Source organism: Neopsephotus bourkii, unplaced genomic scaffold (genome assembly GCF_033783945.1).
Source record: "Neopsephotus bourkii isolate Nb327-2 ecotype Australia unplaced genomic scaffold, CSIRO-AGI_Nbou_v1 NB_718, whole genome shotgun sequence".
In the NCBI taxonomy this organism is placed as follows: domain Eukaryota; kingdom Metazoa; phylum Chordata; class Aves; order Psittaciformes; family Psittacidae; genus Neopsephotus; species Neopsephotus bourkii.
The window spans coordinates 2,382,944-2,508,514 of record NW_026901217.1 but is presented as its reverse complement, the minus strand read 5'-3'; the positions used below and the strand labels follow the sequence as shown (position 1 = coordinate 2,508,514).

General features: G+C 37.5%; 1 protein-coding gene and 1 long non-coding RNA gene across 2 annotated transcripts; one reads left to right on the top strand and one right to left on the bottom strand.

The window, feature by feature from the left end:
* Nucleotides 1–25,228: 25,228 nt before the first annotated feature.
* Nucleotides 25,229–60,380, bottom strand: EDNRA (endothelin receptor type A). Its single transcript, XM_061354190.1, has 8 exons — nt 60,118–60,380; nt 56,821–57,291; nt 44,074–44,201; nt 34,952–35,150; nt 31,168–31,320; nt 28,941–29,074; nt 28,442–28,550; nt 25,229–27,153 (listed from the first exon to the last, which is right to left on the bottom strand). Exons 2-8 carry the CDS (start codon nt 57,220–57,222, stop codon nt 27,013–27,015), a joined length of 1,266 nt encoding a protein of 421 aa, XP_061210174.1. The 5' UTR covers nt 57,223–57,291; nt 60,118–60,380; the 3' UTR covers nt 25,229–27,012.
* Nucleotides 60,381–101,234: 40,854 nt separating this feature from the next.
* LOC133212547 (uncharacterized) lies at nt 101,235–107,693 on the top strand. Its single transcript, XR_009725519.1, has 3 exons — nt 101,235–101,330; nt 102,510–102,559; nt 104,921–107,693. It is a non-coding gene; the product is annotated as an uncharacterized LOC133212547 (long non-coding RNA).
* Nucleotides 107,694–125,571: the final 17,878 nt, after the last annotated feature.

Genomic DNA, 125,571 nt, shown 5'->3' with positions numbered 1-125,571 from the left:
ACAAGCTGCAGAAACTGCTGGAGGGGACAGTGAATTAATTATTTTGAGCCTGGTAGGCCCATGGCACTTAAGGCCAACAGAGCAGAAACACAACATAGAGATGGACTCATGATCGAGGGGTAGACTTAGCAATGGGCACTATTGCCTAGATTATTCACGAGTGTGAACACTGTACACAGCCTCTCCTGCTCTGGAAGACTGTTACAAGAGATAGAGCCTGACATCATGGGCCAGATGGACTCAGAAGCTTTATAGGGACTGGTCCATGCCCTAAGATAAGAGTGCACTTAGATAAGAGTGATGGTATATTGAAAATGTGGGATCTGAGCGTGACGTGAATGGTATGGAATAAGGGGTGGATAATGTCCCGGGTTCAGCAGTGGCAGTCATTTTTCTCCTTCTTGGTAGCTGGTGCAGTGCTGTGTTTTAACTTTGGGCCTGGGAACAGAGCTGATAACAATGAAGTTTTGGTTTGGCCAAGGACTTTGTGAGCCTCATGCTCTGCCAGGGAGGAGGGAAGCTGGGAGGAAGCAGAGACAGGACACCTGACCCAAACTGACCAAAGAGGTATTCCATACCACAGCACGTCATGCCCAGGATGTAACTGAGAGTTACCGGGAAGGGCTAGAGGACTGCAGGGTTGGAGGAGGTATCGGTTAGTGCTTGATTGGGTTGGGGGGGGCGAGTTATCGATCGCCTGGTGATGAGATGTTGTATTCTCTTCCCTTGTTATTTCCTTTATCATTACTGTTATTGGTGGTAGCAGTAGTGATTTGTGTTATACCTTAGTTACTAAATTGTTCTTATCTCAACCTGTGGGAGTTGCATTCTTTTCGATTCTCCTCTCCGTCCCTCCGGGAATAGGGGGAGGGCAAGAAGGGGGTGGGGGGAGTGAGTGAAAAGCTGTCTGGCTGGGGTTAAACCACGACGTGGAGCTACTATGTCTGTTTTGTGGAAATGACTCAAACATATTTTCATTGGACCTGTGCATGGTGAAAATTTCCTATTTGTTGAATTGTAGAAGCCCAAAACTTGTCAGACTGCTTATCTTGGTGTTGACATAAGTAGCAGAAGGTGAGCAGATTCCTGTTTGTAAGATCTGATTGGCCCTTCACATGCTGCATTCATATGACATCTAATAGTTCACATGGCTACATGCATGGATGAGGCAGCAGCTCCTCTTGGAAGGAAGCGTTCAGTTGTTTGGCTGCTATGAACTGCCAAAGTAACTCTTCCTCATCTGCTTCAAGGAAATGTCAGTAAAGATGAACTCAGCACACAAGCCAACAGTTGAGCTATGCTGGCTAAACCTGAAATGGAGATTATGATCATGGGCTGTTAAATTTTCTTTCTCCATGTTTTAGGAGGAAAAGTTGATACTGATCTCCTCGGTAACTGGTAGCTCTCTCTGCAAGTGATGGCAAGTTATGAAGTCCTTTTCCACCTGGATAATCACCTGTTTAATTTGGTCTAGTACTTCTCCACCATTAACTAGAGCTAAGAGTGGTCTGAATTACTATCTCAGCAGCAGCCCTGATCACCTTAAGTAGTAAGTCTTGTTCGTTCATGCTGGCACTGAAGAACAGGTCTTACACTGTTTTGAGCTGAAATACTACATTTCTGTATTGTATTATCAAATCAGTATCAAGGTGCTTATTCTGTTGCCCTTTGTTCTTTCTATGTAACCCATTCTTGGCAAGATGATACAAGTAGGTCTATTAGAAGCTAACGAGCTCAGTCATATTGAATAATAAAAGGAAGTATGTAAATACAAATACTTTTCTTAAACATGTAGCAGACACAAAACCAAACGTGTCCAACAATTCCAGAAAATCAGACAACACAAATGCATGAGTACTAGAAATAAGTATGCTGGTAATTTATCAATAATTAATATATAAAAAATGTTAGAAAACATTTACATCATCAATGAATAGACATAATTTTTTAAGTTGAGGATTTTTTTTTTTTAATTCCCCCTCTACTTTGGTTCATTGAAGAGCAGCCACTGGTTTAGTTTTTAGGTGTTGACGGTTTTTTTTTCACTTCCCTAAGAGTATCTAGATGGGAGCTGATTCTTGATGATGTTTTTTATGTAAGGTCTTGCATCATTTGTTAGGGTTTCTTCTTCTCTTAGGGTTTCTTCGACATTTACTGCCCCTCAAAAAATCCTGGGGGAGAACTTAAAAGCTTCACAGACTTCAAGTCATTATTTTGAAGTTTTCCAATCTTTTTCTGTTGACAGGTGTTTTGTGTGCTTGCCTCATATTTCAAAGTGGGCATCTTTGCCAAATGAAGTCTGCTCTTTATAGTTAGATTTCTTACAAAGCAAATCTTGACACAATTGTGTCGTATCATTACTGGCCTGACTTACCTGTCCAGTGAAATTGAATCTTTCTGCCAGTTTCAGCCCAATCTGAGTCAAGAGTCAAAGTCCCAAACTCCAGTATAATGTTGCTTTAAGTTTTGTGAAGGCTGTTAGAGGGAAAAAAGCCAAACTCACACTTATATCCACCCTCCTGAAGGAAGGGAACGTCACTTTACTCATACTGCTTTTCACAAGCATACTCACTGGCCTGTCACTGTAGCTTGCTTTTAATTAGTATTTTATCAAGATAAGGTTGGACTAGAAAACCTAATAAGTCTTTCCAGCCCTGATGTCTTTGATTTTCTGTGGTGCTGCAAGGGATTGGTACACTAGTCTGAATCTATGCAAGAAAGGTAATAAAGTTACTCAATTGCATACCCTTCTCCAGTGGCAGTTGTTATGTAAAGCCGTATTGTAAATATGTGTGTAAATATAAATCTCCCCAAAAGGTTAAAGGAATGCTGCAAGTAGATTGTTTGGAATATTTCGCAGGTTTTTCTACAGAACAAATGAAAAGTAAGTTTTATTTTTTCATCATAAACCCAAGGCTTTAGGGTATTCTAACAGTCTAGAAGGAAATGAGGTTTTCCACCATTTCACATCAAAATGTGTGAGCAAGTGATGCTAAAACAACTTTGGAAAATGCCAGAACTATGCAAAAATATGTAAATAAAAGTATCTTTCACAGGAGAGATAGAACAATCACTCTGTTCTACTTACACTGGTAAGGGCTTAACTGGAAAATTGTTCACGATTTAAGAAAAAAAACCACAAAGGAAATATGTGTCTGCTGAGAAGCAACCAGCATGATCAGAAGTTAAAAATGCAGACGCTTTCAGGAAAGACTAAAATAATTGTATTTAGAGAAGACTTAAAGGAAACATGATAAATGTGTAAGTACTTGCTACAAAAGAAATAATCGTATTCTGTTGTTTTTAAAGGAGGTAACACAAGTGCGCTGAAACTGTGGTAAAGAGGAATTGTGTATACTTAAGCACTGGAGTAGGTTAGTTTCAGTGATCTCCACTATTGAAGGTTCTTACTGGAAATCTTTCACCTCCAAGAAATAATCCTGGGTTTTTATCAGAAAATGAACTGTTTTGATCTCTAAGTTTCTCATCTTTTGTTAGGGAATCTTTTGTTAGCAAATCCCCTTTTTCACTACTCTTTTAAAAGAACAGAGGGCATGTTCTGTCTTTATTGTGCCAAGCTTCCATTGTCAAGAACCAGTTCTGCTTCTAAAATAATTTCATAGACCAAAATAATTTTGTAACAGAAATTAGTACGAGTTAATAAAAATATGGCCCTCAAAATGAAGCATTCTTGTAATCTGATATTTATAAATACTCTTGTTCCTTAGTTGTTCTTCGTTAATATAGGAAACAACTGTGTGAAATCTGATCCTCACACATAGATTCGTATTCATGAATTTATAATTTTTTCCAAAGTATTGTACAGTGGAAAAATTGCAGTTGACACATAAGAGAAAGGATCACTTTTGTAGGTGTTGTATGGGTTGCAAGTAAACTAGCACCACTGTGTGGGACTAATTCTCTCTGGAACACACACAAGCTTCCTTGTTTTCTGAAAGAGGCTACATGTGAAATATTGCTAAAAACCAAGCAGGCCACATCTTCACTAGCCATTAAGGCTTCTAATATTACAGAGAAGAGTAACAAAGCTACTCACCAGAACTTGAAGATAACAGCTGTACTAGCATCATTCTCCTCTACTGGAAAGACTGATGCAAATTATTGTTGATGTCAATCATTATGTACATACAACTCTCATGAATTTCAGATTTATTTAAAAGAGAGTTATGTCAAAACATAATAAACTGGGATTGTTCCTTAGTATATGGAACGCTATAAATAATTTACTAAATTAAAATGGAAAAAAACACCCTAGACTATTTTACAATTGCAGTTGGAAAACTACGTGGTATTTATTATTCATGAATTGTATTTTTATTTATATACCATTGGTTTCAAATGTTTCCTCATTTTTCCTGCTTACTTTCTGCAAGGGCAGACCCTTAGTGATAACTGGGCTGTCCATCTTGCCTGATCAGAATTTTAGTGTGGGGTGGACAGTAAGGATTGAACTCAAATTCTCAGGGGGTGAAAATCGCAGATCTCCCTCTTGTGTTCTGTTCATATTACCATTAGCTCCTTCAGGTGCGCATCCAGTAGCATACAGTTGATTAGTTCACATTCCACTCTGGTGCTTATTCACACTGGCATCCTTTCTAGTGCATTTTTATTGCATTTTATTAAAACTTAACGAGAGTTAAAAACTCAATTTAATTTCTTTTTTTCTTTGTTATTAATTTTCCATGAGAGGGCTGTCATCACTTCTAAGAAATTAATTTTTGTTATGGAAATGCTGCCATCACATTCTGATTACTTCCTTGGTTCTTTTGTGAATGATCATTGGAAGGAATGGCTGTTGTTCAGATCCAGAGGCATCTGTAACCAGAAACTTGAGTGGTGACTTAAGATGCTGTTTCTTTCAATTCAGGATTACTCAGATTTTTCAGACTTGTTAGCTACCTACTGTCTCACTAAGCTGTTAGGCATTTTAAAACATGAGATCCTGTTGCAGTGAATGGAGTTGATAGACATCCGTCTTTGCTTGGCAAAGCATTGACTAAGTTTTGTTCATTTATTTTATGTATAATGCCTCAAAATATATTAAGCAATGTAACAGTAGGGGCTGTGTAAAAGGAAGTAGTGAGCATGAAATAGTAAAGTGTAACTAACCCTCATACACAGCTGCTCAGAAGGGCACATTATCATTCCTTCGAAGGAATGGAAAGAATGCATACCAAATGCGTGGAAATTCAGCAAGATTATTTGAAGTGTTCTTGCCACTTGGTTCTCAAAGGAAGGATCTCCCTGTAGAATTCTGTAATACAAAAACTTTTCCAAAGTTTTATCAGATATGAACTGCAGTAAAGAACAAACATTCAGTTTAAACTGAGCCAGTATACCTCTTTGGTAGAAGTCCATGCTTCAGATGAAGGACAAATTAAAATTCACAGATTTGGGGATGTTTTCTGTAACAAAGCGAACTGTTTGGTATGATTTGTTAAGGAAGCACTTATTTAATGTGAGAGTGGCTGAGCACTGGAAGAGGTTGTGGATTTTCCATCCAGAGAGATTGTGGAGTTTCCATCTTCAGAAATACTCCAACGCCTAACTGGATATTCTCCCAGGCAAGAGAGAGAGTATGTGGGGCTTGTGTATATTCCTCAGCATTATAGGGAAGGATGGACTCGCCTGTAGGTGAGGCACAGGGACTACTTTGTGGCAAGTTTTCATCTCAGCTGAATGAAGGCATTAAGATTGGCAGCAATATCTTGAACTTGAGTTCAGGCAGCAGTAGGCTGTGAAGCTGAACTGAAAACTGGGAATCCTTTTAACAGAGTTTTGATTTTTGAGCCTTTGGAAAACCTGTCTATTAATAGCAGAAAATGTGTTTCTCTCAGGTAAGATTGTTTTAAACATTTTGATTATGAACACAATACCATAAATATATCAGGCAATAAAATTACTGTAGAATAGCTGAAACTGATTCAAGAAGAGGAAGGCAATATCCATATATGAAGGAAGAACAATACAAAAGGTTCAAGTCCATGTTCACTACTTACCGTCCTTCATGGTATTCGCTTCTGCTGCAAAAGTGTGCTTCTTTCTGATTAATACTGCCACAGTAAGAAGCAGGCAAGGAAGGGAAGGGGAGGGAAAGTAACGGAGAATGGAATAGAAAATTTCAGCTGGAAGGGACTACAATGACTATTTAGTCCAACTGCCCGACCACTTCAGGCCTGAGCAAAAGTTAAATCCTGTTATTAAGGGCATTGTTCAAATGCTCCTTAAACACTGACAGGTTAGGTGCATCAACCACCTACCTCTCTAGGAAGCCTGTTCCAGTATTTGATCATCCTCTTGGTAAAGAAATGACTCCTAATGTCCAGTCTAAACCTCCCCTGAAGCAGCTTTGAACCATTTCCACATATCCTATAACCAGATACCAGGGAGATCAGCACCTCCCTTTCCACTTCCCCTCCTCAGAAAGCTGTAGAGAGCAATGAGATCACCCCTCAGCCTACTTTTCTCCGAACTAGACAAATGCAAAGTTATCAGCCATGTCTCACAGGACATGCCTTCCAGCTGTTTCACCAGCAATCCAGCCTATACATCTTGTCAGGGATATAATACTCTGTTTACAGGTCTGTTCTTTTAAGAGACAAATATGTTACCTGGTATCTCCTACTGAGAGGATATATGTCGTAAATATGGTATCAGAGAGTGAGAAATATGTTGAAAGGTTTTGCATCTCATATTTCACAGCCCTTCACCTAAGAAGTAATTTAAAAATCTCTAAATGGGGCAGTTACAAAATATTGTTTTAACTGTTTTAACTGTTGTTTTAACTGTTAAAAAGCATTTTGTTTTCACTTTTTCTTGATTGCTGCCTGCTTCAACAGACAGCTGTCTGATTGTGTTGCATACCTGACTGGCAAAAACACTCACAACAAATTAAAATGCTTCATTATATGCATTTTTGATAACTAATTTTATAGTTTTATTGACCAGCTAATATTTAGTAACATGTATAGACCTTAACTCACATTTCCCAGGTAAACCTGCACAGGTGAAATTGAAGCAAACCCAGAAATGTTGATGTTTCCTATTGGAAAATGAATACAGAAGGACAAATGGCACTACTGCTCATTGTATGTTCTGTGTAAAAAGAGTTAAAATGGTACATATTTAGAATCAGGTTTTACTTAAAAGATATATAGAACCAATTGTAAATTATTCCCTGTTCCTGAATTATCGCAGTTTTATTAACTGTCACTTCTTTCCAAAATCCCACCTTCACTCTTAGTTAAAAGAAGAAAAGCATGTGCACTGAAGGATACCAGAAGAGTATTTATGTAGCTATGGCAGGTATTGTGTAAACCAAGTATCATAGAATAGTGTAAGTCACCACTAGGATGTGCTGTCTGCCTAAAATTGAAGCCCTGCTATTTAACAGACAAGTTTCAAAATTATTAAATGTGATGTAAACATAAACCCTTAGTATTCTCATTTGAAGATTTCAGAAAAGAAATTCAAAATACACATTTTTGTAAGGAAAGGAATTTGAATGATAGGAAATTTTCCTGTCACACAAATATCTTTAGAAGGCACACTCATAAATTTTACTAAAGGAGTGTAACAGCTATGACCATATTCAATTTATTGACTAACATTAGAACCTTTATTGCTGAAAATTGTTGCCAGGTGTGGTCTCTGTGGTAGGACCTCACATGAATATCATACATGCAATACGTGCAACACAAAACAAATTAAATACGTTCTATAACAAAATATGTCTGCTCTTGGTCTTCTGTTGCTTGTTGCAAATGTAAACAAGATAAAACAGTGCTCAGCTAAGATCTGTCGATTTAGACTGGTGTACAGAATTACTGGTTGTAGATCAATGTATGCTTATCAAAACATAGTGTTCTGAAAATTAAGATGGAAACATTTGTAGTATGGCTGTTACAGTTTTCAGTTTGTCATTTCAGTAATACTGAAGTGTTTTGTCAGTTTTGACTTTTCAGTCTGGAAATTTTTTCATATGTTAGGATTTTCCAGCACTTGCCACTTTATAGTGACTAACATACTCTTTAAGTTGTGTATGTAGAAAGTAGATTGATAAGTCATGCATGGAAGTTACAGAAGGATCTGTTTTAACTGTGCAAGCCAAGAATATGATATGAATGGGTTGGTAGCTGGCAATCCTTTTCAGCTAGCAGTAATTCCTGCAGGAATACAGAATTACAGAATTCCATCAGCAAGGAGGTGAGCAAGCAAGCTACTTCTGCGTTTTTTTGTTTTGTCAGTTTTTTTCTTGTGGGTTGGTGTGTTTTTTCCTGCTGGATTTTCCATCTTAAAAAACGTAGCAAGAGTGTAAAATGTTCAAGATTCTTAAAATACGTCAATGTTTATGTAGTATAGACAATGCTGTTACTGGTAGTGATTACATGATCTAATAAGCCTTTTCTTTGAGTGATTAGCTAACTGATGTATCAAGATTCCATAATATTAAATATAATATTTTCAACCATTCCTTCTAACACCACTCAAAACCTGAGGTTTACTAAAGCTTTGATAATGCTTTCTCAGTTATTTCCCTATCAGTGTTGTTAATTGTTTACCAGAATTGAAAGGCAGCGTTGCAGTTTTGTGTATTCTTGGTGAAAATAAACAAAAAAAACCCCCAAACATAAATCACTTTAAAATTAAAAATCCTTGGTCAATTAAAACATGTCAGCATAACAACTCTTCCTTCTGAAGAGTAAGATGTTCTCTTTTTTCTTTGTTCTGAGGGGCATGAACTGAGTTCTAGCCTCCAAGTCAAGAATTCCTCCATTCTAATTCTGATACTGACTCAGTTGTAGCCTATGGAAATTTATCACAGTTTTTTTATATATGTAAAATGGATATATTTGTCCAGGGGCAATATGAAGATTAATTACTTAATATTTATAAATTGTTCGGAGAGTCATCATTATACAGATATTATGATTATTTCTGAGCAGTTGATTCTAATCTGGGATGAGACCCAGCAAAGGTCATAAACATCTGATGTTCAAGTCAGGTGGAATTTAGATGCCCTGGGTCAATATTGCAGTCCTAAACATGTTTACATATCAGCCATGGAACCCCTGGAGGTTCCTAAGTTTGGTTGGAAGCTTAGGCATTTTTTATTACGAGTTGCATTAAGTACTCCAGCGGTGCTCATTCATGTTCTCAAATGTAGCATCCTAGTAATTAACTCAGGCTGAGGCGCAGTACATGTCCAGAAATGATGCATTCCTCTGCATGTCTACCTGGAGAGTTTAGTCTGGTAGGTGAGCTCTGAAAACACGTAGTAGGCCAGGACCCTGCAGCAACAGCTGGCTCCACAGTGGAAAAATCTGCTTCCCTTCAGACTGTAGCTCACTGCTTAGAACAGACAGAAATGTGGATGAGATCCAGGTTCAATTCCCTTGCCTGTCTGAAAGGACTCAACCCCTCCTTGGACCATGCTTTAGTCAGCAGGCAGCAGACTTTTCAGAATGTAGGAAGGATTCTTCCATCTTCAATTTCACTTTCCAAAGAAGATATTCATTATCCACCATCAGTATTTAAGTCTTGCAGTTCTGGCGTATTGGTGAGAAAGAGGCAGTATTGTCAAATGTTACAGAAAACAAAAACATATTCAGTTCTGGAGAATTACAATATAGTTGCGGAGTTGGGACTAGAACATAGGCTAGAGTGCTCTTCAGTGAGTGCCTGTTTACATTAGTCTGCTCCCTACACAACAGGATGACTTTTTTGGGTGAACCAAGTGCAAAATCTTTTTGTTGTGCACAGTATATTTTCTAAATTCTGGATTCAGTTATGCAGGCCAGGAAGATGAAAATCAGCTGGTGTGATACCTAGGAGTGCAGTGCTTTGTCTTTTTCTTGATTTGTCCTAGGTTCAGCAATAGGGATCTGTCAGATAAAATAGAACAGAATCTCTCTCCCCTTCTCTCTTGCTTGCTTTTTCTATTTTTCCCTATGCTTGTAGTCAGTTCTTAAAACCACCAGATTAGAAACACAGTCTGAGCCTGATCTTCTTCTTCAGAAGTCAAAGGGAAGGATCCTTGTGAGGTTAAAGAGAGTTGGGCTCTGAGAATTAATGGGAGAAGAAAATTCTTTGAGAAGTTTCCTGTGTAGTACCCATTACACCTAAAACTCATTAATTTCTGCTGTGATTTGTTAAAGCTGCTATTTCCACCAATTCAGTACCTGTCTCAATACTTTAAAAGAAACTTATTAAAAGGAAGTTAATAGTGATTTAAATTCAAATGCTCTGAGATGTAGTCTATTAAGTGGCTGAAAAGACTGCTAAAAAGGAGAAAAAGAAAAGTAAATAGGTTTTTCTTTCCAGAATACATGCATGATTTTGCTTTTATCCTTCTATGGACATATTTAGATAAAATACTTGTAACAGGTTGTGCATGTAACTAGGCAGTCATCATGGTACAAAACTGTAAAGACAAAATTTTCACTTTTTGAGGGGTGTTGGTACAAAGAAACACAAGGAGTTGTGAAGATGAAAATAGACTTTGATCCCTGCCAACATGTAAATCTTCACACTAAATACATCTCTACGTATCTACAAATAGATAGCTATTAGCTATTGGTGGGAGAAAAAGAGTTTTTCAATAACCGTGAAAAACCATAAAACCCAAACCCTTCCTTCTAAAGCAGCACTATTGTTTAAGCATGATAATACAGATAGGCTTTTTGGGTGCCTGTAACAGATTGCTTGCTTTTGTGATGTAGCTTAGAAAAATCCATGGAACAGACTGAAACCCCCTGAACTGAGCCTCTGGAAAAAAAAAAAAAAAAGGAAAAAAAAAAAAAAAAAAAAAAAGCTTTTCCATATTTTAAAGTGGCTTTTTATGCCTCCCGAGTCTTTCTTTCTGGCACATCATTCTCAGACCCTTATGGACTGGGATGCTGCCAAACAGCTTTTTTCCCACAAAATTTAATAAACTTTGAGTGCTGGACTGAAAAGTAGTGCAATTCCCAAAGAGAGATTTCACTACAGGATTCCAAAATACCTAAAATATAGAACCTAGCCTCTGAATGAACCCAGCAAAATTTTTCCTTGGATTTCTTACAAATACAAGAAATTCAATTCTTTGTCTTACACTGGGTTAGCACTTTGCTGTTCTCTGTTTAAGAAGTTGCTTTCTTTTACCAGTGATATGATTCCTGTTATTGTTTTAGAAATTAGATGTCCTTATTCTCATGCAAATCTACTTTGATTTTGCTAGACGTTAAACCATACTTATGTTTACATACACCTGTGCTACTTGGACTTCGGCATAAGCTTATTTCATGTTTGTTCTATGTGTGCTTGAAGTAGTTCAAAGCTAAAGTAACAGGAAATTTCTTCTGATGTATTTTGAAGGAAGTCCCTAGGAAATGGCACAGAGAGAACTAGAGCAAAAAGGTTCACAGTAGTCATCTCCAACACCTAGTCCGTGTGTTACAGCTGGTATTGCAGTCATGGGACATAAATACTGAACTTGATTGTCTCGATTAATTTGTACAGTGATTATACATCAATTAATAAAGAACATTTATACATCGGGATCATTATCACAAAAGGATTAGTCCTGTCCTCTGAGCCAGCACTCCCAAGTGCGTATGAGCACTTAAGTGGATTTTGTTGGGAGTTCCTTTCACACAGTTCAGAACAAAATTGTGAGTCAAGTGTTTAATTCAGTTGTGAGAGACAGTCAGACAATATCTGAAAGAAGAAATTGCTCACCTCTTAAGTATCTGATCCTTACCCTGAGTACTCAGGCAAAGCTTCCACTTACTTCCAACAATCCAGTTTAGTGTAAACCATCAGTTTAGTCCATTTCAGTGTGAGTTTTGCTAAAACAAAGAGTGCATAATAATTGTCTTAAAAATTGCATTCTTCCCTTGCAAAACCCTATTTTTATTTACTTCTATGATTCTGCAATAATATGTTTTGTAGACAAGACTTTTCATGCTTTGTCATCCCAAAGCTGTTGGATTTCTGTTGGAAAAAAAGAGAAAAATTTATGCACCTACAGTTAAAGTATATAATCAGCTTAAAAAATGTACACTTGTATGGGTTTGCAGTATACAGAAATGAGACACCCTTAACACATTTAAGTACACCTCATAAATTGAATTAAGCAAGGAGAAATATCTTTGTTATTTGTGAGAAAGATGCAAAGTCCCAAATAAGTACAAGTTATGTGAATCCATGTGCAGTTTTGGAGTGTATAGGGGCAGTTGTGAACACTGTACATATATGTTCAAGTACATACATACTGTAATACATGTGAAGCAGTATAGCATGATAAATAGGACTGGACCACTGATACTACGCTCTGAAGAATGCAGTCGTTCACTGAACAAAATACAACGTAGACACATTTTAGCCTTGCTGGTTGTGAACAAATCCTCTCAAACATAACTGCCCATAGGAAACATAAAGGAACTGATGCTATTGCTCTGTCATCTGTGAACAAGACCCCCAAATACAGCAATTTTAAAAGGAGCGACAGTGAAAAGAATCCCCAGAATAAACAATGAAAAATTAAAGCTAGAAAGTTTAATTTTTAAAGAAAATTAAAAAAAAAACCAAATCTGTGAGAGATTCAGTAGAAATGGTGTCTTGGGGATTCTGTCCCCTAAAACCAAGGACGTTACTAGTGACTTATATTGATGATTTTCCAGGTAATTTTACTTTGACCTGCTTTGGAACTCCACAAGGCAATGAAAGTTGCATCCCAGAGACATCATGCTACTTTTAAATACCTGCTTCTAAGTATCTCAGCAAGAACATTTCAGGTGAAAGCCTGATAGGACTTGTAGACTTGTTTTTGTAAGGGAATGAGTGATTATTGACATTTTCTTGTAAGAAAACACATCTTTGGCATAAGGAAGGTGACCAACATGAAAAAATTTCATCGGAACATTTAATCTGCAAGTTTCAAGCAATGAAAACTTAAGTCTTAAAATAACTGAACATAAGAATAGTAAAATCATAATATCATTTATGTTGGAAAAGACCTTTAAGATCTTTGAATTCGACTGTAAACCTAAGACTGCCAAGTCCACCACTGAACTATGTCCTTAAGTGCCACATCTACATGAAAGGAAACACAAGAAAACACTTCCCATAACAAAACTGTCTTGATACTGGTTCTAAAGATATGATTTAAACCAAGGAAGAGCTTATAGGTCAAATCAACAAAACTGTAACAGTTCACCCGTCAAAATAGTGTTTATCTAAGTATTCCAAAGAAAGTCGCATCAGCTTTTAGCTGTAGCGGCAGCTATGCATAGCAAACATATGCTTGGGGCAGGGAAAAGAGGGAGATTTCTGTGTGGAACTACAGATGAGTAAGCTAAAGCATGTATTCAGGAAACCAGAGGGATCTATAATGAAGACTAGAATTAATGGCTGCACTGATTAACATTACATATTTAGAAGAATGAATATAAAAAGGGAACTTAAAGCTCACAAAATCATGTTCTCTGAGAGTGTCACTGAACATGTTCACAAGGATTGTCACGTTGATGTAATCTGTCCGAATTTGCAGGCAACTTTTTACAAGACCCATCTTCAGAGGCTTAAGCAAAATACAAAGGTGGTGTACCATCAGCTAAGTTTTGATGGCACAAATACAGTGTTTGGATTACTACAGAGGGATAAACAACAAAACAGATCAGGATTATGCTGCTGCACCTAAGTCACATTGGTCTTTCATCCATTCTGTCTTGAAAACAGCATAGTAGAACTCAGGAAAATACAGAAACGGGCAAAAGATGATCAATGGTATAGAACAGCTTTCATACATCACATGAGTAAATCCACTCATGGCTTGACTTCGTGAACGAAGATTTGGGAAGGGCATTTACCCACGCTTACTACAAGCGCGCTGATGACTAAGAAGGCCAATGTGGGATAGGCAAATCCGGCTACAAAAAGCACAGCAGAAGGTCTCCTTGGGTGGAACAGGTGGGGCGCGATTCTTCCTGTGTTGTCTTTTCTCCTCGAGACTAGTTCTTCGTGAACTCTCAAAGGAGTCAGCGGCATTATGTATGGTGTGCCTCCAAGTCTCCCGATTGGAGGCCAAGGTGGACCACTGATGGTAGTCAATATGGCCAAGGCTAAGGTATTGTTTCAGGGAGTCCTTATATCTCTTCTTTGGGGCACCTCTCTTGCGGCTACCGGTGGCAAGTTCACCGTAAAACACGATCTTGGGGAGGCGGTGATCCTTCATTCTAGACACGTGCCCTGCCCAGCGCAGCTGCAATTTCAGCAATGTGGCCTCGATGCTGGTGACCCCTGCCTGTTCGAGGACAGTGACATTAGACACATAGTCAGTCCAATGGATGTTTAGAATTGTACGGAGGCAGCGCTGATGAAAGCGTTCCAGGAGTCGCAGGTGATGACGGTAGATGACCCATGATTCAGACCCATATAAAAGAGTAGACAATACAATGGCTCTGTAGACACTGATCTTTGTACTTTTCTTCAGGTGTTTATTACACCAGACTCTTTTATGGAGTTTTCCAAAGGCTCTATATGCCTTTGCTATTCTGTTGTCTACCTCTTTGTCGATCGTGGCATCCGAGGAAATGATGCTTCCCAGATAGCTGAACTGCTGAACTGTCTTAAGCTCTGACTCGCCGATGGTAATATGGGGATGGCGATAATCTTCTTGCAGTGCAGGTTGGTAGAGGACTACTGTCTTCTTCAAGCTGACTTCCAGCCCAAAAACCTCAGCCGCCTCCGCAAAGCAAGATGTTAAACGCTGCAGAGCTGCTTCTGTGTGGGCAACAAGGGCGGCATCATCAGCAAAGAGCAGTTCACGGACAAGATGGTTTAGGGTCTTAGTGTGGGCCTTCAGTCGCCTTAGATTGAATAGGCTACCATCGGTACGGTATCGAATATAAATGCCGTCTTGTTCGTCGAGGTCTGCTGTAGCCCTTTGGAGCATCATGCTGAAGAAGATTGTGAATAAGGTCGGTGCGAGAACGCAACCTTGTTTCACACCATTGGTTATTGGGAAAGGCTCAGAGAGTGCATCACCATACCTGACTTGGCCTTGCTGATCCTCATGTAACAGAATAATCATTTTCAGGAACTTGGGGGGACAACCTAATCGTTCTAAGATCAGCCACAAGCCTTTCCTGCTCACAGTGTCAAAAGCTTTGGTGAGGTCAACGAAAGTAACAGCTTACCATCACCAACACTATCTTCCAGCAGAAAGACAGCTGGAAGACAACCTGGATGCATCCTCGATCTAAACATTGGCACCTTATTGATTATGTTTTAGTGCGCCAGAGAAATATTCGTGATGTCTGCCAGACCAGAGTGATGCCTAGTGCAGAATGCCAAACAGACCACCGCCTTGTGCGTTGCAAACTTAATTTCCATTTCAAGCCCAAACCTAAGAGGGGCGGCATTCCAAGGAGGAGGCTCAATGTTGATAATCTTCAAATAGCTGCAGTGAGGGACAGCTTTCAGGCTAACCTTCAAACTAGGCTTGAAGACCAACTTATAGATTCTTCTCCTGAAGCGCTTTGGCAACATATCAAAAACAGCATCCTGCAGTCCTCCGTAGAATCCATTGGGTTCTCCTCAAAGAAAAACAAAGACTGGTTTGACGATAGCAACCAGGAGGTCCAGGAATTGCTGACAAAAAAGAGATCTGCTCATCAAGCACACCTCGCTCAGCCACTGTGCCATGTAAGAAAAGCAGCCTTTCGTCTTGCATGTAGCAAACTCCAACAGAAACTTAGAGACATCCAGAACAAGTGGTGGGTCAACCTAGCAGAAAAGACTCAACTATGTGCAGATTTGGGTGACCACAGAGGATTCTATGAGGCTCTGAAGGCAGTGTATGGACCCACATTCCAGGTTCAAAGCCCCTTACTTGGTGCAGATGGCCAAACGCTTCTTACAGATAAAATTTCCATCCTGAATCGTTGGTCTGAACATTTTCAAACCCTCTTTAGTGCTAATCGTGTAGTCCAAGGTGAAGGAATCCAGCACATTCTGCAACATCCGGTGAAAAACGAATTGGATTTAGCCCCTACCATGGGAGAGACTCTTAAGGCCATACAGCAGGTGAAAACTGGCAAGGCAGCTGGGGTTGACGGAGTCCCACCTGAAATATGGAAGCATGGAGGCCAAGCACTTCACGCTAAATTTCATGAGCTAGTTGTGTGCTGTTGGGAACAAGGCAAAATACCGTCAGACTTTCGTGACGCAATCATCGTCACTCTGTATAAGAAAAAAGGTGCCAAGTAAATCCACTAGTCAGCCTGGAAAAGACATCTGATTCTATAAACTCATGAGTAGCAAGGTAAAAAAACAGTTGTTTACTGTCTCTTAATACAAGAACTAGGGGATATTGAATGAAATTATCAATGGCAAGTTCATTGTATAGCTTCACACAGTGTAAGTTAAATCTGGGTTCATTGCTTCCAGATGCTATGAATAATGAAGGATTATGTGGGGTCAAAAAGGTAATGTAATGGAGAAATATCCATCATTTATCTCAAATGTACCGATTCTCACTGAAGATTGATGAAGGCTTGGACAGTCAACCAGTGAAGTGTTACTGTATGTTTATACCATCCTTATCCCCTTCCCTAGGTGTCTGTTGTGTCTGCTATTGATCATCATGGGTGACAGGAAGGCCTGACTCAGTATAACTGCTTTAAGTTTTTAGATTCTTATGCTCATTAATACATACACAAGGTAGAGCTGACTCTTGTGCTGGACAGGAATGTGTTAATTTTACATAGAGAATGCTAAACTAATCTGAGTTTATAGCATTAATCTTTTCTTGTCCCATTAAAAAAAAAATTACTTTTACTTTTGAAGGACCTCTCAAAAAATTGGCTTGTCCACCCCCTTAAACTATGTGCTACCAAACCTGAATGTTTTAAGTCACCACTGTATATTACGAATGCAATTCTTCCACATATAGCCATACTACAGTCACATGTTAAATCCTTACCTTACCACACTTAATGTCTCCATGCATTCATCCCAAACTGCAGTTCTCTTTTCCACTTGCTTATTTCAATTGCAAACTTGATGATCACAGTCATGTGGAGGTCTTTTTCTGTGATTCTAGATAGAGAGCAGCTCCGATTGTCTTGTTTAGATGTGTTCCTTTTATTTTCCACAAATTAATAGCGTTTATCTTCTGTCTATATTAATCTCCTTATAGGGTTTAATCTATTTTATGATATTGTTATAAAATTAAATTTATTTACTTCCTTATTTATATGAAGTCCTTCATCTTCTAAATCCTTTTTCTTCTTTAAAGTAATACTTGAAAGGTGTTGGGCTGATTGTCTTAAATGTAAATTTTCTAGCTCTGCCGGGGTCATGAACATACAGCAAGAGCTGTAAACTCCCACGCTGCTAAATCCACACATTTCTGTGTTAATGCACTTCAAGTGTGACCTGAAAGGGCTTTTTCTGGGCAGTGTTTTTATCAGTGACATTTCTAATGCAGCACTCCTGAAACTCCACAGATAAAAATAAGAGGTGGGGGGGGGGCCCCCCCCGGGGTGATGGTTAGTGTTGGTTTGGGTTTTTTGTTTGTTTGGTTTGGGGAATTTTGTTTGTTTGTTTCTTTGTTTGCTTGTAAACGTGATTTTGAGACAAGATTTTGGGTTCTGGACTTTTATTTCCCAAAACTCATAGCAAAGTTAATGGCTGCCAGAGCTATGCTTGATCTAGTTCTGAATTAATTCATTTAGGTGCCTGTAGCCATTAGTAGCAGTAGCATGTTATATCATTTGCTGTGTTGCTGCTGACAGTTTAGGCTGTCTGGGCTGACTTTTTTGTCTGTGTATTTCGATTAAAAATACCAAATCTAGATTAAAGTTAATTTGACTGTATCTATTTATATCTGTAGTTTGAGAGCTCTGGAACTGTTTGCAATAAAAATATTAAGCCATTGCTAATTAAATTTCAGGATTTTCTATACTCCATGTATCTGAATGTTAAAAATTTTATTACTTTTAGCTTATTATAAGGATTGCATAAACCCTTCTGTTTCCTTGATGTGAGACAAAGCATTAATTTTTCTTTATATTGATTGTAATTCTGAAGAGGATTTGAGAGAAAAGGTGTAGAAAATTAATAGAAAGCCTTTCCTAAAGATGGAAAACGCATTTCAATACTCATATTTAGTTGCTTTTTTCCCCGTTAATTTTATCCTGTTTCCTATACTCATCTGCCCTCTGTTTTCATTTTAATTAGTCTTCAGGAACTATCCTGATGGTTCAAGGAATGTTCACACTGGAATAGGACAGTAATACCTAAGGGCAGTGTTAACATTTAAAGTAGTGTTAAAGTAAACATTTAAAGGAGTGGAAGCAGTCAAGACTTCCACATTCATTAATTCATCCTGCTTATTGGTAGTGATAAGTGAAGGATAAGGATGGATGTTAGAGAGAAGGACAAGATAAGAGAGATGTCAAGGACAAACTTAAGCACTGAGTCAGAGAAATTTGAATTCAACACACAGCTTCCAATTTCTCTAACTTGTGTATTAGACAATCTAGAGAAAGTTTCTGTCACCTTTTGAATTTGCAGAGTTCTCAGGGTTCTGCAGAGTTTGGATAATGACAAATAGTTAGCATTCATAATTTCTTGCAGATTACTACGCATCATCAAACTTTTTAGTATTAAACATTATAAAGTTTCATTTTTAATGCTTTATAAAGTTGTTATGCAGCTGTGTTGTCATGGGCTTGCAGAGCATAGTTTCGTTAAAAGAATTATTGTTTATTCAACATATAGTTGAAGCAGCATTTGGAATAGATATTCAGCTCCCTAGTGAGATCAGTATTGTTCTTGAATTGCATTGCCTGTTTATTTGGGTTGGTCAGTGCTTTCCATTTTCCATCTTGGCGCCAACTGTAACAAAGTGTTGCTAACACGTCTGGAACTGTTAACCAGTTCTGGGCACAGCTTGGCAATTTTGGTTACAAAGTAGTGGTGAAGTAACCTTACTTGAACTATGACATAAACAGTATATTCAATTCAGAGACTCAGCAGGGAAGAAGTTAACCAGTTAGCCAATAAACTAAGCATTGTGTGGCATTCTTATTTTCAATTCAAGGGAAGGATGATTGAAATTTACTTACAGATTAAATAAAAAGTAATCTACTATTACCAAGTGAAGCTTGATAAGAAAGTATGTCAGCTTGGCTTAGTTACAGGGAGCTCCTTTTCTTGTGACATCTAATTCTTTTTTTATGTAATACATTTTTCTGTATTATTTTATTTGATTATTTTATTTGCATACAGAACAATGTTTATGAAATCACATACCCGTGGCAAAACTGCCAAGTGGGAGTGACTGTACATGACACTTCTCCTGCAGTGTTTCATTAGCACAAACTGTTTTCCCAAAGCCTAGAAAATACATCCTTAGAACTGCTAAATATGTAATCAGCTACAGAAGATGTATTTTTCTGAAAGGAGGCAGACCCCAGAGGTCTGTACCTGTACATCAGGAAAATTGTAAGGGTTGTCAGTTTGACTCAGCAGCATAAACCCCCACAGAGATACTTTTCTCTTGTATATATCAATTTCGTCAGGAATAGAGCATACTGCATCCCCTTCAGTAGTGAATATTGATCCTGTGTTTCCTCTGACATAGGATTGCTATATTTGTGAGAGATACATGCTCACTCTATAATATGTCCACATTGATTTCCATGTAGACCAGACTCGTTTCAGGAAAACTGATCTGCATAATTGCAGGAGGCAGGTAAGGGATATGTAACATTCAGATATTTCAGCCAACTGTATATTTCCAGTACCTGCCCAAACAGTGAAGAGGACACATGCAGTAAGTGCATTGACATAGATCATTCTATTGATATCTGTGCAAGAGCTTGAATAAGTAAGAGTAACATCTTGAAGTGAGGCCAGGATGAGGACAAAAATCTGGATTTTCAGAATATCAATACCTTATAGTGAGGATCGTTCCTTGCAAGCAGACAATCTTCCTATTCTCCTGTCCTGGCCACCTGTGTCTCTTGGGGGAGTGGTGTGAAAGTAGAACCCTGCTACTTCTGACTTGTTTTACTAAACTGATCTTATGGGAGGGAAGATGTGCCATAGTTTCTTTTGCCACCTGAGCATATGAGATGATAATTTTGCAATTATTCATGCAAGCCCCACAGAATCTTTCTCTTCTTCTGTTCTGCTTAGCTGTTTCCATGTACATAGTTACCATGCTGATGGGGATCCACCATAGATTCTGACTACAATCCCATGCATACTGAAGTCACTGGCAACTTTATAATTTATTTCAGTAGGTTCAGCATTTTATCCCAGGTTACTGCTTGAAACTCAAAATTACTTTAGTGGCTGGTTTTAACTTTGATTGAGATAATACTTCAGATGGCAAATAAAATAACATCCTTCCTTATTTTTTATATTATTTCAAACAGCGTAGGTGCATTCAATTTTTGTGTGAGCAAATTATAATCTCAGGCAAATAAATCTAGACTGGCTAGATCTTGATGCCATTTTCATACTTTCCATGCAGATTATAAAAAATAAACCAAAATTGATAAAATGTGTAAAAGTCCTTCACTGGAAACATAAATTACAAAACACAGAACTGGGATACAGTTCATATACAAGACCACTTCTAGTCGGAAAATCTGAAAATCTTAGAAGGGAATTTGATCTGTCTCTCGCTGTTTTTTCATACTGAAGTTGTAGCCAATATTTTTCTTTGTAGGTTACCCTCATGTCTTTATCCCAGTGGTATTTCAAACATAAGCTTGAACAAATTTGTATGCCCAGGCCAGATTTTTGTATTTGTCATCAAGTGAATTTACCTAATTTTAAAATTTACTACTGTATTAGTTTATTTTCTAGAATAGTGAATATTCAAGCAAATTTTGATGTTTGTGAATGTATTCTTTCTTTTCTATTTCTCAACAAGCACTTTTATGTTAAAGCATTTCAGTATGATTACCCAATGGATGATTCACATCTTTGATTATCATAGTGGTAGTAGTCAGTGGTATGGAAGTTCTTATAGTTAAATACACAGCATTTTCATTCTGCTTTCTCTCTAAATGGCTCAATTTTTTTATGCAACTGAAAAGATCAGGGTTTTGTTTTATATATAAACACACTTTATATGGAAGAACAACCAGTGTTTTAAGTTCTGTGCAAGCAGCATCTCATATATACAAATGATCCTAAAAAGGAAATAATTCAACATTTTATACTTTGATTTTAGAGAAGTCCTTTGCATTGGAGTTGTTGCAACACATTTGTGATACAGAAAAACCAGAGGATCTTGGATATTACAAAAAATATTAGCCAAAGCCTTTTTGCAGTGCAAGGAGGCAGTATTAATGCTCAGAAAGGCATCTCCCTTCCTTTATAATTACCTCCGAGGCTGAGATGTCTCTTGGTGCTACTATTTCAGAGAAATTGCAGAGAAATCAAGGAATCTTGTATTGGAGACTTATGTCTTCTTAAACTCCACAATTTAGACCTACTTTATATATTGTAGCATATTTATGGCCTTTAAAGTATTTTATTCCAACTCATGGAATTGTGGATATTTTCATTATTCATGTAAACATCTACTCTTTTAATTTATTAAGTCTTGTTCAATAAGCAAAAGTGATACAGGTTCTGGTTTGATTTTGTTTGGTTTGGAGGTGTTGTGGTTTTTTTTTTCTGTAACAGAATCAATATATTTTCCACTGCTAGTAGTACTGAACTGTAGTATTCATTTGTCCCAAGAGGACTATGCAAATTTTCTGTTTAAAACTTGACCCTGAAATATTTTGTGGTAGTAAGATTTAATTGTACTTCTGCATTGGAATACGCTGTGTATCTGGAGATGATTGCTTTGTTAATACTGTGTTGATATTTGAAAGAAAGCTAATCCAGATGTATACTTTATTCAGAGGCAATACCAAAGGGGCCACTGTACAACAGTTTTTCAGAGGAAAAGACAAAACCTTTAGACACAGAGTTTTCAATAAACATGAAGTACGACTACAGGACAGTACAGTGGTGTCTAGCAATGGGTTTCTAATCTTCCACTATTTTTAAAATACATAGCAGAATGCATGGTCTCTTGGATAGCTTAGAAATGCTTCTCATTAATCTTTTTGGATGCTTGATTCAGTAACTTGTGGATTTAGTCTTTTTACTCCCAAGGACTAAGACAGCATGAGACTAAAGAAAAGGCCTTATTCCGAGATGCACCAAGTACTTCCAAATCATTGATTTCAGAGCAGTTTGCAGCTGCTCAGTTACTCTGAGAAATGTGGGCAGAATGCTGCAGAAGAATGAAATAAATTCTTTTTTCTTATTAGTTGTAGCACTTAAGTTGAGCTTCATTGTAATAATCTATTGTAACTAATGATACTGGAAAACTGTGATTCAACAGTTCGTTTCAGAAGCCATGGTGTCTGCACAGGGAAAAAACTGATTCTAGATGAGACACTAGATGTCATTTCGTCTTCCTTTAGAGAAACTGGAGATGACCTACATTTTTTTTATTTAGTTCTTCATTTCCCACAGCTTGGATAAACTTTGTTTCTTTTAGAACTACATTTTAAACAGGCCTGGTTTTGGTTGGTTTGTTTTGGTTTTTTTATTATGGAACTTGGGAATTGTTTCTGTTCTGCAAACTTTTTATGTGTCTTGTTTTACTCTGGTTTTGGAGATAATTGCCTTTATTTGTCTTTGAAAGGGTGAGGAGTGCAGATTAGCAATACTTCACTGAGCCAAGCTTTGTACAACTGATTGGAAGAAATTTTGCAAGGTGATGTTCGCATGCAGTCCAAGTGTGTGTTCTTCTAATGAAAATGCACACTTTGTCTCAAGGACATTCATACAACGCAGCAGCATTTGAATTTGTAGCATGTTTTCTCAGAAGCTGAAACCCATACGGCTTCACGGAATCAAATGATATGGTAAAAAGATTGTGGTAAATATGTAAATGGTGAAAGAGAAACTGCAAAAAAGCAAGTAATTCCACAAGCAATGGAACTTACAAATCCTGGTTTCCAAGAATTTGTGTGTTGTAGTTTGATTCTCAGATGTCTTACAAGGTGCAAGCTCAGATCAAAGCTTTTTCTGCACCTGTAATATTCATGCATCTATCACATGAATTTGTGGAGTACATATAAACTCCGTTTCAGCAATTCGCTGCATAGAGCACAAGTGGGATCTTGTTCTTTACCTATCCTGCAATTTTTGTGAAATTCTCTAGAACTTTATAATGAGGATAACTCTGTTGTGTATAATTTATTGAAATTGGGTAGGGGGTTTACAGTTGTTTTTGAAATATGAAGGGACAGACAGGTAAACACCTGAAACCGACTGTATTAAAAGCAAAAATACATAGACACAAGGGTTGTGTAAGCCTCGTTTCACAGAACTAAGCTAATTCTATAGATGAGATTTGTGAGAAATGACTACATAGGTACTTCTTCCTATAGCACAGGAGCTTTCTAGGTCAGGTCTCAAGCACAGAGTTTCATATGTAAATAAATAAATACAAATATAAGTGAAAAGTGTGTATCTTTGAAGCGCATAAGTATAAAATATACCAAAAAGGATATGTTTTGTAAGGTAGCTTGAAATAAAATGCATAATGAAAACAAGGTGAATAACTGGGTTTTAAATTAAATGAAAACTCTCCAAAGTGTTTGAAGTAGATATGTGAGACTGAATGGAAAAGGCAAAAGTCAATTAAATTTTACACTGACTGGCCTGGAAAGAATTCATAATCATGAAGTCCACAAAAAAGATGATTATGATAGTTAAATGGATTTTGATTATGATGAACAGATGTTACAGAAAGTCTTAAGAAATTAATCTGAATCTTGTCGAATAGAGATCTTGTCAGCTGCAGACAAAATCTAGGCTTGCTTCAGCTGAGAGGACTGCAAAGAGCAGACATACAAGCATATATAAGAGGAGGATGGAAGGGTATTTGTTCTGGAAAGTTGTTCTCATACAAAAGAGAAAGCAGCTTCTGTGCAACAGCAGGGGAAAATCCCAGCTAAACCTACACTAGTTTTGATGCACAAATTGAAATGCCGGAGAACTTCGCAGGAAAACCTCCTGTTAAAATTAAAACCAGTTGAATTTCAGAATTGTGGAAGACGTTTGTTGGTTCGTTTGGAAAGACAGCTTTTTCAGAATTGAGGGTAGATACAATACTGGGAGGAATATTTACCATTATCAGTGGGAAGAATAGGACAGAATTTTAGAATTACCTTCGTAAGTTTTACAGAAACAGTTTTCCCCTCACCATAACTGTCATGTCATTACAGCCTTTGACCTTATGATTGGTTTCTGAGTTGGAGCAGCAGCCACCAGTGAAAATACAAAAAAGCATGGGCAAAATAGAGCCTGAGACCTCCCAAGACCTCACTTGTCACTGTTATTTAGGCCCTGTCTCTTTCCACTGGCAGGAGGAGATGGAACAAGGATCATCAATGAGTTTTGCAGGCTTTGATTCCTAAGTAAGCTTCCAAAAAACATTCAAAAGCATTCTAAAAAAAACCACCTTTCACATCTGTTAGCTATTTTATCCTTTTTTTTTTTTTTCTTTAGTTAAAAGTTTTATATTTTATAATGCTGCCTCTAGGGTCAGTCAGCTCTTTGGGGAGGAGGATGTTTTTTTCATCTGGGCTGAACTGGCTTAAAGTATACTTTGTGTGCGCACGTGCATATATCTTTGACACATAACAGAACGAGCTACTGGATTGAAAGCAATAGATGTTTGAAGTGTTAATGCTGGAAAGAAAACTGTTAGCTTCTCATGCCTTGTGGTTGGCACCAGTGCTGATAAAGCCTAAAATTTGTCTGTTTCAGGATCTGAAACTTTTGCAGGTAGAGGCTTCTTCTTGTAGAAGTCCTAATTTTTCTGGCTAAGATTGTCTCTACTGCTGTCTTATGTAGACAGGCAGAAAATATATCTCTGAACAATCAGGTTATTGATTTGGTGATATAGTGTGAATTTTTTGTTTATTTGTCAGATAAATAGAAGAGGGGAATGAACATAAAACTTTTTTCCTGCCTTGAAATAGAGACGGGGCACTTTACAACTTAAATTAATCCCTCATATCTGTTTTCTCTTCACTTTTTTCATCTGCCCAATTGATTCTGTCAAAGGAGCAGTGAAGGTGTCAGGACGTAAACAGACTCAGTAATTCGACCTTCTCAAAGGCAATCGTTGTTAGTCATTTACTATGATTTTTGATACAGTTTGAGGATGAAATGTTTTGAACAAAATTCACCCAAGTCTCATTCGATACCATGTTCTTAGGCACTACTACAGAGTACTGTCAGAAGACTGTATTTAGGTTGATAACACATGAACATAAATTTGTATGTATTTATACATGCATATATGTCAGAGACAAAAGCACACAAAAATACATTAACCAATTTAAAGAACACTTTTTTTTTTTTAATATACTTTAGAGGATCTGTGTGAATGTAAACATTTGGGAAACTTGTGCAGCAGAAGTCACTGTAGGCACTAGCATTTTGACCTCATAAATAAAAACACGCAGGATTGTATCTTTCACTTGAAATGCATTGGATGTTTACAAAATTGTGGAATTCTAATTACTGCTTCTTAGCCTGGCACAACAGATGCTACAAATTTCCAAGCAGATTTGTGCGTGAGGCTTCTTATGTACAACACCACACTATTTAATTCCACTACTCAATGAAAGGCTACCTATTAAAAATTTTTATAGCCAAACAAGGAATCTCTTGCCATGTAGCCATAATGGATGGACATAATATGTAAATCACCAGTTTACGTGTATGCAAGCAATATTTTCTATATATTATTCATAGCATTTGTATGGTTAACAATGCTAATAAACTATCAAACCCCATTAAAATCTTTGAACGTTGTGAGAGTAAGGCAAAGACCTTTGTAAGCATAAGGCACAAAATGTCCACATCCAACTGTTACAGGCTTCCACAGTTCTGCACTCACTATTACTGCAACCTCATGTTCACAATGTATAAGTAGTGTTGTGCAGAGTTGTTATGATACTAAACATATTCTCAGAACTCTTTGGACAGCTTTAATGTTTGACTGTGTTCCACTGGCACTCATTTCAACTGAGATTTAACGCAGCTATAGCCTAAATAGATTAATAGGTACATATAGTTTAAGAATTAACATGGTAGGTTAATTAAAAACATGTTTTAAGGTGCCCCTCTGTGGGCATCTTTCATTCTTTTTGCTGGTATAGGTTATGTTTATTTTGTATAGAACATTAGAATAAATAACACCATAAAGTACTGTATTATTAATACCTCTTTTTTTTTGGTATTAATCTGTGCTTAAGTGCCAAATGTGATGCTACTTTAAATGTTCTCTTCCTATTTTTCAGTATTGAAGTGCTACAAATACGAGCTGCCCAGCTAATGTCCCGACCCACTGTAACATAAGTAAATAAAATACTGTTTTGGACCGAAACATTTTCCAACATAAACCTGAAAAACGACAACAACATGCAAAACATACTGGTGCATGGCATACATCCAGCGCACAAATAAAAATTAGAAGACAAATGGGCAGACAGAAATATAGCCACAGACAGATTCCATTATGATATCTTCTGAAAAATTCCAGACTGATAAATTCTAGGTGACAATCAGGTGAAAAGATTGTATTGTTACCAGTCACAGGCACTGGACAGATTCTGCTTTCTTCAGAAGAGCAAACCACTGTGTAGTTCAAGTCAGTTTTTTGTGTCATAATAACATCAATATCCTTTTCAGAGACAGAGTTACCATCCAGTGGATTTCAGTTCACAGAACATCACGGTTACAGTCAGTCAATCTACTCAGTCACCTCTAGAATTAGGTATAAGGGTGCACATGTCTGAATTGGTTATGGAACAGTCACTGGGCTTCCTCTTGAAATAGCTTTGTTGTGACTTTTTTTTTTCCTGTTTGATTCTGAAGTGGTCTCAGAGTCCTTAATTCTCAGTTTATGCTGTCTTTATGGCTGCTTCGATCTGTATTGTGATTGTTTAGTTCTTGATTTTTCCACTGAATACTTGTTCCATTCATGGGCACTGAAGTCACTAGACTCTTAGACTGGGAGCAGCAACAGCAAAGACATGACTGGAAATGAAAAAAATAGATAAAAGGTTAACACAAACCTATCAACTGTGCAGACTGGCTGCCATATTTTTTTTCAGAAGTGAACAGACCATTCTAGCTGAAGGGAGTGATAGCTGCACTCAGCCAAATTTTTTATCCTAGGATGCAAACAATTCTTGTTATTCAACATAATAAATGCAGCAAATTAGGCCTGGTCTGTGGAAAGATTGCCTGAATTAATGATCTTGATACTAGAAGGGAAAGAGTAAGCTATGATGAGAAGCTGGGAAGAATTAAATAATAACTGAAAATTCTTTAATTAGAATTGTGGGATAGTAATTTTATTTGGCAGGACAAATGGGAAGAATGAACTAATGATATGAGAAGCAGCCTGGTAGTATCCAGTGTTACTTCTCCCTTTCATCTGAGGACACGTTCAGGTATATTATCCTCTCCACAGTTCCCAAATGTAGTAGGGGACTGTAAAAAGCAGAGCTGACTTCTTAGTTATCATGTGAAAAAGCTCTCTTAGAATAGTTTGCAAGTCAGAGCAGGCTACAGTCAAACAGTTACTCCCTATTCTAATAATTTATTAATTTTTTTCAGTAGCTTGAGTGGCCTATTTGCAGACTGAAAGTTTAATGGTACAGTTCTGTTGTGTTTTGGTTTTCTTTGCAGATAAAGCTATTTCAGTCTTTGTTTTCCGTTACTTTATTTACCACTATATACCCTCATTTTCTTTATTTCTGTATTGTCTTTGTTAGGTGAATGGGGACTTGCATAGGCACATTGTCACAAGGAAATTCTTTTAGCCTTAAAATATGTTTTCATGTGTAGGAGCTGGAAAAAAAAGCCATAATGCCCTTTAAACTGCCAAAATCAACTCAGGTGCCTGTTTTGGTATTCAAGCCTGAAAATTTTAGTTGTTTTAGATTGTTTAACTGCAAGCAGCATGGTGTCCTATGTATGTGCTGTCTTCATCTTGAGTGGGAAACATGTAATCAGCCAAATTCTATTTCATGAACATGTCACATGCAGGTAAACAGTACTTACAAGAGCATGTCTCTCTCAGTTTATATCTTTACATATGAGGACTGTGTCAAACTTATTTACTGACTTAGTATTTCAGATAAAGTGGATAGTTCCGTTTTCAGTTTGGTATGTGTTATGTGAGCTGCTAATTGGTGAACTAGGCAATTTATAATCCTTTATTCCTTTGCTTGCCTCTTCTCCCAGTGGCTAAAATAGACAATAAGTGATTTAATACAGTTCATTAACTGGACATATAATCTTATCAAGAATATCTTACCTGGAAACAGTTTTTAAACTTCTTGCTCACAAAATACAGAGCTATTGGGTTTATGCAAGAGTTCATGGTTGCCAGGTTGATGCTGATATAATCCAATGGCAGCAGGAAACTAAGCAACAAAAGAGAAAGCAAAACATTTAAACTGTTCATATACTGTGCTTTTTGTGGTTATAATCTCTTTCTGTTAGAGAAACTAATTCTCTCTTACCTAACTCCGTCAGTCTAATCTTGTACCATGCCAGGTCTATAATAACCTGTCTCACAGAAATTCACAAAAGCCAGAGGACAGCGATTACAATGGTAACAGACAACATTTATTGAAATTATGCTACTCTATTAAAACTGAAACCCCTGAAACTGGATGCAGCTGAAAAAGAATAAAGTGTTTGCTCTTCTAACACCAGTTGCATGCACAATGACATTTCTCACATAAACTCCAAGTGTGCAGCATTGTATTTTTTTCAGTATAAACAATTGATTGGCATAGAAAATGAAGTACCTGAGCAGTTCACATCTGCCGGGGTCTTTTTCATTGTATACCATTTTCTTCAAAATTCGGCTCAAGTGGAGAGGGAACCAGCAAAGAGCAAAAATCACTACTAAACAGAAAACGGTTTTTGCAACTTCTCGACGCTAGAAAAAGAAAATATTTATGGCTGAGTACCTAATTCATATCGGTAGGTGAATGTAGTATAGTGATGTTGGCAGCAAAGTAAGTAATCTAAATAAAGCATGCAAAGATTCCCAAAGTGCAGTTTCCAGACTACCTGATGTCCCTTAACTGTTTTTTTTTTTCTGGGGATTGTCATGTTCTTAATTTTGGTCATCCTCAATAGAACCTGCTTACCACTGAGACTGGAGCAGCTGGAGCACACAGGTCATTGCCAGGACATTGCCAATATTAGCCAAGGAAAATCCTTGATTTTCTTGATTAACTTGATTACTTCCCCAGCCTTTCTCATTCCTCTACACTGGATTAGTTTTCTGGCAACCCCTCAGATAAAACTTCTTTCTTCAGAAACATGCATAATTGGCAAGAAAACTTTTTCATATATGAGGGAAACTGATATCACACCTGCTTGATAAACCCCTTGCACCTAATTCTTGTTGTGGGGCAATGTGTAAACTCAAGGCATCTGTAGCAATTGGCAGTAAAAGTTCCATTGAACCATATACCTAGTCTGGATGTCAAATTCTCCCCAATGTATTATTTAACATTTAGTATGCATCATGTTACATAAAGGGATGCTGCCCAATATATTAATTTTCCTATGTGATCCTTGCTATGTGAGCTGGATGTTCTTAAGTGCATAGTTCCTTACAAACAAAATTTCAAAAATGTCTGTATTACAACTTAATCTCATAATACTTAGTCAGGAAATCATTTCAATTTAATGGGTACTTTATATGGCTGTAGAGATTTACAGATGTTTTGGTGAATTTCTGACAATGCATAGCAGTGGTGTTTGGTAGGCATGGATTTCATAAGGAGAAGCATATGAAGGAGTAAGAATACCACTTCTAAAACTGCCACTACAATGTAACAATAATAAACATCACAAGGCTTTGTCATTAAAAAACTTAAGAGTCAGATGTGTGATTACAGTAAGCTGTGTTAGGATTTGAATATGACTGTTTGTTTCTTTTTTCTTGTAATAGCCATTTTTACCAAAATATGAAAAGGATTGTGACTAGACATTAATATGGACAAGGCTGTAGGTAAGGAAGGAAGGAAGAAGGGAAAAAGGTGATAGTTAAAGAGACAAATATTGGTAAAATGTGGCATACACTCTGAGTAGCTTGATAGGGCACTGCAGGTCAGTATGGGAAAGCTGGAGGGTGGATTCCCCCACCCACCCTGTACATACCATTCTAGTTCTAATGGGTGGAGTAGCTTCTGTGTGGCCCTCGGACAGACTGTGGTGGAGGCCCTGGGGCCCTGTGAGGGGAGGATTTTCCCATCTTCCCTGATCTGGAATGAACCATCAGTGCAGAAACCTCACTCCGCTACTGAGGGAACTACTTCAGGAGTTCACATGTGGAATGTGAAATAAAGAGTGGCATTTGAAGGGCTGACATTAACACAGGGGAAAAGCTACAGATTGTTTTAAAATTTCAGTTCAGAATTAAACATCAGACAGTGTTACAAAAACAGCAACGTGAGATCTGATGGTTCTGTGAGTGACTTCATTCTATGATCATTTGCTTGTACTATTCTCCTGTTGCTCTGTACAAACAGCTACAGCAGTGGTACTGCAACAATGCAATAACCCTGAAAAAAAAATCCACTGTGTTTTAAACCAGGTTATTCAACAATTGCTTTTTATATGAAACTAAAGTTGCATATCAAAGTGTGAAACAAGTAGGGAGGGCCCATGGAATCATATCTTTTTGAATAAAAAGCCCCATCTTTTTTTGGCAAATCTTTGTAGCTAGATTTCAAAGCGTTTAGCCAGTAGTCATTTGAGGTTAAAGTGCAGGAGAGCACAACTGTCATACATTCTTAAGAAAAGAAACTGGCTAGTTTCCCAAGCGTGTGGTCTGCGGTACTTACGTATGCTATGATTTAGTCTTGTATTCTGGGATTTAAATAAATACCTTAGCATCAGAAATAACCTACATCCTCACTTTCTGTAATTTACTGTATTCAAATTCACTTTGAACCATTTCTAGGCTAACCCAAAGAGAGAACAGTGTTTTAAAACATTGGCATCCCTGGTACTTACCTGCTTAAGGTGTTCACTGAGAGCAATTCTCAAGTTGCTGTTTCTTCTGTTTAACATTTCACAAGTCATTAGTGTATAGAAGATGGCAGTACACGCCAGCGGCATGCAGAAATAGAAACCAAACAGCCACCAATCCTTTGCGTCTTTGTAGAACTGTAGATAGGTAAAGAAAAGAGAAGACATTTTCTTACGATTCAATGGAAAGTACCACAGAAAGGTCTTGGTAAGAGTGACAGTGGGTATGCTGGTCTATTGGTAAACACCACAAATTATGTAACATTTCTTACTGTCAATCTCTTTTGAACTAACAACAACTGGGAACTGTGGCAATGTAAACATTTATTTTACCTCACAGATAGCCTGCCTTGCAACCTTTGTTGCAATCTGTAATGGGTTGGCATTAATTTTGTTTGTTTTCTGAACATTTACACCCCAGTTTCATGAATCCAGTTTCATGAAAAAGACGTGCCAAAACATAAAGTGTCAGTTTGAGATAACAAATCTTACTAAAAGCTTGTCTCAGGAAATGCCATTTACCTCAATGGCTTCTGTCCTGATTCCAAAAAAGGAAAATTCAAAATGTCTTGTAGTTTTAATCACCTTTTGTTATCAGTGAAAAGATTGGTAGTTGGTTTGCTTATGTACTGAGCAGACAGGAGCCACTTCATAAGTGTTGTCTCATATATGCAAAGCTTAGGATGGGGTGGCTTCTAGTAGAACAGTTACTTTTAACCCTTTTCCTGCCATGCATACCATTTGTCCTTTGTGACAGGAAACCAGGGACTTGATAAAGTAGCAGTACTTTGCTGTGTGATTTAAAGTGTTAGCTGTGATTTAAGATGTGATTCAAGTTAGTATATTTATGTATTATAGGAAATACTACATTTAATGAAACATTTAAAATTACTCTTCCTGTAAACAATTCTATTTTCAGACTTGAGAAAATATTGTATCTTGGGTTTTAACTTTTATGCTTGGCCAAAGTGTGCACTGAAATACGACATTTTAAATACTTCCTGTTTCAATGTTATTAGTCACTGAGATGGATGTGTGTAAAAGGGAACCTTCTTTCTCATACTCTTTCCCCTAGCTTGTTTATTCCTAGCGGATGTGCTCTCGTACATCACTGTTCCCACACCAAATGTCAAAATGCTAGTAGCTGAGGATTATATGAAGCCTGTTTGTAAAACCTAAGCTTTTGACATGTTGTTTACATTTAAAGCTGAATGGTACTCTAAAAAAAAGTGGTATGATTAACAGGCTAATATGTAATAATGTTAATTTCAAAATCTGCTGTAGTTACACAAGAAAATTGACTTGCTAAGGAAAAGGGAAGGCTTTTGATTTTTCGCCCTCTGCCTCAACAAAGTTAGCTGCTTACAGAGCTTCCTAATTTAGAGTATGCTGCCGGTATCTAGTCCAAAACCCCACCTCACAGCACATTCTGAATTGTCTTGATTAGCTTGTTTCCTCCTTCTCATTAGCCTCATCCCTCTGTGAGGAGGGGCTACAGTTTGCTGCATAGTTGCACTCTCCTTGAGGGCTGAATTTTCCCCAGTGGGAACAGTGATTCTGCCAGGAGAAAACCAGAAAACAATATGCTTCATATTTGAAGAGTTTGTACTGAGGGGAAATCAAATTACAACTCCTTCTGCAGAGAACAGGATTACAAATACATGGAGACAATTATCTTTTCCATGGCAGATTCCTCCAAGTCAGCCTAGAATCATGTTGGTTGGGCAGCACAACAAAATGAGTACTGTGTATAAAACCTACATGAAAATGTCTGTAAATGATTAATTGTGGAATCTGAGTTTCACAAAGCTTACATCAAAGCATGAAATTGGGTTGATTTATGAGAAGTAGACATTCTTTTGTTTGTCTTGAAAGCCCACATGGAACTGATTTTCTACAGGAAATGTGCATTTTAAACAAGTTTCCTAGTGCACTCAGCCTCTTGGGAATCATGGTCTAGCATGAAGCTTTTAAGTCTTTCAAGGTTAGCTCTAAACATGAATAAAGCTCCTATTAAACAAAAAGAAGTTAATCATAAATCCTTCCCAAAGTTTAGCAATTGTTTATTGTGGTATTTGTGGTAGTAAATACTATAGTTAAGGTTAAAGTGGTGTTTCCATTTTAATGTTCCGATTGCACTTGCTTGCAATGCCTTGAAACGCGACATTCTGTTTTAACCAACCCATCCAACATTTACTCTCAGCTTGGACATAAATGCTGGTTTGTTTCCTTGAAAAGCAAACTGGTATGGGGAGAGTTGGAGCTTTTGAATTACATAAAGTAAGATACTAATTCTTGCTAATAGAACAAAACAAGCTATTCTTACCACATTAAGAACAGAACAATAATTAAAGTTAGTTTGCCTATGGGAGACATGAACTGCAGAGTTTTGGAGAAGAGGGAAGAGAAAATTATTTTTTATTAGAGAGAGAAGTAGAGATTGTCCAGGTACATTTCTGGAGAAAAAAACAGCATTACAAAAAGGAAATTTGATGCAGTATGCATTTCATAAATCATATTATTGGAACTAAAGTACCTACAGTCATATAGTCTGAAGAGTTTAGAAACAAAGATATAGGAAGTTCTGGGCAACTCCACTCTATGACGATCTGCATTAATTATTTCCATTAGGGAATTCCTTTTGTTTTCTCTTGCAATTTTCTCTTGCTGTTTTTGCCATCCCTGCAGTCTGTGTAACCCTACCAAAGTTTGAGATGTTCCTCTGGAAAAACCATCCATACTTCTTACTTTCTAAATTTCCTGCTTCCATTTTGCCCTATCCTTCCCTATCCTAGCCCAGGCTGTGTTCTGATCCAGTAAAAGAAGAAGTGCTAGGCACTCAAAAAAAAAAAAAAAAAGGGAGTTTCCCTCAAAACTAAAGAATTTGCAGTCTCTGCCTTCTCTGAAACAAAACAGAATACTACTTTTCTTTATTACTGGGTGAAAGGTGGCTGGCTGTTCTTTGGGTTCACAAAGGAAAAACTAAGATACCACTTTCCTGTTTTCTCAGTGTAAGGTCAGAAGGAAAATCACTATCCCCCTATGCAGTAAAGATACATTAATTCTGCAGTGACTACTCACCTAACTTCCTTTGAACAAGCTAATGTGGGTACTGGCAACTGGTGAACTGCAGCAGCACTATGAAGGCTATAAAATGTGTCAAAGAAGCCTGGTGTTTCTGAGGTACTTCTGTTGCTCTTGAGTTGCTCTATCTAGAGGACAGCTAATGGTGCCCAAGCAACCTAGACTGGAGATGTGAGTCTGACAGATTTGTAGCTATAATTTTTTGTAAATAAAGGGATTATTCTCTGTTTGATTTTGTAAGTGCATGTAGAACAGGAAGAGTTATGCTAGAGGATGGCCCCACCCTTTTCTTTGTCTGCCAAAAGAGCTGGTTACTGCATGCAAAAGGACGACTAATCATGGTAAAACATGGGGTTTGACATTTACAGGCTCCAAGGTGGTTTACCTGGAAACAATACTTTCCAAGGCTCTGGCTACCATGATACATCTCTTGACTGTACTTTAAGCAGGTCTGGGTTGCAAAATTCTTTATTAAGAATCCTCAGTAGTGAGGAAATGAAAATGTTGTAAAGTCCCATTTAGGATCTCTAGCTGAAAATCAGGTCACTGTAATTGAAGGATCCTCTTTGAACCAATATACATTAGAATACATCTTGTACTTTAATGGATGAACGAAGTGTACTATAATCCAATATCTAACCTACACACTCTGGATTCCAAAACAGTAAGAATGTATGTTACTTACCAACATAAAACTATTTGTAGGGTTCAGCATGCAGGTAACATAACCTTCATCCTTGTATCTGAAAGGTACCACAGCAAAACCAATTGCTTCTGGTATAGCCAGTATGAAGGACAGAAGCCAAATGGAGAAAATTTCAATAGCAGTGATCATAGGGATTCCAATTCCCTGAACACGGCTCCAGGACGCAACTGCTCTATACCTGAAAGACACAGGTGTAAGTTTCCAACCTTCAGTTTCTTCTTTAAATTCAAAGATCTTGGTTTAATTTTACATATTAAGTAAAATCCTAAAGCTGACATCTTAGACTTGTATTGCTTATTTTTTCTGTCTGTTCCAGGGGCTCTGCCAGCTATCAAGCCTCCTAGGACACAGCAGAGCACATCAAAGGGTGGATGGCGGAGAGATAGCTGCAACTGCTCTGCACAGGATTCCATGGAATTCTTCTATGTGGACTACACTAATGATTTCTAATTAAAGTAGGCAAGGTTTGTGAAGACAGATTATATCTTTTACTAGATCAACTGACGTAATAAAAGAAAACAAGCTTCCAGGCACGTAACTCATTCTAATATATACAAATCAGCTATCTCCTTCAGCTACCTCAGCTGTAACAGCAGTGCTATCTAGAATGAAGTTGTCAGCTTCTGTGCAATGAATACTGTGAAAATACTCTTCATGAAATGAAAACGCATTTGTTTTATTTACACTTCAATGTTAAATATACTGGTTTTATGCAGCACATTTTGTATTTCTATTAGACTACAATTGAGTGCTAGTTAGTACTGTCTGACAGCTGTCTCAGCCTCTGCACCACCTTTCTGGTAAGAAACTGAAGTGAATGGCTAAGAATTCTGTAGATGGCAAACTCAACATATTTTCCCACCACTTTACCCCTTAGGTAGCAAGTTTCTCTGTGAAAAAGTGGAATTATTTAAGCCTGCTTTCCTATATGTATGCATCTCATAACTGTAATTTTGATAAAAGATGGGAACACTTAAAGAAGTTTCAAATACAGCCCATACATTTCTCTCTTCTTCTATTTATCTTCTCTGACCCTTCAGTGCTGGAATATTCTCGTTACCATGCTGCAGCTTTTCCCCCTTTCAGGAAACAAGAACTAGTTGTCTGCCAGTTTTCATGGAACCTGTAGAAATTTATTAGCTTTGAGACCTCAACCTCTTTGTCAACTCTTGTCAAAAGCTTCAAAAATTGTTTGGAGAAGACTGATGGGTATACAACACAGAATAGAAACCAGTCCATAAATAACATTTTCAGTAGCAGGCTTAACTGCTGTCTAGCAATAACTGCAGTGATCGAGTTGCTTAGCATTTCCAACAATTTAGCAAAGACACTGCTATCTAAAAATGATAGAAAGGACAAATATTTTTGGCCCTGTAATAATCTTGCATGCATGCTGGAGAACTTTCTGTCACTAGTGATGAATCAGTTTCTAAAATGCTTATTTTACTTCCCCCAAATGATAGCACCTTCCCATTTGGAATTACAGTGCTACATGGATATATCATGACATCCATCCATTGGATAATCTTCTTAAGTTGAGGAGAAAAAAAAAAATCAAGAAAGGTTGCTTGTCTGCTTTAAAACATGTCAGAATACGAAGTCACTGAGGCAATTATAAATTGTAAGGAACCATGTCACGGGTGTATTGTGGGAGTGTTCTCAGTACATCACTGTACTTTATGTATATATGAAGATTTTGAACATACTAAAGCAAACTACATTTTGGACTCCAGATTAAAAATAAAATAATCTTCTAAAAGCATCCTTATCTTCAAAGAATATCAAAAAGGAGGGAGGCAATGGTTCACTCATGGGGAAGAGGTCTACAAGAATGGAATTCTGATAGCATTGAAACAAATAAATTATGCTGAGATAACTGAGAAAGTAATGTTCAGTATCATATCTTCTCACACATATTTATAAATATTAAAATTCAAATTTAATTTTTAATAATTTATCATCCTCACATACTTCATTTTACCAAATATCAAATTTTTGCTTTAATGGCTAGATGGAATATTCATAGAAACATAACCTTTCATACAAATATTTGTGAACTTTGCAAACTTAACAATCAATTTCAAGTTTACTTTCTACTGACTGGCAATTTTACAATTGGTCCCATCAGCTGCACAAGGCACAGGGTACAATCTCATCCTTGACTGAACGACATTCTTAGCAAATAGGAGCCTGTAGACTAGATATTTTTCAAGTAAAAAATGTAGATTGTGTTGTGTCACCTCTGTAACTATATAACTGACAACAATGGCTTGTAAATTGTAAATCCGTTTCTCTCCTTTCTTGCATTTCTGGGTTACAGATGGTTTGCAGATGAAAAGATCAGTATGCACAGCAGTAAGGATTTGGGTCCTGTGTGTATTTTATTAGCACTTTTTTCAGCTCACAATTCAAGTAACTATCAGATAAGAAATTACTGGCTGAAGAATTTTATGAATGGCTTCAGCTAAAGCATAAGAAGCTCAGTATTTAGAGCAAAATTTGCTGAATGCATATTAACCTACAATTACTTGGTCTCTTTACTCACCGCTCTAAGAGTGATTTGGAAAATCAGTGGTAGTGTAATTTTTCAAGTGGGTGTTCTATGAGTTATGTAAAATATAGGATCTTCGTCTAGCCGCAGACCTCACATAATTAAGAGTGGGAAAATCCTGCAGGGTTTATTTCCCTCATACTTAGAAAAGACAGGATGTTTGCCAGGGAACTGACATAAAATACAAGCATCACGCATTACAATTAATTTCCCAATCTAAAATCTGCTTATGTGTGTGTTTTATTTTACTTTTTTTTCTCTTTGCTTCCCTTTTGTCTCCAGCCTTGGTTAAAGTACTCAGTTCTTTTCCAGGTCATTTCCTTTTCTCCGTTCAATAGGGTGATCAGGTTGGATGGGTTGCTTTGAGCAACCTCGTCAGTGGAAGGTGTCGCTGCCCATGGAAGGGGTTTGGAAGTAGATGATCTTTAAGGTCCCTTTGAACCCAAACCATTCTATGATTCTATCATTCTCTATCCCCTTTTCATTTTCTACTCCTGATGCATGTCAACTTTATTATATCGTGCCCTTCAGTTACTCTCGTTTTTTTCTTCTCCCTTTTCCATTCTTACCTGTGTATTCCAACTTGCTTTTCATAGACTCTGCAGTCCCTTATTCTACTTATATTTAGAGATGCAAAGTATGTAAGAACAGGGGATCATTTCATCATGAAGTACACATACATACAATTAAATATTTTGTACTCCTATCTATTTATAACTTGCTTAAAGTATTTCTTTCAGAAGGACATCCTCTCTGGATCTGAGAGCAGGACATCCTCACACTTCCCTGGTGGTTTCTTTTTATGGTTAATCACTCTCGTTGTTAAAAATGTGTACCTTACTTTCATTTCAAATTTGTCTGGCTGAAACCTCTTATGTGTTCTTATTATATAGAATCATAGAATCATAGAATAGTTAGGGTTGGAAAGGACCTTAAGATCATCTAGTTCCAACCCCCATGACATGGGCAGGGACACCTCGCTCTAAACCATATCACCCAAGGCCTCATCCAACCTGGCCTTGAACACTGCCAGGGATGGAGCATTCACAACCTCCCTGGGTAACCTATTCCAGTGCCTCACCACCCTAACAGGAAAGAATTTCCTCCTTATATCCAATCTAAACTTCCCCTTTTTCAGTTTAAACCCATTACCCCTTGTCCTGTCACTACAGTCCCTAATGAAGAGTCCATCCCCAGCATCCCTGTATGCCCCCTTCAGATACTGGAAGGCTGCCATGAGGTCTCCACGCAGCCTTCTCTTCTCCAGGCTGAACAGCCCCAACTTTCTCAGCAGACCTTTATATGGGAGGTGCTCCAGTCCCCTGATCATCCTCGTGGCCCTCCTCTCGACTTGTTCCAACAGCTCCATGTCCTTTTTACGCTGAGGACACCTGAACTGCACACAATACTCCAAGTGAGGTCTCGCGAGAGGAGAGGAAAGTGGCAGGATCACCTCCTTTGACCTGCTGGTCACGCTCCTTTTGATGCAGCCCAGGATACGGTTGACTTTCTGGGCTGCAAGCGCACACTGAAGCCGGCTCATGTTCATTTTCTCATCGACCAGCACCCCCAAGTCCTTCTCCGCAGGGCTGCTCTAAATCTCTTCTCAGCTAAGCTTTCTTTGCTAAGCTAAAGACCCCATGGATATCTGTTACACCATCTGTATTTCAGTACTTGGATATTATATATAAATAGTTTTAAAGTATCACTTGATAAGCAAAAAATTGAGATATGCAAGGCCACTGAATCACTTCTGATGCTTTTCTATACTCTCTCCATGATTTCATTATTCTTTGGTAAAGAGTAATTCTAGAACTCTAGTTAGACTTACAGCATTAGGACAGAATGGTTGTGGGTTTTGCTGTGGCCCGAATTAGTTCTTGGAACAGTTAGGGTGAATTTCACCATAGTGGTATCTAATTAGAATGAAAAAAAAATTACTTTGGACCTTATGAAGTGAAATCAGTGTATGAAAATTAAATTATCGGCTACAGCTTGTCTGTGGACTGTCAGTTCTCCATGCCTGCTGTCTGTAAGAGTAGGTGCTTTTGTTTCCCCTATTCATTTTGACTGCATCAGAAAATTAGTTGTTCAAATGGCTCTGTAGTATAACATGTGTCTGTTCTGCAAGTATCATTGGCGCTTTATAAGAGGGAAAATCAATATAGAAAAGATAAGAGACGTAATCAAGGACACGGATGTTGTCTGGGAAGCTAGGGACCAGGTTAGGAAAGCTAAGACCCAGTTAGAATTAAACTTGGCTAGGGATGGTAAAGATAACAGGAAGGGATTCTGTAAGTATGTAGCGAATAAAAAACAGATTAGGGACAATGTGGGCCCTCTCTGGAAGCTATGAGGAGAACTGGCTACCCTGGATTTGGAGAAGGCTGAGGTTCTAAAGGACTTCTTTGCCTCGGTCTTCACTGACAAAGGCTCTGACCACACCACCCAAGTCTTGGAAGGCAGATGCAGGGACTGCAAGAATGAAGACCTTAGGCCCAGTGTAGGAGAGGATCTGGTTCGAGACCATCTTAAAAACCTGAACGCACACAAGTCCATGGGACCTGATGAAATCCATCCGTGGGTCCTGAAGGAGCTGGCAAATGAAGTTGCTAAGCCACTGGCCATCACATTTGAAAAATCATGGCAGTCAGGTGAAGTTCCCGATGAGTGGAAAAAGGGAAATATAACCCCCATTTTCAAGAAGGGGAAAATGGGTGACCCGGGGAATTACAGGCCAGTCAGTCTCACCTCTGTGCCTGGCAAAATCTTGGAGCAGATTCTCCTGGAAGACATGCTAAGGCACACGAAAAACAACAAGGTGCTTGGTGACAACCAGCATGGCTTCACTAAAGGGAAATCCTGACTGACCAATTTTTCTATGATGGGGCTACAGAACTGATAGACAGGGGCTACAGAACTAATGTCATCTACCTGGACTTGTGCAAAGCGTTTGACACAGTCCCACACGACATCATTGTCTCTAAATTGGAGAGCCATCAATTTGATAGGAGGACAACTCGGTGGATAAAGAACTGGCTGAATGGCTGCACGCAAAGAGTTGTGGTCAATGGCTCAATGTCCAGCTGGAGACCTGTAACGAGTGGTGTCCATCAGGGATCTGTGGTGGGACCGGTCTTGTTTAACATCTTTGTTGCTGACATGGACAGTGGGATTGAGTGCGCCCTCAGCAAGTTTGCCGATGACACCAAGCTGTGTGGTTCGGTTGATACGCTGGAGGGAAGGAATGCCATCCAGAGGCACCTTGAGACACTTGTGAGGTGGGCTGATGCCAACCTCATGAAGTTTAACCATGCCAAGTGCAAGGTCCTACACCTGGGTTGGAGTAATCCCAGGCACAGCTACAGGTTGGGCAGAGAAGAGATTCAGAGCAGCCCTGTGGAGAAGGACTTGGGGGTGCTGGTTGATAAGAAAATGAACATGAGCCAAGAGTGTGCGCTTGCAGCCCAGAAAGCCAACCGTATCCTGGGCTGCATCAAAAGGAGCATGACCAGCAGGTCAAAGGAGGTGATCCTGCCACTTTCCTCTGCTCTTGTGAGACTTCACTTGGAGTATTGTGTGCAGTTCTGGTGTCGTCAACATAAAAAGGACATGGAGCTGTTGGAACAAGTCCAGAGGAGGACATGAGGATGATCAGGGGACTGGAGCACCTCCCATATGAAGGTCGGCTGAGAAAGTTGGGGCTGTTCAGCCTGGAGAAGAGAAGGCTGCATGGAGACCTCATAGCAGCCTTCCAGTATCTGAAGGGGAGTTATAAAAATGTTCGGGAGGGACTCTTCATTAGGAACTGTAGTGATAGGACAAGGGGTAACGGGTTAAAACTTAAACAGGGGAAGTTTAGATTGGATATAAGGAAGAAATTCTTTCCTGTTAGGGTGGTGAGGCACTGGAATGGGTTGCCTAGGGAGGTTGTGAATGCTTCATCCCTGGCGGTGTTCAAGACCAGGTGCCCATGGCAGGGGGTTTCAAACTAGATGATCTTAAGGTCCTTTCCAACCCTAACTATTCTATGATTCTATAAGAAGCAGTCATCAAGATTAGGGTCAGAACAGTTCTTAAATGACACTACTGCTGCTGGTACCAATATATTCTTCTTTCTTGTGAGAGATTAGAGGTTTTGTTCAGTTTAGATATAGCCAGCCATGTGTTGATTGCACAGCTCTTAAGTCAGTAAAGCTCTTAGAGCATTGTTTTAGTGGTAAAACCTCAACTATCTAGTACACTTACTCGAAGTTGGGCCAGATGAAAGTACCTACCCTGAGATTAATGTTCTATGTAATCTAGTATGCAGAGGAAACAAGAAGAGGGTATAAAAAAATTAGATCAATCTCTTCAATCTTCTTAAAACCATTTCTTCCTAAAAATCATTATGCTTGAGATGTAAGTGTAAAAGCTCAGGAAGGGAAATATCCTTCCTCTTAGTCACAGTCAGACACTGTTTATAAAGAGTCAGACTATGGTCACCATCATGACCTGCTGTTTAAAAATGCGTGGGAGGCATCTGAAACAAACGTGAAGTTCTCTGAGGGGTGAATGGCTGGTTTGGTGTTTTGTTTCAGCCTCTTAAGACCCTCTCCACTTGTGAGTGAGCATTTTTCCCCTTGGGCATGTATGGTTAAACTTTAATACTCTGTCAGTGCAAGTCATTTTGTGCCTACAGCAGTAGTAATGAGTGAAGTTTCACAACAAGACATTGTTTGCAAAGAGAACAGTCCTTGTACGAAAAAAAAATTAGTCCTGTTCTTGATTAATGCTGTAGTCTGAAAGATGGACAGAGAGTTAACAGTTATGGAGCTCTGAATTCATTATACCAATTTACTCTTATCTTCTACCTTGTAGAATGCAATTCCATTATAGACACCCAAAATGAATATAAAAGATTATAAATTATTATAATTTATAAAATATATACAGAAATCTATATAAATATGTAAAATTATTATAATGAGATTCTCAATGAATTTTCAGGGAGCTCTTTGAAGAAAAAAATTTCTTATCTGTAGACCAGAATCAGTCCAGCTGCAACAGCAAACAATTCCATATTTACTAATTTTCCATACTGAAAAGCAAACATTAGCTGATGTGGAATTTTGTATTAATATGACCACGCCACTCCCAGTGCACGACCTAACTTGTTAGAGGTGCTCTTAGATCATGATTTCATTGTGATTTAACGTAGATTCACTTCATGTTAGTATTAGAATCTGGCTGTGTATGTCTGGTTTCTAACACTAATATTTACTAGAGTAGTACCAGGTAATAAAGCATATGTCTTTGGCAAAGGGTGTTAAACTGGGGGAGGAAATTAAATAGTCTGAGTCTGATCCCATACAAGACTTTATTAAAATGGCAAAAACCTTTGATTGATTACTGTGAGGATTAACAAATCAGTGCTTGTAAAAAAATACATATGCATGTATAAAGAGGTAGCTTCAGCTGAGTTACTTCCAATTTTTGAAAAGGCATGTAACAGTATGAATAAATCTAGTGAGACTGCATTGGTCAGAACTTACCTAACAAACTCACTGTTTCATATGATTTATTCCTTAGAACAGTCCATGAGATTGTATTTTATGACAGGAAGATATTGTTTGAGAAATAGGATTCTTTCTATAGTTCTCAGACTCCAAACTGTAAGTAGAACGCTTGTCTGTGTTCCATATTTTGTTTCTGGCTTCAGCTGATGCAATAAAGAACTGTATCTTATGTATGGATGTGGTACTAAGCTACTCATCTGTTGCAAATGTTGTACATCAACTTGTTATGTAAAGCCAAACCAAGATTAATTTTAAAGTTTCTTTTACTGTTGCATCACTGTACTAATATATGTAATGCATTTTATTTATCAATATTTTTCTGTATCAGAGTTACTGATATTTTGGACTAGAACATGATCAAGTCAATTCAAGACCAATAATAATAGCTTTTACAGAAGTGAAGTCTTCATCTGCTATTGCTTTATAAGTATGAAGAAAGAAAGCATAAAAGAATAATGTTCAGAAGTACCTTAGCTATTGTTCTCTCAAAGAGTTTATGAATCTTCCTGAGCACTTTTAGCAGAGGAATTAATTTTCAAACTATCAAAGCAAGTTTCCAATGTGTTTTTCAATAAAACTCAATTAGTTATAAAAGTTGTCAAAATAAACACTGTATTTATGGCCCATAGGCAGTGTATTGAAAAAGGTTTTTTTAAGACTAAAGACTATGATCCTGTTCAAATACAGAACAAACATGAGGTCATATGAAAGAAAGAAGTCTGAGTACTGTGTCAAATCCCAATAAATTTTTGTCTAGTAAAGGAAATTGAAATAATGCTTTTAAAAGAATGTAAAGATAATTAGTCTAATGGCTTCATTTATACTTTGAGCTGCAGATGTGGTGCTTTGTTATAGCCAGGGTATCAAAAAAACAGAATGTAAATTACATCTGTACTGTCTGCCTACTAAGAAGACCATATTGAGTGCTCCCAGTTTTAGGAAAACTGCAAGGGCAAGAACAATGTCCATCAAAAGGGAAAATCATACTGTACCTGTCCACACTAAGGGCACAGAGGTTAAGCACTGTGATTCCCACCGATGCCTTCTGTATAAAGGGCAGGAATTTGCAAAGAAACTGTCCAAATTCAGAATCTCCAAAAGGCCATTTCTGAGCAAGGAGCTAAAGAGAAGATACAAAATAATCAGAATATTTGTAACTCATCAGGTATGTAACAACTGTAATTCTTTTCTTAGCCACAGCCATTGTAACCTCGAATTCTCCATACCTCAAGCATATCCTTAGTACTGTGAGTCTGAGAAGAAATTGCTACTATAGAAGCACAAGAGGGCAAAAGTTTAAACTTAGGTGTTAACTTTGTACTGTTCTAGTCACAATTTGCATTGTTAAAGATTTTTTATTATTGTGCTTCAGTCACCAGTACAGAATAATAAAAGTCTAACTCAAGCCTGTCGCAAACAGTTGCAATTACAATAGCCCAAAACCAAGCAGTACAAGCATAACTCACAGTTTATAATGAAATACCTCAGAGCTAAATTCTCATGCTGCACGCTAGTAGATTCTTGTCACTGTAAATGTACCACTATGTAACTCACAACAGTATTCACTGCCAGATCCTTGAGTGTGTGGAGAAAATATTGTACATACAAAATTTGTTCCATATTATGTTTTAAAGGACTAGCATCACACGTACATCTGGCCTGTACTACAAGGCAATAGAAAAGCATCCATTTAGAAAACCGCATGAGTAACTGGGTTTAGGTTAGTATACCCAGGGAGGCATTTATATAACAAATATGAATGTGTTGATTCATGTGAATACATGTGAATGGTTATCACAGAAACGGTAGTCTTTACATCTGTAACTAACTGTTAAAGCTTTCAGCAAGAATATATTCAAAATACAGGATACCAAATTATCCAGGATAGTAAAATCTACAACTGACTGCAGTTACAGAAGATCTCCTTTTACAGATTACATTCAGTGAAAGTAAATAAGTGAGAAATTAAGACAATACAAAACACTGAGCTCAACTTATCAGAATTCACTCAAGAAAAGTATCTTACAGTCACCATTAGTTCTTTTGCAGAAGAGGGAAGAGTCACTCTTGCACTATTGCTTTTTTAATCTTCCCAAGTTTCTGCTACTGAGCCTCTGTAAGGTGTAGGATATTGAATAAGAGATAAATCATTTGTGTAATATATGCCAGCAGTTCTTACGCTCTTATCAACTTCTGTTAAAGCAATTGCATAATTTAAAGCATTAGAACTGAAATGAAAATATCAAGTTCTTCAGACAGATAGGTAACTGTCAACATCCTACTGGCTGTTTTGCTGCAATTTTATGGGCAGTAAAAACAGTTGTGGATATTTAATGTGGATTACTTAGAAAAATGTCTGGAAATCTGGATAATTCATAGAATCACAGAATGGTCTGGGTTGGAAGGGACCTTAAAGCTCATCTAGTTCCAGCCCTCTGCCACAGGCAGGGACACCTGCCACTAGACCAGATTGCTCAAAGCCCCGTCCAGCCTGGCCTTGAGCACTGCCAGGGATGGGGCAGCCACAGCTTCTCTGGACAGCCTGTGCCAATGTCTCACCACCCTCACAGGGAAGAACTTTTTCCTAATATTTAATCTAAATCCACTGTCTTTCAGTTTAAAACCATTACCCCTTGTCCTATCTCTACATGCCCTTGTAAGTAATTAACTATTTCTACTGTGCAGTCATTAAGATTTATATTAAACCTTCCTGAACAAAAGCTAGAACACAGAATATTTTGATGGTACTGTTTAGATTTGGGAATGTTTTTATTTGCGTCGGAGAAAGACAACAAATTATACACTATGAAGTAACAATTATAAGCCAAACCTAAGCCTCTGAAAGCTTCTAAAACCTTATCTTGGTGAATTTTTGAAGACAGTTGGATGCAGACCTGGGACTGTTTTATGCAACTAAAATAGATCTAAACTTCACAACAGTTTTATTTTGAAGTGCATGAAATAGAGGTAAACTGGTGGCACAACAAGCAGTTCCAGTGGATACAGTATGTGTAATGTGCCACTGTCTGTCCCTGCAGAAGAGCACAAAATGGAAGAGAGAACAAGGAATCATACTTTCATCTGCACAAATGTGTAAGGACGGTCACTGCATTCTGCATGCAAGAATTAGTTGTGTTCTTTCAAGGATAAATACAACATTTGAATCACATATTTTTACCATTTTTTACAGTTAAAACTGACCAAGGATTATATTGTTTGGAATATGATTAAATCAATAGAATTTTGAATTGTTGTTTTCAGAGTTCAGTTTCTTGCAGATCAGTTCTGTCAGGCCATTTTCATACTTGGGCAGACTTCTTTGCTTATAGTGAGTTCACATTTTGAAAGTTATCTTTGCAGCTACAAGGACCAGAGAATTTTGTTAATAGAATCGTGGGCTGTGGAACACACTCATCTAGTAAGAGTGGGTGGATTCTGCTGCAGAATTAGAAAAACAAATTGTGGTTGTAGCTCAGAATTGCAGTATTCAAAGTAAACATGTCCTATTTAAATTACTGTTAAATTGAAACACACTAATACACACTATCTTTAACAATATAGATGTTAACTAGGGGGAGTTAAAATCCACATCTGTATTTATCTCCGTTAAAGTAGGAGTTATCTTTCTGGTTTTTCACACGTAATATTTTCAGAGCACTTTGCTGTAGAGTACAGGATGTTTATTACTGAATGCCAAATTTATAGTAATTCATCTTCTCTCCATAGTCAGTCCTGACCTGGCTTTTTCACCTCCCCTCTTTTTCATAGTCATCCATCACAATGCTAAATTACATGTGCTTTTTTTTACCCCCAAATAATACCTCAAAAATGTTGGAAGCAGCGGTATGTACCACATGTTGCCTATGTCTCCCCGAGACCATATTCATATTGTCATTTGGTTACTTGCATTTCAAGACACATTTTAGCAATTTATAGCTTTCAGCCAAGGGGGTGTTAATGCTGTGAAGTGTTAAAGAAAAAAGGTATTATGTTAGGCATTATACGTTTTTACTGGGTTATTTTTTTCTCTTCAGCTGAATATTAAAATGAGATTTCTCAACATAAGCTATGGGATCAATACAAGTTTGTCTCCTATTTCTTGAGAGTGTTAGATCTATCATATAAATGTAGTTGTTGTTTGCTCTTGTTCTGTAACTGTATGTTGCTGTGTGTTTTCTGGCATACTGAGAGCTCTTGCCTTCTTCAAGGAGAGCTGAGTATCTTATTTACCATCAATACCACAGCAGAAAAAAATGTGATCACCTTTGCAATGGTACTGCAGTTTGGGACAATTGTATTTGGTGAAACCAGATCTCCCCTGTGCCAGAAGGCTGGAGGATGAGTGTACCACTAGGACTGGTGATTTAACTGTTGTCAGTAACAAAGGTAATGAGATTATACCTGCCAGCTGTTGGTTAGTTCCTCTGATTTTCATCTGTATGTATAGACTGAATGAAATACACTGAAAGTTCCCAGCAGAATTAGTTTCTAGGTAGATACTTGCATGGCATATTTTTGCCTTTTGCCTCGAACTCTTGCATGAGACTTTAGTTATGTCAGGGCTGTAGAAAAACCTTTGAAAAAAAGAAGAGGCAATCTGAATCCATGGTAATTGTGCAATCAGCTGTAGTCATGTGGAATTTCAGCTCCAGACTCCTGCCTTGGGTAAAATCAGAATAGTTTTCAGGCACCACTGAGTGAAGGCTACATTATAAATGGCATTGCCAGGGAAAAGAAGACTTAGCAAAATTTGGCCAATCCCTTGTGCCAACCACTGTCCCAAAAGTGATTAATCATCATAGATCACACTTGAAAAGGCAACGGAAAGACAGCCACCTGTTCACTTGTGTGCAATGGCTATGGCTGTAGCGTACAACCAGCAATAGAAATGAAAACGCACTTTATAGCGACAGTGAAACTCTGTTACTAAAAGGCAAATATTAGCTTCAAAAACAAAAGTGTTGTACTTTAAAAAGGTTCACTAACTCATTACTCCTCACATGGAAGCTTTACCATGATTCCAGCATGTACACCCCTTCCCCAAACCCCAGGAAGTTCTCTTTTTTTAAGATTAAAAGTATTTTATTCCTTTTGTTTCTTACGCTTTTCCACTAATTGAATAACATCAATCCCAAATCATTAGACATTCTTTTCAAGTTGATTTTAATAAAAATTACTGGGATCATAATTAAGTTATTTGATTTCTAAGATTAACTTTGCAATCATTTCCATGGGTATACTCCCTTATCATTCCACATCAGTTATGCACTCATTACTTCCCCTTGGATCAGCTGCCAGTTTTTTCTTCAGCAGATATTTTTAGTTGGCAATTTTTTTAGTACAAAAACTTCAGAGGGAAATAACACATTTATTTTGTATTTAAAAAATGGGCCCAGGAATTTAATTTAATTAACCCTGAGTTACTTAGACACAGTGTAAGAACTGGGACTACTGGCTCTGCTCTTCCAGTGCTTTTGCATGTTTTAATATTCAAACAAAATGAGTATAATATTTTAGCAGATCACATTTTCTCTCAAGGCACAAGGATAGGAAGAATCAGGCTGATTACCCCAACTGGATCACAGTTGTGCTTTTGCAAACCCACTCACAAAATCTTTGAGGTTTCAAAATAAGACATGTGGCAAAATAAATGCATTTTTCTCCTTGTGCAGTTTGCAATTTGGGAGTATTTCATACAGCTCAGCTGTGGTGCAATTCCTGAGTGAGGAAAGACTGTAGTCAGCAGTGTATTTTTACAATGAAATCAGAAAACAAGATTTCAAGGTTCTGCTGCTGGTCTTAAAAAACCTCAGCAAAGTGACCAGAAAACCATAGCTTCCTTGAGCATCCCCCCTTCTCTGCTGCTTTATATGAACTCTTTGCCCTGACGTTGCAGCTTGAAGCAAACAAGACAGCAGCACTGAGAACATTCCTTTGCAATGATTTTTAAATGTCATTCCGTTGATTTTATTCTACTGCTGTTGCTATTTTCTAACACCCATTAGTATGCTAGCTGATGTACAAAACATTAAGTCCCTCTGTGCATCCCAAGCAATTTATATATAGTCTAAAAGAGAGAATGTTACAATCCAACCATAAGATCCACCAACCAGTACATGCTTATGTGCATCCACAGTGTTTATCTGTGTGTTTATAGGCAGATGATGACCCTGGAGCTCAGCTCAGAATAGATGGACTGGGTTAGGTGCTGGTTATGAGCAGGCTCTGACCTGCTCTATAAAAACCACTTTGGTTCAACAACTACATGTCAGGAGGTCTTCTCTCTCTGCTGCATGGAATTGAGGATGAAAGCAAAAGTCATACCTGCCCTTTCCTGCTCTGGTTGTATCCTAGTGCTCTAGAGCCCTTCTCTTCCTATATCTGCTTCCTAGAAACTGAATTGTGTTTCGTACAGATAGTGCTTGCCCTCATGCCACCACCATGTAGGATACTCTCATGAGTTTCATTGCATTTTAAATGTTCAGTGGTACTGATGGAACAATTCTGGCACAAGTCTGGCAGTCAGTTTCTGCTTCGTCTTCAGTAGGGCAGATAGAAATACCTTCTTTATTCCATGACTTCTGTTAACTTGTGCAATAATGGAGAAAGGGACCAAACCAGCAGATTTCTGTTTGTACAGATAATGTCTAGTTGTATAACTGACCAGCAGCTCCTAACTGTGGAGTAGAAGTTACACCACCAGTGTATTCCAGGCTGATTTTCTTTCCTTGCAACATAGCCCAGAATGAAAGACAAAAGAAATTCCTCTGATTTCATCAGATCAGCACATTTTGTTAGGTTTTGGGTTTTTTTTTTGTTGTGTTTTTGTTTTTTTTTTTTTCCCTTTTTTTTAAGGCTGGTTTCCTCTAGAAGACACTAAGCTGTCTTGGTAAAGCTCTGTCTTAAATTATGTTCCACAGTTATGTATGCCCTTGTCTGCTAGAAGGCATGGGCCAAATATGGTGTTTTGGTTGGAATCCAGATGAAATCTGAACTAACACAGAAGTGTCCAAGGTCTATACCACTGAGCTGACTGCATTAAGTGACAAAGGATGATGGTTCTAACTGAGGCGTTCCTCCTGTCTCTGATCTGTAAGACTGCTTAGTTAGGAAGACAAGCGGATTGAGTGTCCTGCTTGTTTTTCAATTCAGTGACTCAGGTGGGACCCTTCTGTCTCCATGGAACTTCATAAGACAAGAATGTTCTGAAGCCTTTCCCTTCTTCCTGCAACCCAAATATCCAAGAGAGAATTGCATTACAGGACAATCCTCATCCACTTCTTGCTTGGAACTGTTACACATCCCACATATGTAACTCAGCTGTGCTCGCTCCATGACTTTTCTAGAAAGAGGGAAAGCTGTAAAGTTGAAGGGGAGAGAACACAGCTTGTCTCAGGGTATTCCTTCTCTTCCCACTCCTGAAAGTAAAAAGCCTCAGCTTTGGGAAGGATGGTGAGAAGAGGAAAATGAAGACCAAGGCTAACCTTTATAATGCAGGCCACAAGACCAATATTAAATATATCATCATGATATGATATTTAGAGCTTCTGATAACTGGTATCACTTGTCTTTTTCCTTAGATTCACAGTACTGCCACGGTAAAGAAGACACACAGCTTCTCTTCAACTGTTATTTGCAGGAAATACATTCTTAATTTTGCTACAACAGAGAACTGTCCTTTTTTCCACTTTGGGTGGATAAAAAGCTGACTTTGGTGGTTTCTTTCCGTAAGGAATAAAGGTTATGCGGGGATGCATGAGAACCATCAAAGACATTTTTTCCTCTGAATTGCACTACCACAGCATTTTCTGCTAATTTGCTCATCTTGCCCAGCTGAGTAAAGGTGGAGGTAGCAGAGGGTTTCATGCCATTTCATGGAATGCCTGCAGTTTTTTCCTCTGCTTGGGCAGCTATGGAAGGGAACGTATAGTTCTCACAGAAGAGAAAATAGATTATATTTCAAAAGATCCTGAAAAGCGAGAGAACAAGCGCCCTGTTTTTGAAGCAGAACATTCTGTCTCAACTAACTGGTAAAAAAATAAATCCTAAGTTTTGCGTTTTTGTTAAAACATTTATATTTATTACAAAAATCTACTTAGTAGTAAAGCACTCCTAACAACTCTAGACATCCCCCCTTTGGCATTTTTGGTGTTTACAAAGTAGGATTAGTCTCTTTTTTTCTTTTTTCTTTTCCGTGGTATTGGCTAACTTGCCATCCTTTTAGGTAAGACCATTTCTCAAGCTGTGCTGCTGTTCTTCAGGAAAATGAGCTGCAAGGTGTGCTTCTGTGCGTGGAGATTGGTTGAAAGGGATTTTTTCAATCCCAGGGCAAAATATTGCTATTATTATTCTTCTGGCTGTGTTGTCTTTTGTGTGTTGCTAAAGAGAGTCACAGGATTGGTAACAAATTACTGCAGAACTGCAAACCCTGTGTATTTCCAATCAAAACAATCCCTTGTTATCTGTAGAGTTTAGCTGACTGAAAAATAAAGAGAGTGAATGTACTAAAATATTCTGTTAAACATAGAGTCTCTAAATACTGTACAGCATTACAGATCCACAGAACCAGCAAGGCAGGCGGGAGATGTTAAATTGAAGATGAGGGAGGAGCTGCCTGTTCATTGAAAGGAACATACATTCCACCCTCCCGAAGTACTGCCATTAGTTAAAACCAGAATGGATCTTGAACTAGGACCAAGAATATAAAACCTCTTCCTTAACTGCTACCTTGGTATGTACATTAAACACTTTCTGCTAGGAGGCTGTATTCTGTAAAGGAGAGAATATATTCCTGATGGACTTCTCTGTTCCATTTTGTGTAACTTCTGTCTTCAAGACTCAGCAATCAATTCTTATGCTACCTCTAGATTTATTTAATGTCTGATCACTATATGGAGACATACACCCAAGTAAGGGCATATTCTGAGCAAGTTACATGGATTTCCGCATCACACTGGGCTATCACTGCATTGCTTCTTGGAACCACTGGAAAGAGTTCAGTGAAAGCCAGAACACAGTTGTTAAGCTGGTAGGCTCAGAATTTCCTGGTATTGGTACTTTGTTGAGAACTATACGCTGCACATATGACAAATTTTGTTTGTAAAGCAGTGCTTCTTTTCCAAGTACACCTAACCTTATGTGGGCTTGGCTTCCTATTCCTTTGGTACAAAACTGTAACTACTGTGGATGTCACTTGCTCTATTAGCCTACAGGATCAGTCCCAATGTGTTTAATTATCATCCCTGCTTATGTATAATATTAAATTCTGTTTGTAAAGGTAATGAGATATGCCACAGAATTTGTGATTTTAAAAAAAGGATTAGTAACACTTATACATCAGCTCTGATGCTGAAAAACATCTATGGCTAGAAATGCCTCCGCCAAGTCTTCCTTTACGGAAGATAATATGGCTGAAAATGTTTGCTTACTACCAGCTACCTTTTATATTTAGAATCATAATACTCTAGGTGGGTTACTCAGATTTAGATGCTGTTGCAACTAAACATGAGTATCAATTTACTAACAAAAAGGCTTAGTTTACTAAATAAAACATTATCTTCTTTAGCTGTTTGAGCTGTTCGAGATTAACCACTTTTTTCTGGTTAGATGTCTTTTACTACACATCACTAAAATGATTAGGAAAATGTTGATTATTTACATTTAAAGAAATAGGTTGAAAAGCAGACTAATTTGCTTCACCTACTTCTTTATAAACTAACTGTTTAAGGACTTAAGCATATTAAGATGCAAGGCAATATAATTTGCCAATCCTATGTAAGTCAGTTTTCAATAGACCTCTTCCAAACATTTTTCTCTAAATTGCATAAAACCTGAAGCTCAGGACTTCCCAATAACATAATTAAAACCAAATTTTGACCTTCCAATGATGGGAGCCTTGGCTTAGCGTGTTTCTGGCTCCATGAGCTCAGAAAAGACCTATGGACAGCTTTTTCTGTGGAGAGCATCTGTTGTTCTTGTTACTGCTTTGGTAAACTTTAGAAAGTGACAGCAGCAGCCCTAAGGGTTTCCAGAGCTTCAGTGCTGCTAAGGCGATAGAGGTGCTATGGATATTCTGCTGCTGTCTACCCTTAGACATTCTGCTGCTGTACAGCCTTAGAAAACGGCCCAGGTTCTTTATATAAAGCAGTCCTCTGAAGATGTTTTGTGCACTGCTTCCAAACTTTGCTTATTAGCCACAAATATATGTGACAGTGATGGGTAATGCAGGTGATGCAACAGGTTTCAGCTATGTATTACACCATCTGATACTAGAAAATGAAGTATGAAACCTGTCTTTCTTTAGTGCCTTAACCCTACCTCTATAGCAGCATAAATAATGGAATTTTTATTTCCCATTCTTCTTTTCACTGCAAAGAAGTCATTCTTACTGATTTGAAGGCTTAAAGCTTTGACATCTTGAAAGTCTGAGATGGATGTGTTTTGAGTAAAGAGGAAACTATTTTGGTCCAGTGAAATAAACATGTGATTGAAAATGAAATTGTCTTACTTCTGTTTGTTAAGGGTGGATTTATAACTGGCACCCATTCTATAAAACTCAATTTGTAATAATTTTTTATATTGATTTGATACTACATGTGGATATAGTAGCTGTAATTAAGTGTTATGAGGCTTTCTTACATCTAGAAAATCTTCAAAGGAAGCTAGTGAATATTACAATATTACTCACATCTCAATCCATTTAACAAATTGCTAAGGGGAATCCACTTTATAATTACAGTAATTGGAGGAAGTAAGGGGGGAATTTTTGAGCCTACTGTATTGGGAAGAAAGAATAAAAATGTCAGACACCTTCAACCATATTTTCAGCAGACATAAATTACATAAATTTTTTGTTTGTTTTTTCTTCCCAGCATCACATCCTTCTTAATTGTGTAAATACATAACAGAGTGATGGGCTCAATTCTCCTGGGACCTTACATTTTCAATCGCTATAATCTGGCTGCTTCTTTCTAAGGATTTGTAAAATGCATTTGAATATCAGTAACATTACCTACTTGTCTTTTACATCTTTTTCCTTGTATTTCAGGAAAGTGATTACACCTATTTCTCATATATAATTATATAGTATTACACGTTTTGTTCTAAAACAATTTGGTCATTTTAATACAGTACCATTGGTTATTTTAATATGCAGATGAATTCTTTTTACTCTAATTCTGATTTCAGAGCTGACTGAAATGGAGGTCTGATCTATAAGCTATTCAGTGTTTCACTCCATTTGTTTATATAGAATACTAATACACAGTTCCATATGAGGCCGACTCTAAAGCTAGAAGAATCTTCGGAGTTCAGAACTAAGTGTATAAAATAATTTAAAATTTAAGCTTTTAAACAAAACCAAAATCACTTTAATTTCTTTTCTTAGAAGACTATCACTTCCACTTTCACACTGTGATATTTCGAGTGGCCACCCTTCATAATGTCACTCAACAAAAGAAGCTAAATGGTGCCACAGATTTTTGGATTCCTAGTGATACAAACCAGAATGCCATTTAATGAACTTTAAAATCAATTTCTGAAGTGGGCAGAAACATTACTGAATAGTTTATATGAAAAATGGACTATCAATAATAATAGAATTTCTTATCAGAAGTACTGGAGTTCCATTATAAATGCTTCCCTGTATCAGAACATGAGCAGCTAACCTTATACAACAAAACAGTTGTATATAACTTTGAAGTAATTTATATTGGAGGTTAAATCACTCAAAAGATTACTAAAGATAGAATTATGATTGTAAATATGATTTTAATTCTATCTTCTTATGTGTGGGATTGACATTAATGGAAAAAATGTACTGCAAAGTAATAAAAGGAATGTAAAAAATATTGCTACTTTTAACTAAACTTCTAAAGAATTTTCAGAAGACCATCAAAAGACAATTACAAAAGGCAAAATTAATTCCAGATTTCCATTCCTCTTTATGAAGAAGCAGCCGAGCTTTTGAAAGACTAGGAAAAACTGTGTAATAAAAATACCTGTTCGTTCCCAAACTCAGCTCTGAAAAAAGCACATGCCACTTTTACTTAAAGTTTCTTATCAGAAATACTACAAGAATTAAGAACACTGCCTTAGGAATTATCCATAAAGACATCAGGGTAATTTACCAGGGAGGAAATTGTAATGCATGATGGAAGATGCAGTCCAACTACAAGTCCAGTTTGCCAAGAGTAATGAAGACATGCAAAACCCTGATCTCATGCCACATTAGGCATCCACACAGCTATGGAACACAGGTGAATCCCACATCAGAGGCTAATCTTTCTCAATTTGTTAATCCAAAATACTCCACAGATACCTCCTATCTTATCAACAAACTTGATTTTCCAGGTGGAATATTGAAAAATAGAAACTAAAATTTCTATTAAATCACATTCATTATTATTAACAGTCTTTGTCCTAATTTCAAATTCATATATTATAACCAGATAAAGTTAAAATACTTATCTGTAATTTATACTAGAAGATCAGAACTAGATACTGCATTTTACAACAGATAACATGCCTCTGTACAAATTTAATGAATGCACATATACATATTTTAAATCCATTAATGAATTCAAATTTTTATAATCTTGTCCTATCAATACCAGTGTTATAATGCAGATCAATAGTCATGATCCTAATAGTCGTAGGGAGACAGAATAAGTATTTTTCAGATCATGATTTCTTTACTTTTAAAATCCATTTTGAAGCCATGGAACAGCAGTTATGATAAAGTTATGCATTAAAATATTTTGTTTAAAACACATGTAAATAAAAGTTAAGTCTCTAGAATGTTTGAGGGCCAAAATTGTGAGGAATGGTTCTTTTTTGTTATATTACTTAGTGTTTTATTTACTAACAGAAACACCTTAAGATTTAGGGAGAAGACAAAGAAAAAATTATAATATCCCATCAGCTAAGCACCTCTATGCAATCCACAGTCTCAGACAGAAGCACACAAATTTCTTTCTAAGTTAAGTTAACATCAGTGAGATATATTAAAAAGGGACTCAGTTCTGTTTATTCAAGCCTGTCCTGGAATCACGCAAATGAACATGTATTGCATCAGAAATGCTTTATGGCTTTGTTTAATTAAAATGGAAAATAACAAAACCGGGACAGGATAACTTTACACCAGATTAAAGAATTGCTGAGGATCCTTTTTGTACTTTGACAAAGTCAGATGAAATTCAATATTTCAAAAATATTCTGTGATATAATTGATTTTACTAACTCTGGAGTAATTTTGAGCATCTGCTAGTAATAAATATCAAATTGAAACCTTAATGCTTAACTGACATAATCTCTGTCTGCAAAGTTGTAATATGAAGCCTGCAGATTAGGCAGTATTTTCTGTAAAAACAAAAAGTAAGGATAGGATATTCCAAAAATAGCAACTAGTCCAATGCTGTATGTCCATCAAGGGGGAGACCAGTTTATAAAAAGTCTTCCCCCATAAATTCCTTTGCTAGCTAATAGTAGCTATAATAAAGGAAGAGTTCCCGTGAAATGCCCAAGGACAAGCTTTGGTTAAGAGCTAAGAGCTTCATTATCTTTAAAAGAAAGTGAGACTTGAGAGCAAGGTCTTTTTGTTGCAAAACAGAAAGGAGTTGTAGTTTTCCTTAAGTGGACTATTATTGACAAAAGAGCACTACTTAGACAAAGAAGTAACCACAGAGGACAGTGTACTTGTAAGAAAACCACAATCAGAATGTACTGATGCTGTATCCTACCTTGTACACAATGATAGGAATATCAATGACAATATAGATAAGGTCTCCTAGAGCCAGACTGGCTATCAGTGCATTCGGGCCATTCCTCATACACTTGTTCTGGTAAATGATCCTCAGCAGAGTTGCATTCCCAACCATTCCAACGATGAAAATAGCACAAGATACCACCGTGTTTATGTATTTAAAAGTTTCAGCAATCTTTGTCTGCTGGGAGCATTTGACAGTTTGGTTGGACACCAGGGGCTGTCTGGTGGTGAGGAGTATGCTGGATTCAATGCCTGAGAAAGTGGAAAGGTGGTGTCCCAAGTCACTCCGATTGGCAGCATATCTGTCAGAGCTGTCACCGAGGACAAATCCTGGAACCAGCAGCAGCAAAGAAACTCTTAAACACAAGGCTTCCATTCTGAAGTCCCAAAAAAGCAATTCAGTGAGACAGTGGGGATTCTGTGTTTCAGTGAGGTACTTCTTCACCTGCAGAGAGAATCAATACGCAAAAAACAAAAAAGAAGAAACACAGAATCAATACAGTGGGCTGACTAGCACACACACTTAAGCGTATTTGGATGTACAGTCTGCAGCATGCATGTTTATAACCACTAAGCAACTCTGAAATGTAGACTACTCACATTAACAGTCTGGCTAAAGGAACACACAAAAAATTTCCAGAATTGACAGTTTATACAAATTACAACCCACAAAACCCTATTAACTTGAGACAGAATTTGTATATGAATGGGAGAAAAATGGTGAATAAAAGTTATGGCTTAAAATACAGTTGTTGTGGTTTAAGCTGAACCCCGGACAACAGTCTTGCAAGAAAAGTGTGCCAACAAAGAGAGGCCTTCGAGACTGCTGAATGATATTTTACCTGAAATTAAAAGTTACTATTTTTCCTTTGATAAAGGAACAGTACTGTGTTAATAATTAAACGTAGTAAATTTGTTAATTCTCTGAGTATTTTGATATTTGGCCGCAATGAGGTTCTGTATTACTTTGCTCTGACTTAATAGCTACCTGGATTTCAAATGAAGACCGAAAATACATATATTTCAAATCAAATTCTAGACCAGATCCAAAGTCCCTAAATATTAGGAGGAAAACTTTTATAGTCTCAAGGGTAGACTTCTGGCCAGGAAAAGCCCTTCAAACTGTATGCGTTGCTTGGTTCCTAGATGTCATTGCAACTCATATTCAGTACTAGCCACCACAAAGCTAATGATAACCCTTTAAGCTCTTTTACAGATAAAAAACGTTTGGTTTAGTATTCTAAGCAATAACTCATGACTTTTCCAGGTAAGAAAGGAAGCATCACAGCATTCTGTCAGTAAGCCTGTGTGTAACCACCACAGCTGGCTCCCTGCCACAGGGACACAGATACCACATCTCCAGTGGAACTGAAGAGGCCACTCAAGTCCATTTCCTTCAAGCCTCAATTTAATTTAAGATAAAAGGCTATTTTACATGGCTTGTATCTGCAAAACAAGACTAAGTGCTGCCATGGGGTCAGGAGAAGAGTAGAAAGTAAAGTATTTATGACTCTGATTTCTAGGGATTCACATAAAGGATTTGGCAGGATCCTTTTAAATAAATGAATCCTTGTTTCATTCCCTTTGGGGCTATTAAGTCGGAGTTTATAGCAAGAAATTTACCAGAGAAAGAATGTGGGAGACAGTTTACTGATAGGACTTCAGCAGGCAGCCACAGTATAAATATTTACTACTATTACCCTCTCTTGTTGTGTGTGGTCTCTAGAAGTGTGTGTGTACCTACATAGAGCAGCAAATGGAGCGTTAACCTGAGTGTTCCTATCCGGCATGTAGAGAGCTCTCCATCACAGACTAGGGACCCACGCTTACAGTCTGTCATACTGGTGTATTTGAGATGAGGCTCTGACCAACTGTGAGCTCCTGTGCACTCAATTTTAAGTTTCGTAGTAAATGCTTGTTTATAAAACGCTGGTTACAATGGTATCTCAAGGCAGATAGCAACAGTTTGCATGATCTAAGTGCTTTCACTTCAGGTTCCTAAATCATATCAGAAACAACAGGCACATGTGACTGTAACTCTTTTCAGGCAAACATTAATACTTTTATTATTTACTATGACTATGGTTTCTCAGTTCACAAATGAAAAAATTGAATCGCTGATGACTTAAATGACTTTTCCAAGTTCATACTTGTCCAAGCAAATGTGATGTAGCTAAGAAAAGAACCAACAGCCCTATGTTTTAGAGATTGCATTAGTATCCTCCTTATTTAATGAAGTTTTCTTGTAAAAATTTGATACATATATCACATGAACATGGTGGTAGCATAGCAATCATACAACCAGCATGCAAAGCTGGGAACAAAATTACCAGTTACCATCTCTTCCCTCTCCTGGAAGCAACTTCTCCATAAGGAGCAAAACTAGAAAATTTCTAATATAATACTTTCCGAGGAAATTTTCTTACAGATTCCTTACAGTCCTTCATTGCTCTGTGCATATTTTAGAAGTACTTGCATTGTTACAGAACATAAAATGCAGGCTGCTGGTTGTAAAAAACAAACTAGCATCTGTAATACGTTTTGTAATAAGGCAGTCTAGTATTCTTCACATGTGATCTGAATACCTGGGGGGGGGTGAGGTTGATGCGTTCGGGTGGAGGCCACATGCATGAGCTCTGCCTGCGCCTCAGTAGCCCTGCAGAAGCAGAGGGCAAAACTTCTTTGGTCAAAACTCGCCCTGGGCATCGAGCCGGAAAAATTCCCATGTCGAGGTTCACGAGAAGAGACCGTACTATCGGAAGTTAAACTGCTCCAGGTATTAAAGACGAGCTAAAAGGTTAACAGTGATTAATCTTCCCCAAAGCATCTGACGAGAGTGGGAACGAATAAACGTAACCAGGGCACGAAAGCACCGAGGGGAATACCGCCTGCAAGACATTTCTCCGGCTGTAAGCGCCGCTTTGCTCTCGGGGTCATCGCCTCCTGTTTCTGCCTCTGCCACAAAAGAAACCATTCCCCTCTTGTACCGCTATCACAGATTAATCCCAACGTGCACGGGCACACGAGTGCTACCTCCCTGCAGCCTGTGCAGAGCGTCTGACAAGATCTACGGAACTATTTAACTTTGTTTTAATAGCTACCCCAAGCTGCCCTGTGCCTGCCTCTTGTTCTCCCACTCGCACACAGAGGTGCACCATCGTCATCTAATGGTTACGTGAAGTGTTGAGAAGGGCTGGGAGCGCCCCGCAGCTCCGGGCCGGGCTCTCCCGGAGAAGGGCCGCGGCCCCGCCGGCAGGAGCCCCGCACTCACCCCTGCCGCGCAGCCGCCGCCGGCCGGCTCCCGCTCCCGCTCCCGCTCATGCTGTGGCTGCCGCCGCCGTCGCTGCTGCTGCTACCAATTTCCTCCGAATGGCTTTTCCTGGGATAGTCTTACCAGATCCTCCTGCCTGCGTCGGAATGGGTGGGATTGGGAATCTCCACCTCCGCTAAATCAGTAGAAGAAAGAGACAGCCTGAAGAAGTCAGAGCGTCCCCTCTATTCTGCCCCCTCCCCCAGTTAAACTTCCAGCCCAAAATGAGCCTCTGCCAGTGTTAAACACAAAGGCTGCCTCCCGGGCACAGGGGAACACTGTGCTCTTTAACTGTTTCTTTCCTGGAACTGAGCTGAACTCCTTTGCTAGACTCATCTAAGCAAAAGCCCTGGGAATTCGCTGCTGCAGCTGCCCGGTAATAGAGCACAGAGTTCTCAGAAAGGTTGTATGTCTGATCAAACTAGAAGGCACAGGAGTCAGGAACAGAGAAGGGAAAAACATGATGAAATACACAGCTTTTGCTTTGCATTTACCCCAGGGTTGGCCAGGACTGTATGTTCACAAGACAATCAGTAAAAGTCGGTGTGTAAGAGTTCAAAAACCTCTGGATCCATAAACAAGGACTGTTCCAGGGTGAAAATTTCTGTGGTCCATCCAGGGCACACCTTGCCAATACCTCTTAGCTTTAAAGACCATAAATGCATTTACAAAGATAAAAAAAAGTGTAGCATTTGCTGGCATTCTTATATTTGCTAATACTGTTGTTCTGTCAAGGTAGTGGTACAAAAAAAACTTGGCAGAAGTGGGAATTTATCTTATAACTAGTAATCTTCTCTCAGGTTGGACAGGGCTTTGAGCAACCTGGTCTAGTGGAAGATATCCCTGCCCACGGCAGGGGGTTGAAACTGGATGAGCTTTAAGGTCATTTCCAACACAAACCATTCCATTGTATGGAATGAAAAATGATTCTATGGAATGATTCTATGATGTACCAGAGGGAGCAGCTTATAGGGCACACAGTTTCAAAATCACTTCATGCTAGCAAGTTCAAGAAATTTTGAGTCCCTTGTTGAATCATTTCAGGATTCTCACTTCATGGCAAGTTTCTGTCTGGCTGTACCACAGAAATAATTTTCTAAACATACAGTGGCTTTTTTTTAATACAAAAAGTCAGTCTTCCTAAATATGATATAAAAATACGTTGCCCTAAAGGAATAAAAACAGGCTGAAAAGAACAATAGAAAACATGATGCTAGTGGCCTGCAGAAATAAAATCTCTGACACTAAATCACGTAAGAAATTGGTTTTAAATTTAAGAATGTTGCGTAATTGAAAGAATGTTTCTGTAGATGTGATTTGAAATCATCTGATAAATTTAGAACAGGGAAAACGAGCATCTGGATCAACTGGAACAGCAATACTTTATTTCTTCTAGCAAACTTTCTCAGTTAATGCAAGATCTTTGAAGGAATGTAAGTGCTCAGGCTGAGAATCACAAGAAACCTACTGTTTGCAAATCATGTAGAAAAGCATAGTTCAAAATCTCAAGTTGCCCTGAAGTTGAACAAATGCTGATAATTGCCAGTGGATTAGTAGAGTTATTTTAAATTTGGTCATAGATCAGTAGTATTAAAGATTTGCTTTGTCAAGAACTATCTGCATGATAACTTGTTAGAAAAACTATTGAAAAGCTAGAAAGTGAGTACTTGGAGATCATGTGCACTTTATGGTGTGCTATATCAAACATGGTCCATAAATCTCTTACACATTCTCTAGAGATTCTTAGTACCCTATTCTTTCCCTAGGATCATTTGACCTTTATATCTAAAAAACTCAAGTTGTTAAAAAAAAAAAAAAAAAAATAATTCTGATCTCATTCAAACACACATTTGTCTTTCCAGTTCCTAACTCCATTAATTCAGAAGGTGTACATCATATATTCAGACACTGCCATGCATGACTTTATTCACTATCAAATAAAATAACCAATTTTACTGTTAAAAAATGCTGTTAAAGATCTATTTCAAAATATGAAAAGAGAGCTCTTTATTACTACTGTGAATGCTTCTGTTATTGCCAACCCACAATATGTAGTATTAGTTATTAGAAATTACTGAAGTGCTCAATTCTGTGCTCTTTATTATTATTGTTGTTGCTTATTTATTAATTGGACCTTTATTTGGTCATTAATGTTTTAAGCCTCTAAAACAGATTTCAATTCTTGTGTTAAGTTCAAAAGTTATGTTTAATTTTTCCTGCTAGCTGTTTTTTCTTTTACTGTGTTCAAGAAAGTAACATGGAAAAGGAAGTTATCATATATGAATTATCCAAAACTTGCAGTTGCAAATGCATTTGACCTCAGCTACAAAGAAAAGTGATAAAATACAGTTCTTTACACTAAGCTGTTTCCAACTGTCAGACTTTCTCCATCATTGTAGGACTGCTGCTGTATGTATGTGCATTCTTTCAGGAAGAGTTTTTGACTGAGGACTCTCATTTCCAGATTCAGCGTAGTGAAAGTGTTTCCTCTGACCTCTTTTGGCTTGTGTCTTTAACAAACTACTTGGCTTGTCTTGCATAACTTCAGAGATTCAGAGTAAGGGTAACATATTAGTCTTGTTACAGAATAACCCATTACACTTCAGTTTTTCAAGGATGCCTGGGTTTTGCAGCTGGAGTCGTGTTCAAGAAGCATCTCAACATTCTGTAAAGCTATGAATTTTCCTGAAGCCATCAAGGTATTAGAAAAGAACACTTCATAGCAAGTGTTACTAGCTTAAAGCTGTAGTGCTTTTTCTACAACTACTTAGAGACCATAACAAGGATCTTTAGTTATGTTTGGAGGAATTAATTTTAACTTGATTGAAATGAATGTTTAGTGGATATATTACCTGTTAAGCCACTTACCAGACATAGTATAAAATAGGAATACATGTTCATCAGCTCATGGCATCCTAAATTCCATTCCTGAGATTTAAAGGACCAAAATCAAACTGCGATATTGTCTATAAATGGCATTTTCATAAGCAGCCAGTTGATGTTTTTATAATCTGTAGCATATTCATAAAATCAGAAGAGTTATTAATGAGAAAATATGCAAATATCTAAGTATTTTGCTTTTTTCCACTTGATTTCTGATATAAATTTTTTTCTCTCAAGAACAAATACAAAAAATTTTAGGAGCCACTTGGATAATCTGTAAAAATAAACCCAGATATTTTGGTTGAAATACTGGAAAACTGTTCTGTTTTGAATTCTGTATGTACAGCTAGTGAACAATTTTGCTTTGAATGAAAGGGAGCTCAGCAAATCCAAAACTTTTTATCGAAACATGCTAGTTTGAAAAATATTTGGTGTGCAGGGTTCTCAACTTTTAATAACCCTGGATCAGTCAGAAGTTGCACCTCACTGAAAAAAACCAAAACAGAACAATACAAACTGTTGGTAGTATTTATATCTTGCGTAGGTTTGCTGTTCATTGAAAAGAGGTGCATTTATAGTGGCCTTAGAATAATGCAGTTAAAAAGAGTCCCTACTAGTAAATGTGCATTCATTGAAACTCAGGACCCATTATTTCCAGTGTCATTGAGCTATTTACTTACTTCTATGACATAATATTTCTGTTTCCCAGTAGATGCTTTATTTAAATTGTATCTTTAGTAATGGCGTATGTATAACTCTCTTCATGAACTTAGCACAAATAAATCCCCTTTCTGGAAAGGGTTTCTTGCTCCTTCCTCCCTCTTTCCTTCTTTCTCGTTTCTACCTCCATCTCTCTTTACCCCTTTCTCAGTCCATCTCTTTTGTTTCCTTCATGTTGCTGGAAGTTTTTGTCAATTTACAGTATGAGTTTATAATTCAAGGAGAATAATAGGGGGGATACTTTTATATTAGTTTATTCTCATAATTTGAAAGGAATTTGTAATAGAATCACTGAAATATTCCTGCCCTGGACTATGGGAAGTTGAAACCTGAAGTTGTGATGGAATCAAAAGGGAAAAAGGATTGAAATTTAAAGGACAAAATAGACCACAGTGCCCAACAATTAATATAGGAACAACTGAAGGAGATATTTCACCCCAAATGGGAATATTCATCAGGAACTGTGGATTGGGTGTGTGTGAATTTTGCAGAATCATTATTGAAAAATTTTAATAAGAAGTGAGGTTGCTGGACCTTTAGAGTATATGTTAGAGAAGTAGTAACATGTATTGTTAATTCCTTTCAATTACTGAGCATTTTAGCTTCTTCTGGGGAGCATTTTTCTACTGTGCTAAATATAGTAGATGAAGAACATTTCAGGAAAGATTTATGAGAGTTAACGCTGTTAGTTTCCATTTCCACTGGTGGAAATCCTAATTTTCAAGCTCTTGCTTCATAGAACCTGATGGGAATTTAGTGCTGACAGAGCTGGCCAATGTCACTGTGAGGCTACTCATGAGAAGGTTGCTCATGGAATGGAGGTAGCAGAGAAAGACCTTACCTGGTGAGTAAGTTGCCCATGAACCAGCCATGTGCCCTATCAGCAAAGGAGGCCAATGGTATCTATGGCTGCATTGAGCAGATTATTGCCAGCAAGTCGAGGGAGGTGGACCTGCACCTCTACTCATCAGTAATGAGACACATCTGGAGTGGTGTGTCAAGGCAAACATGGTCTTCCTGGAGTGATTCGAGCAAAGTGCTAGAAAGATGACTGAGGGACTTGAGCATCTGTCATTTGAGGAAAAGCTGTTCAGCCTTGAGAAGAGAAGGTGCAGGCAGGATCTTATCAATGTGTATAAATACCTAGCGGAGGGCAGTAAAAAAGACAGAACTTGACTCTTCTCCATGGTGCTCAGTGACAGACCAGAAGGCAATGGGCACAAACTGATACAAATTAAAATGTAATTTAAAGAACACTAACAGGAAGAGAATATACTAGATTAGAAAATCTTTCATAACTTACATTAGTTCACAAAACTAAGTTTCAGTCTGCATTTGCAGAACACACGTTCTGTGACAGAGGAATGCTGTTCTACTGCCAGATGCTTCTTTTATTATCTCAAGCACTAACAAAATTATCTAGATAAGATAGTGCGATATTAAAATGCCATTTTCTCTTAATCTAAATAAGGTTAAAATTATTTCTATTGGCTATTCTGCAGTGAAGCTCTTTTTCATGGAAAACCCTGACTCATCTCACTTGTTTCTGATGTTTCTCAGTTACCTAATTTTTTATTATCCTAACTAAAGCCAAGTTGAAATAAACTGCTTGTATTTTTACTTTGATACAGTAAAGTCCAGTTCTTTTATTATTCAACATCTAACTATTTCACCTAATATCGTACTGTGATACATGTAGGTCTACTTACAGACTTAATCATTAACTGATAGATAAGAGCTACATGTTCTTACAGATGTAAGGAACTCTGCAACTCAGTTTTAGGATAAAGACTTTTTGATTGATCATGGTTTCCGTAAAAGGTTGAACCATTCCTTTCTGTGATCTAGAAGACCATTCTCTATTAGAAACCAAAGCACACATTTAGGTAGCTAGGCTTCCGTTAAGATAATGTAAGTAGAAATCTCTATGTTTGTAATATTTGAGAAAGAAGGAGCAGACAGCTCTTTAGATTTTGGTGATAAAACTCTTCCAACCATCCAAGAATGATCCTTCTATTTTTATGTTTATGCACTGGAGTATTCTATTTATTTGTTTGAGCAGTACAGCTGGCTCCATCCCATGTTTAGAGGGGCTGGGTTAAGACACGAGTGGATTCATAAGTATGGGTTGGTACAATGAGCTGTCATGTGTTGTCACAGCCTTTGTATGAGGCAAATAACCACCTAAATTGTGATACATATAACTGATTAAAGGAGATAGTGATTGTTTTCATTAAGCAAGTTACCTTTATTACCTTGCTATGACATGGACTTCCATTGCCAGAACTTTCACCCTCTTTTACATAGATGAGAAAAAACAAGCATAAATGTTAATGTCAAGAGACAAATGGAAGTCCTTAGACTAAGGACTCAAGTTCATTCCTTGCAGTACCTAAATACATGTTTTGTGGTTGTCTGGTTTTTGTTTTACTTAATTCAGTAAAGAAATATCAGTAATCTACTATGTCATACTAAGTATTTTATTAGACCAAATACAGCATATTTTGCACAGCTGATATAAAACCACCAGAATCCAAGGACTTCTTACCAGTCTATTATACAGATTCACAATGAATAATAACATATTGATGTTAAGGACCTATTTTGAAATCTTGCATTTTGATCAGAGACATTATCCAGAACTATATTTTGGGTGTTTTCCACGAAAAGGCCATAGATGGATTCAACAGAATCCAATCTCACAAAAACCTCTTTTTCAAGGAAAGGGCCATGGGACCCTTTTTATCACTGGGAATTGTTTTGTTCTTCTTGAAGTTAGACACTATGTGGAAGAAGTGCTTTTACTGGTACTTGGCTGTGTTAATACAATTCAGTGATACTAAGTTTGAGACCTGTCAAGAAATCTGAACTTGTCTTAAGGATTCAGAGGGTTGGGAGCCAGCTGACCTTGGTTCCTTTCATTACTCTTCCAGCCCAGCTTGTTCATAGAGAGCCGTATCTCTTCTGCTGTATTATTTCTAATGAGAACTACTCGTATCTCCTGCATATGCCTGGCAGGCATCAAATGCTGACAACAGCTTTCATCAGCCATCTTCCTTCTACTGTTTCTTGTCCTACCTAGTGTTGATGATCTGCCGTAGTTTCTCACACAGTTGGTAGTGTGACCACCTTTTCATATATCAAACAATGGTGAAAATGGATGAATTTTGCTAATTTACACTTAATCACAGTCACTGCTGAGGTTTGGTGTGGTGAGGAAAGGCAGACAAGCAAATGGGGGAATGCAAGCCTTTGCCTGGTAAGGCCCTTGCCTTACTGTATATGGTATCCCCCTTGGCTGCTGTCTCCCAGCTCTGAGGGAGCAGCTGGCTTTTGCTGCTCCGTGACAGAGGGAGGGCATGCCAAAAGGAAAACAGGAGTGATTTTATATGTCTTAGTCCAAGTATCTCAGACAAAAGATCCAACTCAGTTCTGCTATCTTTGGACAGAAATACTCCTTTCGCTGCTGATAGCAATCTTACTTTGCCTCATAAAATAACTTGAAACGGAACAGATTTCTATGTGTGAAGCTACTATGAATTAACCGATGTCCCCTCAAGTAAAGGTAAATTATGGAAATTATGGAAAGATAAATTAATAATGGTGTTAAAATATACAGGCATGTTAATACCATATGTGTATTATTTCATTTTATTTTTATTGTCAAAGTTAGTACTTTAAGATTTTTCAAAATGTCAGTGAAAAGGAACAAGAGGTATTTTTACCAGTTTCCCTTCCCTGACTGATATTCCACTACAATTATAAGGACTTTGTTTGTATAATACTGGATTTTTGTCATGTTAAAATCCAGTGTAATAAGAACAAAAATAATATCCGTAAGAAAGTCTTACAACAAGCCCTTTGTATCAATCTGTAACACAAGACTATTCTGTTTGTATAGATTCAAAAATTGAAATCTGAGACCTGTGCAGTTCCTGGGAACAGCAGGGTGAATAATTATATTAGCTTTCTGTGATAATTCTTATGAATATAGCCAAAAGCAAACTACTGTTGTAATTAAATAAATATTTTAGGTAACAAGAACCACTGTCTCTCAGTTTTGAAAATTTTAATTGCTATGTATCCTAGTCACAAATTTCATCAACTCTTAACTGATTGAATGTGCTATTCAATTCTGTTCAGGATGTAGGTTAAAAAATAGCACCAACAAATACACTCAAATGTAACTTTATGTACTCTTTGAACTGGCGAGTTTATAATTTGCATCATACTTTCCCAGGGAAGAGCACATGATAAAATATTTTACAGTTCCTTTTGGATGTAAAATTTGGATTTTCTAATCCATAAGTAAAGGGTATGGTGCTAAATCTTAACTAGGTCACATTTAAGATGGTGGGAATGTAATTTTCTGTTTTGCATAATGAAAGCTGTAGTTACTTAGAATAGCATATTATAAATAAAATAAAAACCACACATATTGTTGTTAAAAAGATGATGAAAACAGTCATGCCAATATTGCGTTCAAATGTTATTTCACTTCAGACCCACTGAAATCAAAGATATGTTGTGGGACTCTTACAACACTGTTGGATCAGATTTTCAGCTGGTATAAGTGGGTGTAAATCTCTTAAGGGAAATGGAAATACATTTAATTGTATTGTCAGGGAATGATTGTAAATGATGTAATCCTTTCTAAGTCATGCTAACATACTTTGTAGAAAACCATGGCACCATGTACAGGTATCTCAAAATATATATGAATCTGGACAGTTGCTGCAGTTTTCTGCAAAACGTCTTTCTGCTTGTTAAGAATTTTGATTCTTTTTCATAATTCTTTTTAGTACTTTATGACTTTTTAGTGACTAATAATTCACTAGTGGCTATAATAATTTAGATAAGTAAATTTCCAAAAAATATTGAAAAATATTTGAAAACCAAATTTTGATTCTGAGCTAGTTCATTATCCTAAATATTGTTACTGGATATGAGGTTCTTGGGAGTGAAAATATTTAAAGAAACCTGCACCATAACAAGCTTTAAACTGAAGTAAACCCCCTATAGATTGATCATCTGAATGGGCCTTACACAAAGCTTGAGTGAGGCCAAATTTTTTTTAATTATTAAAAATAATGTATACATATGAAACTATATTGTTTATGTGAACTTCATAATCAAAGATGAAGTTATTTTAAGCATGTAAACCAATTATTTATACAGCCATATGAAGATCGAACAAGTGGGCAAATATGGATTCATGTAAATTAAATAGTTTAGCCGTTTGGCATATACTCATAGCAAAATATCTGAATCAAAGCATCAGCAACTGCCTGTGATTGATTTATAACCTACAAGTAGCTATCTCTTTTTTTTTTTCCTGTTGGTGCTATTTAAATCTCATCAGTACTATTACTTTTGAAATCATGGCCAAGAACAAAGAAGCTTGACAAGAATTTTGAACAATATGGGAAGGAAATGGTTTTTGGATTTAGATTTAGAATACTGTAACAGCTTAGCAGAATGCAAGATGGACTGAAAAACTGCTTCCAGCTTAGCTTAGAACCAGTACTTTATACCTTAGACTGAACTTCATTTAGGTCAGGATCTGTGTGCTCACTTTTCAACATATGCCAAAAAAGTGGAAAAATGAGGAAAGTCATACTAAAAGCCTTCATACTATTTTCTGAAATTTTGTAATGCTTTCTTCAAGTTTTGCAATATACTGAGATACTTCAGGGAGTTGCTTGTGAAAACAGCGTGCTGAGATATTTTCATCTCTGCAACCTTTTTTCGTTCAAGTTAAAAACCAAACCTATTAAAACTGTCCTCCCTCTGAAGAATGTTTGTTAGCTCCACAACATGCACCTTTATTCCTAGATAAATGTCCTCAGATTAAAGAAATTTACTCACCTTTGCAGTTCTTTGAATACACATGCCTGTACATATATATATCAGATAGAGAACACTAGAAGATCTCGTTTATTGTCAAAATTCATAAGATGCAAAAGAGTCTTTCAAGTTATGCAGAAGTAGGAAAAAAGTCTGTATGATTTTTGCTGCTAGCATTTGGCGAGACTAAAGGGAAATGAAACAAACAGATGTCCTATAAGCTGTCAAGACCTAATAAGTCTGGTATTAATAGACATGTCTGGGCCAAGTACTCTCTAGAGAGATAGTAACAATAATTGTTGCCTCCAGATAGTCACATGCACGGTCTCTGCAGTTTTCTGAAGGGTTCAAATTCTCAGTTGTTGTGTTTTTTACAATTTTTAATTAGTCATTACTTATTATAATGCTGTCTGTAGATGGAAGTACCCACCCCTAATGAGGTGTCTCAACATGAAACAGAGTTTAAGGGTTTTTTTGGTGGTGAATAGGAACTGATAGTTTAATTTCTTCTACCCTGGAGTGCTTGTATGACTTGGTATATTACGAAATGCTAGTTTGAACAGATATGTTTGGCATCTTATATTAAAAGATGAGACTCAGATTCAGGCTATATCCTTGTATAACATTGTTTTATTATAGCACACCTTCTCCTCCATTGTCACTTGGTGGTTCTGTCAACTAACTCTATACTTGACTGAGCATCTCAAGTGCTCAGGAAGGTGGATAAATAATACTTTCAGAGGCGGTTTCCTTTTCACTTAGGACTGTGGATATGAAATTATATTGACTAACAATTTATTTTTTTTTAAATTTCTTCTGGTAGAGCACAGCAATTTTTGGTATCTTATTTAACCACCATCAAACCCTTTATATGAAAACCCTTAGGCTTAGTGTGGGACTTGTTTCTCATAGGAATCACAACACTGCTTATGGTAAGCATGCTTGGAAGACTTGTAAGCACAGTTAAATAGAGGGAGTGACATAGAGCATTACTGTGTTCTAATATTTACCCTGACTGAGATTAACACCATTTGGTTTGCTAAAAGAGTCATCACATAGGTCAGTCACCATTTTAGGAAGGATTTTCTTCAAAGAAAGCAACTCTTTTGTGCTTTCTTATTATTTATAATATTTCCCTTACTTCACTTGGTTATATGCCCTATCATGACCTAAAGTATTCTATAGGATAGACACTGTCTTGTAAGATTTGTACTGAAGTATCTATCACTTTACCTTGTTTGCTGAGGTATTGCTGCCAGAGTTACCATTGTGGTATATTATTGCTTGCTTTGATTAAATCTATGCTTCTTAGATGTCACGCACTTCTGAAAAAAATGCTATGTTACTGTGTTCATTGCAGACAATCCTCGTGACTCATTTACAGTATCCTGTTTAGGTCACCTGTTTCTAAAGCACTATACTTACTGCTAAGATTTTAAGCTTCGTTGCTCCTGTTAGCATTTCAGGAAACTAAATTTTTAAGATTAACTTTGAACAATGAAGAGCTGAGATAAATCCAAAATGTTCTGTTTTGAATACAACACATATGCTGTGCGTACATTTATCTGGAGGGTTGGGGACCCTTTGCCATTTTGTTTCCTAATGCATACGTGATAAACCATACTCAGAGAAATACTCATGGGCTGTGTTTATTCTGGAAAGCATTCAGAAGACTGATTTGTCAGTTTAACCAGGTCTTTCATTAAAGATCTACATTTTTCAGATATATTTGAAATCCATTCTCTTTTCTGTGTGCTCACTATCATCCAAAGGGATAAAAATTATCAATATCCCCCCCCCCCCCCATGTAACATCACTTTGGATGCATATGAAATTCTCAGTGGCAGTGCTATGACTGTTTTAAAGAAAGGAAAGGTGTTAGGGGGTTTTTCTTGTAAAATGGTAGAATCAAATGTTTTCAACCACTTAATAAAAACAAGCTGGTAGTAAGCTTTCATAATAAAACTCAAAATGGCTGGCACTAGAAAAAAAAAACAACCACAAAGCATTTGTACAGAAACTACAACATTTCTGCAAGTTTGTGGTGTCCTTTTGGGTTTCCAGTGGGAGGAACTGCTATACAGAATCTGCTTTCTGATTGCTTTGAAGCAAAATAGCCTTCTTCTCCTAGGTCAATGTAAGCCACAAACAAGCATCTTCTGAATTTATTTGACCAAACTTTAGATGGTGCTACCCATGCATTTCTGCTCACAAATCAGAAGCATGACTAAATCCCTCTCCTAAAGCTCTATTAGGAAATGTATGTATTTCTAATTCACCTCATGCCAGGTCCACCTGCTAATAATACCCACTGGTACTTATGCATTAAACTAGAACAGCTGAGTTGGTCTGAAAAAAGTAAAGGGATCCTTCTGCAGGCCTTCTTTGTAGAGCAAAGTTAGCAGGTGTTATCTGATAGACAGGTAAGGGCAAAGTAGTCTTCAAAGATATAATTTATTGTGAAATAGGCAACAGCATGACTCTAAGAGTGCTATACAACTCAGAATAATTGTCATTTGTTTTTATGTCTAGACTATAGAGTACTTCTGAGCTGTTAAGTGGCTGATACTCTTAATGAGCGTGTGCTAGCAGTTCCTATAGCTTAAGCTGAATTGAAAGGGAAAACAATTGGAATCTGATGTTTTAGTTAAATGCTTCCAGCTTCCTACTTTGCACAGTTTGACTTTTCCTTATATTTTTCTTTCTTGTTCCCTTGTCTGAGTATTGTTCTGATTAGCCTGAAGTCCAAAGAGTTTGTGCTTTGCTGAAGAATGTGTAAATGTGCTGATGGTTCTCAGCTTGGCTATTTACATGGTAATCAATGGATTGAAAAAGCTTTGTCATCTATGGAAGATCATACTCTAAAGGTGGGAGAAGTTTTAAGTTTTCCTTGTGCTATTGTTTTATTTCTTGTTATTCTATTATTATTTTTTTATGCTTTTCTTAATTCCTTCAATCTGCTTTCTGAATAGACACTGAATTAGATTCACTGGTTCATGCCTGCTTTTCAGCTGTTTGTAAAGTACCGCATTTATTTCATTTATGATTGCAGAGTATGTGACTTTGGTGAGCAGCAATTTTTGTTCAAAGTCTATTTCTTGAAAGGAACACACTACTTGCCCAACCAAAATCCATTACTGGAAAGACATCCAACAAATATGAAAAAAATTACCCTAACCCCAAATCACACAGCTTGTTTATAAAAACAGCTTCAGAAACTGCAGGTTAAAGTCTGCCTAGACTAAAATGTCTAAATGGTCTGAATAACTACTGGTGAGCAAAGAGATAATCTTTCACTCTTTGCATGTGTATTTTACAAAGTAAAACCTATTTTAAATCAGATTGGAAAGATTTTTCTCTTTCCACTAATCTGTGCCAGAATCTAATTATAGAACACATCCCAGTAATGCAATAAATAATAGTTAGGAGAATAAGGAATGGGAAGGCATGCTACAATTTGTTGTTGCCAAATAAGACCCTTTAGTAAAAAGCCTACTTATTGTCTTTAAAGTGACATTTTAAAGGTTTTCTTCCCCATTTACAACTTAAGAATTGGTATACTTCCAGCATCTTGGTGCATTTGAAAATTATCTAAATGAAGCATATTTTTAAACAGCTTATTTGTCCTCTGAATGAAATATCTGAAACATATAAGGAATGAAATCCTGACCACTTTGAAGTTACTTGGAAAATTCTTTTTGTCTCTCAGTGAAGCTAGAATTTCATCCCAAGTTAGTCAAATCTTCTGTTATTCTAAATTGCATTTTAGAAACCAATCTTTTTGTAGAGGAAGTGAGATTGCCATTTTACATGATTATCCTGGTTTAAACTTTAAAATTAATTCCAGCTGCCATCTTGCTTGAACCCATTAAAGAGCAGATTATTCTCTTCAACGTCTCTATTAGTCATGGAGAGCTGACACCAAGTTTCAAAGTTTTCGCAGTGAAAACCAGAAGGCAATAGAAGTGTCCATGCTCCTGTGACTGTACGGTAAAGGCTGTGTACAGAAAGACCTTTCCTCTGAAGAGTTAAGAATATTGGCTGCATCAACAGAAAAACACAAGTCCAACACTCACGTTTTCTAGAGTCCCAGTTGCTATTTCACAGACATTACATTAAAAATATTCAGGTTTCTCACTTCTGATTACAACCCTATTGCAGAATTAAGGGTATTTCCTTGTGCATTTCGACTGCTGATTAGTTTCCCTCCATTTATTTGCCACCGATTCATTTTCAGTCAAGGAAACATCTGTATAATCACCCACAGCATTCAACATTTGTGGGGGTTGACACTACCTCTACAGACATAATAAGCCCCGTGTTAGAACGGGTGCTTAGTGAAGTGAAAGTCATCAAAGTCATGACTTTAGAGATAGGCCTTAAAAACATCAGCAGTTTTCATGGAGCTTTTGGTGGTTTTTAGATTATGTGGCTCTAAAACTCTTTCCCTTAGCGGTGTCCAACATAGACTATACTGTGGATGCAGAACTGGTAGATTGTCTTGGACAGATGTAAGAGTATCCAGCCATGTTACAAACATTATAGATAAGGTATTTTTTTTTTTACCATGGAAATAAATTGTAGCACTTTTGAAAGTGCACAGGATAAAATATTGGACTGAATACAGATGTTAAGACAAAAGATAGTATAGGCCTCCAGAAGAAGAGTGAAAAGCACAGAATATATCTTGCTAAGAAAAATTCTTTGTATTTCCAGAACTACAAGAAGGATAATATGTTCTTTATTATAAATCCAGTCCAAATTCCTTTCAACAGAGAGACAGCATAGAACGTATCCAATAATACAGTTTGCAAGTAGGTATGACTAGGGTAAGTAAAACTGGTAGGTAATAAATGCTAGCCTGCAATCTATAGAACAAGTTTATATTTGAATGTTTGTATTGCATGGGAAATATGTAATCACTGTGGAAGTGACATATATAATCCCTGCAGAGGCATTTTTTTATCGCTGTACCTTGGCTAATGTACAAGGTATACTTCTTAAGAAGAAGATATCATGATTGCAGCCAATATATGTTTTCCTTTGCTTCTTGTCATTCTGTTTTTAGGAAGGAAGCAGGTGATAAAATTAAATTGCAAATATGTATTTTAAAACATACAGTAAAACACTCCGAAAGGTGAGTTAAGACATGTACATCATAGGAGGCAATTGACCTTTTTCTGGTTGATGATTTCACATTTTATCCTAACAAGAAGACTGAATCTTTCAGTGTCTACTGTTACATAAATGTATCAGTACTGGGCAGGAACTTTAAGTAATCTGATATTCGCTATAGCCTACAATTAAAAACCTGTCAAATTGCTTTTCCATCACGCAATATAAGTTCAGTCTGCTCAGGTAAAGTTTTTCTGGTTTGTATATATGCTCTCTTGTAAATTGTTTACTTTTGTTCTTGTCCATCACAGAAAGATAACTAGCACAGCTCATAAGCTATAAGAAATATCTTAATGAAAAAAGAAAAAAATGATATGTTGCTGTATCAGCACTAACTTTTCTTGGACCCAGAAATTTAACCATGGAATGATTAAATTTGGCCTACAAATTTAAACCCTGAAAGTCTGACAATTCTAAAACTATCCTGTCTTAGGTAGTGCTGGTTTGTATGTCAGTTCTGCCATTGGTGGTAGGAGTTATAATGTCATTGTCCTTTAGTAACACTAGCTAGTGTCTGACTTATAGACAAGCATGCAGAGGTAGCTAGATGTATATGGAGGGATAGCAGGAGAATGGAAAAAACTTGCAAGAGTGCTTGTATGTGAGTAGCATCACATGTGTTAGCATTCTCATTGAGAGATTATGTTCAGACCTTTGTTAAGGTCTTTGTTAAACATGGAAGTTCAGCATCTCAGAAGTAACCTTAGAAAGAGCTGTTGTCCAGAATTTTGTGTCTTAATTGCTTTGTTGCTTCACTTCTTCCTTATGATCCTGTGATATTTTGTGGCTTTTCTGGCTAACCCATAGTAGGGAACTGAACAATGTAGCTGCCTATTATCTTGCTGGTTCTTACTTTTTCACATTTCTGTTACACCTTGAATAGAAGTCTTAATGGGGTGGTAGCCTCGTATGTGCCTTCTATCTGCAATCACAGTACACAGACTATACCTGAACCTTGCTGCTTCAAGTTTTCTGAATAGCTGATTACAGTTATTTCAGACTAGAGCAGAAACTTTGATTATTTTTTTCTTTTGGTCTGTTAGTTCAGTGTTTGCCTAAACTGCAGTACTAAGTGTACAATTGCTGATCCTTAAACTAATTCAAAGTGATTCCATGGCTATCTGCCTTTCTAGCAATAAGTTGTAAGGTGAATTGATCTGTTCTGGATTGTGATGTTAGGCTTGGAAATGCAACAGATTAAAGCAAAAGGACATGAGGAAGCCCATGAGCAGTAATATATATTCTCATTTCCACCTGATGTGCCTCTAGAGTGGCTCATTCTGTTGTCATAGAACTTCTACTGCACTGTATTAGAATTGCTTCATTTAGATCTATTTATTTAGTGGGGAAGCTATCACACAAATCCCGAATAAAGCAGCCCCATTGCTCACAGACAGCAAAGCTTTTCTTTTTCTCCTAAGAAGAGTGGAATTTGCATAACATTATTTAGATCTTGGCAACACTACTGACAACGGGCAATGTGTGCTGTCAGCAAAGCCTCCACTTTGTGCTAAGCAGAATGAACTGTTCTGCTCAGTGAGCTTAGAGTTGAATTTGACATGTAGGATGTTTTTATCTCACTTTAAAGTTTTGTTGTATTTGGTTTGGGAAGCATGCTATTGTGCAACATATTGAAAAAAGAGCAACTCATATTTGTGGTAAATTATCTCTTTATTATTGTTGATATTGATGAGGCCAACACAAACTACTTGATCTAAGTGCCCCATGCTTTGACAGCTGACACTATATTGCATCTGAAAAGAGGATTGCTTTTTCTACAGTGTTTTGAAAGATTACTGTATTAGTGATTATATGTATAATGATAAACAGTGTACATACCACATGTGTGTGAAGTTTCCCTAACTGGATTTAGGAAAAAAAAAGAATTTTCCTATATACTATAAAACCAGTATCATGTAAAGTCCATTTGGACCCGTGATTAGATAGTTTTCAGTGGTCTAGATTCATATCTCAGGTGAGTTCAGTGTGTAGTGGCATTGCCCTATATACAGGGAAATTATGGTACTGTGTGACTTGTAAGTAACAGTGACCTCAGGTCCAAAAACTCTGCCTTACAGATCACACTTATACCAGGACACACCTATCTCTCACTGTGGTGCATTCCATTGGTTTCAATTAAATTGATTGTCTGATTTTGCAGATGTTTTCACAGTTCTTTCAATACTAACATTAATAGACTTACTGTAAATTTTCACACGGATAGCACAGGAAAGATTCTGGTTTGGTCCTTTTGTTACAAAAATTGTTGAGTTTGCCTTTGAAAACCCTATTCTGGATAACTTTCTGTTAACCAGCCAGATTCTAAGTCAACAAAAGTGGTGGTTGTGCACATTTTGGGTATGTCAGCACTGAACTATGCTGAGTGGATTGAATTGAAATGCAGGATTTTTAGTGTGAAAACATGGGTAGACTGATCTTTACTGTTATTTAAATTTTAGACTTGAAAGTAAACACAAGGTGAAAATCTGAAAAGAAAATAGTAAAAAGGAAACCTTTAGAAGAATCAGTGTTGATAGATAAGCATTAAGAAGCTTTTCAGCTTTGAAATTATAAAGGTGACCAAAGGGAAATCGATGTTTATAGAGAACACAAAAGGACTGTGTACTTAGATTTTACATTAATTGTTACGTGTCAAACTTTAGGATTTTCTTGGGTATTGAATGGAATTTTGATGCTTCTTCTAAATGTATGCCTACTTCTGAGATGAACAAAACTGGTCTGGAAGCCTCAGGAAACCAGGCTTTCTTGCAATTTTTCAGGCACTTCTGTGTTCTGTCTTGGATGGATGTTCCATTCAGACAGACTTTCCCACAGTGCTCTGGTGCCACCAGACTTGGCTTTGTCTAAAGAAGCTTCTTGAACATACGAAAACGTGAATTACCAAGTCTCAGACATGAGCAGGTGTTAGTGAAATTGGCTTAGTTTATATGGAGTTGTTTCATGCACAGTAATACATTTAGAATATCTTTTCTTGAGAATACTCATGAATCCAAAGCATAAACCTTGTACTACCTGTAAATTAATCGGGTTTAGTAATTTCCTAGTTTATCTAGTGTGTGTAATTTATGTTATTGTATTTCCACAATTTTTGGTTTTCTTAGAAGGTGCCAGATTCTCCTTATACAACTTCCTAATCTTGCCTTCCTCTGGAGAAATGCTGCTGCTTTTTGGATATGTACAGCTAAACACATCTTTTCCCTCTCCTGCCCGCTTGTTTTTTTTTGCTTAAAACAATTGCTTGCCATGATCTTTATTTGTATTATCAAAAGAGAATTAAAAAAATAAATTTTTCCTGTCCAACTAAAAATGTAGGACCCAGAATCCCCAGACAATTGGGATCAGGCTCTGCTCTTGCAGACAACTATCATTTAGTATATTACAAGAATTTATCAGTGGTCCTCCATGAAGCCAGTTAGGTTTCTTGCCCCTCCTAATTAAAGTGTTACAAAACACACTCTTCCAATTTTTGGCCTAAACTTATTTAGGGTTTCATTGAAGAAAATTTCTCTTATGCTAACATTTTATTTAGCCTAGGTAATTTTTCTTCCTCAGTGTTGTTTAGAAAGGGAGGAGAAATAATTTCTCTTGCAGACTCCATTTTGCTTGGATAGCGAACTAAGATGACTTATATGTCTTTCTTACAATAGGTTAAATGTGAACCTACCATTCTACATTACCTGTTTCTGCCTGAGTGATTCTTCCCTGATTATGAGTAATGGAAACTGTGGACAAAAGTTTCTGTTGTAAACCAGGACAACCAGAAATGATCCCACACACACACTCCTACCCCAAATGTACCCCCAGTATTTATTCAACAGTTGACCACAAATCATCAATTTGAAGCAAATCAGGGTAGTCTGGGTTGGAAGGGACCTCTAATGAGAAGTGCAGAAAATGAAGTGTTCAAATGCAGCAGCAGATACAAGTGTATCCCAAGGGTACAGGGAAGTTCTGAGGCTGTTTCACAAAGCACTAGTGATATCCTCAGTGTTCTATTTTTGCTGTCCTTATTACATTTAAATCTTACTTGCTTGTATCTGTATTTAAAGGTTATCTGTTCTATTCCTGATGATCTCTATGGTGGTATTCCTAATGTGCTGATCTGTGTGATTAGGGGAAGTGTTTTCACAATATCTAAATGTAAGCATGAAGGAATAGAGGTGTCAGTGTTCATCCCACCTAATTCATGCAACCAAGCTAGAAGGGTCATCTGTCTAGAATCTTTCCTAGTCACTGGGAGCTGACTTTCTCTTTTCACCTACTGTAAAGGCAAATCATCCTCCTAACATGGGCACCTAAATATGATGATTTGAATACCCTCCTTTCTGCCTTCAGCCATCTTTATTAACATGTTCCTACTTTGTATAGGAATTTATTTGTTCAGTGTCCAACTTGGTGTGAAAAGGCATTTTGCTAGGTGTGTCTACTAACTCATAAAAAGTCCTGATCCTAGCTCCAAAAGACTCAGAGCCTTTAAAGAGTATGGAAGAGGGATACAAAATAATGCATGCATGATGTTATCTACTTAAGGGTACTATCAGTTTTAAAAGTGCCTCAGTTTTGCAATGGTTAGAGAGCTGACCTTTAAAGTCATTGAGATTGTATAGCTGAAATTGGGCATGTGCAGCTATTAATAAAATTATGTGCAGAGATGAATATTTGCCAGTTCTTAACTTAGGAGAATAGTTTTTGTACAGCTACCATGATAGGACTGAGTCCTGATCAGAGACTGAGAGTGTTCTAGAGACACAGAGAAGTCTGAAGATAGGGAAACTGGAAATTATAACTGATTCAATTGATAGTACTCTTTTTTTTTTTTCTTTTATCTCATGCATTAGAGGTTTTATTTGCAATAATTTGTATCTCTCTGTGCAGAACCTATAATCTTGTAATTTTAACTTTGGCACTCCTCATAAAGTGTTTGAATCGTGCACGATTTTCACATTCTGCCTGTCATCCTAATGTTATTAATTTATTGAGGAGTTCCTTTCTCTTCAATATTTGTACTATCAAAGAGGGACCTCTTAAAATTGTTAAATTCCCAAACCAAATAAGTACTCATATATCCACTTCTGTGCACATAAATTCACAGGACTACACAATCACAGGATGCCTGAGCTTGGAAGGCAACTCTGGAGATCATCTGGTCTCTGCTCAAGCAGGGCCACCTGGAGATGGTCACTTAGACAGTCTATGACTGTCTGGACATGCATAGTCCTGTCAGGTGTATTTTCCGGCAATAAATATAATTTATATTTCAAACTATATTTGCTGTGAATAGTGCTTGCAACTTTAAACAGCAGTTTGTTATTGCAAAACCTTTGTATTTTGAATCTGTAATGGTCTATGAAAAAGCCGTATAACCACACATCGGAATATTAACAATATCTCATTCTAATTTACTTACTGGATTTTAATTTATTTGTACTAGAACAAATGTGTTTGAAGTATCCAACTCTCAAACACAAACTGAAAGAACTAGAAAAAAAATAGCTGGAAATACATAATAACCAGTTCTATCTCTCCACCAGCATTAGGAATAGTTTCTGTAAGATATCCCCAGCTCAAGTTTAAACAACTGCAATAACAGATCCTGTCACTCACTCCAGAAATAAGCCTGTGTTTGGCTATTTCATGATAAAATTCCAGTTCCTGAACATCCTTTTGCCCTCTTAGCACCATTAACAGATGTTTCACATATTCTCTGAAAAGGAGAAACACACAAAAGAAGTGTTAGTATGCTGTGCATAGCAGTACTAGTAAAGTTAAGAAGGATATTCAGTAGTCTTTGGCCTTCCAGTGTATTTATAAGGTGACTCATACGCTATGTGAAAATGTTGGTAAAATTCATTGCTTTCTCAGTTTCCTCCCTTATTGGCTAAACCCAATGTAAAGAAAGTTCATAGCTGTATAAGACACAGCAAATGTAAATGTGTAAATAATACATAGTAGAGTGTGTCTCTGTGGCTAAAGAGTGGAAACTGAAGTATATTTGAAACAGAACAGTGTACATTATATGTTAGATTCTCTGTATGTTAGATTTGGTTGCAATCTCACTGGCACAGATTCTGTACAGTATCACTATTTCTGCATTTCCAGTTATATCAAACAGATTTTTAACTTTAAGCTGAAATTAATTAGGTAAAAATTTCAGAGATGGTCAGTTAAAATTGAAATTAAATATTGGGATCTTGATTAAATGAGCTAATATCAGATGGAATGAACTTTTCAGAATTACATTAGCAGTGAAAATTATTCATGTTAAGCACCCTTAAATCTAAGGCTATACTATCATCTTCTTAAACATGAGGGAAAATAATCATGAAAACTTCAGCTCCTTGCCTTAGGGGTCAGAGCAACTGAATATGCTGACTAATAGCATGAAATCAAAACTGAGTATGTTTGATTTACTAACTTAAAATATACCAAGGTTTCTATCATAGTTCTACCAAAGTCATGTTTTCTTTAATTAGTTTCTTTTATTCTGTATTACTACAGCAGGTAGTAGAATGGGGCTTTTCCTGTAATAAAAGCTCATACGTATTACAGTAATGCAGTTGCATACATCAGTTGCTGTTAAGACATTGTTTAGCTCCATGTTCTCTAAATTGCAAACACATTCCTACCTGCTTAATTCTCTTCTCCAGTCAATGTTAACTTTGCTTTGTAGCTTTCTTTGGTTTGAGACGTATCACATTTCTCATTGTCATTTGTACAGCAAAAATCCCACTTTCTAAAATTGCCTATGTGTGTTGATAACGTTATCAGTTCTAATACTGAGACTGCAAGGCAAACACTGTACAGCATGCATGCAGAGTCTATAAATACTAAAATATGTGTACATTACAAATGGTGAAGTTTTAACTCTTCCTGTAGAGAGTTGGGTGGTTTGTATTTTTTTTTTCCTATTTCTTTTTCCTGCTTGTTTTCTTGTATCCAGGATTGTTCCAGCTTTTGTTTTTCATCCCACTCCACTCTGATCAGGCTAGACCAAAACCCACTGGGAAATATATGCATTTCCGATTACTTCGCAATACCTTTGGCTGCAAAGAAATAGGGCACTTGGGATCAAAAGATGTCAAGGCTGAGTCAGCTTTGGATAGATATCCAGACAGTTTTGTCCTGGAAATAGAGTAAGAACAGGCTTTTTATGAATTTTTATTACCTCTCAGTGTCAGCCAGATCAAAAGTGCTATGAGAGTAACCTCTCTCACGATCTTTGTCTCACATTCTTTTTTTTTCATGTTTCTTTCACTTCATCTTGCATATTCCTTAAAGGGGAAGGTTCAGGGAGAGCAATATATTATTTTGAAATGTGTACAGTGTATGCTTTTGGCTTTCACTCACTAGGAGACCTTGCATAAAGTCATATTCCCATTAATGAAATTCTTTTCTGCTGTCACAGCATGGACTTGAGTCAAAACTATGTAGCTGATCTTTTGTAGCATTCTTCAGAAGCCGTATCTTGAGAAACCTATTTTTTCAGATCATTCCATGGACCATTAAAGATGACAGTGGGTTCCTGATCACCTTGACAGAAGCATGTAGGTGTCTAAATTCCACTGAGGTGTAGGCATATCATCTGCTTGTCTTTCTGAGAACTGAGCTCAGTGTTTCCCTGCTACAGCTCCACTTTTTTTAACTGGTCTTCCTGTGCAGTAGTATGCTGCTACGAACTGTAGTGAGAAACTGGTGCCAGCTCATGCTGTGCAGTATACAAATTACAAAGAGTGAAAAGCTAATTTAAAGTTTGCAATGTTACTACATAGGAGAAGCAAAGTAGGTAATAAGACACAGGAAACCTAAAAGAGCAATAAGACAGTATTGGCTAACATGATAGTGGTAGCAGGGCATAAGAGCTTAATAGTGTAGGAGCACTGATAATTTTATGGGCCAAATAGCAAAATAGGGCCTTGGAGATGTTTGTGAAGTAACTTCATGGATGTTTATGGCAAGCTGTACCCATGTGTGAAAGGCAGCATGAGAGAAAATCCAATGGTGATTTTTTGAAATGGACATGTGGATAATGATCAAGGGATAATGAGTATCGGATAGGTCACAGATAAAACTTCAAACTAGGAAATTAACTGTCCTGCAGAGACTGAAACAACTTTTTAAAACCTTGTAAAAACTAGTTCTTCCTGAAATCAGCACACTTCTTTGATATGTTTGGGGTTTTAATTAGGGTTTTTCCAGTGAATAAAAATTTTCTGACCAGGTGTAGCTCAATTGTAATTTTTTTTTCCTTACTACACTGATATTGGCTAAGTTGCCACTCCTTCAGCCTTTTTATATTTATGCCATCTGAATGAAGGACGGTATCATTCATGACAACTGCTTTCAGTTCAGAAAGCGTTCACTGAACTCTCAACAAAAGGGTGATGCCAGACCTATCTACTACTTTCAGCATATCCTGGAGGTTAAAAGCTTGAAATGCCCAGTCAAAGCTGTTTTAAACTTCCTGTTACTTATGGTAATTTTATCTCTGTGCTTTTGATGAAGAAATATGAATTCTATTTCCTAACTTTCAGATGAGGTTTATTCTCTTGTATTGCAGTAGTTTTGAACTGATGTTATACTGATGTTAGGCAATAATATAAGAAATTCTTGAGAAATGTCTGAATCTGTAAACCACAGATCCTATGTCATCAGCTGAAGTTCTGCAACTGAAGTTGTTGTTCTCCAGCCCTATATATTTTTTTCTCCTCTCCATGTTATTCTTTAAAATAAACTTCATATTGAGTATCCATTTAGAAACAGTAACTAATTTTTCCTTCAGGAAAAATAGAACAGGAAGAATGAGTTATTAGTTCCTTGCAGGTAGATGTTAGCCTTAAAACAACAGTTTCAATAAGGTGTTTTAAAGGCAGCTGTATTCATGATCAAGAAAAAAGTAACTGCATTTTACTGGAATGATTACTTCCAGTTTCCAAACATTATTATTATTATTATTATTATTATTATTATTATTAAACTTTGCCAGCACCAACATCTTCATGCCTAGAGGAATTTTCCTTAAAATGGAATTCTGTCATCTCCTTTTCTGATGGATACCTAGCAAAGGCTTCTGAGAATCAGCGAATCATAAGACATAGCTGCTCTATTCTTGATGTTCTAATGCAGAGCAGTTTCCAGAATCAGTTTTTTGTAGTTCAGGAAACTCTTACATTGTAGACAAGGCATTTGAGTGAAAAGACTGCTTCTTTATTTTACTGAATAGATTCAGATGAATTTTCCTCTTTCATGCAACTGCTTGTGAATTTAATGAAGAAAAATAACACTGATGCAAATTAAATCAGTTTTTCAGCATTCCCCAACTGTCATTCATTCTCATATTGTGTTATAATATCCACAATCCTCTCTTAAGAGTTGGGTTCAAACTTTCCTTGAAATAAGAACACTTAAGTCATTAACATTGGCAACTCTGGATAACAAGCAAGCAGGGACATTGTGCCTGCTATTACTCATTGCAAAAATGCAGGATGTGATTGTATTCCGAATGCAATGCCATTTGGAAAGAGGTACCATATGGGCAGGGTGATAACTGTGTGTGCTTACACAAAAGACCAGTTACTGGAAGGGTCAATTTTGCTCCTGCCTATGGCAGGGGGGTTGGAACTAAATGATCTTTAAAGTGATTTCCAACCCAAACCATTCTGATTCCTTTGTTGATGCTCAGAAATAATTATTGCTGCAATAGTGTGCTGTGATTAGCCACCAGTGAGTCATACTGCAATTGCTCCTCATGGAGAAAGGTTATTTGGCTGGTTTGTAAACATACAGATCATGGGAGTCATTTGACTAGTGTATTCGTGCCCTTGTGTGTAGGTGGTACAGGATATGGGGAAAAAGGGAAAAGGAGAACCCATTTTTCTCCTTCGGTCTCCACAACCATATTCAAACAAATAAAGACAAATATCAAGGTTCCTGACTATGCTTAAGGAAGAGGGTATTTATGATGCCTCAGGGAAAAATGATAAAGATTGGTGGTGTTCTGAGCTGCTAGGAAGGCCTTTTCTATTAATTCTATGCTGTCTTTATGACCAAAGACATTGAAAAGGAAATGAGGCCTCAATCTGCATGGGCACATTTTGAAGTTTGCAGTAAAAGGGTAGGAAAGAGAGCTATGCTCTGGTTTCTTGTTCAGAAACCCAGTGCATAATCTGAGTGTGCGTGGAACTGAACTTTGGAAGTGATCCAGGATATGGGTTTGTAAGTATGCTGCTTTTAGTTTTACGAACTCATAAGAGTGGTGCCTACTGCTATGGTTTGTTGTCAAATCATTTCCTCTCACTGTTGCTGTGGTACTCTGGTAGCAAAACCACATGTGCAGGCTATGACTAGGAGAAACCCCCAAATTTCTGATACTGGGGAAGGAAGAGAAGGAGTAAACCAAGTGGGAGGACTGCTTTTGGTCTGTCAGATTTGTTCTTTTCCTTTCTTACATCAAAGCAGCAGTACGGAAGCCATGAGGCATGAGGAACCTGATGGATTATTCTGGAAACACTGCAAAGGGGGAGATACATTTGGTATGTCTCATGCCCCTGTTGTTTGCACTGTGTCCAGTTTAGCTTCCAGTCAATGCCTGTTACCAACTTCAATTCAATTCAGAGTGAATGTGATTATGAACCTGAGTTAGTGGTAATTGCCGGGAAATAGAGAATAAAGCAGATGCACCTTAAATACATCAAAATCCCCCATCTTAAACACTTTCATTTTCTCTTCCTTCAGCCTTCCCTAGTTTCCTAGAAGCTGGTCAGTATGTGTGCCTTTCCAAAGATTCTAAATTGAGGAGCACTTTAATGAATAGTTATCTACAGTTCATCTTGTAATGTTGGTAGGTCCTGGAAGAGTTGTGTTCTGCTGCTCAAAATGTGGAGAAGGGTGGTTGTTCATTTGTAGATCAGGGAAACTGAAGGAGTTTTTCTTCTTATTTCACTTACAGCAGAACCCCCCCCCAAAAAGAAAAACGAGATATGTACAGAACTGATTTTCTCATGTTTTCAGCCAAATCAATAACATTAGAAAATGCAGGACAATGTGGATGAAGTGTCTGATTGCAAAATACAGTTCCATCATCAAGAATGAGAAGTGCCATATATTTTATAGGAATGCAAAAATGATGGAATCATCCAGCAGAAAGGAAGAAAGTGACTTCAGCCACCCTCTTCTCTCACCCTTTCTTGCTCTATCTGGGTCTTCCCATTCATACATCCTGATGAAATCTGTGACCCCCCTCAACCTCAGGGATAAGACTGTCTTACATGGTCAGTGCTGGGTAGAGTTTCATGTTTTGTGCTAGCCTAGAAGTGTGCACTGGGCTTTTAGTCATTACAGGTTCTGTGACTTTGTGGTTTTTCTAAGCTGTGCTTTCCACTTCTGTTTTATCCTTCAGATTTCTGACTTGCTTTGCTTTAAATCCAGATTCCCATAGTTTTGTGGTTTTTTTTTTTTTATGGATTCATCGTGGTTTTATGTCAAGAAAGTTTTAAAAATGTCTTTGAAGATGTACATAAGCTACAGTTCATCCCTGGTACATTGCCAGTTGTGATTAATTTAGAATATGGCTTTTAATTTGGTTTTTAGAATTACCGTTCTCTTCTGTTTCCTGTGATAAAAACAGGGTGCCAAATTTTGTTCTCCTGTATCTATAACTCCAGAAGTCCGTCAGGTGTTACAAATGTGACTACATGCAGAATTTGGCATAGCTTGCGTAAAACCCCAGGGAAATCCTATAGCTGCATGGGAAACATCTAACTTTTCTTGTGTTTTCCCATCCATTGCTCCTCCTCTTTCCTGTTCAGCTTCCTGGATTCTCCCCAAAGAAACCAAAGACAATACTCTTTTAATACAAGTATACAGAAGTATAGATTCAATGTTAGATTTTGAGCCTCTTGAAAGAACAAATGGGTGTAAGTTCAAATTACTTCCAGTTCATGTACTAGTATTAGCTGAGTTGCCTGTGTTTATGAGCAATAAAGGAAAAATCTCTCTAACAGATTATGATTTAGCCATTGTAATTTTCAGTTGATTAAAAGACCAGAACTAAGATGAGGCAGGTTTTGATATAAACTAGAAAATTAAATTTTATTTTATTCTTTTAGTCACCAAGATTTGTGACTTGTGAGTTTTCCAAGAGAAAGTCAGTGTTACAGCTCAAATTAATGCTTTGCTCTCTGCCTTTAGTTGAATTACTTAGACACTGCTGTACTTCATGTTATTAAACTGTTTTGACTTATGATCAAAGTTCATGCTACCACAAATCACCAGATGGCTGGCTGAAAGGATATGTACAGTGGTTGTGGGATCTGCAGGCTACAGCCCACATACATCTCCTACCGACTTTTGAAATTCCTCTCTATCAATGTTCTGGAAATACAGATGAAATAGCAGAGAGTCACATTCCCTGTTCCCATACACATATAAAAGGTACAAGCATTTTATAATCATCTGATGCTGGACAAATAAAAAAGAAGTAAGCTTTGAAATATATAGTTATCTTCAGATCTGCTGGTTTCTCTCTGTATTTTGCTCTCATGCTCCAGTTTTCATTTTGCAGTATTAAGGAAGGAGCGCATTTCTCATACTCTCTAGAAGATAAATGAAAACACATGCATAGCAACTTGAAATCCTATAACTTAAGTGGCCAGTGTCTGATGCATGTATCCCAAATTTATGTTTTTTTCTGTCCCTACTAAAATAAAGTAGCTTTTGTTCTGATTTGGGGGGTTGTGATTTGGCTTCTTTACAGCAGTACTAAATTTTTATTCCCATGCTGATTTTTCTTTTTTTCTGCATTTTCAATCAACTGTTTCTTTCCCTTCACTGCTATATCCACTCGGATCAAATTGCCATATGTACAAAATTCAGCTGGAAGATTTCTGCCTTGCCCTGGGTCCTGGGAACATACCACCCTCGTTTTGATCTCTCTAAATTAGCTTCCTGTACAATTTCCTGTCAAACATGAGTTTCATGAGATTTGTCCTTGAATGTGTGTGTGATCATCCCTTCTCACTGCAGTGAAATTTTAGCTTCCTAACAAGCTGGAACATTTTCACCAAGGCTGCTTTTATAGGAGTAAATATTAATGAGATTTGTTTTATTTTTGAAGTACTAACTCTTGGAAATTGATTTGCAGAGATAACTTAGGTTAGCTTTCATTTGAAAATGAAGGGTTTCTGATAGTCATGTGTTTGTGTGAATGAATCTATCCCCCTCGGCATCTTGAAAATTACTTTTCATATTTTTAATTATGATCTCAATTTCATGACTCTTCTTACATGTAGATAACATAAAATGAAGTTGCAGGAAGAAAGCAGTGTCTACTAGTTAACCCCGTTGCAGGAATAGTTTTTATTGCAACTTGATGTGTGACTAAAGAAAAGGCATTAATAAGCATTCTTGAATGCAAATGTTATTTCCTGAGGAATGAATCCTGAGGATGCTTTGTGTCTCACTGAGAGGGTTTCTGCTGCAGGACATGTGTATCTCGTCTGAAAAATCAGATAAATATGGTTTCCAGTGTGTCTATGATCAGTAGCTACCTTTTTCTCAGGTTTGTTCTTTGCTGCTTTAGATATTATGAGATTTAATTCTGTCTGTTGCAGGATGAATGGTGTAGATACAAACTTCAAAATATCTAGTTCCTCGCTTACCAATTTGTCTCTAAACTCAGTTGTCTAAGGACTATGTCCTCAAACTGAAGATTTGCAGAGCATGAGGGTAAATACAGGTCTACTTCTGTCATGGGACACTTTCTGTTGACTGCCAGACATAAGCTAAGAAGCAAAAAAAGTTCAAAGAATCATCTCTAGGTAAACAAAGTAATAAGAATATGTACTTTTTAAAATATTTGCTACATTTCCCCATCAGTGCTTTCAGTAAACTAAGTATGTTTTGCTTTTATGCAGTATTTGCAGGGTAACTTTCAAAACCTCCAAAATTTTTGACACTGAAATTTTCATGTGGTGACTGGTGTGCAGAGTTTTCAGGATAAATTTGCTCTGACTTCCTTTGTTAAATTGCAAGAATATTCTGAATCTACAGCTGGGAAACCTCAGAACATGAGCTGAAGGAGCAGCTTTTAATAGCAGAGCACTTCTTTTTGTAGTCTGATTATTGATGTTGCATAATTACATATACTGCAAGCAAACATACCCAGTTCGTCACTCTTTTTTCTTGGCCTGCTGGATTTCAGCTTTAGTGTAGGGATACCGTGTGATTGATTATGATCTTAATCCTTCAATCAGCTTTAGCTGCAGAGGTGAAAACATGCTTTGTTTTGAAAGCTTCTTGCTTATGACCATTCCTTTTGATTTTCATTCTTCCCTTGACATCTCTTTTTGACCTAAGTTATGACAAAAGCATTTTTTTGTGGATTCTTTCGTACATGTTAGAAATAAAAGCATAGAAGAATTATGATGTGCCCTCTGGCACTTTGGTATTTGCTTTCTCCTGGCTTTTCAGGCCAGGAGCAGCTTTTTTTGCTCTGTAGAACAGCTAGTATACTACAGGCTTGATATTGCAAACTTTCGTTTAGAGACAGCAAGAGTCATGAGGCTAGGGTCAGAGGTGAGATAAGAATTGTCTTTCAAGTTGGTGTTCAGATACCTAGTGTCTAATAATGTATGCTGACTTCTGAATTTGGATGTAACTTGGCACAGGCAGGACATGCCTGACTACGCAGAAATGTGGATCTATTGGGATGGGGGAGAAGGGACTGTTTCCTGGGATTGACCCTAATGTTTCTGGCAACATAACACAACCTTAATTGTAAAATAAAGCCCCTTGTGGGGAAATAGCAGGGAAATGACTGCAAAATCTGTGGAGGTGCTAACTATACCTACCCTAACAGATCTTTTTGATCTTACCACCTGTTCCCTAATGATTTGACATGAATACTCAGTCTAAGCACAAACCAATGTGCAGCCCCATAGTTCAGGCATGAGATCAACAACTGCTACTAACTAGGGAATAGTAAGATTTGTTCTTATGCCACTACTCCTCCATTCCTCCCTCTGCCAAAATCTGATCAAGCCTTGCAGCCCATACTGGACTGAGCCCTAGGCCTAATACTTTAAAACCCCTTAGGTCTAAAATCAGAAATAGAGGAGCTGTTGCTAGCTCCCCTAAATACAGCTTAGTAGCTCCCAGCAAGCTCTCTTATACCAAAAGAGTGTCATGGAAATCGAGGGTGAATGGATTTTCTCATTTTGCCAAATCTAAATGAGAATCTAGTTTGTCTGAAAATTGGGGATTATGGATTAGACTTTGCCTAATAATGATTGGAGAACCTTCTTTCCCTTAACAGTACTATCTGCCAGGTATCTGTGTAGGCTGAATGGGACCATTTTTATTTCTAGGTCATACAATCATGGCTTGTGGAGGGAAAGAGCATAGCATAAGTAGATTGTAAAGTCTGATATGCAGGCTGGTTGTGGATAACAGTGTACAAGGTATGTGAGGGGTCTTGGACAGGTTTTTCTTGTGATTTCCCAGCCACAGTGTGTGGGGGCATACTACACTTCATGTAAGAAGTAAGCGGGGCTAAATATGGAGTTTAGCCTTTTTTTTTTGTGGAGAGTTATCTTCAGGGTGTTCTTCAGTGCATCTGTGTCTGGATAGGGTTGCTAGTGAAAAAGTGCACTTGAAGAAATTAAGTAATTTCTGACTATTTTGTTGACCAGGTTCTCCGGACTGCTTGGGGAGCTTGGCTGGGAGTTTTGGTGCATGGGTTGGGAGGAGGAGGGAAGTATTCTGATTTTTTCAAAATGGGTGGCAGACAAAGTCTACAGCTGATAACAGGATGGGTAAACTTTGACAGCTTTTGGCTAAGAACTTCAGGTGTGATGTAAATGGAGAAGTTTGCTTTATGGCTAGTTAGGAAAGGGATACGTGTAAGGTACAAAAATTAGGAGTTCTGCCTGGTTGTGAACTGCAATCCTCAAGAACTGAAGAATGGGATCACTGCACGGATGCCTCCTGTGTAAGTATCCACAGGCCTTGCATATGTCTAAGAGTAGTGGTATGTGCTAGAGAGCATCTACACAGCTGTTTAGCTGTTTCCTGCTATGCTGGTTGGCTGTGAATAAGGGTGTCAATAAAATCAGAGGGCTTAAAAGCAGTTTGTCTTTGCTGCAGATGCTGTTAGGGTAGTTTGACAACACCTTGATAGAGAATAGAAGAAAGGAAGGGATGTGTAACAAGTTCAGTCAGTCATAGACTGTCCCAAAGAGTAGACATAGTAACTGGCTGCTGAAGGCAGTTTATAGCGACTAACAGTCTAGTTTACTTATGTGTAAGGAAACAAGATTTTCAGACTGAAAAACAAATCTCTACCTTGTGCCCTTGCCATGGCTGCTGACTTAAAGGTTGACTGTATGGGTTACGGCTGTGCAGAGGCTGTTTCTTCCTCCCTTAGAAGAAATTATCACTGCTTTTGTATTCTCTCCTATCCATGTTTTTTCAGGAACAAAGTGCCCTGCAGTGTGAGATTTTCCTCATAACATCTTCACTTCTCAGCCCCTTTCCTCTTTCTGTGCCACAGCAACAAGCTAAAATTTACCTCTTTTGCAACAGAAAAAGAAATATGAGCAGCCTCAGAGGGAGAGAGGTTCAGTAGGTATCAAGAACAGAAAAAATGGATGGAAAGGATGAGGAAGAAAGTAAACACAAAATAATTTCCAACTGTGGTTAAATTTCTGAAGGTGTATGGAAGGAATTGTGCCCAGCTGGATGTGGAAAATACATATATCAATGTGCATTTTTAGAGAGCGGTTACAGCTTTACCCCCTTTTCACTTTGAACTATCCTTTTGCCCCACTCTATATTTAGTAAATGCAATGTGGTAAGTGCTAGAAGAGGAGCTGTTATAAATCATTTAAGCCCATAGCATACTTCACCTCTGGCTATGGGTATGGGCTATGGGTATGTAATGAAGTACCTAGAAGCATATCACACAGATGCCTTCCCACTTATTCCTACCTATTCTCAGAGGAGAGAATTTTCTCTCAAAGAGGTTATTATTCGTTAGTGATTTACAAACAGTGAATCTGTTTTTTCTAAAAGAAAAATTGTAGTTGCAATATGACACTCCTGCATTCTGAGTAGCATATCACTGTATTATCTGGTAATTTAGGTAAATATTGAACGTTTAATGACTGCTATTTCAGGGTGTGTGGACAAAGCAAGTACAGTTTTATGGCCTATTTTTTTTCTAATTTGTCTGCTTATAGCCCGGGGTTTGGTTCTCATTTACCTCCACCTCACTGATTGCATTCAGGTGTAATAAATGACATGCAGAGAACAGGAATTCAAAAGATCAGTTTTCAGTTTGGATTCTTGTTTGTGTTTACCAACGTTTTCTGTTGACTGACCTCAATTTAGCTGTCTAAATTCTGCTTAAACTGCCCTTCAGATACCTGCATCTTCTCTTTGAATCAGTCCTTTAATTTTTACCTTATCTGGTCAAAGAAGACTGTAATACTTTTCTTTTTACAGGATAATTAATGTTTGATGAATCTGCAAGTCTGTCTAGTAAGACAGGTCATATGAGGACTTTGACAGCTAATAATAAGGACAGCAATGTCATTTTATGCAAGAACAGACAATACTTGAGAGGTGAAGAGTCTGGCCAAAAAATGTACAGGGAGTTAGTATGATACTGAAAATAGTTCTTGTACACCTTTTTATTATTTCCAAATTGTAAAGAGAAATCTTGGGGTTTTTTTTACCATGGCTAGTGGAAGATAGTTTTTTATTTTAATTTTTCCTGGACACTAATACATCATTTAACATAGGAAATTGGTTCAAATACGTTAAAGTTATTTATCAGCTGAAACATTCCAGGAAACAATTATCAGTCAGGGAACTCTTTCCTCACTAACTTGCAGAACAGATTTGCTTCTCAAGTATATCCTGCTCAGGAAGCAATACTAGGTAGCTCAAATGAACGTCTTTCATTTGAAGGAAAAAGCAATGCTTCAAAGCAAACCTGATCAGCCCCATGTGTTTACAATTAATCATTTAGAATCTATTTTAGAAAAAAGAAAAGGCAGATAGTTGTAGTAGGGTTGTTGACTTGGAAAAGCGGGTGTTAACATTAATGACACATTAATGTAATATGATGGATTTTCTTTCCTATATGAATATTAGTACACAATACTTTAGTTCTCTGTTCTGTCTTCTCTTTCTCTTTCTTGCTCTGTTTCAGAAAGGAACTTACATAAACACAATTTTCTTTTAAATCCAAGGTTGTAATTATTATCAAATAAGGAGATTTTATTCTGATGTAGTAAATGGGTAGACAATGAGCAAGGAAAGCAAAACGCTTCTCTGGGAATTGGAACATAAAATTAATATGAGCTCATGATGGATAGACCTCTATTCTCAGGAGATGCTCTGTGCTTTAGTGGGAACCCATAACCACTTTCCTAAGGGTTGGCCAAGTGCCCAGTAGGAAAACCAGCTTTTTAACTAATACATGCTGTATTTATTTGCAAGTCATCAAAATATTTAATTTTCAATTTAGAGTAAGAGAACATCTACTGCAAATAGTCCTGCAGGTAGAGACTTCATGGTTCTTCATTAACTTACACATCTCTAAAACAAATCATCTTCAAGTATTATTTTTTAACACCATCATTGTAATTAAAGCTTCTTGGAAAAAAAAAAAAAAACAAGGCAGGAAGAATGTTTTGTGAGAAAATATAGTTGCCAAAAAACCCAGAGAAACCCTGGAAGTTCCTGCTGAAAAATAGCCAACTAAACAAAATGATGTTTCTGTAAGACAGTTGGATTGGAAAAAAAAACAACAAACCCAAACCCAATAAACAAAGCCAAACCAAACCAAAAAGGATAAAATAAGATATTGTGCATCTTTCTAAAGTCTATCTTGTCACTTTGTTCCTTTTAAATAGTCAGCACCAGCTTGCAAAACATGAGCTTTAATTGTTGCTCAAGACAAGTACAGCCAATGTCTCTAATGAGTTGTTTCAGTGACCCGTCAGTAATGCGGTCTGATTTAATCTCAAAGATCAAAACGTTTCATTGCTTCCAGAAGACTGAAACCCCTTTGCTCACACAGAGGCAGCCCTCCATGCAGCTTTCAGGAAGCTCATTTGACTTTAGCCTCAGGTCTGCCACTTCAGAGTCCCCATTCCTTGACATCCTTGCGCATGTTGCTCTGGCCAAAATCCAGCTCTCTTCTTGGCTAACGTTCACAACAGCATCTGCTTAGAACATCCTGTCTACCTGCCAGCTGTTCTCTTAGGTTCTGTCCATGTTGTCTCTTTCCTGAGTTTTTCTTTCAACCCTTTCCTTAACCTCCATTTAATTAAGCCCAGTTTTATAACTGCTAAAGCACAGTTAAGATCAGTCCTGTTATCCTTTACTGTATGTTTGTAGTTAAGCCTGGAGAAGGACTGTTGTGCTTAGCAGACTATTATCACTTGTTTAATCTTTGTTTTCTAAATAGTAAAGCCATCTGTGCCTCTGATTTATGAGTCTGGTTTTGATACAAGTAAGATTCCCACACACACAGTCCAGAATGTACTTTCTCCTACAGTACAATGCAAAGCAAGGTTGATAAAAACCTTGACCTGAGTATTAGTGTTCTTATGTGACATGTATTTATATTTTTATGTGATGCCAATATTCAGTTTGAATACCTACCTGTTAAATTACATTAAAGAATTTATGAACATAAAACTTTGAAACTTCCCACAGAAATAATTTATTTCAAACCATTGTACAGTTCATCTTTGGACTTGTGTAAGTACAGAGGAAAAGAGGGAAGAGATGACAGAAGCATTTTGCGTTGGAAATAGATGCCCTCCCTGTAGAGTGGAACAAACTGTCCTGTAATGCAGTTCTCCAAGTACCAGTCAGCTTTTTTGGTTCCACATTGTTCCCAACTCAGTTTGGGATGTCATCTGGATCCAAATCTAATCCTGTCCTTCAGGTTCCTCTAAGTTTTGAAATAAGGGGGATGTTTTGGTAACCACTACTCTTGGCAATTTAACATAGTACGGCGGTATCATACAGTCAGTTTTGTATCTGCTGGGCTATGCAGAAGGGCACATGCAGACCTGTGAATTTTCAAATGCATCCTTTAAAACATTTTTTTCAAACTTCACGTAAATATTATTGCCCATATTCTGAACCTCAGTTACCCCTTTTTAAAACTATCTTTATGTTATTAGGACCTTCTGTAGACTCTGGATATCAGATCTGGACATCGTATTCTGTTAGCATGATACCTCTGCCAAATACTGGGGTATAATAATTTCCTTTTGATGCTCTAGATTCCCTTGCATAGGTATCCATTGATTACATCTGCCCTTTATGGTCACACCAGTACACCAGGCACTTAATAGCTAGCTATATCCTCTAAACTTTCTAGTCCTATCCAGTGTCATGTTTTTCTAAGACAACATTTTGGTTTGTATATTTAAGTTTACTTTTTTATTTAGACCTTAAAAAAAGCCATATGTTGCTCATATATACTCAAGAAATCCAAATGCTGAGAAAGTCCAGTTCAGCAAACTGTCCTCTTTACCAATCCTCCACTCTTCTTATAATCAGCAAACTAAATAATCATTTTATGTATCCCTGATCAGCAAAAGGATTGATACATTAATTGCATAGCATGAAGCAATGGCTTTATGGTTTTGTGTGTGCTGTGAAACACAAAAAAGTGCATATGCTAGTTGTGGCCACATCCTTACCCTAGCATGTGTGCCACTTCTTCCTGCCCACTAGTTTGTACAAAGCTGGTGTGGAGGCTGGGGCTTGATGAACACTCAATGTGAATTCAAAATCATGGTGAAAGGATAGGACAGCACAATGGATTTGGAAGCACACTAGCAGCATGTTTGCATGTAGCCTCATTGATTCCCTAGTAATGTATCTGTTCAGTTAGGATTTTGGTTTACAGTTCAGTTCTTACAGCAATCCCAGTAATTTTGAGTCATTTAAATGTGTACCATATTGGTTTTGTTTTTCTGTTTTCTAAATAAAAATGGCTACATTCACACCAAGCTGAGCTTGCTTTGTTACTCCCAAAAGGGCCTGAAGCTGCTGTTTCTCCAAGTACGCAATTATCCAGCTCTCTTGGGTCTGATTCACTGTAATTATTAGGCCACGCTCAATAGCAAAGACTTTGTAGATAAAAGAATGAATAGGACTTAGAGTTCAAGCAGGAGCATTTCCTGCTCACAGGTAATTGCATTAAAAAAATTAGGCATACAATGCTACAAGTATCCTCCTAACCACTTCTGAAGATCACATCCATGCTTTTTGCCCATTATTTTGTCAGAAGTAGAAAGTTAGCTGGAAAATTAAGAGACAGTCTCACGTATTCACCTGCAGATCCCTGTTTCAGAGTGGTCTGCCGAACCCTTGCTCCATGTGCTACCGCTTAGCCCAGACCACAGCACCATTCTCATTGTTTCAGCTTGTTTCTTCTAGTCTCTTTTTAACAAATACTGCTGCATTTAAAGCAAATGACTTAACTGAACTACTGAGGAGCTCAGTGTTTTTCCATGACTCTTTCAAAGCAAAATTCTCCTTTGTTATTTTGTTTAATAAGCAGACTTCTGTCTCCCAGTCTTCCCCTGCTCCTGCCTGTCTTTTGGCACAACTCGATGTGAGAATTGTGATACTTACCACTACTGAAATACCCTGACCTACACTCCACAAAAGCAGCAGTGAACTTGACAGAGAAAAATACAAAAAAGCCTATTTGTAACGCAGAAACAACAAAAACTTCACACTTTGTGTTTCGGATGTTTGTTTGTTCTTTATCTGCTGTGCAAATTCATTTGGTTTTGATTACAAATCACTGGGGTATTTTTTCCTGCTTTTTTAAAAAAAACCAAAATTTATACAAAATATTATACAGGAAGAACTCAATCTCCATTGCAGTTATGGAGCTTTTCAATGGGTGCAAGAGTAGACCTTCTGCAACCCAGCTCAGGTGTTACAAATCTATGCTTTTGGAGCTTAAATATATTACAAGCAAAATGCAGTTCAGAAAGGATAGTGGCATGTACTCCAAGTACTGAATCAATGCATAAGCATATTATAAGTCTAGCTGTGTCATATAGGTTTTAGCTACCTCATATGAAGACAGCCATGTTTTCACCTCAAATAGTTAGAAAATATTCTGCTAAGCATCCATACTTAGAGAATAACTTAAGTAACTCCATTTTCATATTATTTCCATTCATACAAAATATTTACCAAAGCTTAGTGAAAAGGAGGTACTGATAACTATGGCTGTTCAGTTATCAGACATGTCTATCAGGTATATACTAGAACAATATTCTTGGGCATCTTAGTCAAAACCAGTGTATTAACAAGTAATAGTTGATGTGAGACTGAATCAAAAGTGCCTTTTATTTTTTTTCCTATAATTTTATGCCCCTTTTAGTTTTATGTATATTTAATGTTCATTTATCTTCTAACTTGGTATTTATCTATTCGTTAGAAAGAAGGGAGTGGAAAAGTAGGGTTTGTATTTCTGATGGCTTTGGAAAGAGAACAATGGGAGTAAAACCTTACCTCAAAATATATTCTCCCCTCTAGTAGTTTTGCTTTCATTTGCCTCTTTCTTCCCTCCCCAGCCATACTCTTTTCTGAATATACATCCATCAAAATATTTCTAAAACAACTTAAGCCTTTATAAAAAGGTTCTTCATCATTCATAGAGTTTTCTAAATTGATTTTCCAAGATGCTAATTAAAACTTTTATTTGTCACTCACCACACACATGACTTTTCTCTGTTTCTGACATAAGCGCCTCTTGCTGCCTTTTTCCCAAAAGGCAGCTTATTATTTGCAAGCTTGTGGTCAGATGCTGTGCAAACACAAAGAGACAGTTCACCAGGAAAAGTAACCAAGGATTATTTTACTAACACTCCTATTCATGTAATCCGATGTGACATACACATTCAAGTTACTTGTGTGCACATCTCTAAAATCTGTTCCCAGCATACTGAAGGGAAAAAAATGCAAATTCTCTGACTTTTGTTTTATCAGTGAGTTTGTTTTGCTTGTTTTTTTGTTTGTTTGTTTGGTTTTGTAGTTTCTGGGAGTCATTTAACTTAATTATTCTTTTTCTTTTTCTTTAGTCATGTTTGTCTCTGATCTATGCTCTTGCAAATGCACATGTATTGCTTCTGAAAAGTAAGATGCACATCACAGAAAACAGGATTTTAAAGACCTAAAGGGGAACAAAAGTACATATGTGTGTGCGTGTGTAAAGTAGATGCTGATTTTGTTAGCCATATCTCAAGCAGCTACAACTATCTTCATCTTCCCATGTGGCTTTCTGGTTATTTACCTTTGATTAGCAATGTATTTATGTGAAAACAGGTGTAACCTAAATAAAACTCTTAATTACTAAGGAAGCTAGTGCATTTATTTCAAAGGTCTGTTAAATATGAACTCTAGCTATTATTTCATTCTGTGATATGTTTTAAGTTCTTCCATTCCAATTTTTTAAGTATTTGTATCTAAGACAAAATGACTGTTCAGGTTTTCAGGGAGACTGGACAGGACTGATGAGATTAAAATGTTGCAATTCTTAAAAATACTTATATGCCCTGAAAGAATATTTCTGGAGTGAACTGACAGTGATGTAAGAGCTTCAGTGAAAGGCAAACTTAAATCCAAGGACTTCATGTTGATTCACGTAGTCACTTGAAGTTAAACTATTTGCCTTAACTATGGCCACATCTCCATTCTTCGTCTTACCTGAATTAGTAATATCAATCTCCTTCCCCGTATCTTCCTAGGGAATGTGACATTGAATTCTTTATGCAAGGCCATTCTAGGTTCAAATGCCTTATTTTTTTTCCATTACTAACAGCCATACATGCTGCATTGAGATAAAAATGTACATAATTGTCTAAACAGAAACAAAAACTCAGAGAGAAGGACCATTTCGGATTCTCTACGATGAATCTAAGACATTATGTGTATTGTAGCTATACACAGCCTCAAATACCTACAGGCTTAAATATCCTCTGCTGTGATTTGCAGCCCCAGCTGACTCAGTGTATTAGTCCCAACTAGGATGTTTTTGCTTCTGGGTGGTGGTCTGTTCTTGGATGCAGTATGTGTGAATCTCAGTCTCTTCTGCTTTGTTCAGTGACTGGCCCCACGGTTACAGTCCTGGTCAAAGCATTTTTGCTGAATTAGGCTATTCCTTTAGTCCAGCTGCATCCTGTTTGTTGCCTGGGCTGATTTCAGTCTCAGGCTGCTTTTCGCTTTCTTTTCAGTTCCACCTTTTTGCCCTGATTGGCCAAAACCATAGGGCTGGGAACGGTCCTTCACTAAGTTTGAGTGTAGCAAAGCTTCTCCTGAGGGCCAGTCCTCTACTGTCAAGTAACAACAAAAAATCTGGTGTGTGATTTCCTCCCATCTATCTCACATGCACAACTCTCTACCAGTTGCCCTCTGTCCACAGATATGGACAGAAATGTCCTTTTAGTACTGTTGCACATAGAGAGCTGAGGTTCTGAATATTCTCTGTTTTTGTTTCAACTCTCTTTTCCCATGCTATTAAATATTTTTAGTAGGCATCTGGGAGAAAAGTGGTATGATAACAGAAGAAAAAGTGCTAAAAGTTCATGTCTAAATCTCATCTTCTGCACACACAATTAAATAGCAGCATGTCCCCCATGTTCTTCTGTAGCTGTTAAAATGCAGCCATCAAAAACAGAGCCCAGGCAATCTGAAATGGTGGTGTAGAAGAAAGTGCTTTTTGCAACTTGTTCTGTATTTTCTTCCTCTATTTACAACAGCTGCTTTCAGACTATTACTCTAGATGCTTCTTTTTAATTTTTTGGAAACTGCACAGTGGTTCTGGAAGCCCAATAGCATCAGTGGTGGTACGTGCTAGCTCCATCTGTGATGAGTGACAGGGAGGTTCTTAGTTCAGTGAAACACATCTAGCAACAGTGATTCACACATGACCCTCAGGTTTATCTAACACAGCAGGAATTTGTGCTGAATGCTTGTATGTATATGAACGAATAATTCAGTAAGTGACCACATGCACTTCAAATGCTGAGTAGCTTTATGACCACCAGTGGTCTCCTGTTTATTAGGAGGGAAAGGGAGAATGTTATTTGAAAAGTCTGAAATGGAAATGCCTATATTCATTTCACTTGTTGAATTACTGGTATTGTTGCTCAAGAGTCTTTCCTTAATAACGTCAAGGCTATATTGTCATATGTAAACACAGACCATCTAATCTCTCTTTTCTGTGATTCTGAATGAAGCAATTTAACTGTGTTTCTTAACTGGGATTTTGTTTGGTTTATTTGTTCAGTACGTTGAAGAACCTTGCAAAAGCTGCAAGTGTGAAAGTATATGGCATATTTTCGGAAAAGTCAGGAACCTGGCATAGCAATCCTTTTGTGGTGGTCAAATGGTATGAATAGCTCTCTTGACAAAAGGCTTATGTATTAGGTCTCAAGGAACTTTTTAACTGGATAACAACTGGCTTTCAAAGGTTTCACATTTGTTTTTCTGTGCCAAGTGTGTATGGGAGAAGCCTACAAGGTCAAGAGAAAATAAGCAAAAGTCAAAGGCAGACTTGTAAGACAAATAGTAACATCTGGAAAATGACTTCCTTCTACATTTGTAGAGCTCTTGTTTACTGCAGTGAATGTGAAATGTTTCTCTTGGCAAGATTATAGGATTAAAATCCATCAGTCTGGGAATAAAGTTCATGCAGGTTTATACTATTACTAATACACAGTTACAAATTTCAAATGTAGTTGTGTTTAAAATCTGTATATAGAAAAAACAACCCCAAAACGTCAAATAAATGCTAAATGGTTAGAAAATTAGTAGGTTTTATTATCTTTTTTGGTAGTTTTTGAGGGGCATTTTGAATATTTCTACTGCCTTATACTAGCATATGCAGGACTGTGATTGTTTCTTCTGTCAATTGACTACCATGTAAATCAGTCTTTATGCTAATTAAAGGCCCATGTTATCTGTCAGAGAGACAATGGAGCAAGCCAGCTAAATCCTGCTAGTGGTTTAGGCTGAAGACATTACACAAATGAAGTTTTGTGTATCTAATGGGACCCCAAAAGGGGAAAAATATGCTGAAGAAAAGTAAGTAAAAGAGGTAGAGCTGGTCTAGTTTGGTGAATTTCTGTGATGGCTCCTAGCTGATCCCACACTACCATCCTTCCTGACAGAATATTCAGGGAGAAATGGTCATACAAACAGAGCTTAATTTCTGTGGAACTCTCTTCCCAGATAAATGTTTTTCTTCTATGGAAGGAAAAAAACTAAACAAAAAAACCCCCTCAAATAAAACCCAGAGGAAAGATTGTATAATTTTTGATAACATGGATATAACAAACAAATAACTTGGCCCTTCTCCTTGCTCTATCTTCCTTCCTTCTAGGACCTGAATTCTGCAGAGGTTAAAAAGAAATCAGGGACAGCTGGGCCACTCAAACAGAAGTTGCAAAGGTTTATTCAGTTGTAGGAGTACTTCAGTGAGTTCATGTAATCATTTAAAGTTTTATTCTCTGGAAATTAATGTTCTTGTGGTATTCTGCATTGCTTGGACTTTGTTCAATGTTAAATAGTTTAACTGGAACAACAGAAGTGATCTCCTCTCAGATCAGGACTCTTGATCAAATGGAAACTGAAAAAAGTCCATGGGGCTAACTGGTTCATAGACTAAAATCAGTCTTGTAGTTTAGTCTCAAATACATTGTGGAAACTTCTTTGTAGCTTTTAAAAGTTTTAGCTGTGATATTAACTGAGTCTCTAAGGCAAGGCAAATGAAGATTTCTTCATGCTTGCAGGAAACAGAAAAGAGGGTTGAAAGGGGTTCATGTAACTATCTTTCTGTAGAGTTGTGTCTAGATGCATTTCTAGAACAGTTCCAAACCCCATGATTATAATCTGGCAGTATGTGTGTATCTAGTATCAAATCCTTTGCATTACATAAAACATCAGGCCAGTTTCCAGTGAGCAAAATGTGTCTGTGTTGTCAAAAGTCATGTTCATTACAGATTATTTGCTAGTTAGTTCTCATGACATTATACCATCTTAGCTGCATTGACTTGAGCACAATCTTTCCTGATTTAAACTTATGTGTGCAACATGGCCCTTTACATTTATATTGATAATGAAGCCTGTTTATTCTCTTCAATAAAAGCAGGACAACCCAGTCTGCTTGAAAATCAGGATGAATTGTTCAGATGTCCTTGTAGTGAGGGAAAGTTGTACTTTGCTGTTGTCTTTGATTAAAGTGCTCTTTGCCACTACCTGACTTCCCTACGGATTTTACAAGCCACATGTCAGCAAGTGTAAGAGCCAATTTCTTGCTCTTTGTAAGTTGAGCTATGGGGAGGTCTTGGGAGCAGAGCACTGTAATGGACTATGAAAGTCTGAGAGCAATTATTTTGAGCTAATCAAACACAATAAATAGCAGGAAGCAAGGTTTATTTTTGGAAGAGATGTCTACTAAGAAAACTGCAGTTTTTATTTACTACTTGCAAAGATTACTAGAAAATGAACTAAACAAAAGCCCTGTAACCTTGGAAATAAGGACAGTTTAAAAATTAACAGGAAAGGAGAAAAATCCCTCATGTATTTAAAAGATGCAAGCTCATTGTTTCATGTCTGCTTTCTGGATAACATGATATCTTTTCATGTTTCTAAAGGTGATAATACCATGAAAACGATTAAGACAACAGGAATTGGATGTTTCAAGGTGAGTCAAGCTTAATTTATTTTGAAACTTAAAGTTTTAAGTTGTAGACTAGGGCAAATTATTTATAGTCCAGATTCAGGCCAGTGCATTGCTACATCAACCCCTAGGCAGCTTAGGGGGAAATTTCACCTTAAGCATGAAAGAGCTTTATTTCTCTGCAGAGTAGAAAGCTCCCCAAAGCTACCCCACTTCAGAGAATATAGAGTATTACATTTCTAGATACTCTTATTCTTTCCCATGCCAACATCTTTTTCTATTTTGGGATGCTGGAGGGGACAATTGCTCCCTGATGTCGCAGTAGAAAAGGTGTCTCATCCATTTGTATAACCGCTTGGTAGATTTCGTGTGTATTGTTCTACTCTCCATTGTTACGGTCACACTCTGGCTTTGTATCTGGCATCAGCTGTAATCAAATGTAGGCTACTTACTTAGGTTGCCACAAAATTGAAGCTCAGACTTCTATTACAGAATACTTCGTGAAATTTGTGTCCTATATTTTATCATGATGATGTGTTTTGTATGTAATGTATTTTTTTTTGGTGAGCTACACTGGGAGGATTGTGCTGATGCTTCCCTTTTATTCAGCACTGATAAGATCCACCCAAGCCTTCTCTTTTCTGAACTGAACAGTTTCACCTTTCCTCATGAGAGTCCCTCAATCATCTTGGTGGTTCTTCTCCGGACCCACTCAGCAGTTCCATCTCTCTTGTATCAGAGAACACCAGGGATGGCCTTATCAATGTGTATAAATACCTGAAAGGATGGTGCAAAGAAGATGGAGCCAGGCTCTTTTCAGTGGTGCTTAGTGCCATGGCAAGAGGCAGTGGGCACCAAGTGAAACGCTGGAGGTGCTGCCTGAACTGCAGAAAACACTTTTATACTGCGAGGGCAACTGAACACTGGCATTGTTCAACAAGGCTGTGGAGTAATGTCCTGGGTTTAGCAGTGGCAGTCATTTTTCTCTTTCTTGGTAGCTGGTGCAGTGCTGTGTTTTGACTTTCAGCTGGGAACAGAGCTGAAAAACAATGATGTTTTGGTTTGGCCAAGGACTTTGTGGGCCTCATGCTCTACCAGGGAGGAGGGAAGCTGGGAGGAAGCAGAGACAGGACACCTGACCCAAACTGACCAAAGAGGTATTCCATACCATAGCACGTCATGCCCAGGAGGTAACTGGGAGTTAGCCGGAAGGGCAGGTGGACTGCAGGGTTGGAGGAGGTATCGCTCGGTGCTTGGTTGGGCTGGAGGGGCAAGTTATCGGTCGCCTGGTGATGGGGTGTTGTATTCTCTTCCCTTGTTATTTCCTTTATCATTACTATTATTGGTGGTAGCAGTAGTGATTTGTGTTATACCTTAGTTACTAAACTGTTCTTATCTCAACCCGTGGGAGTTGCATTTCTTTTTGATTCTCCTCTCCGTCCCTCCAGGAGTAGGGGGAGGGCAAGAAGGGGGGGGAGTGGGTAACAAGCTGCCTGGCTGTGGGTTAAACCACGACAAGTCTCTCACCCTGGAGGCACTCAAAAGCCATCACTGGGCAGTTGGCTCTAGGTAGCCCTGCTTGAGCACCAGGGATTAGGCAGATGCTCTCCAAAGGTCCCTTCCAACCTCAACCATTCTGTGATTCTGCAAAGGGTGAGATGAGCCATATGCATTAAATAGCATGTTTCTGAGTTTCTTGGAGCTCAGTGCTTCTTAGAAATCTAGATGGAGCCACACTCCACAGTCCCTAGAATAGGAAAGAGAGTCTCCTCTGCAAATCAAAAGAGCTGTTTTTCTCATCTCTTCTATTACCATCTGTTCACAATAGACAACTCATGTTAATAAAATCTCAGCTCTGAAAATACTTGACAAAAATCTCCACCAACCAGTCAATCATAGACTGACATAAATATTGAAGAACACTAGAATGTCTTGGCCCAACTATCAGACATATCTGGATGCACTGGACAATTGTTCAAAGGTTCATTGCGCATAACTGTGATTCTGACATGTGAATACTGTCTGCCCAGATTATTAAAGAAAATAAAAATAAAGCCGTCTATTTATGACACTTGCAGGTCACTTCCTGCTTATGTAGTTCTTGAAGATAAATGCTGTGAAGTATGTAGCAGTGCCTCTTGTATTTTAAATTAATTCAAGAAGGCATACTGGTATTTATGACACCGTAATTTCATACAAAGGAAAAGAGAGAAATCATGCTTTTAAGAGAAAAAAAGCTGCCAAAGAAAAAATTTTGTGTGAGCAACTGAAATGGCCTTATAAATAAAATAATATTTTATTAACAACAAATTAGAGTTTCAGAGAAACATGTATTATTTTCTAAATCAAAGCTTGTTTGTTTTGCTTTGTTTTGTGTTTTCCCAGATACAGCATATGAATGGAAACATCCTGACCCTTTTCAGTGTATCTGGTGAGGTTTCTGTTATTTTTCAACTCTGTAGATTTCTCTGATAAATGCATCATGGATTCAGCCCATAACTGGTGATCGGACGTATCGGGGAAATGAAAGTAATTTTTTAGTTGCTCTTTGCTAGCACATTATATTCTGCATCTGTGTTAGATGGAAGTATGCTGCTCTGGTGCCAGTAAACGCTGTGTGTTTATACTTGAGATGTTTCCTGTGAGCTTCTGGAAGCTGTTGGACTAGATCCTCAGAAAACATGAGCAATTACAGTTACATTGGATTTGGTCAATAAGAAGACTTTTTACCTGCATTTATGGCTATAAAGGGTTAACAGTTGCATTTATTTTGATTTAAACAGAGCTTTGCCAAAATATTTACTTCAAGGACTGTCTTTGTAAGCTGCAAGGGAAACAAGCCTATGTTAATCTCTTCCTCTTTGGGAAGAGACTTACTTCTTTACAGTGCAGCAAAGACCGTATCTGTGAAGAAGTAATTTCACAAATAATCCAAAAGAGATATCCATGGCATGTCACTTCTTTTCCAGAGAAACAATATGTAGGTGTTTCAATGTTGTCTAAGATTAAGAAAGGTCAATGTCTTTTTTGGAAACTATTGAATAAAAAATCGCACTGAGTCCTGAATAGCCCTGACATCCTTCAGCTGTAATGATTGCAACTTTCGTAGCTCTTGGAAATAGAATTAAGGAGAGTTTCTTTACTTTCCCCCTCACTTGCACAGGCACGCAGAGGTGGGACAGAGGTTTGTCAATTGGTTCCTTTGTTGCTGGCAGACAAAAAGGTAAGTTAGTGTTGCAACCTTCCTTTCCCTTTCTTTTTTAAAAAGTTTGCTTGAAAGACTGAGACTAAGATCAAGAGCTTTGCAGATGTATCAAGAATTAATGACCTTTGCGTAAGTCACACATCCCGTGCCAAACAATCTATCCCAGCTGAGGTGATGAGTACAGAGACAAATTCTGACAGGGAGTATGTCATGGGAGTAGCAACTGTACAGGAACAATTATTGGGAATGACTTCTTAGAGGGAAAACAAAAGAAGATGAGAGATTCAGAGAAAGATGTGACCAAGATGTCCATAGAAATGAAAGTTGACTGATCTGACAAGTCTTGGATTTCCAAGTCTGTAGATCCGAATGGGTCTGATTTTTTTAATTTTATTTCTTTTTTTTTTACCTTACAGCCTTTTTGGCTTTCCCTTGTGTTAGTATGAGACAGAGGTATTCTCTTACACAGTGATCCCCTTAAGCTTTTCCTACTTATCTGTCTTTCAATCATATTGAAGAATCCAGGCCTTTTGATATGATCCCCTACCGCAGATGAGGATTAGCTGGAATAAGGGGTATTACCAACTTCATGCTAGGCAAGATTGAAGTATAGCTAAAGGAAAATATGCATGGAGCTCTTTGGTATGGCTTTTTGTCTCTGTGCTGTAGACCTTTCAAGGAAAGAATAAGAAATGCTTTCTTTTGGGGAAGCCATTTTGAGCTACTACTCAGTCAGCGTCAAATTCAGTTTGTCCTCATTAAGAACAAGGGTAGTTGCAGCCTATAGACATGCTGAAAGAATACCTGGGCCACGACTGATGGAGTCATCACAAGGGCGAAAGGTATTAAGCCTTGATTTAGTGTGCAAAACTGTTTTAAGTTGCATTTAAACTTTCTTTCTGTGCCAGAAAAAAATAAAATGTCTTATATATTTGTCCATGCAGAAGAGTTGGGCCAATTTGCAGTCCTGTGACTGGATCCTTACTATGGAAACTTCTGCATCAGGCCTTAAATCAAAACTATGTGGGTAACACCTGTCTGCGCCCTTGAATAAGGACAGTGATTGCTGCAGTATAATAGGGTCTTTGCTAATGAAATTAAAACATCTAGGAAATAAAACAAGATGGGAGTTATATAATTGTAAGGCAGCCCCTTCAAATATGAAATGCTGGGTCATCATCAGGGATAGTACCAAGAAAAAGACAGAGGACATTGCTGACATTGCTTTGCTACTATATGAAAATTTGGCTTTGCTTGCATCTTAAATATTGTGTGTGGCAATTGTCTCCCCAGCTTTAAAAGTACAGACTGCAGTTAAAGGACGTACAGAGAAAGGAAACTGAAACAGTTAAGAGGATGGGGCTGTAGCACAGCAAGAAGACTGAAATGTCTGGAACGTTCAATAATTTGTTTTTACAAAGCTATGGAGAAGACAGATTAGCCAAGTGGATTCTGCGAAACCCAACAAAAGCTCTTGAAGAGGGGACAGAATACTTGGCTAGATGAGCTGAACCCTAGTAGGGTGTTTCTTATGTTTTTGTGGTTTTTCAGGCTGCCACATAGTGTCTGGTGTAACCAAAGGCTAAAGATTTAGGTGAATAATTTTTCCAGCAGAATTTAAAGAATTTTTTTTTCTTTTTCTTTTTTTGGGGGGTTGGCTAATTCAACTGTAAAACACACTGTAAAACATCAGTCTGTAAGAAAATGTTTTCTTCTTTCTTTTGACTGTAAATCAGGCGTTTTGTCCTCATGGAACAGAAAGTTGTTCATGTGGTGGGGTTTTTTTGCTTATTTGGTTGTTTTTTTTAATAAGACTTCAATGAGTGCTTGGAATTCAGTACAATTGCACGTGAAGCAGGGTGAGGAGGTACAATTATATTTTACTTTTGGAAAACAGCCTGGGACTTCTTGTGATTTCAATTAACATTGTAAACAATCTATAAAAGAATTCTGGGAAAATGTATTTTCACAACTTAATATAATTGTATGGTATTCAGTAATGCCTTAATCTTGTTAACTTTTCTGTTCTCAACTAGTACACTCTACTTTTTGACATCTTGATGGAATGAGCTCCTAGGTCTGACTAAAATTGGCAAAGTTGATCCTTATTTGGGATTAATTTAATTCAGTTCATTATAGATTTGAGTCTTCTATCCTCTGTTTTGGGGAAGGTTGTAATTATTTAATTTTTGGTGAAAGAAAAGATTACTTCTCTCTCTTCACTTTTTCCCTTCATTTCAGTAGTATGCTACTGTCATGTCTCAGAGCATGAAGTTTATTTCTTTGTAAGCCAGCTGACACGAGACTATCTATACAATTAGTTTAAACAGCCTTTTGGATACATATCTTTCAGCATTGATGGACAATCACACTTTTATTATGCTTTCTGCTCTCTCTGAGATGATGTAGAAGAAAGGTAAATTATTGCAAGCAATTTTATACACTCAAGCAAGATTTTTCAGGAAAATAATTATGCTGCTGAAATTTGTGAGTGCCAGCTTAAAACCAATATGGTAAATAAATAATAGCAGAAAGAACTTGGGGATATTTCTGCACCAGGATGTCTATGATTATAGTTTTGTATAATTTCTTTTAGCACGCATCACAAGACTGGGCACAGTCTAAATGATATACCCTGAAGTGGCCATTTTCATTCTGCTGGTTCCTGCTACTCTGTCTCTTATCCTCCCCTGGAAGCAGAACAGGGTTTTCCACAACAACCTGGGGGAGGAATAGAGAGAAGTTAGGCTTTACTCCTTTCAGACTCAACCATCAGCCCTTCACCTTTTGACCAATAAAAGGCCAGAATATTTTTTCTGTGGAAAATAGATCCTAAGCAAGGAGTGAACAGTGATCCTGTGCTGAGGTGTAGGATCTGAAGGTATGGGAGAAGAAGACAAGGAGTGGGTCTCTGTGTCCCAGTGACACTTCACACAACTTCTACAGTCAAGGCCTGGAGGGGTCACAGACCCCTTCACAGCGCTTCCCAGTGAGATCAAATTCTCTCAAGCAGGAGACTTGTAAAGAGAAGGAAAATCCCCCTAAGTATCTGCAGATACCTTTTTGACTTGTTTTGCAGATATTTCAATAGTTGGCATTATCACGGTAGTCATATATTGTGTCAGTAACACGGAAGATTCCAGCAGTGTCACCTATTGCTGTCACAGTCATTATCGCTAAGGCAGTTATGTCTTGACAGCCAAACTTAGTGCACTCTTTGGGAGTTCGGGGGGAGGCAGGAAAAGCAGAGCTGGTGTTTGACAGCCTGCACCTGGGAGAATGCATGCACCCTTTTATGCCTTATCACATGGCTATACCAGCCAAATACTTTCTTTGTGTGTCAGGAAAAGGTGCAGTGACAGGAGCTGGCTGCCAGTATTTGATAAAAAGGTGGTCAGGGAGAGAATCAGATGGTTAGCTGAAACTCACATGCTAAAAGATGTGTACCTATGACTGATATTTGAAGTTGCTATGATGAAAGAATAAGTGACCTTTTCAATGCTGATAATAGATCACGGAGTCAGGTCTTCGGCAGTTTTACAAAGTCTAGGTTGTAATGTTTCTTACCTTTGAAAATATATTTGAAGATTAATGCTTAGAAAGGATAAAATTATTGGAACATGTTTGCAAAATTCCTGGTTTGTTTTTGTGTTGTTTTTTTTTTTTTTTCCTTTAGCTCTTTAGAAGAACTTTTAGAGAGTCACAGTAGCAACCTGTTTTTCTTGACTTTCACTGATGTCTGACTTAGCAAGTGACCCTGCAGGCCTTTACTCTCTTTTTGTGCTCATTGATGGCCAGCACCTCTTGCCCTTGGAGATGCTGGCCTCAAACACTTTTGTGGTTTGACATGGCTTAAGATTGCTTCAGCTATGAGCCTCACAAACAAAAGTTAGGTTTGATATAGCTTCAATGCCAGAAAATAAACACACGTACATTTAAAATACAATGAAAGTCAGGTAAAGTTTTTCTAGGGTTTTTAGTTCAATCACTACAGCCCTACTCAACTAGGGAGCCTAGATAACAAGAGCAGAAGGAAGAGTCCTGCCTGCCTTTCATGTAGACAAACCTGACTTCTTCATCCTTTTCAAGGCAACAGAATGTCAAGTCAGGTTGTGTTGCCTAAGGCTGCTATGCAGTGAGGGGATTTAAATGTAACCTCCACATACAGAAAAAGGAAGTCCCTTAATTCATTCAATATTTTATTAGAAATCTCTTAATGCCGGTCTTATTCCTAAAGGTAAACATCTCAGAGGCTTTTCAAAGCCTGTATTTCATTATTTAATAATCTGTTTTCAGTAACACAATTCCCTAGGTTTGAGTTTGTAACTAAGTCCACAGGCTGGAAATATCAGCAGTCCAGAATCTGTTAAATAATTAAGCCATTGGTGCCTGTAAGTGTTAGGACTTGAATCACTCATATTTTATTTGCACAAACTGCTGGGGGAAAAAAAGTGCCATGAAAAAAGACTACTTACTAGCTCTTCTTAAGGACAATATGACTTTTGTCTGCAATGGCATGGTTTGAATTTTTGCTTTGAAAATCCTATTTTTAGGAAAATAATTAGCAGTGAGCCTGTACATACCTGGCTTTTTGTGTAGCACAATTTCACATGTATGTAGTAGAGTTCTCCCATCTTCTGGACTCACTGGAAATTCCTACCTCCATTCAGAGGTTATGCACATTTTCATAGGTCTTCTGTATGGCAACTATTCTAAAGAATTCCTGGAAATAGCCATTGAAAAATACAAGATAGTGCTTGTCTGTGGGCCGCCACAGCCTTACACTAGGTGTGTGTGTTCATTCTTGTGCTTGCACACACTTGCGTGCATATACGTGAAGACAAGCATACGTTTGCATGCATCCCGTCTCTCAAATGTGGGCAATCTCTCTGGAGGTAGCTGAAGACCTAATAGTCAGACTACTCATTTTGACATCTCAGACACTGAGGTGGAAGTGGGATCATTTTGAACACATAGGATATGACATGGCCTGCTCTCTAATCTCAAGCAGATGGAGGCAGGGCAGTCTGCTGAGGGAGTTTCTCATCTATGAATGATATATGCAATGATTTTTCTTCATCACAGATGATGAGATTGTTTTTATCATAGTACCATTTACCCTGGAGGAGGACAAAATAGTACAATCGTGAATGTAGTGTGAGAGAATAGGAGTTCAAGGAGGGAGAGCAGAGGGCTTTTGTGAGTACTAATAACATGCACTCCCTAATTAATCCAGACAGAAACCAGTTGAGCGAGTGCCATGATTAGGTATGGAACCAGAGTACTTTCTTCTGTAGACAATTTGAATAATTCAGTTGCTATGTAGAGTGAGAAAGCTAGATAGAAATGAGGGGAAGGAAAGGTGTTTTTGAAGGGGAAGAAAATGAGATTTTGTTGAAATATTGTACGACATAAGAATATTTTCTTCATTCTGCTAAATGGGATTCTGTATTTGTCAGTGCAAAAAGCAGATTAGTACAAGGCAGGAATATACTGACTGTCTTTAATGCAGGTTTTTGTTCTGTTGCACATGACAGTATGACAATGCTACTTTTCTGTTTCCATTATCAAACATGCTTGTTAAGCTAAAGTCCTGAAAGAAGTGATTAGAATTAGTGGTATTGGGTTTTTTTTTTTTCATTGCATCCATTTGTTTACTTTGGCTTTTTAAAATAATTTGAGATTCTTCTGATCTGTAGCAGGAGATCTGTCTGCATTCCCTTTGGTTTATTTGCTGTGTTTACAAGCTTAGGCTATACTGACATCGTTACTAAGGAGAAACTAGCTTTTGGAGATGCAGGAAGCTTTAGCAACTGTGTGTGCACATACAGAATTTAAACATACAAACATTACAGTAATTTTTTTGCTTTCAAACTACTCATAAACTGCAAAGTCCTAGAATTAGGCCCACCTCTCTCTTCTGTATGTCCATTATAAAATAGTTGGTAATTTTGGTTATCAGGATGAGGTGAGGTTTTGAGGTGAACAAATTGCCTCAATCTAAAATATTACAAAAACCTGAAGCTTGCTTTTCAGATCACCATATATTTTAGGATCACCTTTGTCTTGGCTAGGATTGACTGGAATTATTTGCTGCCTTGATTTAAACATCATATTGACATATTGTTGTGATTAGCTGTGAAAAGAATATGGAGATATTCAAGATTAGTCAATATCCTGTGAACTAAGCAGGCTGTGACTGTTTTCTGCAGTTGAGTAATGGTGTCACAAGACAATCCAAGAGTTTCTGTTATTATGAAGACATCCCATTTCTTTAATAGCTATAATTTAATTATGAAGGATTTTTTCTAAAATGTTAGCAGTAATTGAAAATATGAATACTGAACCTAAAGATCTTCCTTTTGTAGTATCTTTTTGATTCTCTTCTAAAATCAACCCCCTGCCTTTTGGTTTATTTTATCAAAGTTTGGAATGATGATTTTAGCAAGTAAAAATGATTTATTTGTAGAACATTATGTTTTCATCCCATTATATTTCTGGTGGTTTTCCAGGATATAGTACAACTTATTGTTATATTTACCTTTTCTGTGCTGGAAAGGAAGAAAAGTGGAGCTTCTAAAACATAGCTTAAATCTCAAACTAATGTTTTCATGCACAAACTAATAGAGAAAGTGTCTTCTGCTATCACTTCTACCTTGTGGCCTAAGACTATTTCATTCTAGTTCATGGTGTTTCTCCTAGAACAAAAGAACAGAATTCTTTTTTTTTTTTTTCTAGCTTTGCTGCTAGGATTTGAAAAAACCCTGCAATGCAATTGTGCTCTGTTCCAGCCCAGTGTCGCTATTGTTTTGAGTCACTACAATTGTTGAAGTGGGCAGTCTTAACATGGATACCATTCATTTGTCCACTAATCCTTTCAGTGCTAAAACTTGCTGATTTGCCTTAGTGAAAGTAATTCAAAACTGTAGCAGCAACAGAGGATAAAGCCAACTGCATGACATAGCAAGAAGCTTTTCATTCTGAAGGACCCCACTGATTAATTAGTATGAATATACCTGTGTGTTATTTACTTCAAATCAAAAGGATTCTGGATCTAATACAGTGCTGTGTAGTATTAGATCAGGGTGCAGGATTTTTTTTGGTTTTTCTGAAGTCTTTTTATTCTGAAGCAATAACAGTATATTCTTTAGTTCTTCAAATGACCTCTCTGAATTTGAAGTGCATATTTTAAAACACCAACCAGAAATATGCCAGGAAGCAAGCTTGTGGCACACTGATTTTATTTGAAACTGGTACTTCAACATTTTGCTCTCTAAATAATACAATCATTTTTTGTTTTGTTTTTCATAATTGCCGGAGTTGTGTTCCCAGCCACCTCACTAAATTAAGTCCAAACAGTCCCTTGTATGCAGTGTATTATAAGCACAGCAGATGACTTACTGTAATTATTTTGTCTTTCTTTGAGAGGAGCAGAAGCATTGGCATGATGGATGAAAGATTATTTAAAATAGTAATAAGATATTTAATCAGTTGCAGGTAAGCAACGTCAAATCACCTCAGGTTTACAACAGGGAAAGCAGAGATACAGGCAGTAATCATAGACCTGCTAAACTGAGGTACCTTGTCAAATTTTCTGCCCTGTTCTCTCCCACTCTGTGGCAAATCTGCTGCAACCTGTTTCCCTTTCTGTCTTCACTTCAGTGATAAAAGCCCATTCAAAGCAGCAATGTAAGAGACTTAGGCCAGTTTTCCATGAAATTATTTTCCCTATCAAATTCCATCAGTATTATTTGGGGAATGCAGGTTCATGAAGAACAGAAGGAAGTAATAAATAGCTCATCCTGAATGTGTATTCTTACAGTAAACACGTGGAAACATGAATGATGTAATGCACATTATTCTTTATAATTAAGATTTCTCTTTTGAGTTAGCAGGCAATCAAACATCGTATTTGAGGCAAAAATTGAACCAAGATGTTAATAGATTGCTTTTCCTCTGTTGTAACAACTCTCATTTCCCATTTAAAAATCCAGCTTATTAAGCATGTTGTAAATGTCATGAAAGGGTTTGTAGATGTCACAAGTAACTGTTGGGTTCCTGCACTGATCTTGATAACTTTGGTATTGCTAGCTTACTGTAAAACACAAAAAGTCATACTGTTGTGTGTCTGTCCACAAAATCAATCTTAACACTACACTTGCTTCAAAGGCTACTTCTAACATAAAGAAGTTTAAAGAATCCATCAGTTGCACCTAGAATGTCACTGTATCTCTAAAGGAATAGGAATTAAAATCAAATGCAGTTTTTCACGCTTGTAAAAGTCAAAACTTAGTGAATTTCATTATTTAGGTCCTTGTTGGTTTAAAACAGATATAAATAAATTAATGTATAATTATATAATGACTCATTATTTATGTAATTAATGTAATTATTTTATCACATATCCATATTTTATTGTATAGACTTTGATTAATTGCCAATTAATATTAATTATTCATTATTAATACATACATTATTCAGTTTTCAATTGTTACCTTCCACCATCTCTGAATTCCTAACAAAAGCTGCGCATTTTCAATACACTATACTTTATTGGTAATAGATCTGGTCATCTTTTCAGTAATGCTCTTTTATCCCACTCAGGGATTTTTACTGTTTGTTCATAACAAAATTTTCCTACTGTACAAATTTTAAACTTCTGTACAACAGCTTCAGTGCTTTAGCTCTTGCTACCATTAGTGCTACCATTATTGTCTTTCCTCTGAAATCAGTGATGGTCCAATTAATAATTGTAGGGAAGTCTGAGTCCTATAACAGCTTGCTCAGAATAAATGTGTCTTGGGAAAGGACATTATAAAATAAAAAATATTGGTTGTATATGTATCTCTTAAAACTTTTTGCTTTTCCAGTTTTATTAAAGATCAGAGGTAATTTTAAACTTACGATTCCAAAGGCAGACCTCTGAAAGAAAACTTGGAGATCTACTAGATCACATAAGAACCTTTATGTAAAATTTGACCTCTCTGGTTTTATGATATGCCTGACCAAATTTCATTTAAAGGTTTCAAAGAAGGACAGAATGATTGATTGTATTGTTTGTTTCCTAGGTCTCTAATTCTCCTGCATCTTGGCTAGATGCATCTGGGCTTGAAGCCCAGAAAGCCAACTGTATCCTGGGCTGCATCAAAAGGAGTGCGACCAGCAGGTCGAAGGAGGTGATCCTGCCCCTTTGCTCTCGTGAGACCTCACCTGGAGTATTGTGTGCAGTTCTGGTGTCCTCAACATAAAAAGGACATGGAACTGTTGGAACAAGCTCAGAGGAGGGCCACGAGAATGATCAGGGGACTGGAGCACCTCCTGTATGAAGATCGGCTGAGAAAGTTGGGGCTGTTCAGCCTGGAGAAGAGAAGGCTGCATAGAGACCTCATAGCAGCCTTCCAGTATCTGAAGGGAGCCTATAGGGAGACTGGGGATGGACTCTTCATTAGGGACTGTAGTGATAGGACAAGGGGTAATGGGTTAAAACTTAAACAGGAGAAGTTTAGATTGGATATAAGGAGGAAATTCTTTCCTGTTAGGGTGGTGAGGCACTGGAATGGGTTGCCCAGGGAGGTTGTGAATGCTCCATCCCTGGCAGTGTTCAAGGCCAGGTTGGACGAGGCCTTGGGTGATATGGTTTAGAGCGAGGTGTCCCTGCCCGTGGCAGGGGGGTTGGAACTAGATGACCTTAATGTCCTTTCCAACCCTAACTATTCTATGATTCTATGATTCTATGATTGATTCTATGATTCTGTGATTCTATGATTCTATGATTCCAGTTGTTAAGCTTTCACTCATTTTTTGCTTCTTGTCCAGAATAACCAGTAAATGGTTAGAATGCATCTGAATGCATAGTGTTTGAAGATTGGAGGGACAAATCATGAGTTTATGAAAGGAAAGAAATAAGTGGGTGATATAAACACAGAATAGAGAATAAGCAGAAGGCTTAGCACATGGCTGTTTTTCTAAGCCCTGCAGGATGTACCTGCTGATGTTGCAGACAGTGAGGCTGCCATTGGAAACTATTGGACAGGAATGAGACATTTTGTATGTAGTCCTGCTAATCCCCAGCTGTTCAAGGTAAGACTCTGATGGCTGGATTCTCTTCTCATGTGGGTTTGTGCAGAGCTTCTCAACTGGAACAGCTCAGATGGAAGGTACAACACCTCTGAAAGCTTTCAACCAAGTTAGCCTGCCTGTTCTGGCAATTTAAAACTCAATTAGTATGAACATTTGATCCAAATATTTAAATCTGAACTAGCACCCTCTTTTCTAAACATAATAGAGCTCTGAGGAGGGCAGCTGCTTTGGGCTAACACTGTGCTTCGAGTACTGTAAGAAATTTGCCAGTGCAGAGGGCAAGGGAGCTGTGAAGGTGTATTATGTCTTAAATACAGTATGCTGTCCTAAACTGACAGCAAGTAAATTCTGAACCTTGTCTTCCATTTGCAATGTTTGGAGCCTATCCTGTTTAGGTCTAAGCAATTTAATTGGATTATTGTGCTAGAAATGTGACATTGGATTTTTTGTAATTGTTAGGCATTTTAGCTGTGTTAACCTATACTATGCCAAACAGCAAATACCATCAGCATCTCTATGGCACATCTTCTTCTGTGTGGTTGATATTTCTGCATGTTCTGCAGAAGAATCCAAATTACAAATCACAGCCTATGGCATTCCCATTTGCATTGGTTTGAATTAATTAAGGAAGTGATAGAAATATGTTTTCTTAGGACTTTTTGTTGAGAGAAAACTATTGGTTTTGCCAGATCCTTGACTTTTTCTATGTGAGGCACAGGGTCTCAGCAAAACATTACCTCAGGGAGAGTTTAAAGAATTCACCAGTTCCTAAAGGGTCCATTGCTGGATCAGGCTAATGGTAGCCATAACAGGAATGCAAATTACTTCCATTATAAAATCCCTGCAGCTTGTGCAAGGGGGGGGGGGGGCGGGGGGGGAAGCCCAAGCCAACTGCTGGGGAAAAAAAAAAAAAAAAGCCAGTAGCTGTGATGAATTATAATTAATTTTGGGCAGGAAATGGTAAATGTATGACTTACAGGAAAATAAAACTTGAGGCAATGCAATGAGGGGCAAAAATCCCATGAACTATCCCCAAGTGTAAGAAATGAGGCTCCAAATCTGCAATTGTTCAAAAAACAAGCTAGAAATGCACATGGGAATGATGCAACAGGTCTTGTAAAAGGTGAGGGTCTCCAGTCAAAGACAATTTCTATTATTTTAAATGCTTATCTGGAGAAAATTCAGGAAAAAAAGCATTGAAAAGCATTTTATTTCACATACAGGCAAGTGCAAACAGCCTTGATAATAAGACAGTAACATTCACTGTCATAGTAGTGCTCTTGCCTACAGAAGATTGCTAAAAGATTTCTGCTCTCCCATGATTGAAGAACATCTTCAGTTTGAGAGCTATTCATTTGTGCTTCTGGGACAATCTCGAAACTCAGGGAGACTTACATAGCCTTCTGCCTTGTCCTGTGTCTCATCTGCTCTCTCCTCTTCCTCTAGTTTTATAATGTAATTTGTCTTCTTTTCCTTCTGACAAGACATTTCTTACCCTCTAACTCCATGTGAAACGGTCACTTATTTTCTTCACTGTCTTGTCTCTGCCATAGGAGACACCCTTGTCTATGACATGAAACTTAAGCTTCCTGTCATCAAGTACGTATCTTAAATTACCCATCTATTTCTATGCATCCATTCACTGAGCCATCCCTTCCTTAGTGCCACAGTATACTCTGGGTTTTTTTCCTCCCTGTTTAGACTATGCCAGTTTTCACAAGACTCGGGCTGGTTGTGCGTCACTGTTCTAGTGCTTCTATTTGTAGCTGCAGTGCTGTGCACCGAAATGTAGTGGGCTTGTCGTTAGTCTACTAGCATCTGATCATAGGATGGAAAATAGTATTCAAAGATGCATGCCTAAATGTCAGAGGTAACACTGCTTCAATCTGACCATTTACCATTTCCCTATTCCTAATATCAAGATTTTATTTTACTCTTTTTACATTGTGAAAGATGAGTCACATTATCATCACTGCATTCCAATGAGATTTATGCAATGTGTCAGATTTAAACCAGTCTTAACCACCTACTGGCAGTGAGACCTATTGTTGTGTACTATTTAAACCAGTAACACACTCTGAAGAACTTAATACTGTGGTATACCATCATTTCAGATGTATGTAGATTGCAATTTAAAGTTGCTGAGTTGTTTTTTCTGTATGCTTACAGAATAAAGTTTCCTGAAATTCAGAGGAGACATGCAGTAACAAACATCAAGTGTATTATTTACTATTGCAGGGTCTTGGTTTTGTCTCTGCAAGCAGTGACTAAGGTTAAAGGTGTGGAAACAGAGTTACAAGAGCTATTAGCAATGAGCGGGAGCAGGGTTGCATTGCTGTGCCCAGATACATAGCAACAAACAGCACAAAGAATATTAGAGTGAAAGCAGAGGATTAGCCTTTGCTCTGTTGGCTGTCAAATCCAAGCTCTAGTGGACTGATGAGAGGAATGTGCTCCAGAGTTGAGGCCATGCTTAATGATATAGCTCCTGCATGATGCTTAGAAAGTTATGATGAGAAAAGACAGAGAGCATGTATGGTCTCCATTTAAGTTTTGCTCCTGTAACTGTTAAATGGATGTCTATGCCTAGGATTTGAGGTTGTGTTGCCAGGACTGCATGATCCCTCCTGACACCAGTATACACTGGGAGTAATTTTTGTCACTTATTAATTGTATTTCAAAATAAGAGGACTTTTAAACTACAATTGATGTGTGGAAGAACAGTGTGAGTGTACAGAATGGAGTATAGCACTTGAAGGGAAATTACTGTCAGTGCCAGTCTGACCCAAAGGATCCCAGATGGGCAGCCCATGAGTGACTCCCAACGTAATCATTACTGTTGCCCATCTCCTGCTGGTCCTATTCTCTCCTTAGCCAAGATGGTCCTGACACGTGGTACACTGTGCTGGACAGCTGGTTCCCTGCTTTTCTGATGGTGGCAGTAGGATTGCACTACTTACTCTACCATCTCTGGTGTCTAGGCCAGGAATCTAATTTGAGGTGATTACTGATGTCTGCTGAGTCAGATACTCAGACTATTGAAAAACAAAAGTGGTATCTGAGTGACATCTGAAATTCCAACTATATAAGATTCAGAGATAGAGACTGTCTGATCCTGTGAGAAGAAACTTTTTATTTAGCTGTTGAATGGTAGATTAAATATTGAGGGCCTAATTTTTCATTGCCTTGCACTGGTGTTATTTGAGGATCAGTATTCTGACTGCATCTTTAAATATTAAATTTCTTCTGACAGGATGGAAGCTGATATGCAACCTCTGACATTGGGATACCATTTCTGGCAATGATGACAATTGCCAGAAAAAGCGAGTAGCAGCAGGAAGAGACCCTGCAATATTCACTTTAATTGCATTCTATATTTTCAGGTATAATTTACAGTTTTAAAGTGTTGAAAAATGAGTGTTCTGACACGAGTGCTCAGTATCCTGTAGCAAGCAACTGGGAACAAGAAAGTTTTTCTTTCAAGATTCAATAAAAACAGTCCCTTACTGTGTGACAGAAACAAACTGCACCAAACCTGCCAGTGATTCAGCATGTTTTTCTAAATTCAAACTGGGCTGCAGCCTGAAGTTTGTAGTTGGGATTCAAACCCTGCAGGGAAACACCAGATACTCAAGCCTTTCTCCCAGCATCCGTCATGGTGCCACGTAGGGAGCCAAATGAGTAGCAAAACATTCTCTGTACTAAACTAGCATAATAAATGGCTTCAGGGCACATAGAGAGAGGCCAATACAGAGTATTAATTAGCCTAAAAGTAATTAGCAAAATATTGCTAAAAAATCATAAGTGGCATGATTGAGAGCTGGATGAGTTTTTGAACTCAGCAATATGAAAACCCATGTGTAGTAACTGTGAATTTGATTCACACTGGGAAGTTTCAGTACAAACAGACCAATTTTGACTGGAAGAGAGAAACATAATATAAAATATAATTTGCTGTAGAAATTAAAGGCTCTGAATGAAATGTATATTTTTCCAACAAATTCTGACCTGTGCAAGACAAAGACACAGACATGACTCTTTACAACAATCAGTCACATTAATTGCAGGGAACATTTTATTGAATTTAGCTGTGTTTTTCAAGGTGGAAACTATCTTGAAATGAATAATTTTTCAAATGTGTTCATTATTCAAAAGTTTTGGACAAATATGTATGAGACTAGATTTCAGCATATGGATCACAAATGAAGAGACTATTCTTAGTTTTACTTCACACAGTCAATATTTAATCCTTGAGCTACATGATCCATCACATAGGTCTTAAGTTTTAAAATAATTTTCCATTTTTCACTATACTTCTGCTCTTGACCCATAGGAAATGAAAAATACGTTTATTATGCTTTGGGAAACACTACAGTCTAACATGGTTTAAGAACCAAGGCATTATTGACATTCTTATCTTTTTTCCCTGTTTAATAGAATTTGTGAAGTATTAAGATGATTTGGAATTCCTATGGGGACTTAGGCTCCTAAATCACTTCAACTCATGCAAAATATATGATGTCCAAAAAGCTACTGCTTGGTGTATGCTGTCATCACAGGTCAAGCTAGAAAGCTATAGTATGCCGTGTTCTCTAACAGGGATGAGAGTTCTCCCTTTCTGTACTGATGACATTCTTGTCTGGTGCTTCTAGCAATGTCCTTTAACAATATTGGGGTTTGCGTTCCACTGTATACCTATATTATTTGACACATTGCTCCTGTGTAGTTCTGGTTTTGTGACTATTTTCTTCCCCAGTATAACTGCTTGGAATGAAGATCTGGTTTAAATTTCTAGTTCAAGCAAAGTTTTCCCTCTGCAAGTCTGATTCTATCAGCATTGTGCATCCCTTTTTTTTCTATGCAGTTTCTTCTTCATCACCTTCATAAGGTTGCTTAAAGCATAGGTACCTAAGTTTTTGCAGCTGGTTATTTCCGGGAAATGTTAATTTGACTTCAATATCTTTATTACTGTGGCATGTATGGGCTCCCTACCTAGGTCACAACCAGGTCAGACTCTGATCAGACATAGATTTTGTGTAAGTCTGGGAATAGTTTAGCATCTCAATAAATGTGTTAGTGTAAATGGAATGTGCAGAATAACGAGGGGGACAAGTAGTTAATGATTAGATAAGGGCAATGAAAGAGTATGTCAGGAAACAAGTGATAAAAGGAAAAAAAGGAAGATCTGTACCATTTTCTCTCTCTCTTGTGAAAGTTTTCCTTTGGGAGTCATCAGACTAAACAGCAGCAGTCATTCCTCAGCCCTACCTATATCTGTGATTGTTAAATGTTTCCTTACTGCTTGCTCCTTCTATATAGGGCACCCTTTGCTGCAAAATACGTTGATGGGATGACACACAATTCCTGCAGTGCAATTTTAAGAGATTACTAAAAGAGGACTAACTAGAAATTGCATGTACCAAAAAATTAAACCAGGCTGCAAATACCAGATGAACTTTGGGAGAAATAAATTTTTATGTGTTAAAAATGCCTAGGCAGCATGTAAAAGAATTTATTTTATTAAATTATATGAATGGAAATTTAGTTCTAATGACTGTGTAGACATAAGTACTTAGCTGTGTTGGTATCAAACAAGCCAGAAGGTTTTTAAGGGGCAGACTGTACACAACAGTTTCAAGATGAGCACAGAAACAAATAGTACCTAGTGGAGATGCCTAATCTAAGTCCTGGAAACAAGAGGGCTTCCAGGTAACTGCAGATTTCTGCTCAGCCAGCCCTGCTGACAGTCTCTGGTCTTAGAGAGTGGGTCTAGAGAGTGTTAGGTTCAGAATGGTTCCAATTAGTTTTGTGGGCTGACTTGCTTGGGGTCTGCTGTATCAAATCAATCTGGCACCTCCAGAACGCCATTACAGACATTAAACGAACAAACAAAAAAACTCATTTACATTATAGATCAATATGTCTTTTAATATAGAATAATAATCTATTTATGTGAAAGTTAATGAAACCGTCTTCTGAGCCCCTAATAGCAGCCACTTTTCTCAACTTTTCTTATTTCTTCTGGGAAGTAGCAGAATTCCTCAAGGAGCAGCTGTTTCCATTCCGTGCAAAATCTGGAAAGCTATGATGTACTCAAGTGCTTTGACTTTGTTACATGTTATGAATGCTCAAACTATGAGATCTAAAACAATATTTAGACTGGAATATACTGAAAGACAGGATATTTAGATTCAAGATCTTCAGGGTTTTTTCTGTTGAAAAATAGAGAGGAACAGCTATTTATACAGTTTGTGTGTAAGGTTACATTTGGATTTGAATCGCCTTCATTATTTGTGCATTGTGAGTTTTCAGTTTAGGTTTAATCCTAAAACCAAGTTCAAATATTTTTCTACACAGATGATATTTATTTACATGAGACTTACCAACTTTTCTGTGATAATGATAGAGGATTTGTTTCCTAGTTAGTAATTTTAAAGTAACATGATTTAAAATATATGGGTCAGTAACTGTATGCAGTTTTAAGCTTTAGGGGACAGTTTTGGATGAATAAAACCTCACAATATGTTTACGTAAGCATGCAAGGTATCTACCTAATTCTACCACTGCTGAAAAACATACAAAAAAGAAATAAGCATTTATGAAGTTGATTGTTTTGATTTGGTTTGGGTTTTTATCTAAAGACTGTAAAACTGTTTATTAAAAATGCTGAAAAAACTAGACATCCAAGCATCTCTCCTTCAGCTGCTGAGTAGAGGTGGTTTTCTGTTTGGGAAACATTAGTAATTACCAAATTACTGGAAAAAGTGAACAGATTATGTATTAATCTGTGTTAATTAATGCCTTTTGCTTCCACAAATTATCCATGTCCCTAGCAAAAGGGCTACTGGGCTGCATTTTCAAAGTGGTTACTATCTTTATGAGGAGGTTAGAGTTATCATACTCCATGGCATGACGTTGCCCTATGTGCTGTGTATGTCCTAAATATGCTGGCAGTAGCTCTGTTCACTAGGGTGGTCTAGAGAATAACACTTAAAGGTGGAACTGAAAAGAGCTTGCTTCCACTCCAAATCTGCTACTGGCTTCTTTGTAAACTAAAGTTACTCTTCATGTCTCTCACTTTCAGTACTGTCTTTCTCTTGTAGTGGGCTTATAGAAAATGTGGTTGATTGATTAAAGCCTGTTTGAACTCTCACAGAGTAGTATCCATAACTAACAGCTTCTAATCTTTTCAGCTGCTTCGAACATTTCACCCACTGTAGCTGGTCTTGGCCTAGAACATTAGCATTTAAGCAGAATATAACAATGAGGTGTGTCTGGTTATGACATCTTTAATATGAGTTAATAAAATGAGTAATAATAGTCCTGTAGTCCATAAGCATAGCTTACTGACACTGCACAGGCACACATAACTCTTCTTTGTTCCCTATGCTGGCTTCACATATGGTCTTGGTGACCAAAGTTCAAAGTCTTAGTCTCCCTTTACAAGGTGCTCAGCAGTCTGATCCCAATGGTATTCAAGACCAAAACCAACTGTCTTGATGGTCAAGACAGGAGTTGATGATTTTGCTTGTTCTATGTAACTGGCTTTTCATTTTTGAAATAAGGTTAAGTGTTAAAAAATGGAACAAAAATTTAATCCTGAAACCTATTGTCCTAAAACTACATAAGAATTGAAATGCTATGAAAGCAACCTTTTAAAGAAAACATGGTATTTGCAGTAGTGAATGTAGCAGTGGGCTTGAGAGTGTTGTCTTTGCACAAGTGTAAACAAAAGAACAAAATTCAGTTCAGATGTGGTTGTAATAAAGTCCATATGCAAAAATCAAGAAATTCAAACGATGGTGTTCTCAAATTACATTCACGTTCAGTACAAAAATGAAAACCTGGAGGACAGTACTTGTACTCCTGCCCAAACTGTCCATGACTGTCCATGTTGCCTGACGTTTCTTGTTAAATTAATTTGTTTCAATTTGTTTACAAATTTGCTGAACCTGAAAATTCTTTGTGATAAAATTTTACATATTGAATAATAACCTGAGGTGATTTTGTTAGATTTATTTTACATTTTCATTTCAGTTAGAATGGGTTTATATCTTTTCAGAGACTGTTTTCATCTTGAAGGAGAAAATACTTTTTTCTTGTTAAATGATAAAGTAGCCAATAGGTTCTCCTTTAGGAGTAAGCAGTGCTCTTCAGAACATTGAATGTTTAAAAATTTCTTCAGCACAATTATTCACCAAGATGAACAAGATTTCTCTCAGTGGTCAATCTGAATTGTTCTCCCTGCCACTGGCTGAATGTCAATGCTAATGTACGAGTGGGAGTGGGGAATCTATGGCTGGGGTTCAGGGAAGACTGGGAGCTGGAAGCCTGGAGTCGAATTAAGTGTCTATGGAATTACGTCCTAAGAATTCAGATGGGGCCTAGCCAACAGTGATTCTGGGCATCCCAGCCCTCTTTGAAATTAAAATAGATTTGACTGCTTAGGCAGATTATTATCAAACACAGAATTGGTATGGAGCAATTAGTTTAAAAATAGTAATGTTTAACAAAATTGGGTTAAAATAAAGAATGAAATTTAATCAGCCTACAGGATAACCTTCATCAAAGATTCAAAAGGGCTTTACAACCCTTTGATAAATGAATGTCAAAGTGCCTTTGTAACAGATTATTACCTATATTTTATGAAATGCTCCCTAAAATTTTAACAATATGTCAGTTCCTCAGCTGATATATCTATAACTTCTTTGGATTCACTTGAGTTGAACTGATTTTATACGAAAAGAGCATCTATTATATTTCACAAGTATTTAAAGAATAAAAGGTTTGACTGTGATGGTGATCATCACATTATTGTCTAGAGATCCATTACTACCTGAAGTTAGAAAGAATAGGGACAGGTGAAGAAAATATAACCTTGGATATCTTGAGGTCCTTATTCAGGAAAATCTTAGCTTTGACAAAAACACCATTTATTGGAAAGGTAACGACTAAACAGCATTCTCCTAAACTGTGTAGACTACTGAATCAAAAGCTGGTGTAAAGGTACAATTGTATAATAACCTCAGGAGAACTTTGCAAATCCACTGAGTAAATATGGGATTAATATTCTGATATATTATGAACGGCAATACAGGATTTGACACACTTTCTTAAAATATCACATGAAGTTCATTTCAGACAGTGGTTGAAGTAAATTTGAAGAGTCTATATACAGTCCCGCTTCAAGTAGTAAAAGACTACCAAAGAAAGGGTGATGCTGCCAAAGAGTTATCTCCTGAAAACTTCTTGTAGGACTAGGGTGGAGGTGGGCATCTTAAGCTAAAACTAAGACAATGTTAAATGCTAGGGTTAAGATTAAGGATGTAAGAGAAAAAAAGCCTAGCATTCCACTTGGAATGGGACTGCCATAAAGCTGCCAGAGGAAAGAACAGGCTGCAGAAAGACTTGCTGCTGCAGAAATATATCATATGTGGCAGGGATGGGGATCTTGGGCTAAGGCTCAGCCCACAGCTTGACCTAATGTCAAGGATTATGTTTAGAACTGGAGATGGGAAAAAAACTCGTTTTATGGTATCATCTGGATTGAGGATACCAAAAACATTGTCCACTGAGGACTTTTCATATGGGACTAGGCTGAGTCTTAACCTAAGGTTTAGTCCATGTCAATGACTAGTTTAGGCAGGTGAACTAAGGAGAGACAAAGCTTAGGGTTGTAGGTAGACTAAGAATGTGAACAGACTACCAAAGGAGAGGGAAGGGTGCCAAAAAAAAGTTGGCCCCTGGGAAC

Coding starts and splice junctions, on each gene's coding strand:
- EDNRA (XM_061354190.1), bottom strand. CDS start 57,222: ATGGAAGCCTTGTGTTTAAGAGTTTCTTTGCTGCTGCTGGTTCCAGGA. Junction 35,151..44,073: donor TGTGCCCTTAGTGTGGACAG/GTACAGTATGAT, acceptor TGTGTCTTTCAG/GTATAGAGCAGTTGCGTCCT. Junction 28,551..28,940: donor GGCAGATGTGAACTGCTCAG/GTACTTCATTTT, acceptor TTTGTTGCTTAG/TTTCCTGCTGCCATTGGATT.